The sequence below is a fragment of the Larus michahellis genome, chromosome 1 (assembly GCF_964199755.1).
Source record: "Larus michahellis chromosome 1, bLarMic1.1, whole genome shotgun sequence".
NCBI lineage: Eukaryota > Metazoa > Chordata > Aves > Charadriiformes > Laridae > Larus > Larus michahellis.
In genome coordinates, this window is record NC_133896.1 from 198,251,809 (window position 1) to 198,395,987 (window position 144,179).

Here is a 144,179-nt window from a genome sequence, read left to right on the forward strand (position 1 = left end):
CGCAAAGGCAGGGACACGCGTGACGGGCACGCTTGCTCGCCTTCAGTGCAGCTGAGCAATACAAACTGGCGCTTTGCAAATAAATAATGCCCACGGCCACTTAAAACCCAACATGAGTAACAAGCTGCACTTTCAGTTGCCTGGCTCACTTTCTCAAGCACCTCTCCCAGCTCAAGAGGTTTATTTGAAATTGTTGCTATATCAGACCCACGTTTCTGAAGCCAGCTCGTTCCATAAGCTGGAGTTATGCCCCTCCGCATCAAGCTGATTTTCATTCCTTCCTCAGATTTCTCTTTCCATAGCCTGCGTCTGACCGCCTGGATGCCTTTGCCATCACACCCCAAAGATACCCCACTAAAAGCTTAAGCATTTAGTTAGGGACCATGGCTAGAATGTTTTCAAAGTGCCCCCCCGCCCTTACTGTCCACCTTTTATTTTTCTCTTTCAATTCATATGACTTAATCAGGGCTTTCTATTCATTGCAATGTAAAGAAAACCTAAGGTAATTGCAGGGTATAATTTAGCTTGCCTTTTGGCGGTTTTCACTTTATCCCAACGCTGCCTGACCTCTGAGGCCGAAGACCATTTGAGTTAATTTATGGTACTTTGCTGTGAAGCAGCCTGGAGTGCTCACACAATCAGTTTTGATGTTTTCAGCGCTGGAGGAAATGGCCTCCAGGTGACAATAACCATTTGAACCACTTTTGGTAGAGCTGTATGAGCACGATTGTTAACACCGGCTAGCATCTCGCAGCGTTTAATGACTTGGTAAATCAAAGAGAAGTACCATCAGACTGGCACCCTGCAAAAATAGATGGGAAGCAGTACTTTATCTGAATAAAGTGACCACTATTAAAGGGTCTAAAAATCCAAGCAAATTAAAACTCAAACTGCCCTGCAACATTGGTAAATATCTGCATTTCTGAAGTGTAATGAAAAGTGTAAAAAGCACAAAGCGAACTGATGTCTTCTGATAACGGTCCTATATTTCTACCACAGAATTGTTTTTCTTCATCTAATATCATACAGCGAATGCTGGAGGAAGTTGCAGCAATAAAGGACAGGGAAAGACACATTCTGCTGATTTAATTAAAAATTATCAAAAAACCTGGTTTTATCAGTGTCAATACAAACACAATATCCCCCGGAGGAAAAAACCTTTATTTGTCATTTATGAAGAAAGAGAGACACAGGAAAAAAATATGTATTAAATTGGAGCCAAGAATATTAAAAGCAGGTATCTTCCTCCAAATTAAAAAGTGATGTTAAATAATTTCTGTTTTTATTTGTAACACTCTCTAAGCAGCTGAATTATTTATATGCTGTACTACTGCAGAACATTACTCAGTCATTTTGCACAGATGAAAATAAAACTCATGCTACAGTGTCATATCCAAAACATGAACACTATGACAGCTGTCTAACAGTGATAGTAAATTTTGTGGCATGTTCGTGTAATAAAGAACATCTCTGGCAACTACCACTAGAAAAATATCTGCTCCCATAAGAAAATGTTCTCTCCACCAAAAGACCCCTCATCTGTCTTTCTTTTCAATGCTTCTTCAGCCAAGAAGTTTTATGTTTGCGGTGTTTCAGTTGCATTATTACTCCCCAGGTTGTGATTCACCATAAAACTGCATTACACACCCAGCCCTAGAGGACACGCTGCAGGAGCAGAGCGTGCCTGCCACTGCCTTTTGCCATGGGACAAAAATCAGTACTGGGAAAAACATCTGTAAATTTACAGCTGTGAGCTTTCAGTACATCCTATGGTAGCAAGATGGGATACAGTTCTCTGCTGAGGTATAACAAGGCATGCCAGCCTCCGCTCCAAAGAATAATGCAGAAGCTGTAAATAAACCTCCATTCTCAGTATCCCTGGAAGGAATAAAGCAGACACATGTGGACCTGGCTGCTGTCCCCTGGCATCCCAGCAGGACGCACTGGCGTTCAAACCTGGGCCTGGCTCCTGGTCTTCTCCCTCCCCTCTCCAAGAGTATTCTTAATATCGTGGTGGAAACAGAAGTCACTTACCCCTACCTGTAGCTCTGCAAAGTATCTGTTGATATATATTTTGAGAGAGATGGATATATTCCCCATGAAATTAAATAGGAACTGGGGCAGAGAGCACATCTGTGGCATGTCTGTGAGCATGTCTTGGGGAAACAACCTACCAGGATCTCCTGGGCGCTGGCTGCAGCTGCCCCAGGGGCTGGACCTGGCTCTGCTGGAACGCTTGGCACTCACAGCTTCTTCCACTAACTGAGCAGAAAGCCTTTCCTCAGCATGACAGTTATGAGCCCCCAAACTTCCATTCCACTCCACGCTTCAGTCAGTGATCTAAGCAGCACGTCCTTCGTGGTCTTGTTGAAGGAGTCTGTGCTTGAGTCTTTCTTCTGAACCAAGAAAGGGCCCTTTCAGGAGGGTATTACAGGCACGTTCAGAGAAAGGGCACTGGGCACGTACAGACTTTGTCCAAGCCTGTGTTGAGGACACCCATTTCTCACCATGGCCTAACGAATGAAGTGTGTGTCGTGTGACACAGAGACAGAGTCACACCATTTCTGATGGAAATGGCAAGAACAGGGATAGAAATAACTCTGAATCATGTAGGAACATGCTGCTTGTGCAAGAGTCCCTGAGGAAGGAACCCGAGTAAGCACAACTTCAGCATCACATTTATTATCATGCTTCACGTGGGCCATGAGCCTAGCTACAGTGCCTGCAAACTCGCACTCAGTACAACACTCAGGTATCTGACTCTGAGCATACAGAGATTTCTAAAAAGCAAAATCACAGCAGTTGCTCTTAAATCAGACATTTTCTAATGGTCAGGAAGTAACTGAAGAACAGAGGAACAGTGACAAAGAATTCACAAGATTCTTACAGCAAATTAAATAGTTCTCTCTTTCACCAGCCATAGCTAAAATATACAAAGCTTTTTTTTTTTTCCCTCATTAAGATAGATTCTCTACAATAAATAGGCTCGTCTTGCAATAGAGAAAAAAAAGACTTAGTTGAAAAGGGTGATTTTTTCTTCATAGGCACTGGTGCCTCAACACAGCAACATTAAAGCTTTTGTAATATTTGTTAGTACGAAATTGAAGAGGGAATTATCCATTGCTTGTGAGACTATTTTGAAGATGCCAAACTATCTCTGACAGGAACATCTGCAAAGAAAATAAGGCTATTAATGTTGGTATTGTGTAACAGCTAAAGGAAAGTGGAAGTGAGCATTCGTTGTATAGATAACCACCACCTATGGCACGGTAACACAAAGTGTTATGGATGGTTCATCACTTCTTTTGGAATGTTCTGCCGACAATGCCAACCTCTTCTTCTCATCTGCCTAAAGAGTTTCAGACTCGTAAGGTATCTCATTTTGCCAACTTTGAAGATGTGAAGTGGGACACTTCCTTGTTTGATGGTTCTGTCTCCATTCAGAAATTTGCAGAGTCCTAGAGTGTTTGCCAGTTTCCACTAGATATTTTCCTATATTAGAGATAAGACTGTGTAGGAATGTGTCTGAGAGAAAATGATCACGTGAGCCAGCCTCCCTACTATGAGAGATTAGATTAAGGGCAAAACAGGTGGTAGAAGATGGAATTAGGACATGGGAAAAACGGGAACTGAAAAGGTAGAAAACATGTTGTGCTAATGACTAAGCAATTTACTATGTGAATTCTTGTAACCAATCTGATCTGTGAATGAACTGCATGGACAGTGCGTGAACAGAGACTGTAAGCCAATCATATAGCTGCCGCTAGCGCGTGCTCTTATTGCCTGTCTATATATACTCTGTGAAAACTTGAATAAAGGGAGAACGATCATACTCATATTGAGACTCCATCGTTACTTCGGGTCCGTCTCCCACTCCAACATCTGGTAGCAGAGGATGGTTCAGCACGACTGAGTTCTCCGAGACTGCGGTAAGCAGCTAGAGGAGGGGAGTGGGAAACTTCGGCTGGGAGACGTGTTGCTTGGGCGCATCAGCAGGAGCAGACAACGGCGTGAGGTCGCTCCTCACCTCCCAGGCGCAGCTATGGAAACAGAAGCTGCGGCCACGCTACTCGCTGGGATCCTCTCTAAGAGAGGGATTGAAACACCAGCGAAACTGTTGCTCAAACTGATTAAGCCGGGGCAGGAGATGGGGCAACAAGTAACAAAAGAAGAAGGGGCTCTATTAAGACTTCTCCTGCATATCCTCTCTAAGAGAGGGGTGAAATACGATGAGCGTATGCTCCGAAGGTTGTTAACCTGGTGCAGAGAGAACGGATTCGCACCAGAGCCCCAGACAGCTTTTAAACCAGAAATATGGGAGGCTGTTGGGAATAAACTGTGGGAAGTGATAAGTAAAGGAGACAAAGAGGCATCACCGTTAGCGACGACATGGTGGTTGGTGTTATCGACCTTACAAGATATGAAGGCGGAGCGAGCCACGGCAGCCGGGGCTTTTGCAGCGTTACAACCCATGGGAGGGGGATCGAACAGGCCAGGTCCGAAGGTCTGGGACGATCCCCTGCTGATCCCCTCTGCTCCACCTGAGGCCGAGGGAGGAGGCAGAATGTCAGCAGAGAAGGACAGAGCCGGAGCTGTTTGCTCCTGACATTGCCCGCCTCGCCCCCTCCCCTCCCCAGTCGCCTCCCTGAGACAGAAGTGCTGGTTTTGTATGTCTGCTGTGTAAGTGTGTGTGGGCGCCAGCTTATACCTGCTGATCAGCATGTGTGCTACTGTTTGCTTTTTGTTGTGTGCAGTGTCGTTAGGTGACTCCACTTGAGCAGGTGTTCTGCCCGGTGTGGTACTGTTCTCGTATGCATCTAGGGCTGACACTCCGTCAAGTGAAGAAGTTTGTATATACACAGTGTTTAGACGTAAGGCGAGCGCGCCCCAAATAGATACACCAGGATGGGCTGTAGAACCGATGGAAGTCCTGAAATATTGGGGGAGTTTTCATGAGCCGACACGTTTACACTCTCGGGAACGGCTCGCCCGTGCAGGGCGTATCGCTGGTTGTTTGTTGTTTGTCTATAAGATCATGGTTGGTTGGGAAAAGGAGTTGAGACAAAATCTATAGGATGCTCTGTATGAAAATGAGAAACTTAAGGAAAAATGAGAAACTGAGCTCTTGTTGCAAAGGCAGACTTTTATGTCAGTTGTAAGTGATGAAAAAAAAAAAGAGAGAAAAAAAAGAAAAAAGAAAAAAGAAAAAGAAAAAAAGAAAAAAAAGAAAAAAAAAGAAAAAAAAAAAAAAAAGAAACCAAACAGGAACAATTAGATGGGAAATGTGCCACGTTAGCACAAAAGTATGCCATAAGCATTACGGGAAAGCATCAGAAAAAGAGAAATAGGACACCTGATTCAAAGCAGTACCATAGAGATATGTTTTTTGGTTTTTTTCCTATATGTGTATATGTTATTGCATGCCTTAGTAGATTGCTCTGTGTTATACCCTGCGAGACTAAAATGAACCCAGCAGAAGCGGTCTCCTGAGCAAGGGGGTGGAATATGGGAAAGCAATGGAAAATCGGCGAGGAGGACTGTAAATACAAACAAGGGACTCGCACCTGGGTGCTGGAAAACACATATATCACACCAATTGTTATTCATTCTCGGGTGCTTGCAAGAAAAACATTTGGATGACATAAGCCTGTAATGGACTCACAGACACCTTATCTAGCTGCTTGAGAATCTTGGCCTGTTGTGGAAGAAGATCAAAGCACAGTACCAGCAAGAACAGGGAGTCCGCATGCTCTCTAGCTAACAAGGACTCTTTTGCTGCCAAGGATTCGTGATAACAAGGACTCTCTTGCTGCCAAGGATAAGTTTAACAATGCTACTAGTACCGCTATTTCTGAGTTATTGCTAGATGTAGATAGTATTCGATATGCGATGTTGCAAAACAGAACTGCTACTGGTTTTTTGCTTTCAGCTCACAGACATGGTTGTCAAGATTTTAAAGGACTGTATTGTATGAATCTAAGTGACCACTCCAAATCCATCCATGCCCAGCTGCAGGAACTGCACCGACCGAACCAGCAACTTGTGGAGACCACTGGGTGAAATCTCTTTGCTCGATGGACTTGGGGATGGGGTTGGTTGAAGCAAATTATACTCATCGCCTGTGTTGAAGGAATTTGTCTGTTATGTTTAGTATGCTGTTTGCCGTGTTTAATAAGCATTATATGATCAGCTGTAAATGCCGCTTTGCATCGTACCCTTGTACGAGTTGTAGAATATGTTGCTCTAAAAACTATGTGTGTATCCATGAGAACCCGACCTTCACAGAAGAAGATAACAAGAAGGGATTACAACAATGTAGTCACGTATCAGACAGCTGCTGTTAGCGAAGCTGGATCATGAGTTTGGTGAGACTCGCTGCATACGCTGGCCACGCGTGCAGTGACTCTAGCCTGTACTTTTCTACTCGATCCAGCGCAGGAGAGTCTGGTGGGACTCGCTGCGTGCACTGGCCATGCATGCAGCGACTCTAGCCTGTACTTCTCCACTCAATCCAGTGCAGGATATAAGGAGGCTGTCTTGGGTCAGAGAGGGGGAGAGAGACATGAGCGCACTTTGAAGACACAGGGGATGCCCGGAAGCACTGTGTCTGCCCCCACCCCTCCCCATAAATTCTATGTTCATTAACCCCAACAGCTCTGAAGGCATTACAGTATGTTGCAAGATAAGATATAGTCTACTACTGCTGCAAGACGCATTGAACACCTTCCTACAAGAATTTCAACTTTATGCCCTGATAGGACAGTGGGATGATGCACTCGCAAAGAGCCTGACTGCGTTAGAGTGGGTATTTTTGCCACATACCTTTTCAAAACCAGTAACTATGATGATCGAAATGCTACCACGATTGTTTTTCCAGGGTCGCTTGTGCTGTCAGCAACCGCAATGTATTTGAAATATTACAAAAGGATTTCTCGTGGGTAGATCCAAAGAAATTAGCTTTCTGGGCTAAATTTAGGAATCTGGGTATTTATTGCCTTAGCAGGGTTCTTTTTGATTCTGTTTTTAATTGTGTTTAGTATATAACCTGCTAAGAGCGTCACAACAAGGATAACATGTCCAAATTAAAAGTGGTCAAAAATGGTTTCGATGATTGGTCAAACTCATGGGGTATAACGGGATGGTTATCAGACTTACTAAAGCAAGGGCTCATGCTACTGTTGGTTATATTATTATTGATTATGGTAGCCTCGTGTGTTCTCCGCAAAGTGACTGACATGATAGAAAATGCCATGCATAAGGTCTGGCTGGCTCAAGAAGAAAAAGGGGGGATTGTAGGAATGTGTCTGAGAGAAAATGATCACGTGAGCCAGCCTCCCTACTATGAGAGATTAGATTAAGGGCAAAACAGGTGGTAGAAGATGGAATTAGGACATGGGAAAAACGGGAACTGAGAAGGTAGAAAACATGTTGTGCTAATGACTAAGTAATTTACTATGTGAATTCTTGTAACCAATCTGATCTGTGAATGAACTGCATGGACAGTGCGTGAACAGAGACTGTAAGCCAATCATATAGCTGCCGCTAGCGCGTGCTCTTATTGCCTGTCTATATATACTCTGTGAAAACTTGAATAAAGGGAGAACGATCATACTCATATTGAGACTCCATCGTTACTCCGGGTCCGTCTCCCACTCCAACAAGACTGTCCTACTGCAATTTAGTTTCTTAAAAAGAACAGAGGTGGGAAAGGTGAAGAGATTCAATATTCATCAATGACCTGGATGAGGGGATAGAGTGCACCCTCAGCATGTTTGCAGATGATACAAAGCTGGGGGGAGTGGCTGACACACTGGATGGCTGTGCTGCCATACAGAGAGACCTGGACAGGCTGGAGAGTTGGGCAAAGAGGAACCTTATGAAATTCAACAACAGCAAGTGTAGGGTGCTGCACCTGGGGAGGAATAACCCCCGGCACCAGTACAGGTTGGGGGCTGACCTGCTGGAGAGCAGCTCAGCTGAAAGAGACCTGGGAGTCCTGGTGGACAACAGGGTGACCATGAGCCAGCAACATGCCCTTGTGGCCAAGAAGGCCAATGGCATCCTGGGGTGCATCAAGAAGAGTGTGGCCAGCAGGTCAAGGGAGGTCATCCTCCCCCTCTACTCTGCCTTGGTGAGGCCACACCTGGAGTACTGTGTCCAGTTCTGGGCTCCCCGGTTCAAGAAGGACAGGGGACTGCTGGAGAGGGTGCAGCAAAGGGATACGAAGACGATTAGGGGACTGGAACACCTCTCCTATGAAGAAAGGCTGAGGGATTTGGGTCTCTTCAGTTGGGAAAAAAGACGACTGCGGGGGGATCTTATCAACACTTATAAATACTTAAAGGGTGGGTGTCAGGAGGATGGGGCCAGGCTCTTTTCAGTGGTGCCCAGTAACAGGACAAGAGGTAACGGGCACAAACTTGAGCATAGGAAGTTCCACATAAACATGAGGAGGAACTTCTTTACCCTGAGGGTGGCAGAGCACTAGCACAGGCTGCTGAGAGGTGGTGGGGTCTCCGTCTCTGGAGACATTCAAAACCCGCCTGGACGCGTTCCTGTGCAACCTGCTCTGTGTGACCCTGCTCTGGCAGGGGGGTTGGACTAGGTGATCTCCAGAGGTCCCTTCCAACCCTATGATTCTATGATTTTTTCACTGTGTGAGTACTATTTCACAAGGTAGTGAATATTACTTTACAATACAATTTTACAACTACAACAGTCTGATCTTGTATGTCTACAGTCTATAATGTACTAATTAAAAGATAACCTAAACCAAAGATTGAACACTGTTTAGTGAGGTGTTTATCTACAAATATATCATAAGAAAGCAAAACAAACCAATATCCCTAAATCATAAGCGGACACCATTCTGAGTAGCTGTTTTTCCATTTCAACCTCAGGGAAAAAAAAAATCTATTGAGGGAATACCAATAATTTCTGACTTTCAAGAAATAATAGGCATTGAGGAAGGACATAACACCAAATAAGAAATATGAAGGTTTTCATTTGCACAGTGGTAGCAGGGGGCTCCCATGTGGTACTCTGATAAATACAGGATACTGCGGAGTTACTGTGTCTTCAGTCATCATATGTACAGTGACATTTTGTGTCTTTAGGTAGCTTTATAAATGCAACACAGCTTCTCCATTCTTTCTGCGCAGGAGGGTTTGAGGTAGGTTTACTCAATTCAATAGTTAGAATTTTGGGGACACTGGGCATCACATCCTGAAATTGCCTTATGGAAAGAAAATTCTTCTGCATAGTTTATTTTTTCACTTTCTGGGATTACTGTGTTCTGAACTACTTTGGAAGAAAGCTGGGTTTGTACTTTAGAAGGTGTTGAAGCCAGTGAAGCTTCACAGGCGTGTCTGCACATTTTCCACAGGTCTGAGTTATTTCAATTTGATATTTTCTCCTTTTAAGCACATATGAACAGAGCCTGAGCAGGCAGCTACATTGGACTATTGTCCCTTGTTTGCCAGTCTGACTGCAACTTCTGTCAGTATTTGCTAGTTTAGAATCACAGAATCACAGAATCTTCAGAGTAGGAAGGGACCTCTAGAGATCATCTAGTCCAACTCCCCTGCTAAAGCAGGATTGCCTAGAGCACATCACTCAGGACTGCATCCAGCCGGGTCTTGAAAGTCTCCAGAGAAGGGGACTCCACAACCTCCCTGGGCAGCCTGTTCCAGTGCTCTGTCACCCTCACTGTAAAGAAGTTTTTCCGTGTATTTGAACGAAACTTCCTATGTTCTAACTTGTGCTCATTGCCCCTGGTCCTGTTACTGGGAACCACTGAGAAGAGTCTGGCTCCATCCTTCTTCAACCCATCCTTTAGATACTTGTATGCCATAATAAGGTCTCCCCTCAGCCTTCTCTTCTCCAGGCTAAAGAGTCCCAGCTCTCTCAGCCTTTCCTCATAAGGGAGGTGCTCCAGTCCCATAATCATCTTGGTTGCCCTACGCTGGACCCGCTCCAGCAGTTCCCTGTCCCTCTTGAACTGGGGAGCCCAGAACTGGACACAGTACTCCAGTTGTGGCCTCACCAGTGCAGAGTAGAGGGGGGAGAATGACCTCCTTCGACCTGCTGGCCACACTCTTCCCTAGGCAGCCCAGGATTCCATTGGCCTTTTTGGCAACAGGGGCACATCGTTGTCTCATGGATAATTTACTGTCTACCAGACCCCCAGGTCCTTCTCCTCAGAACTACTTCCCAGCAGGTCCACCCCTAACCTATACTGGTGCTTAGCATTCTTCCTCCCCAGGTGGAGGACCTTGCACTTGCTTTTGTTGAACCTCATTAGGTTCTTCTCTGCCCAGCTCTCCAGCCTGTCCAGGTCACGCTGGATGGCAGCACGGCCCTCCGGATAGTCAGGCACCCCTCCCAGTTTGGTACCATCAGCGAACTTGCTAAGGATACACTCTGTCCCATCATCCAGGTCATTAATGAATATACTGAACAAAACTGGACTGAGAATAAAGCTAAAGCAGCAAAGTAACCCCCATGGGAGGGAAACAAGGGCCCAGCCCATCACTCCGGTTATTCCTTGCTTAGAGGAGGCATCTTAGCAAGATCATGCCTGTTAGTGGTGTACTGGGGGGCAACAGCATTCATGTACGTGCCTCTCAGCTGTCTGGACACATCGTCTCCTGCTTTGCAGTTCTTCACCCCACTCTGCAGACAGGTCTGGGAACTGGCTGTGCACATGAGAAAGGTACCTATAAAGAAAGTTGTTGGCTAACACATAAATTCACCTGAAAGAAATAGTGTGAAAAAAATCTTTTCCACTCTCGGCAGTCAAAGTTAAGGCCGCCCAATCTTCTAATTTCCTTTGGTTTATCATAGCTGTTATCCTGAAAATAGGTGATATATGAAAGTTGCAATGAGGAAAAAAGGCAGTTGATCTTATCTGGACAACGGCAAATTTATTTGAGCCAACATAGAAGCATTCTTTGAAAGGAGAGCTTAAGTTTGATGACATCAGTCTTGTTACCTGCTAGATGATGTTTAATTAGATGAAAATTGCCATTTTTTTGCTAGTTCATTCAAAATAAAAGACGACTTACATAGGTGACTGTCAGTAAATGTTACAATATCTGCAGAGGTAAATCCTAAAGAGGCTTGAAGTCACTGGATGTAAAAGACAAAACCCATCTACTTGGCAGTTGTACAGGCAGACTTGGCACGGTTAAAGTGATATGCTTAGAAATTATTTTTAGCAGCAGCATTCCTTGTGGCTATGAAAATGGCAAAATGGATTTGTCAAGGTCTGAGCAAGAGCAGTGCAAGGCAGCATTGAAGACACACGCTCGGTTTCAACCCAAGCAAAGGTCACTCTTACCTGGAGTGGCTGAGAGAGGAGGTCAGAGAAGAGAGGCTGAGCTGAGCACTAAACCTCTGTGAGTAGCGCCAGAAAGAAGGACCACAGTTTTATTTTGAACAGGCATCTGGAAACATCATTTCACTATCCAAGTAATCACACAAACAGTCACCGAAGCTGTGTTACTAATGCGGTTCCTTAGAATGGGTGTGCCAACAGGAGAAGGAGCCACCAGCCTTCAAAGAAGATTGCACCTCCAAACGACATCCTGGGAGGTGACCAGCGGGCCACGAGGATGGCAGGAGAGTAACATCATTGCAGACAGTGGAGAAACCACCATTTCAAGATGAGCGCAGGACTAGTTTTATGATATGGTTGAGAGGAACCATTTCAGAGATGGACAGTGAGATCACTTTGGGTGAAGTTGTCCAGATTTTGAGGACAACATCAACTATAGATCTCAAAATTCATTGAGTTTCCAGCTGTCCTGGAAGCCCCAGTTAATTTATCATATCTGTTCTGTTACCCAGGGAAACTACTATGTTAACAAGTTTTGATGATCTACTTGGTCAGCCCAGGAATGTCTCTGACACTCTCTCACTTCCAGCTATTTTTCATATTCTACGCTAGGTGAAATAGCCTAATCCATGGAGACCAAGCAGCAAAGAGGCAAAGAGACAAAGAAGAACCCCTCTGCCTCAGTTCTTCCCTACCCTCCTCCTTTGCTACTCGCTTATTCAGAGGCAGACTGAATACTGCACTCTTTCATGTCTGTAATCCAGTAACTTGACATGCTGTAAACACCTCTTGTTCTTCAAGACCAGACCAGAAGAGAAATTCCTTGAAATGAAAGGAAAATATTCTGAGAAATGAAAGGACCTGCTTAGTTCAGCCAAATGTGCAGATGGGCTCAAGGTCTTGAATGTGGAAGAACTTGATATTCTTTAAGTCAAAAATACAAATAACATTTGGAACATGCATCTTAAGCAAGGGTTAAAAGTTTGTAAGAACAGAGCTGCAGTTGTTGACTGCAGGTGAATATTACAGAAGCAGGTGAATATTCATCTCCAAAAGAACAGAATATGAAGTGAGCCCGTGAAGAACAAGACATACAACTTGGAATTTAGAAAGTACCAACATAGAGTAAAAATTGGTAAAAATTTACTTAAATCAGGCCTTGCATTGGAATTTAAATAAAAAGTGAGAGTTTTTTGATCATGTAAATGAAAGAAGAAAATCATGGGCTGCTCTGTAGTGAGGTAGGGTTTATGGAAAATCTTGGACTGTCCCAAAGCCAAGGGGTTGCCTTGTCCCACCGGGACTCTCAGGAAGCCAAAGCAGCCACTCTATGAAACAGACTTTTCCAGCTTCATAGCTCTTACAGATGTCCGTTTCACAACTTAAGTGTATTTCATTTCAGAAACTGTGTCTCTGTTCCAGCGAAAAAGTAAATGTCAGTGGTTCTTTGTTTCAACCGTATTGGGATCCATACCCCCTCCAAGCTGCCGTGAAGCAGGTACAAGGGACGACAAACTGAACCGTATTCCTGGGCGGGGGGGCTGGCTGGGGAGGCATCTGCTCCCATCTGGGGGAGCCGTGTCTCTCTTGCTCCAAGACAGATGGTTTCAGAGCCCAAAGGGTGGAGTGAGCAGCAGTTTGCAGCATGAAGCTGAGGATCCCTGCCTTGTGCAGAGGGGCCAGAAGATTGCACTGGGGATCAGATACAGGCAGGCTTCCCAGGGAAAGAGGACTTCCCTAAGGACCAGAGGGGACCAGGCAGAGCATGCTGCCTTTCAGACACTGAGTTACGTGGAAACAAGGACTTGCCCTTGAGCGTACCTTTGAGGATGGGCAGGGCGAAGTTACATATTATGTACATACACACACATATATAGAAAAAGATAGAAATAATTTTATTTCTATCTACCTGGCCTAGCCACTGATTTTTATTTTAAAATATGCAAATTTTAATTTGAATGTTACTTGCGTTTTTTGAGTTTAAAGGCTTTCAGTCTTTTGAGGGGACCTTACTGCATGAGGCAGTCTAGACAAAGGCACCACGGAGTGCGGATGTAGGGTGAGTCATAAATGAACCAGTAATGGCCAGCACTGTTGGAGACCTCACTATCTAGGAGTATAAGGGAGCCAAATTTTTGGAGGAAGTGATAACTACCTTTCAGGAGACCAGCTGGTAGAATTGGAAGACTGAGAAGATTTTGAGCACAGAAAACCCTGGTTGAGGTTCTGAAGTGACTGTTCTTCCTGTCCATTCATGGTTTAGGGAACTAGTGTACCTGAAAACTTGTTCGATTTTTGCAGTTTTACCTGCTGGGCTAATACAAATGCACCTTTACCTGACTCAAATAAGAAAGGCTTTGCTCTGTGACTCAGAATTATGTCTTATACAAGATACAAATAGGGGCTTGCACTTGAATGAAGTCATGTGGCTTTTTTTACGCAATAGCCTCGCTCACACGAACAAGACGCTGCCTTTTAATCCTGTCTAACACAACGATGTGGCATCTATCGTGGGGGAGAGCTGCCCTGGCCAGCAGCCACACTAAGCTCTTTTTCCAGCTCAAGTTTTCATCAGCTCACTGAGTCCACAAAGCTGTTGAAAGACCCTGTTGAAATGACAGGGATTTGATTAAAGCTGTGACATATACCTACTGAAAGGGTTTTTTTTTCTCCGAGTGCTCGGTTGCCCTGCTTTGAGATAAAAGGTTTGCACTTCCTGAGGACAGATGCAGAACAGCTCTTAACAGACGCGAAATCCTGTATGAGCTGAACCTTTGCCTCAAGCCTGCTAATGGGAAGGAAAGGAAGGAAGGAAGAAAGAAAGGAAAGGAACGTGCTGAGCCTGTTTGTGTCTGACAAACCCAGCCGGGAGCAGGAAAGCGTGAAAGGCGAAGATTCGGCTGGCAGTACAGAGGCTGAGAGTGCGGGGAGGAGCACAGTGGCACTGTGCGTCACCATCAAGCTCCTCCACAGCTCCCCGGTGGCGGTGGCCCCCACGTTTGGCAACGGTCGCAATGGCAGCACCAAGGCAGACGAGAGTGCGGAGAGAGAGGCAGCCTGTGACCAGCGTGGGGAAAGATGTTTCCCGGAGAATAAAAAAAGCTAATGGGAAAAAGCACTGACATCATTCCTTGAAAGTGTATTATATTTATTACATTGCTTAATGAGCACAGTCCCATTAATAGAACGAATTTAATTGACTGTTTTACTAAAAAAGAGTAATGGACATTAATTGCAAATGTTAAGTGGCAGGGAGTTTATCTGGGGGCTTCGAGTAATTCCTAAGAGCCGGGTGCAGGTTTATGTTTGTCTTGATTTATGTATAGAAACAGGGATCAACTTCGACACTGGCGTAAGTCACTGTGCGTCTGAAACGGCATTATCGTACTCAAGGATTACACAGGTCACAAAACAGAGAATAATTTAGACTCCAGTTAACTCAAACAAAGGGCTTTACACACTTCGACAGGATCAGAAAATTTAATTGGACTAACAGATCGTAAACAATCCCTTAGCAATGCTGTACTTCAAATTTCCTGACTGTTTACATAATACAGGAGGTGCATCAATTAACAGGGTGAGTCAGCTTCTCCTCTCTGCTAATGGAGTATGTCGGGGCATAGAAGGGTTGGGGGGGTAATTAATTTTGTTTCTGTGATGCATTTTAAGATGTCTACCAGAAAACATTGCTAAGTAGAATTAGCGATTTTAAAAGGAAAGAGAAAACGCGAAAATGGAAGGAGGAAAAGAAGCCAAATGCCTTAATTGCAGTATGAAAAGTTTAAGAAATCCAGCTCAGAGCCTGCTTTCCTTGCGGTGGCTGGGACTGCGCTGGTGGGGGACCCGTGCTGGGTGACATCCTGAGGCTTCGGGAGCTGGATGTTCACAGCTCTGTGGGACGCTTACGGAGAAACCTGCATGAGCCCCATTAGCGAGATTGTTAGCAAATCTCTATACTAAATTTATTTTCATGTAATTTTCGTCATTATTAGCTTTATGTGAAATTGGGCAACTGGGCTGCTGAGAAACAGTTTGCAGGTGTCCTAGGCTTGAGCCGAGCTGTGATTCAGCCAAGATTCAAAATGAATGGAAGGGACGACCATGCCCTGCCTGTTTTCACTGTCAGTAATAAAGGCAGGGAAAGGTGACAGGTCAACAGCCCAAATATACCACTGGTTATGCTCACCTGCAGGAATTTTGTGTAGTCCTGTGGCAGAATTATCAAAGACTTTTCTGATGGGTTATTGTTGAATTTAGTTGTTCTCAACTGTTAGAATAACTCGCAGACAGTTTACACCAGACATTCTGAAAGGTTAGGTGTAATTGCTTATTTATGCAAAGCCATTAATAGTTGGAGAATATAACCAAAACATTTTAATATTTTGCCTATATACTCCTACAAAATAATTCTTTGCAGCAATTTTAGCAGAATAGAGTCAAATGCAAGTGATGCAAAATTGTCCAGAAGAGGATGCAATTTGTGATTTTTGAAATTGGATCTGTAGGATACACTTTATAACTCTTGGGACTGTTTTACCTGATACTGTGCCTTTATAGTGTAGCTGCTGGAAGTGTTAACTGAGACCACTTCAGAGGACATGTTCTTTATAACATGTTCAGTGACCTTTTTTTTTGCTAATTAGCAGTGAGTGTTAATTCTTTTGGTAGTGCACAGTCATGGCACTCTGGGAAAGTGAGCTGATTTCAGTCCTACTTCATATCAAACATTATTCTTTATTTGAACTTGAGTTGAAGAACCCCAGACCAAGTTCTCATTGATGTGAGTTTAAATAAGAAAAATCTAAAAAAACCAGTGAAGAACCAATTATGTAGACTTGTGGGAACATTTTTGATATGGTATTGTTAAAGATGTGATCTTCAAAGATAGTAAGCATGTGCAGCTCCCACTGACATCTTGAAAGCTGCAAGTGATCGCTTTGCCATGGGACCATTGGAGCTGGCAAGACTTAACGTGGGCATGGGCCTGCTCTTTCTCGCAGGAAATAGGAAGTCATCTGCTTTCTAGAGCCTTTCTTACTTTGAGACTCTTACTTTCAAGCATTGAGTCATGATTTCGCTTACCTATGGATAAATTTCTTGTGAGACTGTATTCCTGTGGTCAAAGCCCTATAGGACTCACCCTCTGGTACTGCAGAACTCTGCAGTAAGTGATCTCCTACATTTAGGGAAAGGGAAAAAATAATAGAAAACTGATAAGGCTAGAAACCTGGATTAGGCTATTGGGTTTTGGAAGGGAGAGGAAGGTTTTATTCTCATCTCCACAACCAGATCCCCACTCCACCACTTCAGGTTCTGCATCACATCTGAAGATGGGATGGGAGATGTTTTGAATGTGGTGAAAATCCTGCAAAAACTGCAGCCCATTCTGCTGTTGTACTTATGTGGCAGAAACGTGAAAAATCAGATTACTCAAACGACATGTTCTCTCCCTAGATAATATTGTTCAAAATATCTTCAATACCTGCACCTACTTCCTGATGAAAAACCTCCTGAAATTCTGGTGATTCTGTTTAAATAACAGACGCTGGGTGCGACCAAGCTAAACCAGCGCTGGAGGCTTGCACCTCAGCCAGATTGTGGATGAGGATCTCTCGGCCATCTGCAGAGATGGGCAACGCACCTCGGGGACTGATCCCGGACCTGTGCACCTCATTCCCGTTAGCTCAGTGAGCCCTGGATGAGGTCCAGGGATCTCCGCGACCAACAAATCCTGAAGAACGCTAGCACTTTGACAGCTGTGAAAGTTCTTGTGCTTCATCACATTTTCCTTGCTTTCTAAGGTTGCCACGCACTTCGTTACAGCCATTAACGACCGATTTCCGGCAAGGCACATCTTAAGCATTTAATGTAGGAAGTAAAAAGTAAATGTTTCATTAGACTGAAGATTTTTAATCAAAAAATTACATGCTACTGCCTGAGGTCACTGCTGATGTATATAGAGAAGTGCTGAGGTAAATAACCTTCAACTTTTTTATTTATCTGTTTGTGAGGATGACTCAGATTTCTGCTCTGTCTCAAAATTAGGTAACCCCAGAGTAGCCATATCCAAGAATTCAAAAAATAAAATGGGCTTAAAAATCGTGGGGTCTGATAAAAGCATTCCTCAGTGGGTCCTTTCCACTTGTTCTCTGCAGTGTGAGACTTCATAAAGTTCATTTTCTTAGGCATTTCTTCTTCATAAATGTAAAGTTTATGTTCTTAGACCCACTCACAGGATTAAAAAAAATTAAAATGCTGTGAATTTTTAAAAATCTGTCCTGTGTTGGGTTATGTTTGTTTGGTTTAGGTTTTGGTTTGGCTTCTCCCACCTGTACCACACTTTATGTGTGGTAAAAGGGGTTTTGCCAACCCTTATGCATCTTTATCATGATGATGCTCTTGGTCTCCCACAGCTAGGGAGCTGTTAATCCCACCAGGATTAATCAGACACATTGGAGAGAAAGCTGCTGGGGTGGATGAGTGGCTCTGACTTCTCCCAGCACACCAAAATCACAGTGTCTTCACTCCTGGCTCCTTGCCTCTGCCCCTTCTCCATCTCGCTGGTCACTTCCACCCCACAATACGCAGGTTCCCCTTCATTGCTACACCGACCGCATCTGTGTCTTCACCTTTACATTAACCTAGCCCCAACGTAACTTTTCCATTCATTATTTCCTCCTCTTTTCCTTATCCTATCTTGGCTCAGCACATTTCTGTATTTTGTGTTGCTGAGGAAACTCTGCCCTTTTCCTCAGATGAAGGGAAACACCTCCAGGGCTCTTTTCCTGATCTTTACCCCTTGCATCACCCAACCTCTTTTCCCTTTTTCTGGGATGCTGTTTCAGGGTTAGGGAGGAAATGAGATTAGGACGTGAGAGAAAGAAGTGAAGAAGAACACAAGACCTTCTTTGAGCAGCTGAATGTGTCCATCTCCCTTTTCCCTGTCAGGTCCTATGAAAATGGTACCATCAGTCCCTTCGCCATCTGCTGAGGTGAGAGGGCAGCCAGCCCCAATGCCTACGTCAGACGGCAGGAAAAGTGCTAGTTGCTCTGAAATGGCAGCATGGTCAGACTCATCCTTTCAGAGGTCAACCCCCTGCTATATGCTGTTATCTGTATGTGAATAAGGCCACAGGTTGAGGCAAATAAACGTCTTTTCCCTCATACAGTTTATCCAACTTTGATCAAGTCATAGGATCCTAATTTGAGTAACTGAGTACAAGGATAATTAGCAATGACAGTGATAGTACATTTAATCAAACCAAGTCAAATGTGAGTAATGTGTGGAATTCTTCTTTTGGGCAGCATAGATGAGAATCAACTAGCAGACAATTTTAGACTTCTCTAAAAGAGAAAAACAAATTCTAGAGGCTATTCCTGCTTTACGTGTTAAGAAGGCCCTGAGCTTCCATGAATAATATTTTAGCATGATTCAGAAAAACTATTTCCTCCTTTTGCTGCTCAGTTATGGAAGAAAGGGTTTTTGATTTAATTGGTCTCCTACCTTATTTTTCTCTCCACTCATCCTGTACCTTTTGGGTGGGACATCTGCCTTCCACACCAGGGTTAAGAGCCGTAGCACAGCTCGTTGCGGGCAATGGACACTGCTGAGTTTACAGCCATTCAGTTTCCTGGATGTGAAAGTTGCTCGGGTTGATTTTATAGCCCCAAGTGAGAATTTTTTGGGTAATGCTACAGCTGCTGACTAGTGAAATTCCTGCACATGAACTCCCGGAAGACTCTTCCAAGTAATTTTGCTCCATATGTTTTACTGCTCCTCTGGCAAAGGGGTACGTGGAATATGGACACAGAGGTACCGCAGTTGGACACTGAAGCCAAGTGATTTATGAACACCAGGTAGGATCCTTTCTAAATCAGGTTTTGGTTTGCAGCAGGTCCACGTGATGGTGATCTCCCTCTTCTCGAAGGACACCTTTGTACCTGGTTTTTGTGCTGGCCACCTCCGTCTGGGTGTACAGCCCCTGTGCCCTGGGTTTGCTGAGCTGTGCTGACCCATGGTGTCCATGTGGACCAACAGCCTTGTACCGGGGGCTGCATAGTGCGGTTTGGAGGCGTCTTTGAGAGCAGCACCTGATACTTCCCAGGCCTCACACGCAGTGAGAAACCCCGACCCCTAGGTGCATCTCCCAAGGGAGGGTGCATGCAGGGGTTGGTGCCGACCTTGCGCACTTGTCTGCTCTCTCCTGAAGGTCTCCCTTCTGCTTTCTTGATACCCTCTCCTGTGAAACGCATCTGTGAGGGACAGGGCTTCCCGAGGCTCTGGGCAGGCTGTGGCTGCTGTCTGCATGCCCAGGGTGTCCCAGGTGCCAGGATGAACTGCTCTGTGTCACTCGAGGGCAGCGGGGACTAAGGACACACTTTTACCCTCCTATTGGCCCCCTGGATCAGATCTCTCTGCCCGGAAGGCCGCCTCCTGCCCCACGGGGGTCCTTCCTGAGGCACCAGGAAGAAGCTGGGTCTGGGATGGACTGCCCTGAAGCTTCACTCAGCTTTGAGGCAGAAACAGGACTGGCATCTCCTTCACTTAGACTAACCAGTTGTTTCGTGCATGTGCCAAGGCATGCTCCAGGAGTCAAACCAAATAACACATTAGTTAAATTGGAAGATCCTAGAGCAAGCATGTTAGAGTTTAGTGAGTCCTGCCCATTTATTCCTTTATAATACGAAGATATAATATTATAATAATACGAAGTTAACACATTAAAACAATCCTCTTTAAGGCAATGTTTCCAATAAGAGATTTTTCAGAAAGTTCTCCCCACCCAATCCTTGATGAAAACCCATATGTGCCAATGGTGCTGATACCAGTAAAGTGGAGACGTAAGCTGACGATGGTGTTCATTACTGCTGTGATTCAGGTATGAAGGCCAGCACACTTCTGCATCAGGACCTGCCTCTGCCTGGCGTGTCCTTGCTGTGCTCCATTCACCTGGAGGGGGCAAACACTGGCTTTGCAGGTCTCAAAGAGCTTTAGGGCCTTTTCCTTCATTTTTCTTAGAGGGAAACAGAGTCAAACTCTGCATACTGCTTTAAGAGAGATCCACATCTTCAAAAGAAATCCATAAAACATGCAAAGAAACATGCATTATTTAAAAGCAGCTGTTGCCATAATGACTGTGTAAAGAATAAGAGACCCACAAATCCTAAGCACTGCATCCTGCAAAAAAGTCTGTGCGGATGTAACCCTAAGACCTCATTAGCCTAATGGGAGTAAGTACAGCTAAGCATCATGTTGGCATGGGCCAACAGCTTTATCATTTTGCAGTCCAAAACTCAGTTTTTCCCTTAACTTCCATCTGTTTGGTCCTGTCCTGGGAATTTTGCCACTGAGAGACAGACTGGCTCATAGTAGTTGGATCAGCTCAATTTTCTGGGTGCTTGAGAAAACCGTTAACACATGCATCCAGTCAGTAGATTTTGGACATATTTGGCCTAACGATGGGAAAATGCAGTGTCAGTGATGCTTGTACTAATTAAATCTAGCTCCCTAGAATAAGGCCATATGTGATATTGATTCATTCCGTCACGGGTTTTCCCACTGCGGATGTTATGCTAATGCAGACTCGGGGAGCTGAGTGTCTCTCAGCAGTGTATCAGAGCAAAATACACAGCAGACACACACCGCCAAGAGACAGAAAATGGTCAAAAAGCACCAGGCAAAGCTCTAGAAGTACCACCTACATGGTCCTGATGAAAGGTCCAGAAGGGAAATTTTTGGGTGCTGTTTTAAAAAAAGCAAAGACTCAAATCTGTTCGGTTTTACATGCCCGAGGCACTGGAATTTGGGTAACTGCTCACTGAAAACCAATAACTATTTCTGTTGCATTTTCTGGATGAGCACCGAGGCCAAACAGTCACTCAAGGAAAGCAAGAGAAGGGCTGGTGCCTGTAGAGGCCTTGGGAGAGACGATTTCTTGCATGACTATTGTAGAAGACAAAGTACAGAGCCAGCGGCCCCAGGCATGGACGTTTGTCACCCTGCCAGGCACAGGGCATCGTTAGCTCACTTCTCACTATGAAACCACGGAAGTTACAGGCTCTTTGATATCTGGGGCCTGAGAAAAAGCTCAAAGAGGTTTGGATTCGCTCCAGTCTGCACTGCAAAGGGGAGGCAGGGTGTTGCAGCGACGCTGCCCCGTGCGCTGCTCCACCGAGCTGAGCTGAGCTGAGCCCAGAAGATCCAGGCTGCAGCAAATGCTGGCCTTAAACCCTGGCTTTTCATCCCCACGCCAGGGCAAAAGTTGAAAAGTATCATTTCGAAGGATATTGGAATCAATCCCTTCAGCATTTGCAGAACCAGGGTACTTTATTTTGACACAAATAATTGATCTCGTCACCAAGTTCGTTTGGTGTTTTCCACTGCTTCATGGGAATTCCAGCTCAGGCTTGGTGGTTACCTGATTGACCTCTGTGAGCAAGAGTTTGGAACAAATTGGGGGTGGTGGGACCTCCACGGCACACTGCATAACACGTCCAGGAGGAGGCATGTGTTGTTTGGTGGGACATAACCATTTTCTGGAGATTCTGTCCCATGAGAGGAAAGGAAAGGAAAACCAAGCCAGGACTCCTTAAACCCTGCAGACTCAAGACAACTCATGACAGTTCACAGAACACTGTGAATCACTTCAAACCTATGCAAAAAATAATTTTTTCCCAGGAAAATACTGGTTTTTTAAAAAATTATTTTTCCCTTAAAAGCCTTTCTAATCAAAGCATTCTGGTCAACTCTAGTTTTGAATAAAAAAAGGATAATGAGAAGTTTAAGTTTTTGAAGAGATCTTCATAGACTTACCAGCTTGGACTTTTAAACAAGGTAGGATAATACTTCTGACAATAGAATTTTAGCAAAAATCTCTTGCTTTTGTTTTGATTTATTGAAACAAGTAGAAAACCTGAGGAACTGTTTTGAGATCCGCTTCATTCCCATGAAGGATTATCCCAGGCTGCATAACATAAGAGGGACTGCATAACACACTCCAGAGCGTGAAGGGAATTCAGAGAGAAAAAGGACTCTAAAACCAGCAGGTCGTACATAGTCTGCTCTCCATTACTTGATAAAAGGGTCATTTCAAAATAGCTCCGTGGAGTTCAAATAAAGCTGGCTTGCAGAGGTACCCCCAGGCACAGAGGAGGTTTCGAGAGGCTTCCTCAAGGGTTTCTGATCCCGTTGCTCGTTCTCTTTATTCTGCCAAGGGTGGGAGGTGGATGTGTGACATTTACAGAAATTTCCATTTGGGCAAAAGACTAGTTTGAATGTCCTCTAAGAGGTGAACCGAAGAGACGGTACCTCTCTCTCTGATCCCAAATACGAGCCCGGGGGATGGTTTTAAGCTTGTTACGTTCGTGGTGGAACCCTACCCACCGCCTCCCCAACGCAAAGCCAGCCTCTGAGTCTGCTTTTAGTTTGCCATGGGCCACGAGGCAGCTACAGTGCTCGCCGTGGCAAACAGCCTTACATTAATCATGTGAGATAGGCCTGTCGGGCAGCCCTGCCTTCCACCCGCCTGACGCTGCACCTTCCGCCCATTTCCCTTTTTTTCTTTGAAAGCAAACAATTCGCCTCCGCTTTGAATCTTGGCTCTAAATCAAGAGAAAGGTCTGTCTTTTTTTTTTTAGCCTTTAAAAATATTTTAATCTATTCCTTTCCAACAGCCAGCTCTAGCTAGAATTACTACTAATGGGTTTCAATACATTAAGTTTTATGACTCGATGGCTGACACCGTTTATATCACATAGGTTTTCATTTACGTACATTCTTTTTGTCTCGATTCCCAAACCTCAAATTTATTAGCAAAGAAGAGCTGGCAGGGCTGATGTAAGGAGCAGTATTTAAAATATATTTGTCAGCCAAAATGAATCTGTGATATAAAGTGTCTCTCTGTGGGTTTCATAAAAAAAGCTTTATTGAGAAGCTTTTTTTTGCAGGAGTTGGGCTCATATATATGTACACTATATATATATATATGTACACTGCTCATATATATGTACACAAACATATACGTGTACCAAACAAGTACTGAGGTCTCATCTGTCGTGCATAATATGCAATTGGAAATAAAAAACATACAGTTTTCCAAAGCTACAGATTATTCCAGTGGCCAGAAAATCATGGTAAATTAAAATGGAGACCTGCATTTCACTAAAGATTTTTTGGTTTCAGGTGTCTAGTTTCAGATATCTGTGGCTTTACTTTCAAATGTGCTGCAATCCACAAATTTCCATGGACTTACATATATATATATAGTGTGTGTATATCTATCTATACATACCAATACCTATATATCTCTGTACCTATACAGTCATGAAAAGCTGGTAGCAGTTGACACCTGAAGCTATTGCATCTCACCAGGCACAACGTAACTTGCCTGAGGTCATGCAGGGTTTTGTAAAAAACCCCAAAACTTATTTTCCTGTCCTGTCCTGCCCACTTCAACCACTACGTGTCCTGCACCCGTTGTCTTGCTGGTGGACTGCTGCTGCTCCTGCGGCACGGCCGCTCCAGCTTCTTCTTCACGTACCCCACCGATGCTGCTCTCGATGGAGGAATGTCCCAGGAGCTGGCAGAGGGAGGTGACAGTTCTAGCAGTCCCATAGAGGCTCCACGCAGAAATCGTGTACCCCATAGTGACCCTTGGGGGTGTTGATTTCATGTTCTCTCAGCCTCTGTGGAGTTTCATCACCTGTGCCAGGACTGCAGCACAGAGCAGTGCTCTGGAAGGAGGAGATGAAATACCCCTGAGCAGTAGGTGCACGTAGGAAAAAACTGCCAGGGGCCTTGAAAATCAGCTGGGAAGGCTTTTTGTGGGATGACACAAAGTGTACAAGGAGATAGAGACTGTCTGGTAATCTGCAGGTGGGGAGGAGAAAAAACCTTTATGGCTGACCACGGTTTAAAAACCTTGACCAAAGACAAACCATTACTGGGGCCTGGTTTTGAATTAAGTTTTGCTTAGCGTCATAACTAAATCATCACCCAAAAAAAAGTATTTCAGTGGAAACCGACATGATGAAATATAACTGAGATGCCATCCATCTTTGAATACTTGAGTTTATGTAAAAATTACATGTTTTGACTTTCTTTAAAATGAAAAAAGTTGGTCCCTTCTTTGGTCCCAATACAGTTGGTGCTGCATTTTTTCCCTGTTAACCCTTACACAGGTCTTACTATAACAACAGAGCAGCTGGTCTCACACTGTTGCCCGCGTCTCCTTTTCTTTTTTCTGCAAGTCTTAGAGCTCCTCCCGCCCCTACCACAGATAGCTGCTCTGTTCCTCGCTTTCTGTGTCCCTCCAGCCCCTGAAGTCCCTGTGTGCCATTCGCCTCCCGCCATGGGCGCTGCCATGACACCCTCCAGTGAGGTCCCATGGTGTCCACCTCGCTCTTTCCCCAAATTGTGCACCCCGCATCCAGTCGGACAATAGGGCTTTTGTTCTGGAGCATGCTGGACTAGACCCTAGTAAATTCCTTCCAACCTTACAGTGCTGTCTATAGTGAGAAGAGTGTCAGGCCCTGGACTTTCAGGTACCTTTGAGTACCTGTTACTTCTCAGGAGACCTGCTCTAGTAGTGGTGGGAAGGTCCCAAACACACCAGTTTACAACGGGTGCACGTCCCAGAGAAATCTGCAGCATTACCATTATGCATTTATTGTTTAAGTAGATAGAGGCGAATGAAGTTTTGGAAATGAAATTACTCCCGTGTCCAAAACATGACCCTCCCAGCAGGGGAAGTGTAAGTTCCAGTTAAACTTGGAAGTACGAATACATGGAGCTTGACAGCAAATCTGATGCGGGAAAGAGAATGTTTCTGGAAAGGAGTTATGGAACTTTTTACATACAAGCACAAGGATGAAGCATCTTATTTTTCCTCTTAATGTGGGGAAAGAGGCTTTCCATGTCCGGGGGAATGGGCCCTCTGTCTGCCGGGAGCCTGAGGCTGAACTGAAGCTGTGTGGCCCCAACATGACACCCTGCGCTTCAGCTTCAGTGAATCAGGATGGCCCTGACAAGCGGGGTATGAGGCTCTTCAAGTTTTTGTGAGCAACGAATCATTTCATTTCGCCTTTAGGAAGCACGACGTGCGAGTGCAGGACCGGTCCTTGGCTGTTCTTCCTCTCAGCATGAGCGCGAGCTGCTGGGGGGGTTGTTGTGATGTGGTTCCTGAGGATGGAAAGAACCAACAACCAGAAAGCTTTTCTCGCTGTGAACATAGTTTGGAAGCGCTTTGAAGCTGTTTGATTACTGCCTTAATAAAATACTGCCTTTACTAAACACAGTTTGAAATCCCATTGTCTGGTCCTCTAAGAGCTCAGCGACATGTTAAGGGCCACCTCCAGCTCTTTGCTAACCTGTGTGACACCTTCTGAAGGCCATGGGGGTTTAACTGATGCAGCCGAGAGCAGAATGTAAAGCACAATGCTGGATTTAGTTTTAGAAATTACGCGATTATGTAAAAAAAGGTCAATCAACGAAGGTTGCCTGAAATCCCCCAGTTGGAGGTGCCGGAGGAGGCTGGCGGTGGCTGGTCTGCCCATGCAGGGCAGGTTGGGGGATGAAGGAAAAGGTGGACGAGCCCCAGCTTTGTCGCTGCTGTGCCCCAAAGCTGCTGCTGTGGGTACCAGGCGAAGCCAGGCTGACCCAGGCTTGAGCCTCATCAGAATGACCATGGGGTTTGTCCCGTCCTTTCGGCACGCCGGAATTAAGGCAGCCACTCAGAACACTTAGCTGGAGACTCTTAGGCATAGCAGAGAGCAAACCAGCCTGACTTCCTGGGAAATGGATGTTAAAAGGAATCCCAATGGCTATGGAGAATTTTCTCCCAGTTTTGTAGGGAAATGATACCCTTGCAGCATTCACAGGTACTGGCTGCACAGGACTTGATTCAAGACAAAATAGTACCTGCGCATTCGTCGTTACAGGCTGCAAAACTGCCCCCTTTTCATTGAGTTTTTACACTGCTGAGCTCTGCCTTCTCCTACAAAGCTTTGAGTGTGTTCACCCGGTGTTTACAATTCTTCCTCCACAGTAACACTTAGGCCAAATCCTAAATGCATTCGGCATTTACATACAGGGGCCTTAACATCAGGTAAGGGACTGGCTATTAAAAATACGGAAGGCAGATTTGCAAAGGTGCTGCCAAGTGCGCAAGGCGGCTGAGTGCTGTTAAGCAAGAAAAGACCATGTTTTGTTTTTTCAGATTATTGCTTGCAGTGGGGACCGGCTCTGGGGAGACCTTATAGCAGCCTTCCAGTAGCTTCCAAAGCCCCTGAAAGGGGCCTACAGGAAGGATGGGGAGGGACTCTATCAGGGAGAGTAACGATAGGATGAGGGGTAATGGTTTCAAACTGAAAGAGGGGAGATTTAGATTAGATATTAGGAAGAAATTCTTTCCTGTGAGGGCGGTGAGACACTGGCCCAGGTTGCCCAGAGAAGCCGTGGATGCCCCATCCCTGGAGGTGTTCAAGGCCAGGCTGGATGGGGCTTTGAGCAGCCTGGTCTAGTGGGAGGTGTCCCTGCCCATGGCAGGGGGGTTGGAACTAGATGGTCTTTAAGGTCCCTTCCAACCCAACCCATTCCATGATTCTACGACCGGTTGAAGCGTCGACACTCAGTGAGCCTGGGATGCTCCTCTGCATCATCCCTGTCAGCTGGTGGCACAACCGTCTCCTCTGTGGGAGCAAAATGTTGTAAAATATACTGGTATGTGAGTGCATCGAAAAGAGTGGCAAAAATGGCAAGCAGGAGAATAAATCTGGGATGCTCTGGGCGTTTTCTAGTTCACAGGTAGCCTTCGTTTAAATAGGGTGGCCGTGCTGTTGTTGAGGGCACACCAGCTTTGTTGGGGTGGGGGGATGACTGAGGTCCCCTCCGCCTCCCTCATAAATCTCTGTTTGGATGGTAAGTTCATTGGGGGAAAAAAAACCCCAAGCTGTAGGGAGAAGAAAAGCGTTGAGAGAGAAAGGAAGAAATAGGGAAGACTATTTTGCCAGGGAAGTCAAACTTAAACCTGCATGAAATAGAATTCCTAAGTGTCTTACATGCCTTGGGATTTGTTAAGCAATACCGGTTCTGAGAGCCAAGTGGTGTGGAAGTTTAAAGTGTTTTAGGAGGAACCGACAGACCGGCAATTATCCCGGCAGGACTGATGAAATGTCTGGAGCTTTGCAGCACGCCTGTGAAGAAGCCCCAGCAGGTTAATCCTCCTCTGTTGGTTTTACAGAGCATTTCCCCGTGCCTGTCTGACAGGGACGATCTACAACCCTTGACACATAATTAGGGAAATAAAAATTGTTACGTTCTTCAGCCTGTGAGTAAATCTCCTTTTTTTATCTCCCGTATTTGTAAAGAAAATTATTTGAGATACTTTCCCAGCAAAGATTATAATATTTGTTGCTCAATAGCTTATTGTTTAAAATTCCTGCTTCCCGCTGCTAGGAAAAACAAATTGTTGTAATTTTCTATTCAATAACCTTTTCTAGTAAGTGATTTAAACTTAGGCTTTACCCTGCTTTTGTCTGAAATCAGATCACAGTTTTAGCACGGCTGCACGTGGCGCGTAGCAGTTATGCTGAGTTACACATGGATGTTTTACACTGGCTTTGATCCTATCTTGAAAATAATTAGAAGTTCACAAAGGTTTTTTAAAGCTCTTTGTCTCCTCCTTACTGAATTTTTAAGCATATTTGGTAATTTCAGTCAGAAGAGGGCTCTTATGCAAATTTGGATGTGTACTTCTTGAATAATTAATTGTACCCTGAAGGGGATGACTCGGTCAGCTCAAAGATGATTTGTATTTGTCCAACGTGGGCTATTTCTGTTTGTGCAACAGTTATTCCATGCGATATATTACAAAGAGCGCATTTAAAAATAAATTCTAAAAAGACAGAATTAAGGTAGTCTTGCAACATTACTCACAGTGCCTGAGATGTGAAAGCCCAACATCCACTAACGAACACCACATTTATTTCTTTACTTTGGTCTTGCAGTTACTGTGAGAGGGGATGTGAATGACCCTCTGCTGCAGAGAGACGCTCTGTGTCCACAGCGAGGTGTCCAGAACTTTGCTAAACATTTCTCAGTAGGAAAGAAGGGCAACTGCAGCCTTGTTGTCTGTTTGTGGACCTCATACCTCCCTCTATCTCAACAGAGCCAGCAGCTACTCGGCCAGTAGAGGGGGAGATCTGGGATCTGCATACGTCTCCTCTGGGTGTGTAAGTACTTGACACAAAATGGAACACCTTCAACAGCAACTTGTCCACCACTGCTGCTCCCTCTACTTCAGTGGTTCCAGGTATCACAGAGGGTTTCTGCTTAAAGCTTAGAGATGGGCGTTCAGGTTCGCTCTCGGATGACTTTCCATTTTGTAGGTAGGTAATGCTGTCACCACCACCTGCTTGGGTAAGGCAAACCCAATGTGCTCTGGATGGGTTAAACATATCCCGTCACCACTACCTGGTGCAGAAACATCTCTGTAAACCTCAGGGGAGGGGTACAAGTCTTAACACTGACGCACCATCACGACCGAGGCCGTTCTGGCTGTTCTCAGGCGTGGGTACTCGGGTATCTGGAGAGTTTAGACCGAAATAGTTGCAGTTGTAGAGTCTAAAACCTTGAATTTTAATGCTTGGATCCCTTTGGGGGTACTTCAGCTCAGGTGAAGGGGGTACTTCAGAAAGGGATTTGGCCAACAAAGGCATCAGGAATGTTGAGGGATATTAGTTGTTTAGCATAAATAAGTTTTAATTAGAATAAATTACTTGGGATTATAATATGGTGTGATTTGTGCTGTTTGCCTAGCTTTACTTAGCATGAGGAGCTAGATCTGCTGAACCCTTTAGGCCATGGTAGAGTTATTTTCCTTAGTAATTTTCTTAGCAGCTGGTACAGTGCTGTGTTTAGTCTTTTAGTATGGGAAAGATGTTGGTATCATGCTGATGTTTTAGTAGTGTTTTTCCCAAGTCTGGGACTCTTCAGTTCTCCATGTTCTGCCAGCGAGCACAGGTGCACGAGGAGGTATAAACCAGAAGATAAGGAGACTCCAACCCTCGTCTGAAACTGCAAATCGACAAAATAAGAGCCTGCCTGCCAGGACACAGAAAAAGAATCCAATAAGACGATAGAAGACCCCAGACCAAAGATCACCATTGGACTAAAAGACGTGTGGGCACCGTGTGAAGGGCGGGTGTGTGGTTCACAAGGGTGTAATCGCCCAAGGATTTCTTTGTTTGGGGTCCCTCTCTTTGGAGGCACGCAGCCCAGGCTGCCTTTGCTGCTGTACCTTTCAATTAAATTAATTATTTTATGAAATCTGACACCTGTGACTCTGCTGTGGGAAGCCGAGGGTTGAGGCTGAAGAAGGAGGAAGGGCACTCCAGAGTGTGTGGGACGCCATGAATGGTGTGTGAATGCTCGGGCATCGGCTTCTCCTTTAGCAAGGAACACCTGAAAAAATTACACCGGACAGTAAAAACCATTAACTGTCTACTCCCCCACACTGTACCATTATTTCCTAGGCCAGTGATATGAGATGTAAATTCAGGATCTTAACGGCGGTGACTGTAAAATCAATTCCTCAGAGCTATTGAACAGAGCAGTTGGACAGAATCACGGGTCTTTGAAATAAGCCTTATAAATGTACATATGTAAAGTAGAAGTACATAGGCCTATAAATTACCTTTGGGCACATGCTCCACAGAGGTCTGGAGGTTACTGAAATTCGGGGGTTTATCTATTTGCAGATGGGAGAGGTTATCTGGAAACCTGCAATTAGTAACTAATTTTTCACTGTTCAGGAGCACTTAATGGAGAAGAGCGTACTTTTTTGAGGGTCGGGGATACTGCAGAAAAAAATATTCATATCTCACAAGTTTAGACAGCTTAAGATTGTCTTCTCCAAGCTATCACCCATAGGCCAGATCCCTGAGAGCTGACTGAAGAATAGTTATATTGCATATTTCAGTGATTCCAGTGAAAAACTTTGCTCTGCTCAGCCCAGCCTGCAAATGCCTCTCCCTCACACCCAGCAATCAGTAATTCTGGGTTAAAGCAGGCTGACACAGGGCCATGGGAATCCAACCCACCAAGCAACTCCTTGCAAGAGGGCAGCAACCCCGAGCTCGCTCGCTGGTCCTGGTGTGCTCTGCACTTGGTGGTGGGGCTGCCGTGGAGCTGACTGCCTGCTCCTGAAGTGCTTCGAAGACATAAACTGGTTCTTCAGTCCAGAGAAGCTGTGGATGCCCCATCCCTGGAGGTGTTCAAGGCCAGGCTGGATGGGGCTTTGAGCAGCCTGGTCTAGTGGGAGGTGTCCCTGCCCATGGCAGGCGGGTTGGAACTAGATGATCTTTAAGGTCCCTTCCAACCCAAACCAGTCTATGATTCAGTCCTATTGGGGCAATCACTGGAGAAATATTTTTTTTTTCACTATGGAAGCAATTTCTTGTGAATGTTAAGGGAGACACTTGCCTGCACCAATCCCTTAGATGCTTTGAACCCTCTGCTCAGCCTCAGCAGTGAAAACTTTTCTTCTGTTCTTTGCACTGGAGAAGCCTCAGTCTGACCCACAAACATCCAACACAACGAAGCGTGCGCTGTTACGAGCGGATGGCCTGTGTGCTGGCGGGAAGAGGGCACTTCCACACCGGAGCGTCAGGGAAGCCACAGAGCAAGCGGGGAGTTGGAGGAAATCACCGGCCCCTTCCCATCGCCCCGGGTGTGAAACCCCCGCCATCCAAGCAACGCAACCCTGGGAAGGCTGCAATGAACCCCTTCTGCTAGATACTGGTAATGAGCCCTGCAAGGGGGCAAAGTGTTAATTGGAAACAGACTCTCCTTCACAAGTGAAAGATTTAGCACCTGCAGATCACAGCAGTTACCGGGCAATTAATTTCCAGCGGGATGAGGGCAGGCAGGAGGAACGTGCTGTGTAACTCATTGCCAGTGCTGGGGGACTGATGTGTGGATCTGGAGAGCGAGGCACGGTGACAGGGTGGCTGGAGGCAAAACCAAGCAGGAAAGTGAGGTAATGGGAGAGCCGGGCTGGGCAGTGATGCCAGGGATGCGACAGCCTCAGCAGCTTCATGACAGGGCTGTGAGCTGTGGGAAACCGGTCCTGGGGAAAGGTGCCCCGTGCCGGGGCACTGAGGAGCCCCCGTGGCTCTGCAGCTCCCAGTGCTGCCGGCATCGGCCTCGCCGGGAGAGGAACGTGGCTGCGGGTGGGGGACATGGTCTGCACAGCTGTGTAGGTGGGATGAGCCCCAGGGGACGGGGACTCACAGACATTCTGTGCTGCTGCTGCCGCCAGGAACCTTAAAGAGCAGCAGCATTTTGTACAAATGTTACATTTTAATTTCTTTGACATTTTCCCCTCGGTGATAATTATTCCCAGCAGCTTCTCACCATGGAACAAATGCCTGGCACCGCGACGGTTATTAAAAACCTGTAAACAGGCTCTGGAGGAAAGTGCCTGGAGTCACCTTGACAGGTTAGAGACAACCTGTCAAAGAAGTAAAAATAAATTGGATCTGGACCCCTGTTAAGCAGCTTCACAGACTTCGCAGAGGCAGAGGTTCAGGGGGATCTCATCAGAAAGTATTTGATGGGAGGGTGTAGATGAGACAAAGTCTTCTCAGTGGCGCCCAGTGACAGGAGAAGAGGCAACGGGCACAAACTGGAACACAGGGAAGTCATGGGCCTGTGTGCTGCCCAGACCAGGAGCTGGTGCTCCATGGGTTTTCTGCAGTAGGTGCACAGGTCCCCCAACACCGTATTTGCCAGAGCTGTGCTGAGGCTGCTGTTTGCATAAAGGTGTTCAAGAACCAGATGCGTAGTCTCAAGTGTGCCCTGTGTCCATTCCTTTTGACCTGCAAAGCCATAAATCACGGTGTAGCAAAGCCCAGGGAAGACTGCCTAGCAGAGCTATCAAAGTGACTGCTGCAGTATGCCCAAGAGGTTTGGCCCTGTGGATCAAAAAGGACAGAGCTTGCTTGGGATGCAGGGCACCCAGGATCTCAATCTTGACGGTGTGATGTACAGGGAAACAAAACGGGTCATCTGAACACCTCATTTGAAGGAAAAAGTCATACAGGAAAATCCGAAGCAAATACTGGCTAGGTGGAGAATGGATTGAGAGCAGCCCTCAGGAGAAGGACTTAGGGGTGTTGGTGGATGAGAAGCTCAACATGACCCGACAATGCACGCTTGCAGCCCAGAAAGCCAACCGCATCCTGGGCTGCATCAAAAGGAGCATGGCCAGCAGGTCCAGGGAGGTGATTCTGCCCCTCTACTCCGCTCTGGTGAGACCCCACCTGGAGTACTGCATCCAGCTCTGGAGCCCCCAACATTAAGAAAGACATGGACCTACTGGAGATCTCGAGTCCAGAGGAGGAGGGTCATGAAAATGACCAGAGGGCTGGAGCACCTTGTCTATGAAAACTCAGTAAGTACGGAGCTACCAATGTCTCCTGAGCAATAACCGAGCTTGCCCTGACACAGGCTATTATTTCCTGGGTTTAGTGTTTCATCCTATATCACTTCTGTCAGCTAGGGAACAGTTAACTTACTTCAAGCAGGACCAGTGAGAGCTCTCCTAAAGATAGTCAAGAACATTACCAGGTCTTCGGTCACAAAACGTCTCTCTCCCTCCTTCCTGAGGAAAACGCGCTGTGTTTCTTGCCATTCTGTGGGTTTTTGGGGAGCAGGTAGCAGATACTACCATGCAGCTGCCCTGTGAAGGCAGGTTGGGGTGCAGAGCTCACCTGGCCTGTAACTAGAGCTAACACCTGAGTTTCTGCTATGAGGACCTTGATGGGCTTCAATATAAACAGACTGACAGGCCTTCATCCAGAGGCTGTCCCAACTAGACTCCAATGAAGTGTCCAATGCATTGTCCAAAGCTCACATGGTCCATCCCCTTAGTCTTTGACCCTGGTCCACAACTGCTGCCCTTCAAAAGGAATTTTCAAAGGGTAGGGATGGCTGAGAACCTGAGCTGTAACCGTGGCTTTGTCAGGCGTTGGCTTCTTACTTCAGTATCTTTTCTTCCATTATTTAAATGCATTTGAGTACAAAGCCCCCTTCATTATGGCTTTCCTGTGAAGAGAACGCAACTTAACACTTTGTCCCATGGCATCAATGAGCAACAGATGTTCCTACAAACTCACAGCTGTTTGAAATACATACAAGACAAGTGGGCACAAACGAACTGATGACGCACAATAATTTTGACAGCAGAAAATTTTCATCATTGGCTTTCTATTATGACAATTAGCGAACTGCTTACACTCTAGATTTTATACTTTTTTTTGGTAAGTCTGTAAACTATTAACAACCTACTGCTATTTACTTGTTTGGAGCTGTTCTGTGTAACACCTAGGCTCTTAAGCCTTCAGACTTACAAAAACATTGCTTTAAAAATGTATTTCTCACATAAATAGCTTAGCATTTATTTATTTAGCTTACAAAGCCAGCATGCCTACAGATTTTTCCATAAAGAATGTTTCGTGATACTCCATTGATGTAATTTCCTATCACTCTTCTTCATAGCTTGCTTTCCCTAACAGTTCTTGCTTTCTTTGTGCATCCTTTTGGTTTCTGTATACATTTGCATAATGTCTACTTACCTTTTCACCCTTAAACGCATTATTTCTGTTGTATCTTTTCCCCCAGTGTTCAGAGCTAACCGGTCTACAGACACTCCACCAAAGCTGTTTCATTCCTGCCATCCAAATGCAGGTCCTAGTTAATCTCAGGAGACATCTTCCGTGGATTTCAATGGAGGCACTGCTGCTTCCTGACTTAACAGGGGCACAAAAAACCAAGTGTAAGTCAAGGGACGCGGCCAAGGCAGCTAGATGCAAACAGAGAGTTCACCTCTCTCTGCTTCCTCTAATCCCACGGGTCTCTTCCTGTAAACCACAGACTGAGACTTGAAAAATGTGAGGAATTTTAATCTCGGATTGATTTAAATCATCGAGTAGTTAGTTACACGATGGCTACCACTGTAAGGCTGTGCATTAACAAAGCTAATCTTTATACATGCACACAACGTGAAACAAAGTGAAACAGAAAAATTAACTACTTACAAATTGATACTGCATCTACTTTTTTGCTGAATGAAGCGATTACTTAAGGATATCCTCTTCAATGTGACTGGGAAGGGGAATTGATTCTGCACTGCCAAGGGGGGTGTGCGCCCCTGGGTAGCGGGAGGGCGAAGCGACCACGCTGCGGTGACACAGGACCGGGGAGCTACAGCTGCACCAGGCAGCATTAATGACAGAGACCCAAGTGCTCTTCGTTTCCTCAGTAAACGTATAATGAGGTGGCATCAGCAGAGAGGATTTTGCTCATTATTCTGAATTTCTCCTTTAGTTTCATATCAACAATAAGCAGAAACAATTCCACTGAAGCAAACTCAAATTTATTTATTATCAGGGAATCCAATGAACAAAAGCCTCCAGAGTGTTACGGTGGCGTAAAAAGCAAACCTCTTGCTACTTTTCCACGTTTTTTGGTAATGAAGTGGCATTACAGGCTTTAGAGGCACTTCACAGTCGTCTGTTATAGAAACACTTACCCTAAAATTCTAAATTTTTTTCTAAAATAGATTCTAAATAGATTGGCATCGTGGGCCTCTGACTGAGACATATTCTAGTTCCAGCCATGACGACAAAAGTTATAAACAATGAGAAACTAAGGAACTGAAAATAAAGTCATTCTGACCCCTCCCTCCAGCCAGCAGTCGTTATTGCTGGGGTTAGGGCAAAGTTGTGCCGCATGAAAAGGAAGTTTCCCAGCTGGGAAGCTCCCTCAGAGTCCTGCCCATTTCCCTTCTCACAAAGGAAGAGGCAAAGGTCAGTTCCTTTTGGCTCCCTCCATGCCTGGGCCATCTGCAGATGGAGGGAAATAAAAATGGATTCACAGCCGTCATTCTCACCTGTGATCAAAGGTGGGATCCAAATACTTCATCTCTCATCATTTATGTATCCTGCTATACTGAAGGCACAATTTCAAGATTTTTTTTTGGCTCCTGAAAGCAGATAAACCAACCAACCAACCAACCAACCATGTTATCAAGAGAATGCCATGAAATAAATATCTTAATACATGGTAATTTTCTGTATTATAAACATAAAAACCAGCCTGTCAATAATGATTCCCAGAATTTCTTTTTCAAACCATGGTTATGGAATGTCCCAGAAAAGGGAACTTCAAGCAGTCGGTCAATTTTGCAGTCCTGTTTTAATCTGCCTGTTACTAAAGTGAGTTGTGAACTCCCCTTCTCTTGCTTTGCTTTCACATTACACCATTTATAATCCCCTTGATTTTCCTTAGAAACATTAGCACTTTTCAGGCTCATTAAGGCACAATTTTGTCTTTGGGTTTCAGATAGTAACAGCCTTGCTGAGTCTTCTAAAACTAAATTCAATATAGAATGCTTCACATCTTGTTTTCAGAAACTCTCTGGGACCCTCTGCTTGAAAAAAAATCTTAGTTTCTTAGTTCATGGAATAAAAGGTCACTTTTGTCATGCTGCTGCTAGGGTTGTGTATCATTAGTTATGTCTCAAAAGTCAGAGTTTTGGGGGCAGAAAATACTTGAGTAAATTACTGCTTCAGTGCTTTCGAAACTATGAAGATGGGAATCAGAAGTCTGATGCTTATTAATAAAAATCTTTGCAGTAAAACCCAGAGCTAATGGCAAGAGAAAAGAACGTTAAGACAACTACTACATTTCTAAGACCAGAAGTAAAAGTCCCAGTAAGCAAGCAATGAACGAGTCAATGGCTCCCAATCTCTAAACCAGACAGAAGGCTGCAAGCGCAACACAGCGTGGACCTGAAGATAATTGTCTTTGCCTGACTTACTCTGCCTCCACAGGGCCCGAGGAGACGTGGAAGACCAACGCTTTGAAGTTGGAAGTGGTGGGACTACCTTTGGAGAATTTGATGATGACACACATTTTGTGACAGCATCAAGATTCCCGATCGCATGTGAAGTCCACTGCAAAAGCATTTTTCATTTGCACAAAACTTGACACTTGAAAATTAACCTAAGCTGGGGAAGCAGAATATGAAAAAAAAAAAAAACAAAAACGTTTAAGCTGACCACAGAATACCATTCAGATGATAAAACTGTAACACGGGCGCTTAAATAATCCTGTACTCGGTTTGCAAAGAGGAAGAAGGCACAAAAGGTCAAAGGAGAATGCTTTTATTTAGCTTTCAGCTCTCACAGTTCTAAACAGTAAACATAATTAACAATTCACCCATGGTGCCAGAGAACATAGTCCTGGTATCAGTAAAATGTCTACTGTTTAAGGCACTGATAGTGGGAAGAGAAAAGACATAACATGGATTGCCCCTATTTAATCAGAATTCGAATCTATTATGTGCTTGCTATTCAAATGCTTAAAATTCCACAAGCGACAGTCACAAACAAATGTTTATACGGCTTCAGTCATTACTGAAACAGGAATCCGTGGCTCCCCTACTTCGACTTAAGAGCAAGTGTTGCATTACTTTGGAGTGGAATCAATTTTTAACCTACTCAAAGAAAACAAAACACAAATTACTTCAGCAGTATGGCTTTAAGACCCTGTATTTGGTTAAGATATAGCAAGCGAAGTTAAATAACAGCATACAAGTGCCATATACTGTCATCTTAAAAGGAGCAGTTTTACAGTATAAAAATTAGTTTAGAACATACTAAAGCCAGGTTTTGTACAAACATCTTTACAAAAATTAATTACTCGAAAAAAAAAAAACAAGAACATTTTAAATATGAATCACTCTTTACAAGTTGTATGCATAAAATTACTTATCTTGATGATATAAATTAGGAATACTACAAAGTTTTTAAAGCTGGCATCCGTATACTATTGAAATGCACACATCAGAAGTACTGAAGTGTTAGTTCTGCAAAAATCCTTAAGAGCCACATTTATTCTTGCCAAATAGATACACAGTGACTCAGGTTTCTAAAGGAGCCACAGTGACCTCCCGTGGCCACTTAAGAAATCCTTGTCCTAAACCTTTTTTTCGATTTTGAGCACGACATTCCTCACAAATGCTGATAAACTTACAAGGTACAACAGTGGTTCACGCTTGGCCCATCCACCCCAGGAAACCACAATATTTCTATTTGAAATGAGTATGAAGAACACAGCCTTCACACAATCTAGCTCCTGGGCACAGAAACAAAGTCATGTCTCCTCTCTGATTTCTCAAGAACCTGTTCCAGAACAGTTTAGGGAACTGTTTTCTGTAGGTCAATGAGAGATGATGTTCAATAGATGTTCAACACATGTTCAATATTAGGCTCCCAAATGCACCACTTCAGCTTTTGAGAGAACAAAGGAAGGAAAGGTAAATTGATGGTGTCTGACTCAAAGTCCAAACCAGAACACAAAGTTGTATGAGACATTTTAAATGCGTGTCAAATTGATTGGTATACAAAGCCCAAAAACATTTTAGAAAGAAACCAAGTGTAACGAAGAATCTGTAAGTCCGTTAGGTGCCTTCTTCCATTGCTCTGAAGGAATGCAACAAGCAGGAACAAAACATTGTCTTCTCTGTCATGAACACGTGAACAATGTGAGAACACCACAAAAATTACAGTAGTGACTGTCTCATCTGCAGTACATTAATCAACACTTAAATTCTTCTACTGCTTATAAATCCTCTCTGTTATACCCAACTTTCTTTCCATTAAGCAACTCTTCTGTGTTCGGTGCCAGCCATGTGAAATACACCTTCACTGGATCAATATTCCAATGCTTGTGAAATGATACTGGAATTTGGTGAGAAAGGTAGCCTTTTGGGTAGTCCATTGGCCGCGCCTAAGATGGAAGAATAAACCAAAACCACTAGTACTCAGTGACGAAGAATAATTTCAAAACAAGAACGTATCACCATTCAACGACCTCCGTATCTTAACAAAGCAACACGGCATTGACAAAACATACAAGATGGTAACAAAGGGGTTTTTTACATTATTCTGGATTTAGATCTTAAATTTACGCTGCAGTCATCATGCTATGAAGTACACTGATATTAAATATGCCCTGTTTCTCAGCATGAAATGGTCACCATCTATGAAAACACGTGTAATGACAAATTGATTTTAAGTAATATACCCTTGCTCCTCCTCTTAATGAGAGCTGCCAGCATTCCGGGTGTGATTATAGTTTCCTAATAAGGCCATAAGCAACCCAGATATATGAAGTTTTATCATGGGGAAACGTTACCGAATCAAACAGGAAATAATGTGGTGCCAGAAAACTGCACTGTTATTCTTTATAAGGTGATATCAAAAAGAGACAGAATTACAACACAGCCACATGATGCAGCTGACTTCTTAAGGCACAAAGCATGTTTCATTTCCTCTGACAGTTTAGTGGCATGTAAGTGCATCCTTATATAAAAAAGCCCCACCTGTAGCGGTCCCTGGTAAAATAACTAGATTTTGCCATTGTAAATAGAGTTTTTTGTAAAGAGAAATGCATGAAAGGCACACATTTGGTTTTTTCTAGATGTAAAACAGAAGAAGAAAATTGAGCGATTGGGATACCGAATCACCACTGAATCAGTTACTAACCTGGGCTAGTAACTGATTTAATAACTGCACACTTCACCTACTTAGGGCGGTATTTATGAACTCTACCTGCTGCATTCCTCACACAGTTCTGTATACAATCCAGTCATAAAATTAGGCAACAGAATTTGACATTAAGAAATTTAAATATGTGTTGCTGTTCTCGGTTTTTTTATTTTGATATTTAAACCACAGAGTGTTAATTTTTAAAAATTCCACTGGAGAAATCAAAAGGGAGCCTATCTCTCTCAAGACTTCTAAAAAAAACTTTAATGAACATCTGGGTTTCAAAAACCTGAATAATTTAATTTGGATAGAGATAGTTTTTAGATATCTGAGACCAAAGATTTTTGCTGTTTGAAAACCAAACAGCTTTTTATTGAGCTATAGACAAAATTTTTGTGTTTTGGTAATTCTAAAAGAATGAGATCTGCTCTAATAACTACAATTTTTTATTACATTGCTCTCTAAGAATCATACTGCTTTATAGGTGGTTGACCTTAAGATATAAATTCCCTGAATTTCTTCATTCTTAAATTTTGCAGAATCTATTATTGTAAACTTTGCATTTTTATTTTGGTGCTGGAATTTGTACTTGGTATTCCACAAAAGCCAAATATGTTGCTCTTGCCCAGATTTTATATTTTAAGACCACAATCCTGGCTGCTACTCAACATGGGAAGGTTCCTGTTCTCTTTAAGTGTCTCGTCATGTCAAAAGCCTCTGGGACAGGTTACAGAACACTTATCTACCTTAGCATGGGGCAAACAGGAGACCAGTAAGAACCAGCAAACACTGTTTAATCACAGACACTCTGAGGATGAAAATATCTTTGCTTCTGTTTCACAATATATACTCAGTACAACTTTGGATTCATGTACTTCAAGGAACATTGTACATCACAATATTTCAGTGAAGTCGTTAAAAAATGATCTTCCGGTTTTCTCATTTTTAAATATTTGTTGCATAATAGTGGAATCATAGAATAGTAGTTTTCCCCCTGGGGTTAATTTTCGTTCAAGGTATGTTGAATTAGAATTTGTTATAAGCAGCAGTAAAGATGAATTACAGTTCAAGTGTAACTTTCTATGCGGAAAATCAAACTGCTAGGATTTCACTTTCAAAGTGATTCAGTACCAAATGCACACCATTAAGGACTACAACAAAGTGCTTTGTTTTGTTGTATAAGGGCTGTTCCTACAAATCTATAAAATGAGTTCTGTTCTTTCCAACTCTCCTTTAAGTAATGTTTATTTTTTTAAAAAACACCTGTGCAAGCACAAACTATTTAATAACTCTGTTGATTTTATAAGACGCGTTACTTGCTTTCTTTCATACTTATGCTGAAAAGAGTAAGCAATGATAAACAAAACAGGAAAGTAAACAAATAGGATTTTTTTTTAGATGGAGAAGGAACTAAAATATTGAATAGTGCATTCTCAGTCTTCCCATTTCTCTAAATAATAATCAGAAAGAAAATTTTAATATAGGAAAAATGGATAATTTAAATAGCAAACACCTCCGCTCCCCGACAGCTGCTTTTAGTTACACGGCAATTTACTGGTTTACAAGTAGCCTATTATCTTAATCTCAGCTCATATTCAGATACATAGGTCTTCCCAGTTTTCAAACGAGATTAACACCTAAAAAACATCAAACACTACACTGATGTAAAGGCTGATTTTTATTTATTTTTTTTTTAAATGTACTGTTTGGGAAAAATCATAAGTCCTTCTTCTCTTTGATGCCATGGGAGGAAGGTAAAGTGTTTATTTGGTTTACAAGGCAGCAAATCTCTCTGGGACTCAATGCATTGTGTCTTCCACTGTGACGCTGCAGTTAGGCTGTCAAATATTCTGGAAGACAGAAACAAGATTCAAACCTATTCCAACCCACTTCTCCCAAACCGGAGAATATACTCACAAGAAAATTATGTTTTGTGACCTCTTTTTCCCTTGTGCTAGCACAGGGCAATTTACCATACTTATACTATTCTTCAGAATCCACCAAAAAAAGCAACAGTTTTAGGAACACTTTTAAATTTTGTATCTTCGCTAATGAGATATTTCAGAATAGTAAACACTGAATCGATAGAAAAATTGGATAAGTAGAGAAGACAAATTCACTGAAAATTTCACAGTCAGTGCTCCATTACCTGAAGAAAAAACTACTGTTGTGTGGTTTGTTTTTTTTCTTTTCTTAGAGGACATATCACAAGTACTCAAAGCATGTGGCTCCTAATTCTATTTGTTTTTCCAAGTTCCCACCTCTGACTGCATTTTTTATAAAATGTAGTCATAGGGTAACTGAAATATCTTATAAACTACTACAGCATTGCAGTAATACACTTTTGGTTATATTTTTGTTTTCTTGATCGAACTTGCTCTGGAGAGAAATATGGTATAGCAGCAGCATCTTGGTTATAGTTATTACACATTGGTCGAGTTTGCAATATTTATGAGTCCTTTTTTATGTGTACACTTAAAAGAATAAAATATATTTTAAATACTAGTAAAAGTAACTTTCTGACCTGATGAAAAAGCGGACTGTGTGTTATAGGGATTCCTAAACCACTGAAACACATCCCAAGGACCATATCATCAGGCGCGTCCATGCTGTAACACCGGCATTTACTAGCGAGTAGTTTCTGAACAGCTATTCTGCTGAAAACCATCCTGAATAAAAAAAGCAAATGAAACATATAAGACAATAACTACTAAAGAAGCCAAGTGACTGTAATTAATAAATATTGCTAAATGATACAAAATTGCAAGACAAAATGCAGCCCTCTTGTACAATATATCTGAAACTTCAGAATTTGAGAAGTCAGTACTGAGAAGTAGTGTAAGAGGCATTTTCTGAAAGATAATTACTTTATGTAATGAAAATTAATTACACCAATTATGACAATTTTTGTTATTACAACAATCACTTAGCTAGTCACCATTTTTGCTGCAGCTAATTCCTCATAAATTTGCCCAGGACTTCAAAGGGATATTCTCTATCTTACTCGAATGTATTATCCAGTCAGTTATCGGGTAGCAATTAAATGAAAAGAACTCTAAACCTGAACTGTCATTCCTTGAATCCTCTATTATACAGAGTTCTCTCCCTAAGTCAAAAACATTCCTTTAAGCCACTGCAAGACTCTTCTGTTGATCCTAACTGTCCTGCTCATCTAAATACTAAGCACAGCCTGGAGCTGTTAGATTGTTATCACTAAAATAAGCATTCAATAGACCAGAAACACAATGATGTCTTAAATTCAACAGCTGCGGGAATATACTCTTGCCTAGTATTCCACAGCTGCCTTTTCTCAGGTTACATCACCCACCCAGCCTGATCAGAATATAGGGTACTCTAGCTACTACAAGTTCTACTAGAAAGATTCACACTCTAAAATTGCTACATGGCCTCATAAGTTCATTCACTATATGACAATCCTTCACTTGACACTGGGACGTGGCAAAACCTCTACAGATACAGAATGCTAAGGCAAAAAGCCTGACCTGAGAATATTGTCAGAATGAAGTTGTAAAATACCCCATAATTATTACTGAAATTTTTAAGACTGCATGGATCATAAAAAGAAAAAAAAAAAAGAGTTGAGACTTGTGGCCAGCATGTGTTGCTACACAGAAGGTGTGACGTGAATTGCACACATTTGGGGAAGATACTTGCTAGTTGATTACCTGGACTGTGTCCTTTCAGTTATATAGAATTCTTTGCTTACAACGAACCTTCCCAAAATCAGGGTATGGAGCAAAATGGATGATCTGTGTCTCTATCTGCTCAAACCTGAGAATGAAAATAACCCCCAAACTTCCACGTCTACATGACAGAATAGAAACTAAGAGATAAACACTAATAATACATAGAATTATCAGACTGATAACCAACAAACATACCAGCGTCAGTAAAAGGTTTGTTTCTTAACTCAAGCATAAACCCTACTTAAGTAAGATCTTATGCGACTATGCAAAACAATGAGAACGACAGTCAATTGATTTTTACTTATTCATGGATGAATAAGAATCTAGTAAGTTATTATAGGCACTACTTTTCACCGAGTGAGACACTAAGGACATTCAGATGTCCACACTACTTGCTTTAGACACACAAGGTGGGTCACACAAGATCAGTCTTAAGATTGTTCTGATTGCAATATGAGCCAACCTGAAAGTTTATAGACATGATAATTTAAACCAAATTTTGCATACAATCACAGCGACCCCTTTGTCTCATGCATGAGATCAACCCACAGTGATCTCTTTCTATGAGACACTATTTCCCAAGACATCAACATCAAACTCCTTGCTCAGCCACCTCTCCATAAATCATCGCGTGAAGTTCAAAACCAGAAGGAGAATCATGAACATTTTTCTCCGTGCTAGGACAAAGAAAGAGAACAGGAAGGAATATTCTCATTGCTGCAATTTGTATCACTAGGTGTGCTGCTTTGGGTTCTCCTGCAAACTCCACAACAGTTCAGATCACAAGCGTATTTTTTTAAGCAACTATCCCAATTGTCTCTGCTTCCTACACTTTGAATCACATTGTAAGATGGTCTCTGAGTATGCAGAATGAATTCTATCAGTTGGAACAAGGCTGCATGACATGCACCAGGAGAACATGTGGTGCAGATAACTGGTAACAGGCACTCAATTCATAGGACCAGTCAAGCCAAAAAGACCTCTCTGAAATATGCATGGTCTTTGTCACCAACTGCTTTGCTCTACAAATCTGTTCCCAAGAGGCTGCACAACTTCTTACTAGTTAGGACATTTTCAGTCTTTGAGCACCACCGCATCTTAATCGCACTAGGAAACATCACTGTTTCTGTTGAAACTGATTTGTGTTGTAACTCAAAACATTTGCATTCAAAGCAGGGGCTGATGTAGATCTCAGCAGGAGTTTAAATAAATTACCCTCCTCCGCCAGTGATATAACTGTATCCTCCTGTTCCCAAGCCGTAACCGTAACGCTCTCCAAGAAATACTGGTTCACTTGGGTCATAGCAGCTGAGTAATTTTCGGAGTCTGAAAATACTGTAATATGAAAATCCATTAAAAAAATAATCATGTAGACATTTATTTCAAAAACAGACATTGCTAGCCTAAACTGCATTCAGGTAAATAGCAGAAAAATAATAGGAGAAATTCAGAAATTCTACAAAAAGCAGAGATACAAACTTTTAAACAGAAATTTATGATGGGTTATTTACTATGAGATGTGATTAATGAATTTGGTCAAATAATAAATCAATTAGCTTAAAATATTTTTCTGAAGAAGGAAGTACAGTTTCTCAGCAAAACTGTCTCATCTCAGAGAAAACATGAAATTGTTTTTTCCAAACAATGGTAAAATCTTTGCAAGTGTCTTTTCTTACCAGGAAATGAAAACAAAAAGGTAGATTTAGTTATACAAATACTGCTTTATCTACAATTATAGCCTCTTCCAAATTCTTATTCTGATACATGATTTAATGTAAAATGTCGCCTTGAGCACTTACTCTCATATTCATGACCATGTGACCCTGCTGCTTGATCATTGTGCCTTATTTCGCTTATATTTTCACAGCGTCAGTTTTCATGTGAATGGGATCTAATTGTCTAATAAGGGCAAGTCCCCGGACACCGTTCTGAGTGGCTCTGACAACTGACCCTAGCGTATGGAACCCTCCTTCTGGCACACTTATGTGAGGAATACGTCTTAGAACGTGTACCAGCAAACGACTAAACCCAATCATCTCAGATATACTTACAGTGAAGAATCATGATGAGCAATCATATTCCGACTATATGATTACATAATAACACTAATACGCATAGTTTTTATCAAGTTACTAGATTATATTGTTTTTAATGTAAGTCAAGGAATGCTGAAGGAAAGTGACAATTTTTTTCCTTAGAGGAATATAAATCTATACAACTAATAAAGCAGCTGTATCTCTTTAATACAGAGGAAGAGATGAATATTGCTAAAAATCCTATCAATATGAACAATGGTAATTCCTGAAGTATTGCAGTATTTACCTTATCAGTGTGTCATCATCCACTATGACTAACCAAGGAGTTCTGGGAGAGCTATGATTCAAAAACCTTTCCAAAATGGCAAAAGTTTTCCCACAGTGACCTAAAGGAAGAGAAGTAACAGAATATATACATTTAAATAAAACGAGATTTTGGAATAAACAATTACTCAAGAATTAAATAAGTATTCTACTGCACTAGGCAAAACATTTTGGAAATGACTGGCAACATATTTGAGATGCAAGTTTAAATTACATCCTTTAGAAAAAACCCTAAAAAGCCTTTTCAGAAAAAAACCTAAAATTATTAAACTCATGGAAGCCATGAGGCTTTTTTCTATTCAAACACAAAGTACGTTACTTTAAAACCACATTATTTGTCCTTAAAATATCTTCCAATCTTAACATTTAGTTTTTGTGCTTAAATCAAGACATACTAGGCACAAGTATATAATATTTGAATACCATACGGCGGGTAGTTTATGCTCAGTAACCAGTCAGCACTGTCCCATGTCTTTTGACATAAAGCTATGACTTCTGCTACTATTGACAATCTTGAGTCAAGATCATCAATAACTCAAGAGTTATTACTCCTACCCAGAGCAATAACACCAATTTTTGTCTCTTGGAACGTATCGGTGTATCATGCTTTCATACTCACAGTATTTAGTTTTCTACTAAAAAGAATATTGTACCTACATAGGTGAACTGTACTCTCCATCTATTTCCTGTGTGGCAAAAGCATTTTATTTTTAGCTTAGGCTGCACAAATGTGCTATCGAAATACAGAATTTCTAAATTATATGCTATGCATGAAATATACGTATCATCCATAAAACTTAGCATCTTTAGACAGTTATTTGAGCAAAACTGACAACAACAGCCAATAGCTCACCTCTGTCAGTATTAGGTACGCCTAAATCTATAGTAGGAATGGAGATGTCTGCATAATCGCTGTAGTATTCAATAAGGGCAGCTTCTCTTTCCCAAGTCTGCTTTACAACTGGTACTGCAAAACAACCGTTGACATTGAAACATAAGTCAATTGTTTAAAATAAGTACCTGATTGAAACATTTATGCACCTTGTTAACTGGACATATTCCTTCTCTTGGTAATGAAAACGCCGTTTCAAAGACAGCATCATGGCTGTAAATGTTCATTCTTTTTCCTTTGCTACAATATTTAGAGAGAAACAATTTCACATTTTTATGAAAGCCTGTCAGGGCAGTTCTATTTAGATAGTAATAAATTTTCTTTTAAAATATGACTACAGTTTCATTCATATTGCATTGAAAAATGTGATGTTTACATTTATGCTAAGCAAAGTATGGAATTCGTTACTTTTACACTTGCCATGGTGGACTTTATAGCACACATCAGCATCAACACTATCACAGATCTATCATTCTTCCAGTATTGAAACTGCCGCGTTTTAAAAACAGCAAACCCAACTGTACAGCATGTAAAATATTCTGAATCAGAAACAGACCAAACGCACCTGCTGAAATATCCACTTGTGTTATATACGTCATACCTGACACCACGTTAATGCTCAAAAACACCTGTGTCTGGAAACACACTCACAGAGGGACATTTATAAATATCATACAACCAATTTTTAGCCCCCAATGGAGATTCTTTTCAAAGAAGGACTGTTTAATGTTTCTCTACAAGAACAATCCTTTTCTTATTAGTTTGCCATTTGACATTAACATTTAAAATTGATCATACAAAATTCTAATAATGATGCTAAAAATCTTTAAATTGTATCAAGAAGTGAATAAATTATTGGTAACACAAACAAAAGCCGAACACCTGCGGGGTGTTTAGAAGAGAATGATCAGATTAAAATGAATGATTTTTTTCCATTTTAAAAACTAAACGGTCAGGACTTAGATGAACAATGACTCTGAAACACGATGCATTCTCTGCTATCATTGTTTGTCCGCTTTATGTTCTTTGACACCATCCAGTAGGTCTCATTAGTAGTAGCTATCTCTTCAAATGGAGGAAGTATTAACGTAATTCCCATTGTTGCTGTGTAACTCTGATGCTTGTGAACAACTCGTTTTAGCCCCTTGCTGGAATCATCCATCACCTAACTTGGTGTTTGCTGCCTACCTGCTCGGTCACTTCCCTCTACTCTGATCACAGAGACTTGTAGGATTTATTATACTCGACTGACCAACAGTCAGTTTGATAAGACTAAAATGAACTGAATGGTGAATGTTAGGATAGAGTAGTAACAACTCAGTGCACTAATGGAAAGGGTTTATTATTTGGAAAAAATATAATTCCACTTCTGTAGCATTGTGCAATGGACGATACTGCTTTTAAAAGTTTTAGTCACTTAAACCTGCTCTCAAATTTTTGCATTACAAAATCCAAAGAGAATTATGTACAAAAGATATGTTCATACATGACAGTGGAGTTTTGAAATGCAAAGCCAGGAATCTCACAATACATTAACTCCTATGTACTAAAAAGTCACGTTACATCATGAAACAACTGCATAATCATGCATTTATTGACAGAGAATGCCATGTAAACTTATTTTTTTCCAAGTAGAATAAAAGACCCAAATAGGCAGGAAATTGTTTTCTTATTTTGTGGAAATGTTCTATTTCAAAAGTGTTTCTCAGAAGAGCAAAACCAGAAAGCTTTCAGAAAGGCCCTAATACAGAAATGTCACAGATATACAAAACGCTTCCAATGTTCACCTGGCAGAAGAGACACACCTGTAAAGGCTGTTCCACCTTTCTCCAGCCAAGGACCTCAACCTCACTAGGGTGCTTTAATGTACAGAACTATTTGCTATTACAGACTGAGCCTCTCAATTTCTTCAGTGGAGTCTCACTTTTTTGTATAAATGAAAAAAGTTCACTGAAGCAGGGATCAGAGCTTCACCTCAGTTCAGTGGTCTAACAAGGGGGTTACTACCCAAAGTGTCTTTCTCTTTCCTTGCTTGTTTTGATGTTAAGTGCCACCATTCAGGCTAATGCCTCTTGTAAACTGAATCCCGTAACACTTTGTAACTTCTACAAAACTCATATGTTCCAAAGAAAGAACAACTACTTGAAATTTCTGACTAGCTACTGATGCAAATATTTATCCGTATGTATTAATACTTGTGATCACACCAAAAGTTTTAATACTGCACTAAAGAGATGTTTATAGAAGGTCAGCTCTACGTTCTTAATTATATTTCATTTATGCTACTTCTAGAACCTCGATGCATGTTTGCAGTCTTGAAATTTTCTTATATAACCATATACGGTATGTGTAAAGCGGAGATTTGTACCTGAAGTAAATTCTTAAGTAAAATTTATCTGCTTTTGCACATTCAATTCCAATCCTTAATGTCGCACTAATGTAGTTTTTTGGCATACAATAAAAAATGACTTACCAGCTAAAAGGAGCTCTCTGAAGCTGGCATCCATTAATCTTTCAAAATCTTGAGTAAGATTATCCTCTACTGCATAACACTGGAAGCTGTGAGGAAAGTTCAAGAATTTTCCTCAGTCTTCAACAAGTGTTTCTTGTGTTTACACTATCTTTTTGAAGACTTACATTCTTTTCTGACTTTCTAGGTTTGGGTTTTTTTGGTTTTAATTTTGATGTAAGAAAATAAACATGGATCCAGAAAGGAGAACTCTTCAGTGAACTCCAATTACAGGCCAGTCAATTTTTTCTGTCAAAAAGCTACTTTAAAGACCACCTAACAATGAGGTGATTAAAATACTAGAAATGTGCCTTCATTGAGTGCAGTAACATTAAGAAAAAAAAAATCCATAAATCTTATTTTGAAGAAAAAAAATCAGCAACTGACAAACAGTCTAAATTTAGAAGTGACAGAATCTACAGTTTTGGATGCATTACCAAAGGGGGATTTAGTTAAGAAAAGAGCTTTTATCTTCATCCTGCCCTCCGACAATAGGTGTGGCAAACCTCCCCCTCCCCACCCCAGCCCCAGTCTGGTACAACTACTAAGGCATTATTTCATTTTATTTATTTATTTTGCTGACAATAATCACTTAAATTAAGCTTATGAACAAACTAAGTTTAATGGTGACAATATTATGTACCTGGAGTATTCAAGGGTACGCAAGATTCAAGTAAATTCCAGGAAATAAATCCATTCCTGAAATTTCCTTATTAACAATATGTCTAGAAGTAAACTAGAACAAACTGGCAGGTGGCATCAATAGGTAGAGCGTCTTCTGCTAAATCAGTGGATTTGGAATTTTTCCTTCCAAGTTTTGTAGACAATGGATCTACCTCAACTTATCTGAGCCTTATTGTGTATTAGCTGAAGCTGAGTGTCTCTCTGCATCTTTATTTTCCGTGCCTCTGAGAAGGAAATGAATACTCACTGGACGTATCTTGTTGGGCTGTACCAGGGGTTTTTTGGTTGTTTTTACCATAGATATCATCATCATATTTCATGGTGACTATGATTACTTGTATAACACTACAATTTCCAGATGAAACGTGCTATAGTGTTGCACACTTGGGAGACTCTTGATATGGCCCATGTCTTGGACAATTGCATAGGGTTACAATAGATACAAGCAATATGACAGCGTAAGCTGCTCAATCTTTTACTGGAGGGAAGGGCAGGACAAAAGGAAGGAGGAGGGGAGAGACCTTTCAGCTTGTTCAAATTTCTCAATCAGCCACCACACAGCTGTGCAATTGCTACTGCTAGTACAAGGAATAGAACTGAACCAATTATCTGGGGGAAACACACTGAAGGATATTAATAGCTGTTTTATTAATTAATGTTGCAACAGCTCCAATTTGCAATAAGATAAGCTACTTTAATGCATATTTTTAATTTAGGTATTCAAGATTTTTGCCAACCAATCACTAATGATGAAACATCAAACGACCACAACTTTTCATCTTAAAACATTTCGCAGCACTCCTGAAGAACTCTGAATAGCAAATTCTACCTAAAGAATAAGCTGTTTACAGTTTTGAAGCTTTCATGTTTCCCAGTGGATTTTGCAAACGTTTAGTCCCAAAGAGCTACAGAGACAGCGTATATCAGTTTGCTTTTAAAATATTAATTTCATACACTATATCGCATAGAACTACTCCCTTGACTAACCATCAACTTACTTCTTTCTCCATGAAATTTCTGACATGTTTTTACAGCAACAAAGATATCTTCCTTTTTCACTGGCTCTCCCTATATGAAGAGAACAAAAAGGAATTTTGTAATTGCAGGCTCTGCCTGTAACATTTTACAGGATTATTATGTCCGTGCATATAATAAAACAGAAAATACCTTTTCGTTGTATCGCATATTAAGTAGAATAGCCTACCAGTAATAGAGTAGAAAGTACATTTTTGTCTCTTGGAAAAAAGGTCACTAGTGGTTTAGAATTCCTGAAATAATATTATTGAAATACTTTTTTCATTGATGTAGTGTTCTAACATGAAATAAACCACATATCATTAGGAAAAGAGAATGAGTAGTAGAACTTTGTTGAACTAAGAATGATTAATCTGAAAAAAGAACGTTTTCTTAATTTCTTTGAAGTTAATCACTATGACAACATATTGAACTATATCATACTTGGAAAAAGAAGCTTAAATTCTACACAGTAGAAATCTTTGAATTTTCTCAACTGTAATAAAATCATTTAACCTTTTTTATTTCTTTTCCTTTTTGGCACCTAGAATTTTGCTCTCCTGGAAGCACGGAACACTTTTTGGCCTCTAGCAAGAGTTAATCCATAATATCATAAATGTATTCTCCTAGAGGTGGAAGAGATGGGTTGTACTTTAATGCACCAAATACTAGGTTACATTTTATCTTTAGCCTCAACAAGTTTTAGATTTCCCATCCGTGAAAGAAAGATTATCTGTACTTCAGTATCTCACACAAATGTAAGGAGAAATACTTTATAGTACAAACGCTGTGGTAGAAAGACCCATTAAAGCATATGCAGTATTTGTTTGCCAGGAAATATCCTGTGCCACAGAAGGCTGAAAGCATATCCAAAAATAGATAAACACCAGAACAAACTTTTTCTTTTTCTTTTTTTTTTTTTTTAACTTCCTGAAAAATATTTTCTTAGGGTTTAAGATTTTTAAAGTCAAGTATTATGCATTTTTGAAAAAGTTTTACCTTTACTAAGCAAATGGTATTTAAAACACAGTACTTACACAAAGTGGCAGAAAATTACTGAATGTTGTTGCACAGTGATCAACCTTATATGAATTCACATCATCTGTGCAGAACTCAGGCACTGGAGTAAGATGTGGTCCTTCTCCTTTCTGCCAAATATACAGGGCAATCTATGAAAACAGAAAACATTTACATCAGTAATGAAACTGGAAAAAAATTCTCAGGGCATACAACGAAATCATATTACAGGACAAACTTTACAGGAAAACTGAAAAATACAGGATGCTTTAGAAGATTTGTTCCTTAGTTGATTAACTAGCTGCATACCTTATTTCTTGCTCACGTTTCTAGAGGCAGTGTGCAACTTTTTGCTATAAAAGAAATTCTATATACAGACAAGTTTTAAAATTTTTTTCATAGAATCACAATTAGTTTCATGTATTTAAGCATATCAAAACAACTCATCTTTAACTTTTATAGGAAGTGGCAGAGTGAATGTTTACACCTTCTTTGAAAGTAAACAAAAATCGTTATTGTGTTGCTCTTTTAAAATTATTTTGATAATTTGGAATAGCTAGGCCTATTTCATCCTATGTGGCAGTTTTTAGCTTTTCAAAACACACCCATTCTCTGGTGACAATTTAAAGTGCTTGAAATCAGTAATGAAACTCTGAGAAGCTGTAAAATACAATGAAGGATAACGTTACAGATATGCTATCCTGTAGTAGATTCTTGTCCATTTTAAATGCAAAACGAAAACAACAAAAAAGCCAGCCAAAATTTACAGAGAGAAAGACACAAACCAGGGATGTATGAAGAAGAGAAAAACCCCATCCTTTTGTATTTACATTCAATTCATAATAAAAATAATAGTATTTCAATCTGTACTTCATGACACATCAAGAACACTTAGACCTGCCCAAAATTTCTACTGCAATACTCTTACACTGCTTATAACTTTGCCAGACTAAGTATTCAGGCAGGAAAGTTCTACACTGGGTGCCTACATCAGACCACTTAAAAGATGAACTTCATTTCATATAAAACTGTTCAGAGACTTGTAAGAACAAAATGAAGTTCTTAAAAATCTAAAAGGCGGAGAATATCTGAGTAAGTACATGGATCCAAAGATTCCCAGCTGCACTGCCATACGCTCCTGATTCTGAATGCTTGGGCTCTTCCCGAGGATAGGCCAAACATGTGAAAGCATCTTTGGACAAGAGCTGTTTGAGCATAACCTCAAGATGTAGGAGATCTGGGTTCTAGGTTTGCTACTGCCTAACTCAGTCAGAAGCTACAGCTTCTAGTTTTCAAAGTGGTGCCTACACTAACAAACTACAGATATGCTGGCACCGAGACTCTCCATGCCATCTCATGAAACTGAGCGGCCAACAAGATGGTGTAGCGAAGGGGAGCCTGACTCTACTGCACAGCGATAATGACACTCCTCCAAGAGAGGAGAATCAGTCCTGCGTTCTAGTTCCTGTTTCCCATGTTATTTACAAATATTCCCACTGTCTCCTGCATGGAAAACAAGTTAAGGGCTCCACTGGAATACGGGACCAGACCCAGCACACACCAAGGCAATGAAAATGAGTCTCCTTTTCACTGTTTTATGCCTACTTAGGAACTGTTAGCTTAAAATCGCCTCAGGGCCAGAATTCAGTTCCTCTTTTAGCAAATAATGCGATCGTTAAGCTCTTATTACGAGGGCGTAATATTTCCTTCTCCCTACTGCTCAGGAAGAACTCAGCGCAAACCAAGAGCATTAAGTATGGTCTGGACAAGCCCAAGTCACCAAACCAGTTACAGACTTCTAAGTTATAGATGATTATTTTCCTGCCCAACTCATTTAGGTCTCAACATCCTCAGAAAATCCCAACTACCTGCACACAGCCGTTTCTGGAACTTAGAAGGAATAAAATAGAAGTGCCAGTTTGTTACAGGCCCTGTTAGGACTGGGGGCAGGGTTGAATACAATCATATTTTTGAAACTTAAGCTGCCAGATTTGAAAGATTTTCAATAGGGTACAGTCACAAACTAGAATACATGACTTTTTAGCAAGTTGCTGATTGTAAGTGGGCTGTTAGAGATCCACATGTCCTCTTAAACCACCTCAACTGCAAAGTAAAAGTATTTAGTTCAGTTGCATTAAAAAGAGTTTAAATTACTGCATTTTTCCTTATAATTGAGTGGATGCAGACGACTGGGAGCTGTGAGTACAAAAATGTTCACTACTAGTGGTCAGCTGATACAGTGGCTTATCAAGTCACTAACTCAGCTGCAGGTTCTTTCAATACAATGCGTTTTGTAGTTTGCACATTCTAAGTTCTCTCAGCCTCACCATGATTAGGTGGCCTGTTTATTTGCTCTTTTAGCAATGCTTCTGAAAACACAGATGCTCTTAGCATCACAAATGAATTCAACAAAATACTGAAGGGAAAGGCCACTATATAGGGAAGAAAAAGCATATGCATGAGTGGTAGTTAAGACAAACACTGTTGATAGTGCTTGGAGTAAAGGAGAAGTATGGAAATGCCACGTAACACATACAGGCTCATGGTAAGGAGCAGCCAATAAGCACACATACATCTCCAAGGTTATCTCCTTGCCTCGTCACCACATTCATATTCTTGTGGCCACAGTCAATGCCACCATGATCATATTCAAGTGGTTCTTGACCCTGCCTGGTAGCTGGAAGACTACATCACAGCAAGGGACAGGATTTCTAACAAGCTTCCAGTACATTTTAAGATTGTATTAGTTCAGAATTCAGCTATTCAGAATTAATGTCTATCACATGAACCAACAAAGAAGAAATGCTCCTGCAGCACAAAGAATATTTAACAATTGTAGTTTAACATGAATTATTTATGAAAGTTCATAATGTGCTAAGATTTTCTACTGAAAATGAAATCTTCAATAGAAAGCCTTAGAATGGTGTGAAGCTATCATATTTCACAAGTAAGGTAGCAGTGCCATTTTGACTAATAGGACAGGATGACAGACTGTTCCGAAAACAATGGAAATGGATTTACAATAAAAAGACAGAAAATATTCTTAATGTTAGCCCTAGTTCAAATCTGATGTTAGATATACAAAAAATCCATTATTCACTTCTAGTTTTGAATAAGCATCAGGCAATATGCTATATGTTGTGCAGTTAAAAAAAAGTCTAAAAAACAATCTACAAGTGAGAGGCATCAAGACAAGAAGTCTTTACCATATTTTCCAAAACAGGCATTCCAGATGGAAAGTGATAGAAATACTATGGATATAAGAAACAGGGACTTGAAAAGTAGAAAAAAACCTGATACAGAGCACAATAAAATACCGAAGACTAGACGCACATGTTATTAGGACCCTGTCAAACTGAAACATTTCTTAAAACATTTATCATCCTTCATGAATTTAAACATTACATACAATCATTAAAGATCACAGATTATATCCTTTGATTTGTTGTCAATCTTGATTCACATAAGAAGGATGCAGAGATAAAAATGATTTAAGCAGGAGAAGACAGTGATTTATAAAATAAATGAGGGGGAATGGAACTGTCTCTAGGGAGACACAAGACTGTGCAGAAAGAATAACTGCAGGACTGAAGTAGGTTATCAGTGGCAATAAATCTGAAATGAAACATATGCAAAGAGCTGCTAACAGAGTAAGAAGTGCATGGAAGTCACTTTGCCAGGAGAGCGATCAATTGTTTTTCATTAAGCAATCTGTGGCACATAAAATGTCTGCTAATGATTTTTTTTTTTTTTAATGACACTATGTTTGGAGGCTTTGTCAGTGCTGAGGTAGGCTGGAATATTGGGAATATACGAATGACTTTGAAGTAACTTACAAAAAGAAGATTAACAGTGTGAAGTCCAAGGTCTTGCATTTAGAAAAATTACCAAGAGGAAAGAAACAGCTTGTTGGCTTGTTTCACGTAGTAAAATGAAAGCTGAGAGGGGTCCAACTGCTTTTGAGAAACACATCAGTCAAGGAGGGGAAACTATGCCAAAGAACAGTGCTGGCACAAACCCAAATTTATTTAAATATGGTACCAATTTATACTCTATAAACACCCTGTAGATTTATGTTGGAAATAGGGAGGTTCACAATCATTACAGAACAAAGATTTGGAACAGCAGCAGTAGTTTTAAGTAAGGGGTGGGGGGGCGGTTCTGGGCCAGAACCACAATTTATAGCTCACTTTTAGGAGTTTTAAAAAATTAAAACAAATTCAACATCACTCACAATTTCAGGCCAAAGTTAGCAAGCTTATTCCAGATTCATCCTCCCCTCCCACCCTGGTTCAGGAATTCACTTTGGTGACAGTACAAAACCCTGGGCTGCTCAAACATTTTGAAGGCAGAAAAAATAAAAAAGCTTCAGGAATAGTAGCACTGATATTCTTTTGGATCCCCCCATTCCTTTCTTCTCATGTTCCTTTTAGTCAACTCATTCTCTGAAAGACCTAGTGGCTGCCTTTTAAAACTGCTGCAAACCAGAGGCAAAAAAAATTTTCTTGACTTCCACGCTGCAAGTTGCAGAGTTGATTGTTCCCACAACAGTTAGGTTCCTCAGACTATTTAATCCAAATTCCATCATATTTAGCTCTTAGAGTCTGATTCAGAAAGTGAGTGAGGCCGGCTAGCATCTGTTACACTATTCCTGTCAGCTTATGCTTCATGAATTGGAAGCGTCTCTCCTTTATAAAGCAATCCTTAGAAGAAACCTCACTGTATAAAACCAAGTATGTATTCCTACATGAATGTAATTTTATTCATTAATTCTTCTACGCTTGAAATATAAAGTATTTCAATATTCTAAAGGAAGGGAAAGAAATTCAACGTGCTGTTGCAGTCAAACCTTTTAACGTCTAAGAAAAACCTGTTATTTCCATTATCATTTATCACCATTGACATATATAGATTTGACACAATTTTTTTTCAGCACATCACTGCTTACCTCATGCTTTAAATCTATTGTAAAGTCTGACTTGAGTGGTTCACTTTTCAACTTCTTTGCAAGCCTATACAATTAAAGATGAAGAAATTTACTCAAAAAACCCCTGTATTTAAAAGAAAAAATCAATCACTTGTGTATGCAGCTAAGTGTGGCTGGTGTTATTGACCATCTTATAAGTAAAAAAAAAAATAAAAAAAAAAATCACACTTGTATTTATTGCCCCAAGAAGCAACTTATATTTGTTTTTTCATATCAATTTTTTTTCCACCTGAAGCACAGTGTGATGTTAATACCAGTTTTCAGCACACAAATTTTGATCCATTCTTCCTGCCCAAGAAGAAAGTTCTCATCTGGAGTAGATGGAGAGGCTGGCATAACATTTTCAACAGGTTAAAGCAGCAGTGCGTTTGAAGCTCAATATTGATCAGCATCTCAAATAATATTCTCTTTTTGTGTATTCCAAAGCAGAGTATTTAGGCACCTTCAATTTATGACTATGCCAATCCTTGCATCAGCAAGATGCATCCAAGTTCTGAAATCGATTAACTTTTCAAATCTCATTTAAAAACTAAGCACCAAATCTGAAATAAACATCTAGTTGTCTCTACAGCATGAGAAACACTTCTAGAGGGCAATACCGTCACTCTAAGATCCAGGAATAAAACTGCTGTCTGAGGAAGAATACATTTTTAAAATGACAAGAGATGGTATTGAACTAGTTTAACAGCTAGTACTGGACAACTGTTAGCTGACATGATGTTAACTTTTAGATTGGCAGAGTAAAGCAAAATAAACCACATGCACAGCAATGATACCGAAATCTATTTCTGTACCCTTCTCTACTAATGAATTCTCAAGTGTTTATTTACAATAATTACGCTTGGAATTTGTAGAATAAGGAAGAAACGGAATTTTATCAAAGGAGTATTTTCTGGATAAGTTTATAGTGGTAGCACAAGTCTGTATAGGCATGCCCAGCGCTAGCTGTACATCACTGTGCCTGGCTGAATGTCTTGCTATGCACCTTAGCTCCTCAAACCGAAGTAGACTTAACATGTATCGGCATGGATGCTAATAATACAGGTGGCCGCAGCAAAAGCTCAGTGTAGGCTCTGAAGCCAAACCCACAAGAGGCCAGCCTGCACTGGTTGAGGACATCCCAAGCTGTCTGCCTTCGCTAAGCTGCAATCATTAGCTTCAATTCAAAGACAGCTCAAAATTAATATTTGTCTTTGCATATCTACATGGTCTGCAATAAGACCTTGAACTGTACTGCAGGAACACCTTCATCTTTTATGGTAATCCATATGAAATCATAACTCATTAAAATAATATTGATTAGCATCCAGAAAAATTGTATAAACTACAAATTAAACATTCTTAATTACTATCAATAAACAAGAAGTTATTAAAAATTCAATTCTTACTTGTTAACAAGTGGAATGCTAAGTGCCCAACCAGCAGCAAAATCTGGAAATTTAAAGACTGTAGGATTTTCAGCAAAGGCATAATGGTGAATTATTGTAGATTCTTCATCATATAATGCTTTACCTAAAAACCACTCCTGTAAAGGAATATAGGAAACAATTTTGTTCATCTACAGCATCCTTTTAGTGAAGATGATGACTGCATTCATGCTGAATAAAGCAAACCTGAAAACAAAAACACGGGAAGCGTATTGTTCACAATAATCCAGACAAAAATCGTTCTTGGTAAGAAATGAAACTAAAGGCAGTTTTCCAAATTCAAATACACAATGTATTTTCAAACTGCAGCATATGCCCTGGGTGCTACCTGTTCAAAGAGCACCAAATCCCAGAATCATAGAAGGGCTGAGGTTGGAAAGGCCTCTTGAGATCGTCTAGTCCAATCTCCCTGCTCAGTCTCCAGAGCAGGATGCCCAGGACTCTGTCCAGTCGTGTTTTGAATACACTCCACAACCTCTCTGGGAAACCTGTTCCAGTGTTTGTCCACCCAAACTGGCTAATGACTAGACAAGACACTCAAAAGAATTGTACCGAGGAATTTTATATATATCCATTTTGAATTTCCATCTGTCTAGCCTCTTTTACACTAGGGAACTTAAAAAGCAAACACATTTTAAATGCCTTGATTGTTGAAAGAGTTAAATGAAGACGGTCCCATTTGTAAAGTAAAAAATTAAGTATTATTATTATAGCTTTTAATAACCGTGTTTAAGAATTTACTACTGAGTCTGCTGCATCGGAAAAATAATTACTTAAACACTACTGCTTTAACATTACTGTCAGTTGTCTTAATCTTTCTCTTTGGAATGGATATAAAACAAATATACCCCCAAATTTTTGCAGAATAAGAACTACGATGAAGGGAAAAAAGAATATATATGTGTACATATATAATTTTTTTAAAAAAATATAAACTCCTTTTCAGGCCTACAAGTACAAACAATGAATCAGAATTCTGAATCACCTTAATGATTATGTTAGATCTCTAAAGTGTGAAGTTCTTCACATTATAACAGTAACTCAGGCTTTTCTTTTTCCTGACAATTTACAAGTTCATCATTAAAATAGGTTCAAAGGTAGGGCAACTGTTCTTCCAAAAAAGATTCTCCTTCTCCATTCTCTCTGACATAGCTGATTTTTCCCCTCCTTTAAAGGGGCAGCTATCAGCAACAGTGAAAAATTCCTTCAAGGCATTAGCACAGTTCACACGAGATAAATAAATCATTTACACAAATTCAAGACAAAAGGGAAAATATTCAAGCAAAAGTACTGTAGAAACAGCTGACCAAAAAAACCTAAACCAGTCTAACCCCAAGAGTATCTTGCCTCTCAGTAGGCATCTTTCTAACTTGAAGCAGATGTTGCTATATAGACCAAGCTAAATTTTGTATCTCCCCAGAGTTGATGAGGAGGCATGAGTGAGATTTGGCCAGGGTACGGCAGTCAGCAAACAGCAGCAGAGAGGTCTGCACCCATCAGGAGACACCACCAGCCAAAACCACCTGGCTGAGCCTGGCAGGAGTATGCAAGGGTGGCTGCCCCAGAGGACATTCAGCCTGGCAACCCCCCGGCTTCCAGCCAGGACTCAACCTGGCTGCCCAGAAGGCAATAAAAGGGCAGCCCCGTGCAGCTACTGGGGATGCTTGTCTTGCCACATACACCGAGTCAAAGCTATGGGGTGCTGCCTGCTTCAAGAACCCCACCTCTGCAAGGATGGCCAGGACCCATACAAGCAACCATAAGTCAAAGATACGGGATGCCACCCTGCCAGGAACCCTGACTGTCTGAGGGACTGATGCAAGCGTAACATGGTATGGATGTTCATGTATATGTGAGTGAGGCACTGAGTGCATTTCTCATGAATTCTGAACATTTCTCCCCTCTACTTTGATCAGCTACTCTCAGTAAAACCAAATTGAATACATCTTGTACTTGACTAGTGACTTCTTCAGGCAGCGCAAATGCTGAAAACTTGTTTGCTCCCATAATCCCCATGTGGTGAGGCTGAGAGGTGCTCAAGAATCTGTTGAGGAAACAGAGAAGGTAAGGGGGGAGACTTTTTCCCACCATTTTTTAACCACCCTCATAGGAGTTGCTACCTGGTACCTACTTAGCCTTTGATTTATACCTTCAGTCACAACAGACCCTGTTTTCTCCTTCCTTTATTGGAAGGATTCAATACTGTTCACTGGAAGGATTAAAAAAGAAAAAACATATTAGAAGGTAAAAGAAAATGGGCAAACATACTAATTTTTATGCACAAAAACGATTGGCTTGAAAGAATCAAAAGAATTCTGTAGAAGCATTTGTGCACAACATTTTTTAACTCTTTTAGGGCCTCCATGACTTCAAAACGTTTATAACACAAACACACTATTCTGTTTCAGAAATAGTTAATAGTAGTGTTTTAATATGTCAATACCATCTGCAGACAATTTTTTTCTGGATCTCCACTTTTTTTATGCTACAGAGTGAAAAAAAATCTTTACTTATCCTAACTTTGCGTGCTAATTTTTACAGCAAAACAATCTATGGATTAAAAAAACCCCACAATCTTACTTTCCATTCTCTATAAAACATGGAAAATTAAATCCATACATATACCCTCCTCAGCCTTTCACATAATATTATTTCTGGCACTATTAAGCCACAAATCACAGTGAAGGCATTCCAGGTTACAGCCAATACTCTCCAAGCTTATTTAGTCATAACATTGTTTATTTACTACATCGGTATCTAGGACAAGTCAATCTGTGCAGGCTGGCTTTACAAGATATTAAATTAGTTACACGCAAAGGAACTTATACAGTAACTTTAGGAATGATGGTAATTAAATTGCATATGGGCAAAAATGTGAATTAAAAAAAAGAATGTGATTTACTGCATTACGGATAATTACCATCCACAGGATCGGTTAATATATTGTGCTTCAAAAATGGCAAAAATCACCTACCTTTAGTAAGAGCACTCCAACGTCTTTAGAACAGTTTAAATTAATAGTCGAAGGAATGTGACACAACAAAGCTCAATATCAGATCTCAGGGAGGGCAGAGGTGACTTTACCGAACTTGCTAATCAAGTTGATTCTATCCACTCACTCTTGCATCCACTTACTCACAATCACCAAGACAAGTGGCCAAATTCATCTGTTCAAAACTTGTGTCCGGCGCATGAGACAGATTTCAGCTGTCACATTCTCATTGTGTCTTACTACAACATCTTAACGGGTTCTTCACAATTCTCAAAGACAAACTGTTCTTTAGACAGATCTTTTATACCCTTTAGGTATCAACAGCTACCAAGTCATTGCTGCCCATCAGCTTGGTTTATTCATTCTGGGCATCTCTGGGGCTGTCACTCAACATTACATTCATATCAGTCTCAACAGTTCTGTTACTAATCTCTATATATCCAGACTGAAAAGCTGCAGGTTCATCAACTATTCACATGCCCCCTGTAGACCTTTTATTGTGATTAATGTATACCAGCTTTTTATTATGCAGACTGCTGACATTCCAGAATTAATAATGAATGAGCTCATTCTGGTCTAACTCATCTTAAATTTTGTGACTGATGGACCACTGCTCTATATAAGGAATCAACTGTGGACTGTTACACTAACATGATGATTACTATGTGCAAAAGCAAAACACCTATGATTCTATGATTTTATTTTCCTTTTATAATGCAGGTTAGAACATAATTTGTTTTTGTAATAGAATTTACATGTAATGCAAAGGAGAGATTAGAACTGGCATAAGGGCGGCATCTAGAACAAAATTTTTGTTTCTATTATGAGAACATCAATTAGGAGTGTTTCTGAAACAGAAATAAATGGGTATTCCAAAGGTCTGAATATATTCAGTCAGCCATTTTGAAGATGGAGTATTTAAAAATGTTAAGATCTCTGAATTATTATTATTACTACCATTGTAGGAAAGAATTGTGAGAAAACACGACAAGGCCATGTGCCTGCAAAAGAAGTAAATATACTAAAGTGAGACCTGAATAAGAGTTCAATACTCAGTCAAGGTAACAATAAAAAGGCAAAACATACTTCGCACAGGAGATTTTTGGCTTTTTATTCCAAGCAAAGGACAGACATCAAGCTGAAATTTTTTCTGAACATTAAGAATTCTAAACATTAACAGCTTTCGTGTCAGTCACACAGCCAAATTTACTTTGTTCCTTGGTGACTGAATTTTTCTTCCATTCTGCAAGTCTTTCGGTGTTGTTTCTTTTCCAGCAGGTAAAGAAAACTGTCTTATTACCAAGACAGTTCAGAAACAGAATGCAAATAAAATACCCTACGATATTAGATCAGAGGCAGTTAGTCAAACTAACATCACTCATTCTGTCTCATGATAATCCGAACTGATGACAGACAGGAAAATGGGGAGAGGGGACCACACAGCAGACTATACTAATCTTTTTACTGATGCTACATCATTTCCAGGCTATCCACAGAAGGAATCTTTTTACTGCTCCATTTTAATAGTTCTTCAACACTAGACAGGTGTTCATACACTGCTTCTAATATATTAAATACCTTGCTCACTCTCAGCCTCAGCAACAGAAACTATCCCCCTATTTTAAGCTGTTTGGATACATCTTTTACAATGTTTGGAGCTATAAGCCCTCCAGGCAACGTTACAAAATTAAATTCTGGACTACAGAAACTGTTCCATAATTAGGAATCCTAAAATTCTGTATTTATAATTTTTTACTTAAAACGATTCCACATGCTTCACCTACAAACCCATTCAAGCACATTCAAAGGAAAGTTAAATATCTAAATTTTTATTTCACCTTAGACTTGTCAAATCTTCCAAGTGTTTCTAGCAGCTTTACAACTTGTATTCTTGTATCTTCTTCACAGAAGAAAATCCATGAGGAGTTCCTACCATAGGTAACAGAGAAGCTAACAAAAGAAATTAACATTTTACTAATAAACTGGCTTATGAACAGAACAATAGCTACAACCCACATTCCCCAAATACAAGTACTTTGCAATCAATTACTAATTTACACAGAAATAGAGACTTTTACTACCAACTTAGAATTACATATCAAAGGGCTACAGCAAATGGATAAAGACATTGCCTCTGCTGCTATGTATTTATATAGCACCTGTCATTCCAGAAAGAAAGGAAGAATAGATACACAAAGAATGTCCCTCACAGAAATGCACAGGTACTATAGGTATAACCACCTATGAATTCAGAAGTTACAGACAGCAGTTAAAGTTACCTTCCCCCTCTGTACCTTAACTTTCTTCCAAGGAGCCCCACTGCTGGGCATCTAACACCATTGCAACAATCATGAAAGTGCCTAATGACAGGTTCTCTCACACTGTAACTACACAGATTGAAGGGACTCCCCTGCCTTCCTCAAAGCTAACACTAATCTCAATGCAGGATTCCCGATTCCTTCAGAAAATTCTCATTCCTTATTTCTCTACTCCTCCCAGCTTAATTCTTCTACTACCTAACAAAACAAAACCTTATTAATTCATGACTACTTAATGGAAAAAAAAGCCAATCTTTACTTGTCCAGATTCCTCTGCATAGCTTTTACGTGGATTTAATTGGAGAAGTCATCTGAGAAGAGGGATAAGAAAATTAACACCTATAAACATCACAGATTTCTTCCCCTACAGGGTTGTCTGCTGATAAAATCAGCAATGAAAATAAACATCAGCGATGTAAGTCAGCAAAAATAAGTAAAAAAGGGTAACAGGATCATTTATGTTTCAGGGAACTGTATTTGCCTAAAAAAAAAACCCCAAAAAACGAAACCCCCTCCAAAACTGAACCCACTATCAGAGAAATACTTATGCTAGAACATGCGATACCTGCGTTTGCAGGTCTTTAGATTACATGCTAGTAGCGCTAGATGGTTGCCAGGTGCTAAACTAGTTCAGTCTTTTTAAATCTGGGACGAGCTGTCTTCCTATAAAGCTACCTTTCCTCTGCGTCTTGCAGTGGTATTTGATTATTCACTGCTTTCTGCCTATGACACCTAATCTGCTAAACTGTAATAGCCAGAAGAACTCACCATTCATTCATCCTTTTAGTTCATAAAAGTGTATACTTGTTGCCTACGTAACACTGAAATCTGGGCAACTCTTTGCCATTCAGGCAAATGAACAATCGGCTGGGAAAGACACTTCTAGCTGTTCCTTCTAAAACTTGCTGAACAAGTACAGAAAGGGTATCAGATACCCTCATGTTTTTAAATATATACAGTATTCAATGCCCTGTGAAGACTGAAGGCTTTTCTCTTGCACTTTAGTGCTCAGCTATAACTTTAAGGGAGAAATAACTGGATTTACACAAAAGCAGGCGGGCGAGGGGCAAGGAGAAAAACATTACAATGATCCACACAAAAAGAATTACTGCATCTCGCGAATACAGTGCGTACCAGTTCACAAAAAGGATGATCTGTTCTTCTACCTATTGATGGACAAACAGAATGATTTTCAAGGCTAAGTATTTCAGGCTTGCATAGAGTCTTACGTAGACCTCATAGCACAAAAATTTGGAGTTGAGACTGCACGGAGCCATTGGAGATCCTCAGGTAAGATCCAGTTTCAGGGTAATAGTTTGAAAAAGGTATTTCTTCCCTGCTTAATGAACGTGGTTACTGAGAAGAAATGCATTGGGCCTTCCGGAGACAGTAAGGGTACTGTGTCTTGAGACATCCCTGATGTCTTAGGATTACATCTTCTGAAATGAAGTATTTTGTCCAAGTTAACCTGTGCCCAACAACTAAAAATTAAGAATTGTCATAACATAGAGGTCTACTTAAAAATGCTGACAACCACAGAACTGAGGGAAGCCATTCTTCTGAAAGCAGTTTTCAGATAAGAATGTATCTTCTATTAAAATTCCTAGCATCATCAGCTGCTGCAGAATGGGCTGATCCCTTATCTCCCTTCCTCCTCTTCTGTCCATTGGGAAAACTAAAAAGTACAAGCCTCACATCATGTACATATTTCTAAACTACTCCATGTCTTCATTCTGCCAAAAGTGGTAAGTGAAATAGTAGACACAAGGAACTTCACATTCAATTCTCTTCAAGATGGAAATCCTCTACTTAAAATTCCTCTTCTGATTTCTGAAGAATTTTATTCTGCTTTATCACACAAACTACCATTTGTATTTTTGCTTCTGAGTTTTGCTATCTTGTAAGAGCTGTATCTGTAAACCCTGTCACCAAGACATAAATAATTCAGAAGAGGAACCACAAGGTCATTGAAACAGGAGCTAAGAAGGAAAACCAAAGATGACTGATAGTTGGAACATTATCTTCCAGTTTTTCAATTTACTTTAATTCTCCTTTTGTGTCTTTTCACAGTTTACATATATCTCAAAGATAGCTACTATACAAGCATTCTTTTCATGTTTCTACACATATAGAAAGCAAAGGAAAGCAGAAGAGAGAAAAGCATCCTGTCTTGTTACCAGTCTAATGCAAAAATGTCAAGCCAAAAAAACATCCTTTTGAGTAACTCTAACAAATTATATTAACTAAACTAAGCCTCAAGAGGCTGCAGAGCCTCCGGCATCAGTTTCAAATGCACGTTTTAAGCAAAGGATAGCCTTCAGTACTATGGAGCTTTATGACTTTTTGAAACAGGAATCATTGCTTCCTAAGAGTTTGCAATATACTACTGTGTAAATGCTGCGTGTCTTCCTCGGAGCCATCTGCATAAGCTAAGAAGAAAAGACATTTGAGATTATCTGTCTTCTCTGACCATACTAAGATGAAAACTGGCCATACAAGCTTCTAAAAAGATGTCAAAACATTTATTTTTTCACTGTAGAGGCGTATCACCTCTTAAAAACTCTATAAGCAATAAATGACAGAAACCCCAAAAAGCTATTATTATCTGTTTTAAAAAATGATTTATCCACTTAATTCAGCCAAGTAATCTGATAGGTCAAAAGTTCTGAAATACCTCACACCTTACACTCTGAGAAGTGGGGACCAAATAGGAAAATACACATTTTAAAATGGCATTCCTTTTCACTAGTTTACTTCCTTAATAATTTAGAAACCCACAACAATTTGAAGAAGGTAGTTGCTCAGTTACATTAAATTATTGTTGTTCTTTTATTTAAAATAGCTTTCTCTGATTTAATGAAATGTAACAGAAAATTGCTTTGGAAAACTAAAAAAGACAAGTAAGAAAGTGAAAAGATAAGGTTGCAAGTCTCATTCCAAAACTTCTGCTTCTGAAAAGAGAGGTCTGAGTAATTAATATTTATATGCATTGTTGCAACAAATTCTGAAAACAACTGGCATTCATTACACTTACTCTCTCATTAATGGCAATATTGTCCATGCACCTTCATGTCCATCCATCTGATGAATAAGCAGAACTGTAGGTAATTCCTTTAAGAAAAATAAAAATATTCCCATTAAACTTGAATTATATGCATTTTTTTTCCCCAAATGCCAACTAATCTTAAAAAAATCACTCTGGAATGACTACTTAGCTCTTCATTGTTTTTTACTGGCAAGTAGCCCTGCAGAACAGATAACTTAGGACGGTACAAAACAATGTGACCTGCAATTTAAGGAAAGTGCTTTGTCCAACTCACGATTTCTTAATTCCCTATTAGATATAAAGCTAATACACTTCAAGGGAAATGTTTTGTATAGGTCCCATGTAATTAATTAAGCAACATATCATACTCATTTCTTTACCATATCATAAAATCCCATACTGTAAAGACAGACTTAAAAATAACGTAGGGCATTATACAAAGGCTTCCATTGACAATCATGTTACACAGCACTTATGCGAGATTTACAACACATCTTTGAGTTCAGCTTTGACCTGTCACAGTAACATAACAAAAACCCCATCAATTTATGCAAAAATAAAAATGAAGAGTTAGCACTTTTTTCTTACTGAAAAATCAAAGCAGCTTCCTACAAAGCAAAATCTTCCTATAACTTTCTTTGGTCTTTTATCACTTGAAATCTCTTTGGTGTGGCAGATGCAGAAGTTTAGCAGACAAGCAAGCATTCTGGGGAAGTTCCCAAGAAAACACCCTTTAAACATGGTCCTCTGACAAACCAAACCGCTTAATTTATACACTACCTCATACATATAAAAAGTGGGAGAGAGATATATATCCCATAATATATAGGCAGTATCTTACTCCATTGATTAACTACCTACTCATTTACAAGTACACTTCTCTACTGCAGCATCATTAGGGTGTCAACCAGCTCACAAATCTCTACATCATTTGGGTTAGGTAATTGCACTAGTACCGAAGCAAAAATTTTCCTGACACAAAAGGTTAACCTCCCAAACAACTTATCTAAACTTCCCCACCATCTAAGTATATCCCATTACAACAATTAACCTAATAAAGCACTGGTGGTGTTAGTGCAGTTCAACACAAATGACTTATTACTAGCAGGTAAAGGATCCCCCAGCTACTGGAGAACCTCTGGGGTGCAAGGGTCAGTTACTGGTAGGGTATAGGTCTGCACCAGCTACCTACTGGGCCACCAGTGAAAGACGCACTCGCATGCATAAGTCTGTGCGTGAGGTAAGGGGGAAGCCAGGGAGTCTAGGGGTCAACACTGGCTACCCTGAGTGTCTAAAGCTACTGGAAGGATCCACTGAGTGTGCGCGTGTGCGTGTGCAGGAGTAGGGCTGAGCACTAGCAACTGGAACGGAGCTGCGAGCCACAGAGCCAGCCTCGCATGCTGGCAACTGCGGAGGCTGCAAACATGAGGGCCAGTGACTGCATAGACTGAATGTCAAAGACCAGCGACTGGAAGCATCCATATTGTAGGTATGGATATTTATGTACATATATTCCACAAACAGGCTTTCATCCTGATCAGCCAGAGAGGTGAAATGTGCTCAGGCCACTGGTGCAGTTTGTGTTTGTGACAGTGCTGTGGCTTCTGTCTGTGATCTACATGGATGACCACGTATATCATAGAATAGAATCATACAATCACAGGATGGTTTGGGTTGGAAGGGACCTTAAAGATCATCTAGTTCCAACCCCCCTGCCATGGGCATGGACACCTCCCACTAGACCAGGCTGCCCAAAGCCCCATCCAGCCTGGCCTTGAACACTTCCAGGGATGGGGCATCCACAGCTTCTCTGGGCAACCTGTTCCAGTGCCTCACCACCCTCACAGTAAGGTTTTCCTTCCTAGTACCTAATCTAAATCTCCTCTCTTTCTGTTTAAAATCATTGGCCCTTGTCCTATCGTTACACTCCCTGACAAAGAGTCCCTCCCCAGCTTTCCTGTAGACCCCCCTTTAGGTATTGAAAGGCCTCTCTAAGGTCTCTCCGGAGCCTTCTCTTCTCCAGGCTGAACAACCCCAACTCTCTCAGCCTGTCTTCATAGCAGAGGTGCTCCAGCCCTCGGACCATCTTCGTGGCCTATGTCCATGTACTGCGCGCACACACATACATGCGCCTATTGGGAACACATGCTCAGCCTCGCTACTGGCTGGACCTGGGGAGAGGGAGCTGCAGCAGCCTGGCCTCCCTCAGGCTAGCACATCTGGCAGCTCCTAAGATAAACCACCTTGACCTCTCGAGGGCCTAATTCCTTTCCACTTACACCACACCTATGCCAAACATTTTTGTTTGATGAACGCATGTCAAGAATATAAGCCAATTCCATTAACATAAAATTTACTTTTAAAAACAAAAATAATTTATTGTCTAAGAAAAGCTGTAAGATAAAGCTCATACCGCTTGCTGACTCTGTCAAGTTTACTTCAAATCCTTTTTAAGGGCAGGTAAGCATAGCACGTAGAAATACACAAAACCTCCAAATTTCATCCACTAAAGCAAACGTTTCTACCATTCTAAAGAATAACTGTGTCTCTCAGGAGTGCATTAACCCTATCAAAACATAACAATCTGCTCCTTTTAAAAATGTTTACACTATTGTGAAGGACACAAATTAGAAAGAAAGAATGCCAAGGCTCTGATTTGGATATTCACTTGCATCTAAAACATCTGTAGTTCTGATATATGGTTCTAGTTCTAGCCAGTCTATTAAATGTGTTTCTGGTTAGTTTCAATTTATTGCAAAACCAGAGAAGTCGAGAGGTTTTTAGCGGAAGGGCCAAATCTTAGTAACAGTATGATCAACACCTGGTACTTCAATGAAATGTAACCACTTCATGGTAAAACCATAAAAATGTTTGCGTAGGGGATTGCAGATAGGAAGATAAAAGGGCAAACCTCTGTCTTTATGTTGTTTTTATAAGCACACAAACCCTGCAGTTATGCTAGTATTTGTATGGGGCCATGTGTTTCACGTACAAGAGGAGACAGACAGAGATAAAAGTAATTAATAATAATATATTCAGTGTCTATATCACATTAAAGCCTGAAGTTGTATTCATTTTAGATACAAATAACATTTTCCCATGCAAAAGGTATGAAGTAAATTACATAATATAAGTAGCTGTACCATATGCTCAGGTATCTCCGCTTTAACAAAAAAACCCAACAAGTCTTTCCTTTATACAGATCTTTTTTGAGCTAATCTGATACTTTGCAAGGTATCTTTCCTTTTTGACGTTCTCATAAGCCTGCTCTCTTTCTCTACCCAATGTCCTCTTAAACATGAAAATACGTATCTTGTATATACCTTTCCTTCCACTTATCTCTAACAATGCATCAATTTTGATTTAATAAAGGAGATGCTTAAAAAACACTATGCAGGTAAAATAGCTTCTTCCAAAAAATACAGGAGGATCTCATGCTTTTCCTTTCTCATTTTACGTATTTTCACTCTGAACCCAGTGGAACTGGGCTACCCTATTAATTTTATTTATTCTACTTTCAGTAGAAAGACAGAAAAAAGGCAAAAAGTACCTGATGACAGCTTTGGGGAGCGAAACAGCATGTGCACGATTTAGTTTAAAATCATTGCTCCTTGTCCCATCACAACAGACCCTACTAAAATGTCTGTCCCCATCTTTCTTACAAGCCTCCTTTAATTATTGAAAGGCCACAGTAAGGTTTTAAAAAAACCCATGTTGCTAACAAAGCATAATACCCAAAAAATAGGCATTTTGTCTTTTGCTTCTCAGGAAACCTAAAGTAATAATCTACTATTTTCCATTAGAGAGAATCTCTACTTCTGTTCTACTCAGATTATCAGGTTAACATTTTAAAATCTACTCAGGTTATCATTTTAAAAAAGAACCAAGTTTTCATAATATATTATGAAGGCCATAGCAGTACCCTGACTTCATAAATCAAGAGCAAGATGCTGTGTGTCAGTCTGTCGTCAAATGATCTTACATTAAAGAAAAGACGGAAGCATTTACCCAATCATATGGAGGTAATAACTGCAACTTAAGAAAGTGATTTGAAGTGTTCCTGACTATAACTTCAGATAAGAAAAAAAAAAAAAGGGAAGAGTTAACGTAGAGGAAGTAATTTTATTCCTTTTTCCTACTGTACATTATATTGAAATCCTCAGAACACAACTTAGAAAATACAGATGAATGCATAACCGAAGCACCGACACCTGAGTGCTTGCACGCCAGATCCACCAACTCCTTGCCTGGGAAAACAGCTACAATAAGTATTTGTATCTGAAAGGACTTTTTAGGCAGTCAGTTGGAATCTTAATCATTATGCAATTAACTATTTCATCATCAAAAAGAAAGCTTTCCACTACAATCCTTTTCTGTCTCAAAACCCTATAATTATTGATGTAACTTTTTCATGTGGGAAAGATGCCACCGATTTTGTTATTTTACTGGGTTGCTCTTCAACAACAGTCAGAGTAAATTTCACCATGCATATTACAGTGTTGCCAATTGCTAACACTCTGCCTAGAGCTCTCACAATTAGAAAAATCAGTAAAAGGTCCAGTAACGTTTTTGTGATCCAGAAATAATTCATTTGTGGTCAGTAGTAATTGGCGTTAATTTGGTTTATATTGTGTTCAAGTGACACCACAAGATTTTCCTCAACTACCAGTACAAACAATTGTCCTGCAGCAAACTGAAGAACAGTTATACACAGAATTTATAAGAGTGCCTATGTTTTTCATGATCAGGGGCAGAAAATGCGTCAAAATCAATACAGCTGCCTTCTATCTTGTAGATGAAAACCTGAAGAGATCTTAATTCAGATGACCAGGACATAAGACTCGAGAAGCTACTAAATTAAAAAAAGAAAAAAAAAATTCAAAATATACATCTATCAACAAATGAATTATGCCCCCCAATTAGTCAAAGAACTTAAAATACTTCTAATTTCATCTATTTTAATCTAGACTGGGCTGCATGTTTCAAAGACCAAAACGCGGCCTGGAGTGTTCGATTAGCGCTTGCTCATAGAGTTGTCAAGTACTGACTTTTCAAACTGAACAATATAAAAAAACTAATTTCATTCTTGTAATTACTGAGATGTGAACAACATTCAGAGGTATTGATCCATTTCAAAATTATTATCAGAAATCTTAATACTTAGGGAAAAAAAAAAAAGACACACTTACTAAATAAAGTTTAAACCTAACTGCAAGATTGAGACATAGACCAAAAGCAGCTCCTACGGCTTCCTAACACTGCCTCATATATTCAGTCTAAGTTAGTCCATTTTTGTGCATTTTTTCCCCCTCACCGCATTGTCTTGCATCACAGAGCGCACAAATTGTATTCCTTTGGGATGAAGCTAAACTAGAAGATGTGCTGCAACTGCTAATGGACCTCCAGTTTACAGAACCAAGCCAGAACTAGTCCAAAGAAAAACCCTTTGAAAAGTCACCTAACACCAGCGCCAGCTCCTCAGAAACAACTGCACGGCGCTACGTATTTGCTCCTGCTGCAGCAACTAATGTAGAACAGTCCAAACATTAGTCCAGCTGTTCCAAGTGAGTATGGCACATCTGCTACAGTTTCAGTTAACTGGCATTTAATAAAATAATAATAAAATAATTACATGGATTTTAAGTCAGTCTAAATTTAATTTGAGAAGCAATCTCAATTCTAAAAACTGAGACAAGTATTTGAACGTGCTAATTAAAAAGTGTACCTTTGGAGGAAGAAACTTAATCAATGAAAGAGTTCTCACCAATTTATTCTGCATTTTCTTTTTCCTCCCACAGAATCCCCAGTCTTCCCCCTAGATATCCCCTGTCTTCCTTTTAAGAGCTAATGATCACCAGCATCCCCAAGTAAGTCTCATTTTGTAACAAGACAAAAAACACGTGGAAAAATCTGGAAAAGATTTTATATTTATTATAAAAAATGCTACCAGAGATGCATATAATGATAATAAGAAATTGCACTAAAGTGCCATTTATTTTCTTATCACTTATGTGGATAAAAACCAGGCAGGAATACAGTTTGCAAGAATTATAAGTAAAAGCAATTACACGGAAGACAGACATGAGATACACCAGTACACAGCTATTATTCATGGAAGTAAGTATTAATGGTGAACCACAATAATTATGTTGCCAACTGATCTGAGCTGGATTCTTTCTTTAGAATGGCCGTTAAAGATAGATTTTGCTTTTAAGTAAAAACCTCACTTTACACATTAATATTATCAGCCACAATACTAAAATCCATTCTCAATCAGAACTAGCATACAAAAACACTTCAAACAATGAAGTTAAGCTATTTATGCAGTTCTGCTGGTACTTTTATTATTAGCAAATTGTCCCTTCAAAATCTATAAAGTCTATTCTAATGTTGAATGGTTTGCAAATTCCATGTGTTGTACACACAAATGGAGGATGATTTACTGCTGTCTTCTGCTTTTCTCTCCCTTTAGTTTATGGAAAAAGCATATGCTCACCAACTTTCAACTTCTTACTGCAATATCTACAGAAATTCCTAACCTCACTGAAAGTTTTAAGTATTTCCATTTCTTAGAAGATTTTTATATTCACAGACAAATAAGTCTGAAGCATCTTCCATTAACAGCGAGTTTGAAGCAGTCATTTGGCTACAGAAAAGTTGGAGAGGGACTCTTTATCAGGCAGGGTAGCAACAGGACAAGGGGTAATGGTTTAAAACTGAAAGAGGGGAGATTTAGATTAGATATTAGGAAGAAATTCTTTACTGTCAGGGTGGTGAGACACTGGAACAGGTTGCCCAGGGAAGCCGTGGATGCCCCATCCCTGGAAGTGTTCAAGGCCAGGCTGGATGGGGCTTTGAGCAGCCTGGTCTAGTGGGAGGTGTCCCTGCCCATGGCAGGGGGGTTGGAACTGGATGATCTTTAAGGTCCCTTCCAGCTCTAACCATTCTATGATTCTACCTCCCTAGCTAACAATGTGATACATGGGGCAGCAGATCCCTTCCCCCCAGTAGTCTCTTACCGAGTAAACCTAAAATACATTTTCTAACTTAGGAAGAAGAAAGGAAGAAGAGAATGAACAGGAACAGGAGAACAGAAAGAAGCTTCCACAAGGCACGAAATTTGGTAAATGTATTTCAAATACTAGTATAGATGCTCAGGAGAACTTACAAGAATCGAAGAAAACTGTCAACAAATACTGATTTTGTGGGTTAATTTTCATTTAGTAATTCTAGTCTCATATACTTGAGAGCAGCTAATATGGCACTCTATTCAAAGATGACTGAGCAACTTCACCATAGCCGACAGCAGTCACAGTGGAAGAAGAAACTTTAGATCAATCTCTTATTCATTCTTTACTAATAAAGCTATACCTTAGCAAAATGGTTTCATTCACATCCTATGATGTATGCAGAGATTGCTGCAGAAAAGGTGGAGAAGCACCTTTGCCTAAAGCACTTTAAACTTGCCAATTTCACATATATTTTTGTCCTGACATGAGAAGTCATCTCTGTACAGTGATAGGCACAGTTTTGATGCATACAAAAGCCAATGCAGTTATCAAATATTTGACTGGGAAAAGCAGCTATAAACAGTGTATGACGTGTAAGGCAGGGCTGAGAGAAGCCCATTTGTCACTACTAAAACTGTTAAAAGATCTTATTAGTGCAGTATTATCCAGCTTCTACAAATTCTTTCAAATCTACTGAATATCTATTATGGGAAGATGATCATATTCATCTTCTAGCATTACCATGTAGGTACGTTTTACAGTTTCAATCATGAACTAGTTAACGGGCTAGACCTCAGTTTTGCTGATAATAGAGCCTAGTAATTGTCCAAAGGATTCTGGTACCTTTGCAGAATGAGAAGCAAGGGCATATTGGAAAGTCAGAGATCAAACAATTGAAACAAAAAGCCAAGAGAACAGCCAGAGGAAAGCAGAGATAAAACAGAATTCAGTCAGGTTTGTGAAGTCCTGCAAGATGACCTTGAAGAGAAAAGATTCAAGACAACTCTGAAACACATATTCCAAACTAAATAGGAATTTTGTACGCTTTTCCTGAAACACTTTCAAAAGGCTTGATTTTCAGAACTTGGAAGCACCTCACCCTTCAACAGATCAGAGTTTAGAAGCATTTCAGAATTTGAGCACCCAAATATTGAGGCCCCAAGTTGAGCAGCTGCATTTTAAAATGCAAATCCTGAAAGAAATTAAGCATTTCGAAGACAACTATGTACTCAACAGGAAAGAAAATGACCAAAAAACATGCTGACATCAGACAACATATATAAGCAGAATAAGTAATACAGCAGAAAACAAATGCACATGTTAATATAGATAAGGAAGGGGAAAGATGAACTTCATACACTGAACAGTTAATGCACACACTTGTAAGACAAGATTTTTATACTGCAAGCTCTACCCACACAATAGAAGTGAAGTTTTATGGACAGATTTTGAAGATAGGTATAAATATGAAAGTTTTGGTTGTTGTTACAAAAAGAAGTCAGGCAAAACAGAGGGAAGGGAGGAGAGAAAAAAGGTTGGATAAAAATGAAGGTCCAACTAAACTTTATACAGGAACATGAAAATGAGGGCAGGTCCAAAATACCAAATTAATCCAACTAATTTGTCTTCTTTTAAACAAAACAAAAAAATCAATTTATGCAAGGTGCAAGTACGCAAGTTTAGGAGAGAATTCAACTAGTGTGGCAATATTTAGGTGTTCGTTCTCTAAATGGAAAACATTGACTAAAGGTGGGCAGGGGGAAGAAAAGGACAAAAAACTCCTAAACTTGTTTCTATAATTTTCTATTAATAAACCAGAGATGATGCAGGGCTTTTAGTACTTACCGATACTATCATCTGACTCAAGCAATACAGACAGAAAAAAGCATCACAAGAGCAACACATACTGGGTAATACGATACTCAAAACTTCTGGACAAGGATTTGTGTGGTTTCAGGAGGCCACCGATAAAGGCTGGAACTTCTTCCTCCCTCTCTTTCACTGCAGTACCGTGTTCCCTAATTACTCTCATTTTTTGAGTCTGTGAGGACCCCCCTGCAGGGACTTGACTTCTTTGAGAAAGTAAGAGTGCCAGATGTCCCAGGTACCCCACCAGTGTCTCTGCCCTCACCACAGAGAAGCGCAGGACTTGTCATCTCAGCAAGCTACCTTCACGCAGTCTACTGCCAGTCATATGCCAGATTCATCATTTTGCTGTGGAAAGAGAGTCCCACTGATCAGTCAAAGACTAGAAAGACCTGGGCCAAGTAGAGTGGCGTACAAGATTAATATCACAGATGACACGACAGTATCTTCCCCAACAGCTCTGGTATAGACTGGCATCTAAGCTTTGCTCTACACAGAGGGGAAAAAGGTGGAAAGCTAATGGAGAAGGTATGTCAGAGAGCCTTGTTTTTCATAAATAAAGGGAACAAAAACTGTCCACTGCCTGGCAGGATAAACTCTTACATGTTAAGGAATAAGTATTTTAAGAACTAAGGCGACAAGCACACTTCATGAGGCTGCAGGATTTATTTGACATGAATAAATCCTTGCAGAAGAAAAGCAAGCTGTTGCTAGGAAGGAAACAGACTGCACGCTAATGTTTTAAAAAAAAAAAAAAACAAAAAAGAAGCTACTAAATCTAATAACACTGGGAAATACAGTAATTTAAAGTCACGTATAAAACATTCCTGTTCTAATTAAAAAAATGGGGTTGATCTTGTTATTATGGAAAACCTAGCCATAAGACGAACTGTTGTAGACATGGAGATGGAGGGGCAGGACGGAATGTAGCCCAACACTTCACTTAAATATAATCAGTTAAACCTTGTTAAAACTGCAAGATCCAAAAATGAATCATCTGATTAGTCTCAGCTGGAAGCAGCTTCCATGGCGTGGGAAGCCATTATAGGAGAGAGAGGAGGAAACAGGGTTTTCAGACTAGAATCTAGAATTCAAGCAAGAAATCTGGAAGTTGAAGCAACAGATATATTATGGATTGCCTTTATTTATCATATTAATTTTGAAGGAGCTCCAGCAAATTAAGTCTAAATATACAGATCAGTTTAAACAACTCTGTTGCAGTGAATGAGAAATCCTTCTGCTAGATTTTATAACCACAGCATTATTAACACGCCCGTGAGCTTTACAGTAAGGGTAAAATGCAGAACAGTTCAAACCTACTCCAAGACTCAGAACTGTAGGGAAATTTTAGCTATACAGCTTGTTGTAGATCTGGAAGAGGAACGTATGCCTGTTCATTTGTGGAATATTTCTAACAAGGAATAAAATTAGGCAACTACTACTACAGACCAAGAAAAATCCAGAGAGATTTTCAGTGTTGTTTCCATCACAGCCTGACAGTATTTCAAAGTTTCTTTCAGGTGAGATATAGATGTCAGAATTCATTGTGCGAATAGTATCAAACAACAACAGAGGAATATTTAAGGAGGCTTTTGGACAAGAGAACTTCAGCTGGCTTCACTCCAGATTCCAGATTCCGTCTGGAATCAGATGTGGAAGCAGAGCTAGGAAGAGCTTCCAAAAACATCAATTCACCCACAAAAGGAATGCATGTCCCACTGGCATATTGAGAAGGAAAAAAAAAAAAAAAAAAAAAAAGACAGAGTCTACAAATTCCCTGAAAGTAGTCTCTCACAGATGGCCAAAACATGAGCAGGAACAATTTGGAGACAGATCATTTCAGACAGGAATATGGTGATGGCTTACATTAAAATTAAAGCAAACTAATTACACTTTTACCCCCTCTCTGACACTTTTAACAAAGAAATCTTCCATATTATTGAAATAGTGCAATGCTGCCGTCAATACAGCCCATGCAATTAAAAATAACAGATCTTTAAGGCACATATGCCATACTCAACAACTGACACTTTGGCAACAGATATTGTGGCCATGACTCTAATGACATAATAAAGCTGAGACAGGCACCAAGAGTCTTTTCAACCTTATAGATGCAGCAGCTACAATACTGAGTTACACTCAGTGTGTGTTGGAACCAGAAAAATAGACCCTTCTGTAAGCAGGATCCTGTAACACAACAAAGAGACTGACCTTCTGAGGCACACACAGTGGTATAGGACAGCTGGGCTTCTGATCATTTTTGTTCCTGCTGTGCTTCAGGAAACAGGATTTTGCAAAATTGTTTTAAATAAACAAGAATACAACGATAGGGTGCTCCTAACATTTGTCCCCTATTTTCACGTTAGCCAAACTGGAAATCGAGAGATTGGCAAAGAAACAATATTTAGAAAATTTAATGAAGATGTTAACTAAAGCAAGTATTTACTCAAGCAACATAATATAGAGGTTTTCTATGTATGGTTACATACTTTTGACTGCACTTGTTTCTTTTAAACTGATGTTAATAATCACTACAGTAATAGTCCTCAAACTCACAAAGGAGCAATATTCCCCTTCATATATAGGGATAGTTTAAATCTGTGAAATTTCATTTTTATAAGATGGTACAAAATACAGGATTTTGCTGAAAACAAAGTAAGCCTAAGAGGAAAAATACTGCAAGTTATAGTTGCAACACTTCTATAAAACAGAGGTCATACTTCACATAATCTATTATTCATATAGAAGTATGTGATACTCATTTTCATTTTCCGATACTCCATGGTATCAGTCTTAAGATCTTATTCTTCACCGAAAGGGTTACCAAGCATTGGAACAGGCTGTCCAGGGAAGTGGTTGAGCCACCATCCCCAGACGTATTTAAAAGATGTGTAGATGTGATTAGTGACATGCTTTAGTGGTGGATTTGGCAGTGGTTGGACTTGATGATCTTAAGGGCCTTTTCCAACCTAAATGATTCTATGATTGGTTTGTGGTGGTTTGTTTTTTTTTTTTTAAACTCCATAATGAATACTACTAATTTGCTATATTTCTTCTGGCTAACATACATAGGACACCATTTAATCTCTAGGCTTTTCAGGAAAATAACTTTTTTTGAACATAATGAATTGGCTCAGGGTGTTCAATATCAGAACCCTCACAGGGAGAAAAAAAAAAGAGGGGGAGGGGCATTTACTCTACCAGACCAGCTTTCATACACAGACCTTTGTCTTCAAAACAATGTCACCACTCCAGGCAATTAAATAGCATTAACTGCATCTAAACCAGTATTTCAGACAAAATCTACCATTTTTGAAAAAACATATTTTACCTGGTTTCTAGTCTTAAATGTAATAGCCAAAAGAGTAATTCTGGTTTTCAATTTTTTATGAAGCTAGAAAGGGAACAGTCATTCATGTGAATATTATCATTTCACAGTCTGACAGCTTCCTTATTCTTATCTGTTGTTTTCTTAGGAAAGCGTAGTTTACAGAACTTCTTAAACACAGAAACTGCAGAAAATTAAGAAAACTGCTAAAACCTCTTAAGTTATTTTCTTTGTTGATATGTTCTAGACACTGTTTAATATAAAGTAAGAGTTGTTTAATATAAAGTAAGAGTTTTGATTAATATTCAATAAATTGCTATTAAATGTGCTTTTAAGCATGAACTCAATGACGACATCTACTGGTGACTGGAATCACAGATTAGTTTCACATGAAAACAATGTTTTAAGTACACAGTGAAAGAAAATAAATAGATTACTTGTAAAGATTAATGTAAATTAAATATGAATGTGAGTGATTTAATCCATTTTAAAGCAATGCAGATATTCTGACTTTCTCATTTTAAACCAGCAGAAAATAATAACTAATGAATCCTTATGGACTAAACATCTATCGTTTGGTTCTCTGGCAACAGGCAAGTGAACCTGATGATTCAGTCCTTTGTTTCCATACTGCAGCTGTCCTATAAAACACAAGGATTTAACTTCCTTTGCTTGAAAGTAATAATTGCATTATGTATTCTCTTTAATGAAAAATGTAAACTTCAAATGTTGATGTGCAGAATTTAATCACAGAATGGTAGGGGTTGGAAGGGACCTCTAGAGATCATCTAGTCCAACCCCCCTGCCAGAGCAGGGTCACCTAGAGATCTTCTGTCTCTTCTCAATAATTAGTATTATTGTGTCATGCCTCACAGCGGTCTACAGTGTAATTGTGGGTTGACAAAACAATCAAGACGTGTCAAGTACATGCTTGCTATGCTCATTTTTTTCCTGTACATTGATGGCCTTCCGCTTTTTCCAGATTTCAGATATGACTTTTTTGGTGTGATGTATTTCCATCACTGCTTCCCTAATATGCCATGAATGGTGTTTAACAGGGACCTCTTCATATTGGAAAAGCATCACCATTTCAGTGTTCCCACAAAAGGAAACTCCTTAATTAGACAATAAAGTTTTTTAAAATCCAGTTCACTTTGCTCAAGGCAGAAGTCCTCACAGATACAACTCTGATTACTAAAAAGATTTCACCTCTCCTATAAAACATGCCTGTATTCCTGCCTCACTGAAACTATTTATACTTCCATTTATTGATCTTTTCATCATTCATATTCTGCAACATCAATTACAGAACTCAATTAAAATCCTTGGTTTTAACAACTGAAGCCATAATCCTCTCTGCACATATTGTATCTGCACACTTGCCCCAATCCCAAATAAGACTCTGAAAGAGCAGAACTCTGCAGAACAAAGGCTGTTCACATGACTGATTTCATTAAAGGATTAAAAATTGCACTTAGAATGGATTTAACTACAACAGGTTTGATAAGCTTGGATAAATGAAGCCTAAAACATCCAGGAACCTGATTTAGGCACTCCAAGGCGAAGACATGTAAGACAATTTACAACAAAGAACCGGGAATTGAAAAATAGGTCAAATAACCTCAGAGCAAGGCATTTCATATCGGGGGATGTATGCCTCTTACTTTGTTCTTATTTTCCTTAAAGAGAAAGAAAATAAAGCATTGTTTATGTTTACTTAATGTAAACTTTCAATATAAGCCTCTTAAAAACCTCTTCTCTCTAGGCTAAAGCTTTACAAGTAAAATTTCATATTAGAGTGTTAAGTCAAAATCAGACTCGTACAACATGCAGCTCCCGGGCCAGCAGGGCCCACCAGCAGGTGAGCGGCAGAGTGCTCGGGCTACAATGGGGTGGCAGAGGAACAAGGAGCAGTTAGGGAAGGTACCGCACCAGGGAGGGAACGAATATCGATGTGGGCAAGACAAGTGTGGAAGACTATTGCTGTAGTAAGTAGGAAATCCTGTGTTAGGATTTTAATGTCCATATACACTGCTGCTCTACTGCCACAATGCTACCGTTGTGCAATGAAATTCTGACAAAATCTACATCACAGCATTGGCTCTAAGAAAATAAAGTACTCACCTAAAAATTATTGCTTAAATGATTACGTTTTTCACTTCATAAAGAAAGCATCTGATTTTTTCTTAAAGGGGCACTACAGGTCTTTATTGTTATCATTTTTACATCAAATGCCATCCAAACAAAAACAGTTATTATACAAAATGTAGATAGTTCAAATTAAAATTATTTGGTGATGCATCACGGCATGCAGTCAGTAAACACCCACTGAAACAGTTCTCTTGTAAGCACACAGAAGGCAATTAATAAAAAGAATAAAAAGGATCCAAAAAAGCACGATAGAAAATGATATTTTTAGTAAATGCAGCAAAAAACATACATAACAAGGTGCAATCTATATTATCTAAACATACCTTTCCAAGATCTGCAGCCTGTTTTAAAATCTCTCTTTTTAGATCTTCTGCTCTCTTGGCATGAAAAGAATTACTTTGGCTCTGGATGATAAATACAATTTCTTTTAATTCTGTGAACCAGAAAATAAGAAGATTTAAAGACAAAATAAGTTATTTTTAGTTTTTCTCCAAAGCTACTGAGAACCCAGGTGAGGGGGGAATTTATGACATAGCAAGCTGTTTCTTTAGCTATACAAACATTTCATGAAATAATAAAAAGGCATTATTTAACTGACAAAAACATCCAAATGAGTTCCTTTAAGGATTAACACATAAAAAGTATGACGTGACTAGGAGATCCGCAGCAATGAAGAAACTTATGCCCCCAGTTAACAGTAACCACATTCACGAAGCTCCTTTTTCTGCAATACACCAGCGCTCCTTATTACCAAAGTTAAAAGGTATTAGTCTTAGATCAGCATCTCCCCTCACTGGGCAATGGGTGAACACGAAATGGAAAAGATGCTTCCTCAATAAAGAGTTTAAAACCCTACCCAGAAAGAAACATCAGATGGAGAGAGACAGGAGAGAACAATAAGGTACTACTTTTGTTTGACAGGACAGCACCAACAGCTCAACTGTGTGCTCACAGTGTTTAAAGGCACCACATTCAAGAACTTTCAACAGCAGAGGAGAGTGTGAGAAATTTAAAAGAAAACAATGAAGCAGCTTTGCAAACATTTATTGACAGAAATCAGTGATGAAGGCTGATACCATGGAGAATCTGAAGAAGACAGCCAAGTTTTCTTGATGACAGTAGATAATCTCTCAGCACTTTGAAAGCTAAGCAAAACTGGTAGATATGATCCTGTTCAGAAGCAGAACACAACAGAGGATAAGAAAGTGAAAGGAAGAGGACACAAAATTCTTAACAAGTTTAACCTATGCTGTCTAATCCACCCAAAACCATAAGTAAGTAGCAATGTATAAAACGAGGAGACATAATATTGCAATTTCTGTTTGGTTTGCCAGAAAAAGCTGAACTTTATAGATACAATGCAGGAAGTGTGCAGATGAGGAAATTCATTAAGAGGTACAATTAAGTGACTGACCAATTACTGCCTAAGGAATAAAAAAAGTAATGATGTTCAGTGTTCAAGGAGATAAGTAGACAACTTGTGGGGAGGGTGGGCAGGGATTGAGAACTGCATTTAAATTCTGACAGTCACATCAGGCATAAGATTCTAGTTAATTCAAGGAAGAGACAGCACGGAAAAGGCTGCTGAGTTAATGCTTACAGATGACATCACTCCAAGACAGCACCTAAAAGAAAGAAATAAAAGATAAAGACCCATGGGATCTGTACAGAATGTTAAAAAATGTGCAGAAGGAACAAACTGCACACCAAAAATATTATATAAGTAACAAAAAAGATGGAGTCAAATTTCAGAAAAGCAGAATTTCAAGATCACCATCATTAGCAACACTATGAAAGCTGACAGAGAAGTTAAAGATATCAACACTTTAGGAAAGCTTTCCAAGAAAGGTTACTAGTATTCCATCAAAAACAAACTTTGAATGAGATACAGGAGACGTCAAATTGAGGACAGTCCAGGATGAAAGTTCAGTAGAGAAAATCCAGAGTCACGGCTGACTGAAAGCTGCCAGCTTTTACTACAAGAAACATCTGTGTGAAGACAAACATCCCAAGGACAGAGCACCCTAGAGGAAGGATGTGAAACTTCTGGTTAGGCAGCAGAGTATTTCAACACTTTTAATCTGGAGTTTCACTTCAATATAAATGCAAGTTTTACTTCATCCAATATTTATTTTTAAAATGTATATTATTGCATCGTAGGTCAAGACAACCTAAAAGACACCAGTTTCACATTAAGATCTTGACCTCTAGGTTAAAAATGCTAACTTCACAGATAGTGTAGAATGAGTGAAGAACAGTGGAACAAAGATGGAGAATAAATGTCTAAAGATGGAAAGTAGCAGTCTCAAAGAAAAAGAGAAACTGAGCACTTGAAGAAGGATCACAAGAAAAACAGTGGCAACAAAAAAAGCATTAACCCCAAATATTTTTGCTAAGATTATGAGAAGATTGTCATGTCCAAGACCTGATCATCGATTACATTCCTTTGTTCCTCTGAACAGTTACTTGTTAATTTAGACCTATGACAGCTCAGAGCTGCAGTTAAATGTTTTTCTACTTTTCCACAGATACTCTTTTCTCACAATTTGTTAGCTTATTCACCAAGAAAAACTCTATCTAGCAAGAAATTTACTAGATTTCCTGTGCAAAAATTAAAATTAGTGCAAAAATTAAAATTACATTCAACGGTGCTAGTGAGAGTCAAAGGGCTAAATCTACAAGCATAATACTGAAAACACCCCCAAAGATAAAAAGCAAAAAACTATATTGTTTTATATAATTACTGTTTTATTATCAGTACATTTACAGATATGCACACATCTGAGTTACACTCAGTTTCACTTACGGTATGTTTAACAACAGCTGTGATATCCCACAACAGAATACTTTCTAGGAGTAATCTAATAACTACTTTGGTGTTACTGCTTTAACCCAACGGCAATAGTTTTCTCTCCTATAGACACTTTAAAATAGTTCATCAAAAGAAATATTCAGTGTATTTAAATGTCAAGAGAAAGTATATATAATTTTAAACACCTAAATTGTTTCTCAAGTTGAGAAGTAATCAACCAAACAAGACAAAGAATGGAGTCTTTTGGAAGTTTAATATCCAAAAAAGCTACTGATATACTGTATTTCCCTAAGAAATTTCCATATCTGGAAAATATCTTCAACAATCTCAAATGCCCATTGATTGGAAAGATACTGCAAGTTCACAGAAAACAAATAATTAAAAATTGGGAAACAGGTATGTTGAAACTTCCTGAGTCTTACCACAACCACGTTTCATTGCAAAACAGAATGGAGCCTTAATTAACTTTCAATAAGCCATTAACAGCAATGTGTGTTTTAGCAAGTATACGACGACCCTATGTGACATACATCTCCTTTGGAATTATCACTAAATCACTTCAAAATATGGCAATGGGGAAATACTGCTATTTGGAAGATAAGCATTGCAGTATAATGACTAGGACAAATAAACTACCCGTACCATTTCCTTTTTCTCCCCTCCCCGCCCCCCCCCCCCCCCCCCCAGGTTTATTCATCACAAAAGGCTGTTTTAGTCAAGTCAAACCTACTGGAAAAATTACAACAAACATTTTGGGGGAAAAAAAAAAAAAAAAAGAAAGCAGGTCCTAGAAGAGCATAAGATGATGGTGTTGCCTGCTAGCCTTCCTCTGCTAGCCAGAGGATAAAGCATTCACCCAGGATGCAAGAAACCCAAATTCTCATCTGTAAGGTAGTTTGGACCTGAATGTAGATCTTTGGCATTCCAAGTCAATCTCTTAATTTCCAGGCTGCAAGCATATTCTGAGGTGGGTTTTCCCCCTTTTCTATTTTGTTCTAGAAACAGGTAAGAGTGAAAACGGCTCCTGAGCTTCCCAGTTACCTAACAGACAAAAACTAAACCACTGTTTTAACTGACAAACCAGAGACTCTACTGTGTAGGTCAGAAAACTCAGCTTCCAATTTGGCAATTTGGGTTTAAAAAAAAATCAGGCCACTTGCATATTCTGGAGGCCTTCCCCTCCTTTTACGACAGCTCTAAAATCAATCTGAAACTCCAGATCAGGATCTCTTAGTCCTTATATTTTGAACAGATTATTGTAGCTTAGTATAAAGCTTCCACAGTTAAAAGCAGACACAAGTCTTTTCTCACGCTAAGAACAATAATTTCTAAATGCGCTTATTATATAAAGTTATTGGGATCTTTCTGAATTAAAGGCAGTGTATGCATATAGATAGATACATAGGTATAGAGACCCAATCTCATCTGTGTGTGTGCGCTTATTTATTTATCATATATGCAATAAGCATTGTAATGATTGATTTATCTATTTATGGCCTGCAGCAAGAGAACTAAAAGCCATCCTAACTTCAAACACTCTCTCTCAACACAGTTTGAATACTTCTGATATTTTTATTTCCTGAATTTTAGAAAACTACTTCCCTCAGTAACATCCAAAAAACCCTTTAAATTAATTCCAAATGCACCACATTTTTAGTACACTTGTTTACCTCTTGAAATTAGAAATAGTATCCAGTTGTTCCACAAACTGCACACCCTTTCCTAGTTTTGTAATACATAAAGTATGTTGCTTATCACTTCAGAACTTATCATGTGTCCTAACACTTAACCAAACAAAAAGGTTCATCGTCTACTCATTTGCTCTGATACTACAGAAAAAAGTTAGTTAAACCTTGCATGTTGTTGTTCTCACCTTTCCGCCCAAACTTCCCTCCCTAACTCCTAGAGAGCCTAAATAAAATACAGAACCAGGTCAGGCAGGACAGTAAAAGGACATAACTGTGAAAAATACTTTTGATCCTTTCAGAATATTGCAGGTATTTGCAGATCAGAGGAAGTATAACATCACCATATTTGCAAGAATCTAATCCAAGGAAAAAAAAAAAGCCTTAAGACTACTTCATTCTTCTCTCATTTAACACACATTAAAAAAAAAAGGGGGGGAAAAAATAAAAACCCCTAACGTAATACAACCTCATCCCACAGCCAAAAGCTAGTACATAATCTTATGGTGAGAGTAATATCTCCAGAGAGAATGACTCAACCTACTTTGGATCTCTTGTCACCCTCTGGAAACGCCCCTCTCTTTCCACAGACTGTAGGAGGAAGCTACAAAACTCACACTCCGAAGCTCAAGGCTTCCTTGAGTTTCCAAAGAAGGCAAAAGCATTGTACACTGGCCTGAAATAGCCAGTGCTCCCCTTCAAGAAGAGATTTCCTTTTGCTATTCAAATATTCGAAAAGCAGAAAATACTGCTGGTCAGCAATATGGCCTACCATCTGGGGACAAATATACCCACCAATAGAGTAGCTCTACATCCACATGCAGGGCAAGACTTTTTGCCATGGCGTGGCAATGATGAGCCGACATTGGTAAGTCTCATGACTGATCTTTTGACTGGACTATAACATGAAACTCTTTGCACGCTTTGTGTTTTGGACTAATGCATGAAACTCTTTGCACACCAGCCAATCCAGAGGGTCGCATCACATGCTGGGGAGACAAAGCAAACATCAGAATGTGAAGTTTGGTCTTCTCTGTATTACACTGGTCTTCCCAATGACTGGGATATGAAGATTTGATACCTGTCTTCAAAGGCTTGGCTAAGGACACTTAAAAAGATCTCTTGAAACTCTGAAAGGAAAACTACAGATGGTAACTTTCTTCCTTGGTGCAAAGGTTCAGCTTATTTATAAAGGAGAAAAAATTTCCTTGTATAACAGTTTGAAAAAGAAGAATGAAAAAAATCACAGAAACTAAGAACCATTAAGAACTTCATTCTCTGTTTCAAGTCCTTCCCTGATTTTACCCACAGAAATGGGTTAAGAGAGACTTTAAAAAAAATTTCTTTCTTAAGGAGAGGCAGAATCTCATTTAAAAAAAGCTAGAGAACATAAGAAATGATGTATTACATCCGGTCTATCTAGCCCAGTGCATCGTCTTTAACAGTAGTAATAGGGAAACACTATTTAGGGACACCAGATCTTCACTTTCTCCAGTGCTCCTCATACTCTAACAGCATCCACAACTACTGTATTAGGAAATGCCAGAAGATACATTGCTGCCTGCTTATTTTACCATACATTTATGGACTTGTCTCCTCTTGAAACTGCTGGTATGGTCTGCTTCCACAGCCTCCTGTGGCAGCAAGTTTCTAAATTTTGCAACCTGCTGCACAAAATACTTTCCTTTGTCTGCTTTAAAGTGATCTCCTACTGAAACAAACAATAGATAACAGACGGTAGTTACATCACTAATGTATCACTGTAACGTTCCTAAATACACCTCTCCTAAGCAATGACATTACATTAAAACTTACGAAAACTGAGTGCTGTCAAAAGCAAAAAAAAAAAAAAAAAAAAAAAAAAAAAGTCTCTCAATGCCTCCCTGGGTGTTTTATGAAGTGAGAAACAGCAGGTCTGCTGGGAATGATAAAAGCAGCAACTAGCACCTGGCTGCGTTATGAGATTGCACAGAAAGAGACGAAAGAACACAAAGAGAAAACATACTTTCTCACCAGATGAAGATGGGTGAACAGGGAAACAGAGTCATAAAGCTTCTATAGACAGGTCCTGACTTTTCAATGGTAAAATGGGAGATAAATGGGACAAGGAACTTCATTATTTTCCACAGAAGTGGTCATCTGTATTAGGGATAGAGCTTGCAACTAAGTCCAAAAAAAGCCAACAAACAAACAAAAACCAGATCTTCTCAGCACAGTTCAGAGTTCTGTTCAGCAACTCCACTAAAAGCCTGTTAAGATGTCAGAATGAACTCACAACTACTCAGAAACTACTGCAACAGAAGCATGGTCAAGCTGGCTCTTTTTAGAACAAGCAGCCCCAAGCACTCGTGGTTTAGAAGAGTGAGAAGTACTGCAACAGTCCAAGTTGCGTTAAGAACCGAACTACTATAGTACAGGAGAGGCAGCACTAGGTCACAGTGCAAATCCTTATCTCAGATCTGTAAACTTTTTGCTGGAAGGACATCAGACTTGTTTTCAGAAAAGGCAGAAGCTTGCAGAATTTTTATTCTCTATTTATCTCACATGTCCAGTAAAAATTTTATCACTCGGTATCCTATTAATGTTTGACATGTTTCTTAAATACTTGTTTCCAGATATTACAAAGTTATTACAAGTTATTACAAGTAATTTATAATAACCCTAGTTATTACAAGTACCATGAAAGCCTAGCAGAATGGTAAAGTGTAGTTTCATGTTAAATTTTTACAAGACCTGCTACTAAATATCGTGAAATTTGGTTTTCAAATACTGCATAATACAAAAAGCAATGCATCAGTTTCATAGTGCAAGTGCGTATTTTCAGAAAATAACTTAACTACAAGAATTGCAAATACAAAGACCGAGAAGCTTCTCTTTGATGAGACTACATGAGCAAAGAAAAAACATACAAAGTATTTGGGAATCAGCAATTAACTAACAATGCTGTTGAGCCTTTAGGCACTATTTACACAGTCACTTTTCAAAGCATAACCGTATTTTATTCATACTAAAAAGGCAGCCACAAGTGAAAACAAATACAGACTATACAGTGCTTACCTCTGTTTGTTTTACTAATTGTTCCACTTTTTCCAGACTTCTAGAAGAAAGGAGAAAAAGCAAAATAAGGATACACACAAGAACTCAAAATATTTCTATAGAGAGACACGGGGAGTCAAAGCATTCATCAGATTGTAAATGCATACACAGAGGTTTTAATTTAAGAACTAATAAAAAAGAAACAAAAGTAAAAAGATTTTCATCATTGAGAACTGAAATAGATATTCCGCATGTTTGTATACTATTACTTAGACAATACAGTGAAAGAATAAAAAGAAAAAAAAAGAGAGGCAATGCTTTTCCATGACAATTTATACTAGAGCTCTTTAAGTTAATACTAACAATGTCTTGTTTTTTTTAAAAAAGATGTGTCTCCTAAGCACAAAGTTTGGAATATGGAACTCTATAATACAACCACACCCAGTCAGTGTGTAAAAAAAACCCCAACCTAACATACTCTTACTTATTTGATCCACTACCAAGCATCTATTGAAACACAATTCCTAAAGGAAGATTCAAAAGCAATTTATATCAAGACAAACAAATATTAAGAGGTTGTTGTACATAACATGACTTCACTGTGATTTACTCAGGTATCACATACATTTGTGATGGAATTTTAATGGAGTGTTGAGGAACAGATGACAGTGACGTTGCATTTGCATCATTAACCAGGAAGCCAAGACACACACACAAAAATATCTTAGGGGAATATTCAATTGCTTCTAAGTAACAGAGGCTGGGTGGAAAAGTGCTGTTTAAGAACTGCTGACTGGTAGAGAGGCAGGACTGGAGAAATAGCACTGTGCTTCCTACAAAAATTGTAGGAAGGAAAACAGAGCCTTCATTTATTGTACAATTTCTCCCTGGTAACGGCATCTCAGTCCTTTGGTTTCTCCACATGTAAAATCAAGACATCTTTACTAATTGCTTAAGGATGTTGCAGAATTTATCTTGGATCAAATGTTTTAAGACCTTCAGATAGAAATGCCATACAAGGCACTCCTCAGTAATAAGCTCGTACATAGCCTTCCTACCCTTGTGACTTAATTCCTATTTATAAACACGTTTTTTTCCTCCCACCACCCTTTTTTATAAAAAGCATATCCATCTAATCCTGATGCAATCCTACTTGCATCAGATGATCTCTCCCGCTGTCCAGGTCTGACTTCTACACTGAAATGCATAAGCTCAAACTTCCTTGGTAGCCACCCATAAAAGCCTTTCAAGAATGACTGCATGGCATCCATGCCTTTGACCCTTTTTTGCTGACTGGGTCTAAAGCTTAAAAAAAAAAAAAAAAAAATCTTACAAGACTAAGTTATTTTGATGACTATACACAGTATTGCTATCTTACAGTGTAATACCACATTCTAAGTTAACCTGTATCATAAACAATGTGGGAAGATTAATTTGCTATGGAAACAAAAAAAGTAAGTGTTTTGTGGTACGCAGAGTGATGAACAAGTCATATTTTACAATTACCTTTTTTAAAACACAAAACAAAACAACTGTTGCCTGTTACATTCCTGTTAACGTTTTTAAAAAGAGGTGGGGGGCGGGGAAGGATTTTGGCCTGAACAGTTCTAGGAGGCACTTCTGACTTCATCACAGGGAAGGTTTTGAAAATCTAAAATAGTCGGAAATCCTTCATAAATTATATCCTATGTAAGAATGATAACATTAAACAGCTGGATTGAGACAGTAATGGAATTTGACAAACAGCAACTGAGAAGTATCAAAAACAGAATATTACCTAGTCTCCTAGATACACCGCAGCAGGCCAGCAGTTTGCAATAAGGATCTTTTGCATTTATGAAAATTACTGTACATACAGTGACCATCATCAAAACCAAAAATTACTTAGATACATTTATCTCTGACCATACTTCTACTGCATTTGATGGGAGATCACTAGATCTAAATGGCAGCTACAGATTCTAACTCTTCATTCATTCCAGTACTTTTATTCAATTTTCTTCCCTTAAATCTTTTATACATACACAAACACCTGTTACAAATATATATATATATATATCTGTGTGTGTATATATATATATATAAAAAAATTAGTAGACAGAAGTCTTTTAAAGGACTCACATGCATACACACCTAACACGCACTGTGCTGTTTAGCGGTAGGGCTAGCTGCGACCATTAGCTCTTCTAATCTGTTAATTTGAAATTTCGTATGCAAGCTTTTCTTGAGCTGTGACTTGGGTAGCAATATGTAATAATGCTAATTGAGCAAAGAGGCATCCATTTTCCTCTCAATATATTATACATTTAACAAAACCAAGAAAAAAGGAAAACCCGTCTCTGAATATACTCAAAAACTATTTTCAACAGCAATAACACTACCAGCTTGTAGAGGTTATGCAAAATTGCCAAGTATTTTTTTTTACTACAAATTTTTAATGCATTCTTCAGCTGATCCTGGAAAAAAGAAAAGAAATTATTTTCTAAATCATAATTTTGTTCCACAACAAACCCACAAAAAAACTAATTCTCTTAATACAAATGACGACATAAGTCAGAAAAACCCAGAGTAAGAAAGAAATCAAAAGTGCTAAGTATAAGTTTATTCTAGTAATTCTAAGAATTCATAGGATAAATTAGGATCCTAGTAATATTAGAAGAGTACCACTACATGCAGCTCGTGTCCCATTAACAGTCTCTTATATGCCACGCAGAACAGCAAGACATATGACATTTAGTACCACTGAAGTCAATGATCAAAATAATCAATGTCACAGATGTTAGGCTTTCTGCTCGGGTCTCTTCTGGATGATTTTATGATGTCTGTAAAATGTTCCTGCTCTGGCAATTAAAATTTATTACCTGCAGCACTGGCAGTTCAGTCTCATCTTCTGCACCTTCAGGATTTACACTTACAGCAAACGCTGAAAGAAAAAGCAGACTTTTTTCAAATTATAGGAGCTCATTTTCACACTTGATAAAGTTCTGCAGCAAAAGAAAAAAAACATTTATGTAGATTTTCACATTAAACAATACTATATTGGTAATAATCTTTAGGAACATAAAGAGAGTCCATTCTTACAGAATGTATACATTTGCTGCCTGACAATTCTATTCCTCTACATCACTGAAAAGATCACTCTCTGATGTGAAGCCAATTTATCTCGGCTTCAAGGCAAAGAAATCCCATTTAAAAAAAAAAATCAAATCTGCTCAGTCCAGTAATTCACTCAACAACAGCATAATGTGCTATCAGATGGGAGACCTGCATTCCACTCTATCTTTAGGTTAAAGTTTGGGTTACCAAAGCTTCACTTAGAACCATAGAAATTGACAACAGCTGATGAAAATGTCTATCAAACTTGAAGATGACTGTCATATGCTTTGAATGCCATCTTTGAACAACAGTCAAACTTGTTAGTGTATAAGAAACCCAAATAAACGCTTACAAAATGAACAGAGACCCCAAAGGGCAATTTGCACAGACCTAGCATTATACTAAACCTTTTATACTGACACCACCCTATGCATAAACTTTTTGGTTTGTATTGGAAAAATAATCATAAAAAAGGGTTCTGGGGGAGTGTTTGTTGTTTTTTTTATTTTTGCTTGTTGACGCAGTTGTCTAATCAATTTGTCTCCACTTCCTCATTTGTAAAAGCAGTTCCATTTAGCATAAGAAAGCTTTGCTAAGATTCTTTGTAAGGAGTCTTTTTCTTAAAGGTACTAAAGAGATGCAAATGAAAGTAAATTGCTATAATTTCGAACAAACTCAGGATACTACTCATCGTGGTCAAATAGATGGTTTTCTTAAAAACTGAGGCAGAATAAAAAGCAGATTCAAGTGGAGTGTCTCACTGCAAGTTTAGTTTATTTATTGCTTGAAATTGATTTCAAAGTGAATTGCTAGCAACTGTCAATTCCTTTGACATGCTTGAAACCTGGAATGTAGGAAAGCAAGACGACAAGATTGTCCAAAGCCTGTGGTGCTCCATCTCTGATTACCTATATCCCTATTCAACTAGAGACTAAATTTCATCAAGTGTCTAAGAGCTGAGTTTCACAACGACAATCTCAGGTCCTGACTAACTTGAATCTCAAATCACACCACTAAATGCAGACATCCCAAAAGTATTCTAACACAGTAGATGCATGTTGACCATAGTCACATTTCAACAAGGCATTTAGCCAGGAAGAAGAAAACAGAGTACAAGTAGGAGTGTCCCCCACAATGTCCTCAAATAAATGTTTTGCATTTCTAGTTCAAAAGTGCACAGAGACACAGATCCCTTGCTGACAGCATGTTCTGGTCATTTTCCTCCTTCTCTTCCAACCTAACAGTACTTAGAGCTCCAGATAAGGAATATCTTCCCCTACCGAAACCAGATCCACACCTTCTACTTGACACGATCCTAATTAGTAGATCAACACAAAACACCCTTATTCCAGGAAATGTATTAACTACCTAGTATTAACCTGAAGAAGTATCACCTCATAAATTCGGCTTATTTGCAAAACTGAATGCAAGCAGAATTTTCATGACTTACAGTTTTTGATATGCAGCTGAGGAACGGCACACATGAGACCTGAAACAACTATGATTGACAAGAGATGCTGCCTCTCTCACCATAACATTCAATAACCCATGCCACACTGCTTCTAAGATCTATAAAATATTAATGCACATGATCCTTGAAACAAATCAAACAATGCTCAAATAACGTGGGGGGGGGGGGGCGGGAAAGACCTATTTCATACTATGTCTTTGAAAGCACAGGTAAAGCTCTTCAGGTAATTATTTTAACAAACTACTTCATCTTCATATTACAGTACCACAGAATTGTTGAGGTTGGACGAGACCCCTGAAGATCATCTAGGTCAATCACCCCTCAGCGTAGGATGCTCAGGACCTTGTCTAGTCACGTTTTGAGTATTTCCTAGGACAGAAACTCCCCAAACTCTCTAAGTAACCTCTTCCAGCATTCTATCACTCTTATAGTAACAACAACAACAACAAATTTAAAATTATTTCTTATGTTTAAATGGAATTTCCCATATTTCAATTTCTGCCAACTACCTCATGTCCTGTTAGGCACCACAGAGTCTGTCTCTGTCTTCTGTACTGCCCCTCATCGGGTATTTACACGTGTTGGTAAGATCCTCCCTGAACCTTCTCTTCTCCAAGCTGAACAGTCCCAGCTCCTTCAGCCTCTCCTCATATGTCAGGTGCTCCAGTGTATTAATAATCTTCATGGTCTTTTGCTGGGCTTGCTCCAGTATGTTCATATTTCTCATACTGGGGAGCCCAGACCTGGACACAGCACCCCAGGTGTGTCTCACCAGTACTGAGCAGAGAGGAAGGATCACCTTCCTTGACCTGCTGGAAACACTCTTCCTAATGCAGCCCAGGGGGTTGCTGGCCATCTTTGACACAGTGGCACACTGCTGGTTCATGGTCAGTTTGTGGCCCACGCGGACCCTCAGGTCCTTCTCTGCAAAGCTGCTTTCCAGTGTGTCCCTCATGTGCATTGCTGCATGGGGGGACTCCTTGCTAGGGGAAGGACTTGGAATTTCCCTTCACTGAACTTGATTTTCCAAGTTTCCCATTTGCTACATTATCCAGCCCACTGAGGCCCCTCTGAATGGCAGCATGACCAGCTGGTGCATCAACCCCTCCTGCCCATTTTGTATCCTCTGCAAACTTGCTGAGGGTGCACTTTGTCCCACTGTCCAGGTCATTAATGAAGAGGCTAAACTCCATTATCAAGCCCTGGAGTGCACCATGCCACTGATCAGAGATCATGAGCCCAGCAAGTCAGACAGTTTTCTATCCACCTCACTTGTCCACACATCTAGCCCATACTTCATCAGTTTGTGTATGACATTATAGGAGATAGCATCGAACTCCTTGCTAAAGTTGAGATAAACAACGTCCACTGCTTTCCCCACCTTCACAAAGGCAGTCATCACAGAAGTCTTTGAGTTGGTCAAGCATGATTGCGTGACATGCTGACTTCTCCCAATTACCTTCCTGTCCTTTGTATGTTTGTCTTTTCCTTTCCTGTTTGGCAATGGTATCCAGGATTATTTGCTCCGCCACCTTCCCAGGGACTGAAGTGATATTGGCCAACCTATATCCCCAGATTCTCTTCCTTGCCCTCCTTGAAGACAGAGGTGACTTTTGCTTTCTTCTAGTCTTCAGGAATCTCCCTGACTCACCATGACCTTTCAAAGATTATCAAGAGTGGCCTAGCATTGACATTGTCAAGCTCCATCAGCACTTGCGGGTGCTTCCCATCAGGTCCTGTGGACTTCTGCATGTCCAGTTTGTTTAAATGTTCCCTAAACTTGCCCTTCTCCAAAGAGCGTAACTCCTCCTTGCTCCAGACTTTCCCATGAGTTTCAGGGGCCTGGGATTGATGAAGGTGGGTCTTACCAGCACAGATGAAGGCAAAGAAGGTTTTGAGTTCCTCACCCTCTTCTATGTCCTTCTTTTAACAGGTCCCTCCCCTCATTCAGAAGCAGGCACACATTTTCCCTACTCTCCCTTTTGCTGATGATACACCTGTAGAAGCCTTTTTTCTTGCCTTTCACAAGTTGAATCCCTCGCCAGATTCAACTCCAGGTGAGCTCTTGCTTTCCTAACAGCATACCTGCACTCTCAGTGTCTCGATTACTCTTGGGGTGACCTGAACCTGTTTCCATCTCTTGAGCGCTTCCTTTTTATGTCTGAGTTTTGTCAAGAGCTCCTTGTTCATGAGCGTAGGCCTCCTGCCATCTGTGCTTCCTTCCTGCATGTGGGGATGGATCATTCTTGAGGCTGTAGGAGGTGAACCTTGAAAATCAACTGGCTCTCCTGGACCATCTCCCATATCAGTCTTTCTGTATTGTTGAGGACAGTGGTAGACCAGATATGCCTGGCTAAAAATTACTTTTGTTGCAGCTGCCCTGACATACAGTGCAGTTCCAACACTCACACATATCATTCATTAAACAAACCAGTATCTGTGATGAATGTTAAAGTCTTTCTATATTCTTATCCCCAGTGATTTCAGACATGGAGTTCTTTTCCAACAAATAAACGTATTAAAATGAGTCGGTATCTTTTACATTAAATATTCCAGGAAGACTTTTTCCAGCTAATACATTTTAATTGTAAGACAAGAACTGTTCAGATTATTTTTAAACTACTGAAGAACCATTCACTAAACGGAGTCATATGAGGAGTCATAAACCAAGTCATATGAGGAGAGGCTGAGGGAGCTGGGCATGTTTAGCTTGGAGAAGAGGAGGCTGAGGGGAGACCTCATTGCCCTCTACACCTACCTGAAAGGAGGTTGGAGGGAGGTCGGTGGTCAGCCTCTTCTCACAAGTGAATAATGACAGGACCAGAGGAAATGGTCTGAAGTTGCAGCAGGGGAGGTTTAGGTTAGATATCAGGAAGAATTACTTTACTGGAAGAGTGGTCAGGCACTGGAACAGCCTGCCCAGGGAGGTGGTTGAGTCACCATCCCTAGGGGTATTTTAGAAACGTTTAGATTTGGCACTTCAGGATACGCTCTAGTGACAGAGATTGTAGGGGTTTTTCTGTGTGTGTATGGTTGGACTCGATGATCTCAAAGGTCCTTTCCAACCATGAAGATTCTATGATTCTATGACTAGAAGACCCCTGAAGACACCACAAAAAAGCCTCAAGAGTCTTCACCCAACAGTAACCAAGCTTTTCACTCAGGCTGTATGAATTTATTTTAGCAACAAATATGCCATGGACTCTCTACTGCCTTATTAGCAAATCTGTTATGAACACATAATTTGATTCGAGTAAAGCAGTCTTCAGAAATAAAATGGGATGCACTTGTGGGGTAAAATCAAGTCTTCCTAACATACAGCCAAGGCTGTTCTGGCTAAGCAACCTGATCTCACAGCCTGGAAATAAATATTCTCTTCTAAGGATTTACTGGGAAAAGGGTAGCATGAAAAGAACATGGCAAATGTAGCTGGCATATGACTTACCAACAAAGGGGCCACCGGGTAGGTAGGAAACACAGTGCCTGGATGCAGGCGGACATCTCTAAGATTAATTCATCTACCCACAATTCACTCCTGTCCTCGTTTGAGGTAAAACAGAACCAATTTTCTGTTTTGTAATTTTACTTTTTAGCTGGGCCTCTTCTAACTGACTGAACTCTGAAATTAACAGCATATTGTTCAGAAACTCTCATAGTGATAAGACCTGATTATACCAAGGAGTGGTATGCAGAGGGGCTCTTGCCTATACTTATTGCTATGACAACCAAGGTCACCTAACTTTGCTATTTGCCCTGTTAGAAGGTCAGAAGCAGAGAAGCGTAGAGGGGACCCACCTGCAGGGAGGTGCGGACAGGACAGGTGACCCAAAACTGACCAACAGGGTATTCCATCCCATACGCATCATGCTCAGTATAAAAGCTGAGGGATCAAAGGGGCAAGTGGCTCGCTCTCTTTCTTCAATGGCCGATGTCCGAGGAGGACTGTGTCTGTTTGTCTGCCTTTGATCCCGATCTGAGCATTCCTGACTCTAGTTCCGGAATTCAGATCCTGTTCGTCGCTGGCGCCAGTCTGGGACTTTCCCTGTGTCTCCTGGTGACATGATAGTCATCCTGGGAGCTGGATACGTTTTTGTATGTATTGTATACTTTTTTTTTAATTTTTATTATTCTATTATTATTTACTATTTCCTCATTTATTATTATTTTCATTAAAGTAGCTTAGTTCTTTTTCTAAACTCATAAAACTCCTTATCTCTTCCTCTTCTCTCTGAGGAGGGGAGGGGGGGAGGGCCATCTGTCATTCTGATTGGCCAATCCACCCAAAACCACGACAACTCCCAAGAGGTTTCTGAAAAAGGTGTGCCTAGGAATGGACCACAGACAGAAAAATTCTAACTACCAATGCAGCTCACATCCAAACTTCGTTATTAATTATTAATTCAGACAACTGCAACAGATTTCTTTCTGTATAGAATTCACTAACACACACATCAACCTCTGGAGCTAGAGGCACCTTTGCTAAATCCAGAATTTCCTCTAGTCCTTTTGATTTTTTTGACATAACACAAGCACACCTCAGGTGGACGACTGACTTACCACAGATCACACTGAAAAATTTACTGCAAGAAGAAATTGATTAGCTGGTAAAAGTTGAAACCACGTAGGGACCACAGTAACCAAAAAGGCTAGGGTGATTAACTGTATGATTTCTTGTATCTAAAGCAGAAAAAAACAGCAAAACGCTGTCTTAAACACAACCCATAATTTTGTATTCTTACTTCATTATTTCATGCATTGTGTACTTTGAAGTTTGTTAACACATGTAGCTATTCCCATCACCTGGCACAAGCAGACTGAAGCTGAACGTGTCAATTGCCAGTCCTCCCCTCCTTTTGCTAAATACTCAAAAACTGAGAATAAGTAAGAAAATGAAAGAGATTTTAGAAATCCTTTAAAGCTGTTTATTTTCATCAACCTGATCTTTATTTCTTTTGAGAACAGGACTAAAATCCACTGAAAAAGCTAGAGAGCATTTTCGGATCCATTCAAAACCTGGAAATTTAATCAGAGAATGTAATGTAAGCAGCCTCAGTTCCTACTTATTTTTCTCAAGTGTTCCATTATTTTCATTAAAATTTTGGTGAGTAAATAGACTTGCTTATGACACTGGAAAGTAAAACTCAATCATTTATTTTCATTGTTCGGCAGTTGAACTGCAGGAATATCTGCCAAGAAACAATTAGGAAAATGGATGTAAATACTTCAGTATTCAAATACAGTATACTGTATAAATATATATAATGATATAATACCACATTATAAATTAGAAGTAATCCTTTCTCCAGTGCTACCCTTTTGAGTGTAAACAAATTCCAAATGTTTACAACTATATGTCCTTTAAGTGCAAAAGATGTTAAAAAATGAGGAGTTAATTCTTCTGCTTTCACAGACAAAATCCACTTGAGGCAGAAAGGCAACACTTCTGCTATTTTCCTCTTTTATGGTCTGATTCAAGGCTGACTGACCCCAGAGTCATTCCAATCACCTCACAGGGCTGCGGATCAGTTTAAATGAGCTACAAGGAAGTTATGATTCTATGACTTACATATGGCAAAACCATGACTAATAACCACTTCAAATAACAAAAGCCATTGATTATGTTGTACACAGTAGACAAAATGTTTGAAATATAATTTCTTTATACTTCTAATTTAATGAAAGGCCTATTTTTGTTTTGGTTGGGGGTTGGTTTGGTTTCCTCCCCTCTCCTAAGTTTTCAAAGAACATAAAGTTCCATGGATTGACATGATTCCAGAGAAAATCTGCACTGACGCTGTCAATCAAAGAGACGGGATCTTCCATAATGAGAAGCATTATGGAAGCACCAGCAAGCAAAATAAATTAGTTTCATATATTTATAGGCAAGTTTTTATAATATTTCTTCATTGTTGCTACCCTATCAGCATCAAAGACCCTGGTCTAGCCAGGTAAGAATGAAGAGTTACAGATTTAGCAACCCAAAACGGGGAGAAAACAGGAGGGAGGAGAGAGAGGAGGGGGTGATGCAAGCAAATTTCCAGCATCTGAAGCTTTTCATAAAATAAAAGCAACTCATTTTATTTCTTTACTGAATTTCTTTAAGCTAATGGCACATATAGGAAGAAGGCAGCTGAAATCACCACTGTGAACCACCGAAATGTCTAAATGAGTGCTGTATACACTAGTATCTTTATAAGAGGTGAGAAAAGAACAACAGTAGAGGAAACAGCATCATGACTACCCCTTCTGATTGTCTAGAAGCTAGACCAAACAAAATCATCTGAATATGTCTTCTCGTTCTGCAAGATGGAATTTATGAAATGACTTAACTACCAACAGACAAACTATTTTCTTCTGTGAAATGCAATTCTGTTTTCCAAGAGCTGATTGTTTTGCAAACTTACTACCCTGTCCATCTTAAAAGCACGGGGTATTTACAAAAGAAAGGATTTTAATATAAAAGGATAATGAAAAAACAACAGGAAAGCCATGATACTGCTATAAGCTTCAGGTGAACAAATTCTACACAGGAATTGAGACCTACTGAACAAGAGGTAATTGCACAAGCAAGAACTGAAGTTTTTCCATTTCTGCCTTTTACCCGCACGTACGTACAATAAATATACAAATAATATATAGTTAAAAATATTATAATATTAATATATTATATTACTATATATAGTTAATATAATATTATTGTCAATATATATTAATGTAATATATATTACATTATATAATGTATATAATATAATATATATTATATTATATTAATGTATATATTATATATAATATATATGTTAATATAATATTGATGTACTGTATATATTATATATTAATAATATAATAATAATTAAAAATAATAAATACACAAATGCATGTACGTACAATAAGTATACAAATACACATGGTGAAAACTGAAGCTGCTAATCTCTGACTGTGATTATAATCTGCTCGGGGTTACAAGTGCTGTAGTCCCTTGCTGAAGCACTGGAGCAAAACTACTCATCCCGGAATGAATGAAATACAGAATGAATACTGCTCTTTAGGAAGAGCAGTAAAGTATTAGGATTCCTCCAAAAACCAAGCTGCACAGGTGAAAGGAAAAATGTTTTACAAAAGAAAAATCAAATTATCACAGTTTTGCTTTGCTGAAAACAGCATTTATTTTTACCAGGTTTCCCCTGCAGGATCTTGATCCACAAGCCATGCTAGTGGAAGAGAATCAAATCCAACAGCTCAGAACAAACTGACAAGCCTGTGCTGACAGAGATGGAAGCATTCAGGAACACAAATAATGAGAAACAGAACAGATGCAAACATTTATTTCTGTCTCTTACACTCACGGCAACAGCTCCTAACTCCGAGAGCCTGTAGCGATCCAACTGCTGACATACTACTAACCCTCCTCTTTTAATCTTCTCCCACCTGCCCAGACACATTAAAAACGTCTCTAAAATATAGTAATAAGATATTTTTTTTTTCCTCTATGCTGACATTTTAACCCGGCGGAATTACCCTTCCACCTCCCCTCAGCACAGCCAGTCAGTGAGGGGCTGTTTCAAACACGAGCACCGGCGGTTTCGCGGCGGGTTTTGGCTGGTTGTTTCACGGGGATTTTCTGGCCCGGTGAGGAGCGGTTTCCGCGGCGAGGGCTCTCCCCTGCCCCGCACCGCCCCACACGCCGGCGCCAGGCCCGCGGGGCGGGAAACGGTGGCGGGGCTGGGCGCCAGTGGCGCCTCACAGCCGGGGCGGCTGAGGGGAGCCCGCGCTGCCCCCGCCGCGCTCCCAACAAACTTCGGGGGAAGGGGCACCTCCTGCCTCCCTCGCGGGGCGGGACGGCGGGGTGAGGAAGCGGCTGCGGCACCCCTCTCCCAAGCTCTGTCCCGTGCCCTCCTCCCCCTCATCACCTCGGCGGAGGGGCCGAGCGTCCCGGGTCTCCTCCCTTCACCTCGCCATGGCGTCCCGGCCCGGCCCCCGGCCACTCACCCCGGCTGCGGAGCGGAGGGAGAAGGAAGAAGAGGTGGGCGCACGCAGCGTAAAGGAGCCAGCGGTCGAAGCCGGGCTCCCGAGACATCTTGGCAACGGCCGCCGAGCCGCACGGAGGAGAAGGGGCACGGTGCTTCTGCCCGCTTCTGCCGCAGAAGCGCGGGCGAGCGGCCTCCGGCTGGTGGCGGTGCCGCCGCCGGCCGGCCAGCCCGCCCTCCCCTCCGCTCCTTCCCTCCCCTCCGCTCCTTCCCTTCCCTCCCCCCCGCCAGGCCCGGCAGCACCGGCCGCCGGCGGCGGGAGGCGGAGCGGGGGCGGTGGCGCCCTCTGGCGGGCGGCCGCGGGAGAGGCGACGCCCAGCGGCCCCTGCACCTCCTTGCCGGCTCCGGCCTCCCTCTGGCCGCGCTGCGGGCCCTTCAGCCCCCCCGCGGCACCCCTGCAGCCCCGGTGATGGCTGTAGGCTAAACATCCAACCCGAAATATAATCCTAATGAGCACAGCTCTCCGTAACCATTCTTGATCACCCAGCATCTGTTGCCAAAACCAATTCGTAATGGCTTTGATTCTTCACGATAAATTATTAACTCCACAGAAAGTCCTCCAACAAGGTTTCTAGGTTGTCCAATTTGGACAAAAGAGGGGTTTTTTTTGGTTCTGAGCTTTATCCTTCTCCTCTCACAAACAAATTTAAATGTTGTCAGTCAAATGATACCCACAACTCTTACAAGAACCTGGTCCACGGTCACAAGCGGCCTAGTTCACCTCCAAAACAACCCTCACAAACCATTCCCCCTAAAGAGTGTGTGACACCTCCAGACAACCATTTCGTAACCACCTCTGTGGCCAGGAGTGGAGACACGGGGTGCAGCCCAGAGCTGGGGCATGGACACAAGCCGGGCACAGCCTTGGCACCTGAGACTCCACAGCTACAAACCACTCGCCCACAGTCGGTCAGAGAAATGCAGACCTGGAGCTGCACAAAACGTCTTTTAGGGGTAACAGGGAGTACAAAGTATCTAACATGCATAAAAGACACAGTATAGACAGTAAATTTGGATGTAATGCAGCTCTGCAGACCAACAAAGAAAATTCAGATGTATAAAATCTTGTTAGCAACCAAAACATGACCCCAGGTGGATCCTGGAACAAGGAAGAAGAAACCACCCACACGAACATCAGATTTGTCCCAGTGACAGACTGCACACGCTGACAACTTGCTGCAACGCTCCCCAGGCACCCCAGAATGAAACCGCCAACCTTCAGACCCGGGGGAGCCACAGAAGGTTGGAGCCTGTAACCAGGAAAAGGAGTAGAAACGCAGCAGCGTGTATAAAATTTTCACTGCATTGTTACTTTCTTTTTCCGTCACAATTAGATCTGTATTTGTAATTATTAGATTATTCACATTCTAACTATAATAACAAGAAATTCTTGGCTTTGCTTATATATACGGCATGCTTCCTCTTTGCCCTTAAACTTGATTTGGAGGGTATACCTGGTGCCCCTAGGTAACAATTCCTTACACGCTGGGTACGCGTAGACATGAATTCCAGCCAGGTCTATTACGTACACATTTTCCCATCAAATACTGGGGATAAACGGTGCAACACCCAGGCCAGCTATAATCTTCCCATATTTGCAATCCAGTAAGGCCAACAGCATAGGAGCCAACTCCGATCTTTCCTCAAATCTCTGCAGCTTTTAGGTCTACTGTATTCTTTTCCTGACAGACCAAGCGGTTACAACAGGGTACCTTAAGTTTGCCAGAGAAGTGATTTTGAAGATGAATGGAAATATTTTCACAGCGATAAACTCTCACTCTCACTGCAAGTTCAGGCAAACACATCTATATCACTGTAACTTAGTAGGAAGCTTCATACATCTCAGTAGAAATATATTAGCCAGACTTCCTTGGGGTATTAGACTTGCTTTATGTATTTGATAGCCCGCTTACATTGCAGGGTGTTGAAGAGAGAGGGAAAATGGGACAAAAGCGTGAGCAACCACAGCTTGTTATTTGCCTTCCAGAACAACTGCTTGTTGCTGACATTCTGCTTCACTAAACAAGTTACTGGCCTCAAGAATAACAATTCTGGTGCAAATTAAATACAAACTTTCATAATACGTTTCTCTTGCTGATTCTATGTGCATGCTCATTACCAGGAAAAAAAGTGTTAAATTACTCTTCCATTTCTATACCTATAACAATATAAAAGGCGTGAATCCTCCTGCTTAACACATATATTTGCACTTGCTTGTTTTTCCTTGTAAGCTGCAGCAGCGTTTCCTGCCCTTTCTCCCATTTCTCTGTTCTGTGATGGTTTCCGTAAGTATTCACATCACAAAGATCATGCCCACAACAGCTGGGATAAACATAAGACTTGTCACTTTCAAAATGGTTAAGTTACACTCATGTTTGAATGTTTCCCCACGCAGCAAGTCAGTAAGGAAAAAAGAAATAACCCAACCTTTTGCCGAGATGTAATCAATGTTTTGGTTTCTCACAAATATAAGAGAAATTTCATTGTAACAACCTCCCTAGAAATATGGAACTCTACCATGAAAGCTAATGTTCTCCAACTGTTAAGAAAAATAGCACTTAAGTATTTTAATCTTATATTTGGGGCTGGGAGGAGGAAATAAATCTTTTCCTTCAATTCTGCTCTACATACAAACTCAGACTGAGTTTGTTTGTTGTTCTAACTACCCCAGTGAGAATTTCCATCTCAGGAAGGATGAAAATAATGAACTTTCTGGTAAGAGGTTCAGAGCACCACTAAGCTTCCTTTCATTATAGTATTACATATATCTTACATTCATAAATAATACAAATGTAGCACTATTGCTGTCCCACCTCTCACATTAACAAGGGGGGCTGCAAATACAAAGAAAGCCTGTCAGATATAGATATACTTAAAGTTATGCATATCAGATTTATTTTGTCCTGGTAGGATATCTTTTACAGATATTAAATATAAATATATATATTTTAAATTAATTATTCATCACAAGTGAGATTTTTAGAAGGAAAAAAAAAGCAAAACCACAGCATTTTTTCCAGAATGAAAAGTAAACATGGACTTTCTGGAAAAAAGAGTAATTAAAATAATAAAGTAAATTACTATGTCCTTCAAAATATTTATAATAGCATGTATGTAGCAGCAATTTTGCATCCAAGTTACTAGATTTTAGTTACTAACATTTAGTATTGTATCATCAATTGTGGGATTATGAGGCTGTCGTGGTTTTGGCCAAATTGGCCAATGGCCGGCAACAGATGCTCCCTCCCAGCCTCTCGTAAGAAGGAGAGATAAAGAGAGATTTACGAGTTTAGAAGAAACTAAACTACTTTAATAAAATATTAATAATAAAATAAAAAGGAAAATAATGAAATAGATACAGTATATACAAAACCATATTAAGCTCCCAAGATGATGTCACTGGCAGGCACTGGGGAAGTCCCAGGCTGGACTCAGCGACGGGTGGGAACCAGGTTCCACAGATGGAGTCAGGAACACAGGGATCGGGATCAAAGACACATGAACAGACAGGGTCCTCCTCGGACATCAGCCACTGAAGGAAGAGTTGACCCTTTGATCCCTCAGCTTTTATACTGAGCATGGGGCAGGTGGGATGGAATACCCCTGTTATATATACCCCTGAGAATACCCCTGAGAAATTATGAACCAGACACAATGGCAATTACTGAGTTAGAGAACTTGACTGGTACTACTCTGGTGTATTAGTCATTTGAAAAATGTTGAACTAATCCAGGAATGACAGTGTACTCCTACGGTTTCTTGCAATGGATGGGGTGGGAAGGCTTTTTCGGCAGAGCCAGGCCTATTAATCACACGAGCTGAGTTCTGTCCCAGCTCTTCCTCAGGCTGCTGCAGTTTGACCTCTCTCTTCTGCTCAGGAAGTTGCATTTGCAGGGGCGTAACTTTCAGCTATGAATAATCCTGTCAGCAAAACCAAGCCAAGTGAGTTTAGAATTGCACAATTACATTTTGAATCGCGACATGCATCTGGAAACTGAGTTTCTCAGCTTTCAGCTACTCAAGACAGTAATTCAATGATAGTTCCATTAACATCACAATGTCCAGCTAGTACCCTGGGAGTGCATCTACATTTGTCAAATGCCAGGCAGTGAACTTGAGCATGGGAGCTCTGATCGTCTGCATTGCTCAGCTCTTAACTACCCTCCCTTGTCCCGCTTGGACCACCCTAAATAGCTCTTCCCAGGAGAAATCTGCAGTAGTGGGGAAAGCCCTGAGCGCTGGCTGTAGACATGACTCAATCAAGTGATACTTGGCCTGGGACTGGCCCCATCTTAACTGGAAGAATTGATAAATTTGCAGTAAGCCTGACAACCAAACCACCGAGGGAGATCAGTGCTCCAGTCAACCCCTGTGGTAGCCCACAGTGTAGTCCTAGTTGAGTCTCTTTCCTTCCTGGGTTAATATGGGAAGTGTTTGCCCTTCATTAAAATTTGAGGAGTCCATCTTGAGGTAAGTCTCAGGGCATTCAATCAAAGCTTTATAGAGAACTGGTCTGGGGCTGTAGCAGAGAGTCCCGGGGACAGAGTTCAACCAAGCAATTTCTCACAATCAAGACTGCTGTTATTGGATTACACACTCATTAGAAAAGACCAGGAAAAACACTGGGCATGAAGTGATCAGTCACAGATTCTTAAAAGATTATAAAGATGGATCAAAGATGACTCCTTTCCTATGGGGCAAATAATGGCTGCTTAACAGCTCCTCTCTGTCATCTGGCACAGAAACACTGAAAATACCTTAGGTAGCATATTTTCTGGAGCTCACGACAGGATTGTCCAAGAAGCAGAGTATATACACTTGGGGGAGGACATAGATATTCCAACATCTTTGAACCATTACAGACTAAGCCACAGATGAGAAACAGGAGATCTTTCAAACCATGGAACTTGACATAGATCCCTAGAGTGCCTTAAAACAGCTGCTTAGACACCAGTGCTTCAACCTCCCTTATAGACCACACCTGAAATTTCTGATTGGCTCATTCTTGAAGGTATCACTGCCAGATTCCAGGTATGGCTTACCTTCTGAAATGTTTAATCTCAAAGAAACAGCAGGAAGGAAACCTAAAATTGTTATGCTTATTTTTCGTGTAGCATAAAGAATATAATATATAGCTGCAGCTTTGTCAAGTTCATATTTCTTAAACACATAGTAGCAGTAAATCAACAGGTCTGTGGGAGAGATGCAAGCTTGGAATCTGGAATCCTTTGGAAGGTGAACCTAGGAACTAAATGCCCTCCCTCCACCCCCCCCTGCTTGAAACCCCCTTTCACACTTCTTTTCCTCCACTTCAGTCAGTAACTTGGCTATCCCTCCTTCCCACAGGATCGTAGCTTAGTTGCAGAATCCGATTCTTCTTCTTTCTTGCCATACTGGTTCAGACATTAAATTTCACTGACTATATCTTAGAACATCCTCAGATGTTCTCTACAGCTCTTTATTCTCCCTGCAAAGTTACCATGTTGGCTTTAGTCATTCTGCACTCCTAAATGTCTACCTCCTCTTTGGCTTTGTTCTAACTACAGTATATCTAATCTCTCAAAAAACCCTACTACAAGATTATCCAATCTACCTGAAAATCACTATACCAAGCTATCATATCATAAAACAAACTCAGACTGTCAGAATGCTGTGGAAAGGACCTTATTATCCCTAAATTGGTATTAATATTCAGTAACATTCAACTATGGGCTATTATAAAGTTTTCACAGAATAACAGAATTGTAGGGGTTGGAAGGGACCTCTGGAGATCATCTAGTCCAACCCCCTGCCAGAGCAGGGTCACCCAGAGCAGGCTGCACAGGAACGCATCCAGGCGGGTTTTGAATGTCTCCAGAGACGGAGACTCCACCACCTCTCTGGGCAGCCTGTTCCAGTGTTCTGCCACCCCCAAAGTAAAGAAGTTTTTCCTCATGTTCAGACGGAATTTCCTGTGTTCCAGTCTGTGGCTGTTGCCCCTTGTCCTGTCGTCGGGCACCACGAACGGACAGACAGGTGCCCGTTCTGGTGCAGCTGAAGAGTCTGTCCCCATTCTCTTGACACCCGCCCTTTAGATATTTATAAGCATTGACGAGATCCCCTCTCAGTCTTCTCTTCTCCAGGCTAAGCAGACCCAGGTCTCTCAGCCTTTCCTCATAAGGGAGATGCTCCAGTCCCTTGATCATCTTTGTTGCCCTCCGCTGGACTCTCTCCAGCAGTTCCCTGTCCTTGTTGAACCGGGGAGCCCAGAACTGGACACAGTACTCCAGATGTGGCCTCACCAAGGCAGAGTAGAGGGGGAGAATGACCTCCCTCGACCTGCTGGCCACGCTTTTTTTAATATACCCCCAAAAGACCATTGACCTTTTTTCCTTTTCCTATTTTACCTTTGGAAGCTAAGTGTTGATTCCAGTTTTACTTTATGAGATTACTTTTAAAATAAAATAATTTGATTATAAATTTATCTAGGTTCAGAACTGACTGAAATTATTTAAATCTGATTATTTAAATTATTTAAACCTGATACTGACAGGAAGATTCAGTTATGAATTATTTTTAGTACAACATGCCTGAAAATCTATAGTATAAACTCTTTTCAGAATCAGTATCTGCAGACAAATAGCTGACAGGTTAAAACTAGGGGGGAAATGCATTATTTTGATTTCTTGCGACTGTCGCATGATGAGAGGAAGATGATTTATGCTCCTGTCTTTGTACTGCACACAGTCAAGGAGAAACAAGGGTAATACTTCTACAGGCAGACGTAGAGGACTGAAGCTTTTCGGTCTCGATTATAAGCCAAGGGCATATTGCCCACTCCTTTGGTCAAATGAACAGCTTGCCTAAAAGAACTGTCAGACTTGATACTCTTTCCTGTTTCATCTCCTGCTGCTTCCATCTGACACAGAATTGCCTCTACCAAGCGTATCTGAGCTCTTTATATTTCCCCTGCTGAAGTGTAGCTATTTGAAAATACAACACATTAGACCTAAACTACCTGATCGTGTCTTTTTATCAATATATGAAAATATTACCTTGTCAACTGTGAGTCAAAGTATAGATGAACAGCATGGGATTTATTTGAGCAAAACCATGTAGGAACAGAATGCCTCCATATATCTTGAAGAGCTTAGGCCATATTGACTCCTTTCCCCTGCTTCTACTCCTACAAGAAGAGAAATAGTGGTATAAAGAATCACCTACCCTTCTCCACTCTGTACTCATAGTGGCAGGGAGAAAAACAAGGTGAACTGCTCAAGGAATGCTGGAGTGGATAGTCAAATAATGTCCTCTGAACTTGTTTCTAACTTTTCTGTGGTTTGGATGGGCTGTAAATAATGTGATCCCTCTAGCACTGACTAATCTGCATCAGCTGTTGGGATTACTGCCTCAAGATATCCCACGTCTCACAAAGGGCTTCCACATACTTTGCTTTACCTTATTACAGCTGCACTGTAAACTATGAACCAACTCAAAAGTTGTTATGACATCCCAATTTGGCAGCAACCCCCCCCCAAACAATAATAATTAAAAAAATAATCCTTGGGAGTAGAAGAGACAAGTAGTCACAGTAACATCCAGAGAAGTTCAAACAGCGTGCAACATATGAACTAGATTTTAGACCCCGGTAAAATCCATCCTGTAAAATGGTGACACCAAAGACTTTGGGGTACGTCTGGCTTACAGCTTTTAATGCCAATAATCCCAAGATGCACAGGGGGTTTATACTTAGTTAAGATCACTCTAAGCAATGGCAGGAATATAAGAGCTAGTTTCTTTAGCTGAAGTACCTCTCTTGTGAACCAACTCGGGCATGCACAATAATCATGCTCCTGAACAAGCAGGGTTGGAAAATCCCCACTAGCTGGTAGGTCTCTGCATTTTATTTTAATATAACTACATTCAGTGTAGTTTTCTCATTTTGTCATCTGTGTCTCCATAAACCTTTGTAGCTATGTTATGTATCACAAATATTTTGTTCTTATCTTAATGACTCTTGAGAGAAATCTCATCTCTAGTTGAGATATTTGAAATGCCAATGCCATTGCCATAGGAGTAGCTTTCAAACATGGATACTCTCACGGCATCCCAGCACATACGGTGTGTGAAAAAGCTCGTAAATTGCATGGACTGATTAACAGAGGGCCAGTATGTTTGATGAATCATCTTCTCATCGTCATCATCAGCCAGGAACATTTTCTGGTATAGAGTAGGAAAACAGGAGGGAGTCCAAATCTTATAGATCCCAAAGAAGTTTCTGACAATGATGTCACAGTGTTACACTCTGCCCTGATATCTGAAGCTACCCGATACAGAGTGATAAAATACAATGGTTGCCTTCACACCAAGAATTCTGGACTATACAGGCAGCTGCTGGCCTTTTTTATCACTTTCCTGAACAATTCCTGGGGGACACACCTTCAGCATGTTTGCAAATGTCACCAAGCTGTGGGGGAACAGTCAAAACCCTGGAGAGCAGGACTGCTCTGCAAAAGGCCTTTGATAAGCATTAAAAATGGGCTGAGAGAAACCTTATGTTGTTTAACAAAAACAAATGTAAAATTGCGCACCTGGGTCAGAATAACCTCGTATAGTATCAACAGGCTGGGGACTGACTGGCTAGGAAGCAGCTTTGCTGGCAGAAGCCTGGGAGTACCGGTGGTCAAGTTGAGCGTGAGAAAGCAGTGCCCTTCTGAGATAATGAAAGCCAACTATACAACAGGCTGCATTAGCAATAGCACATTCAGCAGGACAAAAGAAGTGATCAATACCCTCTACTTGTTATTTGGAGGCAGCACCTGGAGTACTCTGTACAATTTTGGGCCCACCAGCACAAGAAAGACTTTCAAACTGGAGCAAATACACTGGACAGCCACTAAGCTGCTTAAGGGCTTGGAATATGTGGCGTACCAGGGAGGTCCGAGGTAACAGATTATTCAAGATAGATGGAAAAAAGACTAAAGGGGAATCTAATTGCTGCCAGCAATTACCTAGAGAGGGAAACCTAGAGATTCTTCTCAGTAAGTGCACAGCAAGAGAATAAGCTTTCACAGGTTGCAATAAGGTAAATTCTAAATGAATACAACAAAAAAGTCATAGAGATTAGACACTGGGACAAGTTTGCCCAGAGAGGCTGAAGAACCTCCATCCTTAGAGACATTCAGAACTTTCTGGACAGGAGCCTGAGCTACTTCTGAGGTAGCCCAGCTCTGACCTGGGCATTGGACTGGGTGACCTCAAGAAGTCTTTCCCAGCCTAAATTATTCTCTTCTTCTGAGACAGTAGTGAGAAGAATAGAAAATGACATGACACCTACCTGGCACATACCTACAGACAAAATCAATCTATTTTGGGTCTGTAAACTGTCTCCAAGCATAGAAGTTGGTATTTGCTGCCTGTTGAGGCCCCCCACTGTGGCAAAACAGTGGTTTAAAATAATTATTTGGCAGAAAGATCAATCACTATTAAAGGTAAAATGATTCAATTCTGAGCTTGCCAACCATCCTTGCTCATTAATAAAGTCACCTAACAACCATCCCTTGACATGAACAAAACCACAAATCCATCCTCTGTGCAATAAAACCAGTTTTGATCATGTCTGAAAAGGACTTCTGAATCCTGCTGCTCTTTGCTCAAAAGTGGGCATCTCCCTCGTCCTGCTGACTGGGATAAAGGGAAGCAAGGGCTGGGACAGTTAACCAGATGAGGAGCTTATTGAGCAAAACTGACAGAAGAAACCAGAGCACTCCTCACTCCAGAAATTTTCAGTTATGAAATGGCCCTTAGGAGCCATTACAGCCTGATGTCGCTTCAGAGCAACTGTACTCATTGCAGCCTGTATTAGCCTCAAAGCAGTTTCAGATTACGTCCACCAGCAATTGCTCCCTTAGGACTATTTCGTTCTGCTTTTGATACAGAAAGTCAGACAGAACTGGATCACAAAAACCACAGAATGTCACATGCGGTACAGAACCATTCAAATACGGCAACATCTAGTGAACAAGACACAGAGGAAATAAAAAAGTCAAAAGATGTTCAGGAGATTAATGTCAAAATCATTAAGAAAAACATTGCCAAAGTCCCCAAAATATACAGTTCTAAACCAAAACCACTCAGTTAAGACTTTGGAAAAAATGCTTTGTGGACATGCCCAGTATGCTATGCTGCTTAAGAGCAATAATAATAAAGTTGAGTGTTTATGGGTAAGGTTGAAGGGGAGGGCAAATAAGGGAGATGTTGTGCTGGGAGTATGCTACAGGCCGCCTGGCCAGGATGAGGAGACGGATGAGGTATTCTATAAGCGGCTGGCTGAAGTCTCGCAATCGCCAGCCCTTGTTCTGGTTGGGGACTTCAACCTGACGGGTATCTGCTGGAAATATAACACAGCAGAGAGCAGGCAGGCTAGGAGGTTCCTCAAGTGCATGGAAGATAACTTCCTGACACAACTGGTAAGTGAGCCTACCAGGGGAGGTGCCTTGCTAGACCTACTGCTCACAAACAGAGAAGGACTAGTGGGAGATGTGGTGGTCGGAGGTCGTCTTGGGTTTAGTGATCATGAAATGGTCAAGTTTTCAATTCGTAGCAATGTAAGGAGGGGGGTTAGCAAAACCTCCACCTTGGACTTCCAGAGGGCGGACTTTGACTTATTCGGGACACTGGTTGAGAGAGTCCCTTGGGAGACAGTCCTGAAGAGCAAAGGGGTCCAGGAAGGCTGGACGCTCTTCAAGAAGGAAATCTTAAAGGCTCAAGAGCAGGCTGTCCCCAAGTGTTGCAAGTCTAAAGGGCAGGGAAAGCCCTCATCTACAAGAAGGGTCAGAAGGAGGATCCGGGGAACTACAGGCCTGTCAGCCTGACCTCGGTACCAGGAAAGATCATGGAGAGGATCACCTTGAGTGAGCTCTCACGGCAAGTGCAGGGCAGCCAAGGGGTCAGGGCCAGCCAGCATGGGTTTAGGAAAGGGAGGTCCTGCTTAACCAACCTGATCTCTTTCTATGACCATGTGACCCGCCTTCTGGATGCGGGGAAGGCTGTGGACATTGTCTATCTGGACTTTGGTAAGGCCTTTGACAGCGTCCCCCACAGCATTCTCCTGGAGAAGCTGACGAATCATGGCATAGACAACTGTACTCTTCGCTGGGTTAAAAACTGGCTGGATAGCCGTGCCCAGAGAGTTGTGATTAATGGGGTGAAATTCCCTTGGCGGCCGGTCACCAGTGGTGTCCTCAGGGCTCAGTTTTGGGGCCGGTTTTGTTTAATATCTTTATTGATGATCTGGATGAGGGGATTGAGTGCACCCTCAGTAAGTTTGAAGACGACACGAAACTAGGTGGGAGTGTTGATCTGCTTGAGGGTAGGAAGGCTCTACAGAGGGACCTGGACAGGCTGGATCGATGGGCCAAGGCCAACTGTATGAGGTTTAATAAGGCCAAGTGCCGGGTCCTGCATTTCAGTCACAACAACCCCAAGCAGCGCTACAGGCTTGGGGAAGAGTGGCTGGAAAGCTGCCCGGCAGAAAAGGACCTGGGGGTGCTGGTGGACGGCCAGCTTAACATGAGCCAGCAGTGTGCCCAGGTGGCCAAGAGGGCCAACAGCATTCTGGCTTGTATCAGGAATAGCGTGGCCAGCAGGACGAGGGAAGCGATCATGCCTCTGTACTCGGCACTGGTGAGGCCTCACCTCGAGTCCTGTGTTCAGTTCTGGGCCCCTCTGTACAAGAGGGACATTGAAGTGCTGGAGCGTGTCCAGAGGAGAGCTACCAGGCTGGTGAGGGGTCTGGAGACCAGGTCATACGAGGAGAGGCTGAGGGAGCTGGGCGTGTTTAGTCTGGAGAAGAGGAGGCTGAGGGGAGACCTCATTGCCCTCTACAACTACCTGAAAGGAGGTTGTAGAGAGGTGGGTGTTTGCCTCTTCTCCCAAGTAAATAATGACAGGACCAGAGGAAATGGTCTGAAGTTGCAGCAGGGGAGGTTTAGATTAGATATTGGGAAGAATTACTTTACTGAAGGTGTGGTCAGGCACTGGAACAGCCTGCCCAGGGAGGTGGTTGAGTCACCATCCCTAGAGGTGTTTAAGAAACATCTAGATGTGGCGCTTCAGGATATGCTCTAGTGGCAGAGATTCTAGGTTGTTTGGTTGGACTCGATCTTAAGGGTCCTTTCCAACCATGAAGATTCTGTGATTCTGTGAATAACAAACCTTTACATATCTCTACGGAAACTACCACCAATTCTGAGAAAACGCCTATGAGATACATGATACGATGAGTAAACCTCAGTAACTGAAGCTTTGTGTAGATGGTCGAATTTTACCTAAACAGCTATAAAGAATTGGTGTGCTGAGTCTGGCCAGGATGGAGTTAACTTTCTTCGTAGCAGCCCAGATGGTGGTATCCTTCATATTCCATACCATATAAAGTTATGCTCAGCAATAAAAGCTGGGTTAGAAGAAGGTGGGGAGTTTTACTTCCAAAGTGGCCGTTGCTCGGAGACTGGCTGGACATTGCTCTACTTTGAGAGGTGGTGAGCATCACTTGAGTCTTGCCCCCTCTATTTCCTTCACTTACTAAATTGTCTTTATCTCAACCCACAAATTTTCTTGCTTTTGCTCTTCCCTTATGCACTGTTGTCCTGGGGGAGGGGAGGGAGTGAGCAAGCAGCTGTGCGGGTGCTCAGCTGTTGGCCAGGGTCAACCCACAACAGTTGGTAACCATCTTCTCTAAATCAGTAACAATTTTGTCTTTTCATCACCATTATTTGGCAGTAAATTCACTGTAACAGTTCAGAGATCTTGGTCTGAATAACAAGTTTGAAAGACAAGTTATTGTTTCCAGCAGATTAATCTACTACAGAATGTACAATATTAAAATCATGGTGTGGGATCAGACAGGATTTAGAAGAAACCTCAAGAGGTCATTTCATTCATATCTGCTCACGGTGGGACCCATGCTGCCTCTTAAAGCATGGAGACACCAGAAATCAAAAGCATCTTTCCGTTGTGCAAGGCATCAACTCCCAGTTCCTGGCTGACGCTGAGCTCCAAACCCTGTGGTAGCCAAAAGGTACAGTATCAGGTGAGTTGCCCCTACAAAAAGAAAAGAAAAATACAATATAGCACATCACTTTTTCAACCACAGTCCATAGTCCTCCTCTGTCTCCTCCCTCCCAGTTCCAGACAGAAGGCACAGTTAACTGGGTCTAAACCATTTTGACGATTGTTTGAAAGCTCCATCATTAGAAGCTGCTATGCAAAAGTGTACCTCAGTATTTACTTCTCATGATTAGAAGCTGTTATGCAAAAGTCTACCTCAGTATTTACTTCTCATGATTAGAATGCCTCTTTCTGATGTCCGATTTAAACCCTCCTTGTTTTAATTTTATAACATTACTTCTGATCATGTCCTTTCTGGGCTTAGAAAAAGTCCTTACCTAGTTTTTCAGTATTTGAGAAATAGTATGTTTCTTTTCAATTTCTTTTCCCACTAAAAAGAATAAAAAGGTAGGATTCTTCTAATGTTATATCACTGATCCTCATCAGTTCTTGTAGTGTATATTTAAAGCTTCTGTCCCATTTTTCAACTCTGAAACTGTATTTTCTGTTACTCCAAGTTTACTTGTCAGGCTCTAAATGTTTGAAGAATGAAACATCCTGAACTTGCAGAACTGCCCTGTCACCAGTTCCAGAGCAGTATGAACAGACAGAGCTGGTCAGATTATGCATTACAAATGGATAAACCAAGAAATTTATTTTAATAATCTGTTCTTGAATGTTGTAGTTGGTTCAGATTTTAGCAAACGTGTTCCTTATAAGGCTTAGCAGTGCAAACTTCTGCAGGCTGCAGGTTCATACACAGTTTATAGCAGATACTACTGATACGTGATTTGTTATTGTTTCTGATAACTGGCTGGCAACATTATCAAAGAATAAGAAATACTTTAATGAAGATTTCTATTTATGCTAAAATTGTAGTATCTTTAGGTTGAACAGCCAACATACATGCAAATGCTTGGGGTTTTTTTAATCCAAAGAATTCTTTCAGCTTTCATCAGAATGTTTTCCCTCATGTAAGTCAGTGCTAACGCTGATCTGCATGACTCCAACGTTGCTCTGCTATGAGACTTTCTGAAACTACTGCAAAACTAAATTCTGCACTTTTGCCTCAAATACAGACATAAACTAAAAATTAACACAAATACTGTATTCCTTTTTACTCTTATTGAGTTCCACAGTAGTAAACACTATATAACTGGTCAGTCAATTTTCAAAGTGCAGTCTCTGACAGTTTCATTAATCTAATTGAAAAACGCTATTAGTTGCTTACTATTGTCTACTATTTGAGTATTTTGCTCTGTACAATAAATTCAATGAACCTCAGAAAAAAAGAAATTATACCAGTAGCTTGTCATATCTTTTTATACCAGTAATATATTAAATTTGAAAGTGGCATACATACAAATTTCTCCTGATCTGGAACAAAGTTTGTACCTGCCAGCAAGGAGATTAACATCCAATTAAAAAGACAAATACATCTTAAAAGTAAACTGTCATGTTTAACCCCAGCCAGCAGCTAGGACCATGCAGCCGTTTGCTCACACCTCCCCTTCCCCTCCCAAGAAGGGTAGGGAACAGAGGGAGAAAAGGAAAGAAAAAAATCCAAAACTCGTGGGTTGAGATAAAGACAGTTTAATAAAACAATATCAGAAAAGGAAAACAATAACAACACAAGTCACTCTCATCGCTCCATGAATTGGCACCGTCCTGAGCAGTGAGATCCTGTATTCCGCCCACCCCAGCCAACCCCCATTTATATACTGAGTATGATGTCTATGGTACAGAATATTCCATTGGCCATTTCATTGTTCTCTCTGTGCTCCTTTTCAGCTTCCCATAGAAGTTGAGAAGGAGCACAGAGTCCTTGAAAAGCATAAACATCGCCTAGCAACAACTAAAACAATATGTATTGTTGACATTCCTTTCATACCAAATCTGAAACACAGCAACCACTAGAAAAAAAATTAATTCTGCCCCAGCTGAAACGAGCACATAAACTTAGAGGAGATTTTGCACTTGCAGAAACATATAACAGTATCCAATATGTCAGCCACATCACCAATGCATTTTAAACTGAAGTTTTATTAAAGACAATAAAAGACTTTATACATCAGTGCACAGGTTCCCTGCGGGCTGGGGCACAGAAAAACAGATTGGCTGTAAAGAGTATCTTTCTATTTCAGTCAAAAGCTTCACAGAAGATCTGTAGATCAGTACTTGAAATCCATCAACAGTTCCTTAAACTAAGCAACATCAGTTCTTGGTCAAAAATGCATTACCATTTAAAGATGATTACTTAAAATCAAGCTAAAAAAAGAAAAGAGAGAAGGCTAGTAGTTCTGCTTTTTGGCTTACCTAATATAGTTATGTTACAGGAAAAAAAGGAGCTGAGCCAACACTGTAAAACTTAAGCTAGAAGGCATCTACATGGTGGTTTACATGAGGCAATGGTGCCACCCAATGTCCAGAAATTATATATAAGCTTGTTTTTCTTTATTGCTCCAAGAGCAAGCAAAAAAACCCAAACCCAACAAACTGTATGTAATGCTTACCTGTAATCATACCTGTATGCAAAGGCTTGGCTCAGACACAAGATTAACAGATGTGGTGAATTTCAAAACAGGCAAATATTTCATATTTCTTTTGTTTCAGCTTGAATTCTCTGTAAAATGGACATTAGCACAGCTCAGGTAAATTCAGAGAAGCTGTCAAAACACATTTACCAGCATTTTCCTAAGGTTGTCATTATTTTAGTTTCTCACTTTTGGGGCTCCTCATAGGGATCAGTCTTCAGCATGTTCCAAGCAGTGCGTGGACTTTACTATGACAGTACTAAAATCAAATCTCTTGTGTGGCAATCACAGAGCCTTGAATTTAGCCTGTGTTCAAAGGACAGTAACTTTTTAGAAAGGCAGTCATCCATAACTATAAAGAATTCAAACAAGTTTATCATATTGGAAAAGTTTAACAGATCATTAATGACAGTCACTGTTAAAAGCGTACATCTCACTTTTACTTTGAATTTTGCTCTCATCCTTCTACTAGAGGAACATTACATTACTATGTCCAAAATAAAAAATTACTCTGATAAGCATATACCTCTTTCTTGTATAAGAAATTCTAAGTCTGTAAGTAAATCTAAACAATTGATTATTTATACCACTTTGCAGAACATGCTTTCTACACTATAAAACATGCTGCCTGCTCTTTGAGCTATCTTCAATTCTTCCAAATCATCTATAAATGTAAATACAAGAAATTACACACAGCAAGTCACACTTACGTTTACACAAGCATCCACATGACAAAAAGCAGTCTTGCGTTAAGATCTATATCCCTGTAGTAGAATGTTCTGATAGTTTTTCATCTTGCCTGCTAGTCCTATATACAACTATGGGTTTGTGCTGCCTTATTTTCACCATATTCATAACTGAATCTTACGGTCATCTAACTAATAAACAGCTCCCTTCATAGGCCCTTAATTTCCACAATACACATAGTATTTATTAGTTGAGCATATTCAATTTTTTTTTTCTTCAAAAGAATTGTTTCCATAGCTTTGCATGTACCACCTTTGAGACATTTCTGGAGGACAAGGGAGCAATCTGACCTTTTAGAGTAATTAGTCAGCCTGTTGAGTAAATTTCAATATTTGATATTCTATCCAACAGATTTTTGTAGCTTTCATATGAAGACGGTTTGAAGTTTTAAATTCTCTAAATATATTTTATTAACAGATTTCTGCGACAGCATGATTAAGATAGTCATATAATAGCTAATTTATTTTAAGTATAGCTATGGACATGCTATGAACACTCCAAGGAAACTTTTATAGTACTCCATTTGTGGCAATTGTTTGCTTTGTGACAAAGCAAGCAGAGAAATAACACACCTATGTTTCTTTTTAGAAAAAAATATACATGTATTGGATTTGTGTATGCATAGGCACAGTACCATGCACACTCACTTCGAAAAGATGTTTTATTACGTTCTCTTTCAAAGCATGTTTTCTGTAAGCTGTAGTGTCTATATGTATCTCTATCTAGTTATCTTTTCATACTGTTCAGGCCTAACTGCTTAGCCAGTATATTTTCAGTAAGTTAGTGAAAAAGAGAAAGAAATTAATTTCTTGGTGTCTGTACAGAAGATACTGATATTATATCTTTTTTTTTCTTTTTTTTTCCCATAAGTCAAAATTTGAACAGTCTTTGAAGTGCTTGGGATATTTTCTAGTGAATAAATGGCTTGGATTACTGTCAGAAATTCATAACAAGTACGTGTCATACTAACACTGCAAGTGTTATTTTTAAAACATTCTACCAGTGTTGAAAGCACAAGGAGTCTGCATAATCCGTGCACATCTAATTAGGACTGAGTCATATAAATGATACATAATGATTTGGCAGCATATTGCCAGATGGTTTGCTATCAGATCAAGTAGTAATAACTTAGCTTCTTTTCTCCATTCTCCCCATCCCCAATTTTCATTTATATCCATTTCATTTCTCTACTTAAAAATAACATTCAGTTCTTTTGATTTTATATACACAAACCAGTCAAACCCGACTGATTTATTTTTTTTAAATCCAGGCTGCCTCCTTGCTTTGCAATCTTTTTGCTTTTACAAGTGCATTTATTTCATTAATTGCACTTAGGCACCAGAGAGTTTATGCAATCTAACTAAAAACTGTTCAACTCTTCACTCCTTCCAATTAGTGATGTGCAGCTGGTCACCTACATTAAATTTGTTTTGTGCCATAACCCTATTGTCTGATTTTCTTATTTTAAACAGTTCTTGTGTCTAAGCTGGGGGGGGGGGGGGTGTGGAGATTATGAGGGAATTATAAACACATAATCACTCAAGTCAAAGTATTTGAGATTCATGAACACTTAAGGTTTAGTATTATTTGAATATTCCTGAACTCCATAATTTTGTATCTTAAAGCATTTATGGTACACTTACCTTGCTGTGCTAAGTTTATTAAATATAAAGTAAATAAAGTTTAAGTGTTCTTTTTCCTAAAATCTCCACATTTTCCAGTAGGACAATCCAGTTATTTAAGTGAAAGGATGAAAACATCTGTACATCTAAGTGAATAGAACTAAGCTTAAAATAACCCTGGTACCATAACTTTTAACTTACCTTCTCCACCTTTACGTTATTTAGTTTCAGTCTTAGTTTTGTGTTTTTCTAAATCCAAACAACACTTAATCAACATCAGACAGTAATGGTAGTTTCCCAGCAATCAAAGCAAATATTCACAATTACAAGTTTTGAGGAATTCACATTAACATCAAAAGCAAAGCGTGCTACATTTTAATTCATGTTTTATAAGCACAGAGATCTATTAATAGGTGTGAAGAAAAAAATCACAGAAAAAGGACATCCTTGTATACAGATTAAAAAGTTACTTTTGGATTAAGAGTCTTATTCAGAGTGTCAGGAAGATAAAGCATCACCCCCTTGGTTACTCTGGGATTTGGATCCATGCTACACTGTGTGTTAAACTATGCTGATACATGGGCAGAGCTGTGAAGAATCACATTAGAATTTCCCAAGAGCTGAGGCTTTTATCAGAAAGCATGCAAATTTATCAAATGAAGTTTATTTGCCTTACCCGAGAGGCTGTGCGTTTTGTTTAAAGTGGATATTCCCCACAGTAGGGATGCTCTGAACAATACAATTTAGATGCCAAATCTTCAGAAAGCAGTGCCCATTGGTTGCTATGCTTCATACTGCTCACACCACTGCGTTGGTGACATTCTGTCTTTCTCCAGGATAAGTATGCAGATCAAGGTATTAAAAAAGACAATACAGTAGAACATTATCATTAACACTTCCTATACAGAAGAGACCAAAAAAGGCCAAATGAAAACGCTTAGCTCTTTTAGAAGCATAATGTGTTACGTATTGATTCATATAGTTAAATAAACATTTGGCATTTCGTATTATTTTCCTTATTACTATAATATTTTTCACTTGATTTACAAAATGTTTATATACAGGAAAATAAATATCATACAGTGGTAACATAGTGGCATAAAAATCAGTGTAAAAAAAGAGCTGCAGTACAGCATTGTACAGCAAGGGTAAGACTACTGGAGCTATCCAGTGAATTAATTCCTATTTCCAGAGAACCATGACTGGATGGGAACATCAGTCTTTCTTTGGAATAAGCAATGATCTCAAATGGTCTTTGCCCTTTAAAACTTAGCCTGGAACCCAAGAATAAATGAACACTAATCTCATTAGTTTGCATTAAAGGCTTTCTCAAATGATGAGAGGCAGAAATGGTACAGAAACTTAGACTGACCAGCATGTCCATCATGCACTATCACAAGAGCCAACTGCTCACGGCTACAGCTGCAGTAAACTGGAATAGGCAACCTCCAAATAGACTAGAACAATAGCATGGGCTGGAATGCAGTTTAGCCCACAAATGGAAAGTGACAATATATATAAAGTCCCCAGAGAAATGATACAGAAACCTATCTACTTGTAATCCAGTGTTTAGATGTTGCCTTTCTATGCTGGGATGGGCTTTCCTGTTTTAAATAAAATATGAAGGTTATGTACAAAGAATGCTGCCTCTACTGTCCCAGCAGAACTCCTGTACACCTCTGTTTGGGCCCCTGGCAACATACCAAAAATCCTAAGTACTCAATAGATTCCTATGTTAAGTTCTATGATGCCTGGCCTTCCACAGGGACGTTAGCCAGTCCTCTTTAGTTCACTTAGGTCATGTTTTATAATGGTAATACTCCCTGTATAGACACTAATGTCATTCTGTCTCCACACCCCATGACACTTTACCAACATTAGGATTAGTTTAACAGATGAGATAACTCCTGTTCCCATGTCAAATTCAGTTTCTTAACACCCTTATTAGTGCTCTGGTAAAAGCCACAACATAGAACACCCAGTACGAAATATTAAAATAATTCTTTAAAGGCCTGACCTGCTACCATTTTAAAGCATTGCTTGCACCAATGAAGGCCAGATTGCTTTTTTCTCCAAGTCAGAATGTGGACATGTTTAAAGAAGCCCTTAACTGTCACAGGCAACAAGAGCACCTACATAGCTGAACTCGTTGCGCATACTGAGGAATAAAGGAAAATCCACAACAGATACATTTTTGTCACCAAACCATTTTCTCAATTACCATAAGTTAAAAACCTAAGTAGATAGTATATTTGGGTAGACTAAGCAACACTCATCCTAACTGTGCAAGGCTACCTTAAAAAGTTGGAAAATATGAGTCAATCATTATTTTCTAGTAGCAAGCTGCAGTAGTTGGTGCATTGCAAAAACACAAAGGTTGAAATAGAACATCCGTGTGTAAGAATCCAATATCCCATTGAACAATGAGAAAGCAGGAACAGCAGAACCTTCCTCTTCCCTTCCCAGCAGCATTAAAATCCCAGACTACGTGACAGGTAACAAGGAGAACATTAACAGAAATTTCGCATCAGGACAGCGTATCTATCCACACGGCCATCCAGTAAAGGCTGATGCAACAATTAAGGGGAAGGGCAGTATACCAGGTATTCTCAGTTCCTAAACAAATAAACCCCAGCAGAAGTTACTTACAGTGTTTCCCCACCCCACATACACGATAATTAATTGCCCCTATGTAACCCATGTTTCTAGTTCAGAAAGGAGTGACACTCAGAGTCTCCACATCATTGGAAGAAAGAAACAAGAGTTTTAACTATTTAAAGAAAGTTTATCAGATCACCTATGGCCCTTGGATAATCACAGTTTTAATTATTCCAATCCTGCTGGCTCTATCCAGACCATCAGTCTCTCCTGACAGATGCGAATCTCCTCACTGTCAGGCCTCACCAGCGCATTAGCCACTTAGTCAATCAATGTCATATCATTCCTTGATGGCTCTTTGATCTTGTATTTGTTGTCTTTCATCAGTGATGAAAAAAGGGGTTGTTATTCATAGAATCATAGAATTGTTGAGGTTGGAAGGGACCTTTAAGATCATCGAGTCCAACCTTTAGCCTACCCTGACAAGAGCCACTTCTAAACCATGTCCCTCAGTGCCCCATCTACCCTTTTTTTAAACACCTCCAGAGATGGTGAGTCCACCACCTCCCTGGGCAGCCTATTCCAATGTTTAATAACCCTTTCAGTGAAAAAATGTCTCCTAATATCTAATCTAAACCTCCCCTGACGTAACTTGAACCCGTTTCCCCTCGTCCTATCACTTGTCACCAGGGAGAAGAGGTCAGCCCCCATCTCTCTACAACCTCCTTTCAGGTAGTTGTAGAGGGTGATAAGGTCTCCCCTCAGCCTCCTCTTCTCCAGGCTAAACAACCCCAGCTCCCTCAGTCGTTCTTCATAAGGTTTGTCCTCCAGGCCCCTCACCAGCTTTGTAGCCCTTCTCTGGACACGCTCCAACACCTCAATGTCCCTCTTGTAGCGAGGGGCCCAAAACTGAACGCAGCACTCGAGGTGGGGCCTCACCAGTGCCGAGTACAGGGGGATGATCACTTCCCTAGTCCGGCTCACCACACTATTCCTGATACAGGCCAGGATGCTGTTGGCCTTCTTGGCCACCTGGGCACACTGCTGGCTCATATTCAGCCGGCTGTCAACCAACACTCCCAAGTCCTTTTCTGTCGAGCTGCTTTCAAGCCATTCTGCCCCAATCCTGTAGCACTGCATGGGGTTGTTGTGACCCAAGTGCAGGACCCGGCACTTGGCCTTGTTGAACCTCATACCATTGGTCACAGCCCATCGGTCCAGCCTGTCCAGATCCCTCTGCAGAGCCAACCTACCCTCAAGCAGATCAACACGCCCGCCCAGTTTAGTGTCATCTGCGAACTTACTGAGGGTGCATTCAATCCCTTCATCCAGATCATTGATAAAGATATTAAAGAGAACCGGCCCCAGCACCGAACCCTGGGGGACACCACTTGTGACTGGACACCAACTGGATTTAACTCCATTTACCACCACTCTCTGGGCACGGCCATCCAGCCAGTTTTTTACCCAGCGAAGAGTACACCTGTCCAGGCCATGAGCAGACAATTTCTCCAAGAGAATGCTGTGGGAAACAGTGTCAAAAGCTTTGCAAAAATCCAAGTAGATAACATCCACAGCTTTTCCCTCATCCACTAAGTGGGTCACCTTATCATAGAAGGATATTAGGTTTGATGTCGTAACAGTCAGACTTGCTCCTTCACAGAGCACTGAAGTGGTTATACATGGGCTGCGTCCACAGCCACAGGGTTTCCAGCCTATAGAATTCTGGCAACACACAGCACCAGCTACCCTTGCAAAACAGCTCTCACTACTGTTTTGGCTGCCGCAGGCCCAGCCTTAGGGACCATCTCGAGCAAGCATCTTACCACTATTACCACCCTCAGCAGTTCTTATTTCCCCTCTACTCCTGCCTGACCCTCAACACCGCTTACAGTTCCAGACTGGGCGTTCACCTCACAGATGAGGTAAGTCACTATCAAAATGTGCTTCTGCTCTAGGCCAAGTAAGAAAAACTTTATTCCTATACTGGAATCCCAGTTCACTGAAGCCGTAGCTCAACCGCTGCACTGCACAACACTCTACTGTCATCAGACAGACGGTGCCAGCAGAATAACTTCCAAATTCACTGCTGAGCTTAACATTTTTCTCCCTTTAGAGACCAGCTGCAAATCTGGGCAAACAGTCAAGTTTTTCTTATTTCTATTCAAGGATAAACAATTTACACCAAAGGAGAAAAAGCAAAAGGAATGTTTGGTATCTACTTTTATCGTCTATGGTGACACTTAAACTAGCGGGTATGCTGTATGTTTATGACTTGACACAACAGTATTTTCTAAACAATCACTGAAAATAGAATCATAGAATTGCCTAGGTTGTAAGGCACCCTTCAGATCGAGTCCAACCATCAACCTAACATTGACAAAGAACATCACTAAACCATGTTAATAAGCACCACATCTACTCATCTTTAGCACCCAGTTTCTTGTCAGATAAGGCAAAGGCTGACATGCAGATGAACTGGTAATAAAGGGACTGGATTTTCACCTTCAAGCTCTAGAGAAGTATTATCCAAGATGCAAGGACTTCAAACACTCACAAAGACAGGAGAAGTATTTTGAGCATTTCTGTATCACCCAAAAAAAGCAGGATATTTAAGCACCTAAATACTTTGAAGAAGTCTACCTCCTCATTTAAAATTGGAAGTGCATTACCTGGAATATTTACCATGTCAAGTGGGGAGGGGAAACCTCATCAACATACACATACGCATTAGCATTTGGCCCATCTGTCGGCTTATTCTGAAGTCATGAGTTACATCCTCGGCTACAGTCACACAAAGGTCCCAATGGATTTTTCAGCTTTGTGGCTCCTCTGAAACAGGCAAGCACGATTTCAGGGGACCAGTTCCTCCGCATGTATACTCAGAGGGGTCAAGATCCAACACAGAGCTGCATGTTACTCAACTCTGAAGCGAAGCTTTAGCAAAGATAGATTGCTACAGCACAGTATCTAAAAAGGGAGTAGGGGCAGAATACTGACATTTTGCCTCTTCCACAGAGGGACACTCAGGACTCTGAATGCAACCATCTCCCCCTGTCCTTCGTTAACACCCATGACCAGAAGGGCAGCATATAACTTATGTACCACTGACAACCAAAACCAGGATCTGTGTACCTGCCAGGTCTCCATATAGAATGCAGGAGGTTAAGGACTGCCTGTGGCAGGGGATGGGGTCCTGAACTAACAGCTAGAGCTACACAGCTAGGAGACAACAGGACATTTACATTAGAGTGGATTGTGGCACTGGATACAGAGACAGAAAAGCCCTCGTAAGGAGGGTAAGTGATCTGTAGCATAAATAATGTTATGTTGCTTTTTGCTAGGCCTAAGAGAATCTCAACACCAAGGTGCGGAGATACCTGTAACAATGTGATAGTCAACTCTAAGAGGTTTCCCAGCGTATTAGAGGACTGAGGATATTGTCACAGATAGCTGCTTATTTTCCATTCTCCCACACATATAGGCTCAACAAAATACGAATTTCTCAGAGTAGAGGAGAGTAACCTACTCACACTGCTGCATTTCACCTGTGTCCCAACAGCTTCCTCACACAGCCCCTGCCACCGTGCTCCCGCCGTGGCTGCCAGGCCCTACGGCTTGCGGGCCGCCATGGCCGGAGCCCTTCCCCCCTCCACCCCCGCCTAGACTCTGCCTCGCTCCTCCCGGCCACCGGCAAAGCAGGCACCACCGACGCCTACCGCCATTTGCGGCACTTCAACGAGGCCTCAGCAGTCACAGCCATCCCCCTCAGCGCTTTGGTTTATTTCAGTCAGAGAGCAGCAGCCGAACTCTCCGCCCGGCCCCCGCTCCCGGGCAACCTCCGCGCCAGGGAAAACCCCGCCGCCCCTCAGGAACGTCGAACCGAAAGGCAAAGGGGAAGCGGCGAGGAGGAGGAGGGCTGGAGGAAGGCTGAAGAAGGACAGCGAAGGGGACCACGCCGACAAGGCGGCACCATAACTCTCTGCACCCCACGCCGAGGAACCGTTTAACGGCCGCCGCGACGCGGGCGCGAGACAGCGGCGGCCCGCGCTTCCCCGCCTGGCCCCGCCCCTTCCCGCCTGGTCCCGCCCCTTCCCCGCCGGCCGGCCCATCCCCGGCCCCGCCCACTCCCCGCCCCGCGTCGGCGGCGTCTGCGGTCGCCACGGGAACGGTTTGCGTCACCGGGCCCCGGCGCCGCTGATTGGCAGGAATTGTTCGAGAACGCCGCCGAAGGCGGAAGCGGAAGCCGCACGTGGAGCCGGTGAGCGGTTGCCGCAGTTTCTGGAAACTTCGTCCCATTGTCGTATTTAAAGCGGCGGCGCCGGCTCCGTTCCCCTCCCCTCCCGCCTGCGCACGGAGCCGCCGCGGCGCGGGATACCGGGGCCGGCGGCCGCAGCGCCGGGAGCGAGCCAGGGCAGGGCGGGGGCCTTCTCCCTGCCGGTGGGACCATGGCTGTGGTGGGCTTTGACCTGGGCTTCCAGAGCTGCTACATCGCGGTGGCGCGGGCCGGCGGCATCGAGACGGTCGCCAACGAGTTCAGCGATCGGTGCACGCCGTGAGTGAGGGGGGCGGCGGCGGGGTCCCTCACGGGCTAAGGGGGAGCCGGGCTACGGCCGGCAGAGGGTCCGCGCTGGAAGGTGCTGGAAGCTTCCAGGCGGGCGGGGGTTGTGTGTGGGGGAAGTTGTGTGGGGCCGTCGCGGCCCCCGGCCGTCGCCGCCTCCTCAGGGACCCCGGGAGACCGCTGGGGAGTGCGGGGGGGCAGGTGGGCGGGGGGCGCCGGCCTGGTGAGGCTCCGCTGACTGTCCCGGCGTGTGTGTGTCGTCCCCCCACCCAGGACGGGACTGGAGCGTGTTGCGCAGGCACCTGCTGGAGGCGGGGGGGGGGGGGGGCGCTTCTCGGGTAGTGGTGCGGCGGGCGGGAAAGCCGGCGGTTGCGAGGGGAATCCTCGACGGGGCAGCTGGGATTAAATGGTGGGGGGGGGGGGCGGGGGCGCGGGGTGGGGGGGGCGGGGGACGTGGGGACAACGCACACACACTTTCTGTGGGCGGGCGGACTCGTGCAGCTGCCCCAGAGCAGCTCTCCTGTAGTCTGGAGTCAGGTATAGAGAGCCACAGGCTCAAAGCAGGAGCTCGCTGTGAAGTTCTGAGCAGGTGAACACAGGTAGGTAGAACGTAATCTGGGTTTGAGCTCTTAATTGCGATCATCGTGTTTAACTGTTGTGAAGAGTCCCGAACTCGAGACAAGACTTTAAGATAGATAAGAGTCTTGTTGGAGGGTTTTACTGTAAGCTGGAAGAATGGCGCTTCAACAGACAGACTTTGGTGTTCTAGTTGCAGTTGTGGTAAGTGTATCTATGAGAGTTGTCAGTTGCGTTTATTATCAGTATCTAGTTAACTAGCCTGTTTTTCTTTTCAGATCGGTGGTTTCGTTTGGATCCAAAAACAGAGCTATTGGTGTCTCGGCTAAAAACCAGGTAAGTTGTTTCCTGGCATTTGTGTGTTAACAGTTAATCGGCCAGTGCAAGCTGTTGAAGTACCAGTGGCTGTAAAGAGAGTTGGCTTGCTGTAGTTAAGCCCAAACAACTTCATTTTCCTTTTCAAGCCTTTTATTTTAGAAATGCTGCACTATGCTGCCATGCTTCCTTCAGGGAAACGCAGGATGTTTTTTGTTTTTAAACATTAACTGCTCTCTCTTTGAGTGTAATATTTTCCAGTTGAACAGATTCCTTTTCTGACAACTTAAGGTCATCGGGTTTCTTTTCCTGATGCTTGTATGTAAAATTTTCCTTGTACTTGAAGGAAAACATTTTAAATGCTGTGTATTATAGTTTCTTAAAATTAGATGTAAAGGGAGAGTCTTGTTGCAGACTTTTAAAGTTATTTGGGTACCTTACTACCTTTGGTTTCACAGAAAGTTAAATGCCTGTGGTTTTGAAGACGTAAGTCTTTAGGGTTTTTTTTGATTGAGGTGCTCTGAAAGATTGAATTTAGGAGAGCTTAATTCTGCCAAATCTTAGGATGCCTGAGTGTAATGGTTCAGTGATTCCTCAGGTATGGTAGGGTAGGCTATTACATAAGGGGAGCACGAGCAGCCTGTGCTAGCTGGTGCGAATCGGATCAGATAGCTCCTGTAGTGAAAGAACCGCAGTGGGTTTCCGTGGAGAGTCCACTAAGGGAGACTTTTCCCCCCACTATAATGGCTCTCCTCTTAATTTTGAACAACCAAGGAAATATGAGTAGTTTACGTATTCACAAGCACACATAGATTTTCAGGTACAGGTTAGCATTTGAAGTAATACAGTAAATACATATGTTTGTGTGTTTTCCTTAAATTTAATTTTAGCATAGCTTTTGTTTATTTGTCTGTGTCCACTGTTTCAGGTCAGAAACAGTGTGCATTCATCATTGTGCAGAAATGAGTTCTTACTCAAAACAGCAAGTGATCTGAACCCTGTGTAGTCCAGAGTATGTTTCAGTATTGTTAGATTATTCCAGTAAATGCTGTTGAAAATGTGAAATAAGCTGAAAGTGAAGTAGATTTTGTATCTTGAATTACATGTAAAAGCATGTATTTGCAGTCATGAACACACGTGACTTCAGTTGCTTTCAGACTAACCTTTATAAGATGTTACTATATTAAGTCTTTCATGCTTGGTTATCCTATCAGTCGAAATTAAATGTTTTTGCCAGAAGAAAAGGTTGATACTTAATATGATAAAAGATTTCAGAGCACTTATTTCTTTTGTGGTAAGTGGTCCAGTTTGGCTGACCACCTGAGGGGTAAATCATGTTTCTTTCGCAAATGTAGAAGTTTTTTGACGTGGATAACTGAGAGTTATATTTTCAGTGTCCTAGGGTGTCATAGCTACTTAAATCAAGGAGTGAAATAATCCCTTTTATTTGAACAAGTTTTTTAGTTTAAAAAACAAAACAAAACACAAAAATATCCAGCCAAAAAACAACCAAGGAGCCCCCCGCAAAGCCCCCCCAAAACAAAAGAAAAAAAACACACAGTGTTTGACTGGTGACTTCAACAATGTGATTATGTGTGAGAGAGCTCATAATAGTCAGAGGTGCTCTCTAACACTTAAGGAGCTGCTGTTGGAGGAAATTTTCAGAGAATTTGTTTTCTTTAGGTTAGTTTGATAGCATTGGAGATAAGAGTAGTATGTTAGTTAATAGACCATCATTTTCAGCTTTCTTAATTGTGACTAAGCAGAGATTAAAACATACTACAGACCTAATGGCATACAATTACTCTAAAAATATCTTAAGATTGTTCTCTTAGAAAAGTCTCTGAGGTTAATTCTAAATTAGGCTAAAAAAGCTACCAGTGTTTGTTTCTCTGCTCACTGCATGGTAATAATTTTTGCTTCTACGTTCTTCTGCAATACAGCTGTGAATTACGTAGCATTCAAGTACTGTGAAGTTATGGCTATACAAATAAATGAAACCATGCTGGGAAACGATCTTGGACACAGGAACCTAAATACTCTGTTGCATTAAAGTACTGGAATAGTTCCTGGCAAGATTTTTGTCCTGTAGTAACTTGTGCTCTTACTAATAATTGCTCAGCGCTGTTTGGCAATTAGAATAAATCAAGGATGATTCCCAGTAGAGAATTTGGGTGTAACGCCTTTCTTTCCATGCATACACAGAGCTTTCTGAAACTATTTAATAGTATGGGTATGGCCTGCTTCTTTGTCAGAGAGCTTTTCTGTTGGAGGACAGACACAGTTGCATAGTTTTCTAGTATAAGATGTATCTCAAATTCTTCAATTCCCTGATGGAAGATTTTGCATGCAATAAGAAACTGATGCTTTCCTTTGAGGGCAGTGCATGCTAGAGATCTTCCTTGGTGGGCTTGTCATTTGAGTTATTATCATGCAATCTATTGGTGTGTGCCTAAATCTATTCTGGAGAGAACAATGCGCTTTTATAGTCTTTTCTCCAACAGAATAGGATTCATTCTACTCTGAGATACTTGCGGTATCTCTTTTAGGCTGGTCTAGTTGTCCAATTTCTGTTCTGCTTTGCATTCCTGATAAAGAATGCTTCTCTAGGTCAGTTGGTTCTGTGGGTAGCTTGCACTGTATACTTTAAGCTGATGTTGTTACCAAAAAAGTCTCATGTTTCTCCCTGTTGTCTATGCACTGTATCTTTCTTTGGCCTGCTGCAAGAATTTGAGTGGTTGCTAGGTGAAGATGAACAGGGAAATGACTTGGTTTAAAAGTAGCTCATGGAGGGGGGAAAAAAGTAAGTATTGAAATGTTATGTGGAGACTTACCAGCTTGGAATTTAGTAACTGTGAAAACAGTTTTTTGCACTTACTGTAGTGGGGTTTAAAGTGAACAGCTGGAGGTGAGGTGACTGGGATTGGAGTGCCAGTTTACAAGCATTGCAGCTACTTGTGAAGCCGGATCCTGTCTTTAATTGTTTGACTTCTGCCTAAATTAGGTGACTAAAGTAGTAGGCACTATAAATCCAGTTATTGCTCACCTGATTGCTTCAAGGTTCTAGAGATACTTGTATAATCATTATAATACTTAACATATAATGGTCTGTAAGTATCTGTATCTCTGACTCATAGAATCTTATGTAGTAATGAGTTGATATAAAGTACCAGATAGTAATTACAGGTGTTACAGAAACAGATGTGACAAGTGAGGGAGCAGTTGTCTTAAAACTTGACTGATGCCTGGAGGCATGCAGAACAGCACTGAACGTTGCAGGTTAGTTAAGTGTGGATTTCTAAATATCCCGTATTTCTTTACAGCAAATTACTCATGCCCACAACACCGTATCTAACTTCAAGAGATTCCATGGCCGTGCATTTAATGATCCTTTTGTTCAGAAGGAAAAAGAAAAGTTGAGCTATGATTTGGTTCCTATGAAGAATGGCGGAGTTGGAGTAAAGGTAAATTTGCAGCATATCTTTTTGGATTTTATATCTAAATTTAAAAGTTTACTTTTCAGCACCTAGTCATGAAAATATGGGTTTCATTTAGTTACTCTGAAGGTTTTCTTTAACGTTTCTGTTAAAGAGCTCTTGTATGAATAGACAGCTTTATCTTTTAACTTAAATTAACTTAAATTAAGGTTCATTTGTGAGTAATTGCTGAAATGTGAGCTCCCCTGTTGGCAAATTGCATATCCAGCTCAAGCATCCTGGCAGAAAAACTACTAAGATAATTACAAGGTCGTATGGTTTTACCTCAAAGTATTAACCTTTCTGTCTTTATGTGGAATGTGTTGCAACGGTCTAATTATGTGGTTACGAATTCCTTATAAGGTAGTAGGAACTTATCCTTAGAATAATTGCTATGAATGAGTGACATGTTTGTCTTTAGTGGACTGCCTGGTGTAAGTTACTTGCAACAGATGTTCAAAAGCAGTTTGTACCACATTACAGGTTTGACTCCTATGTTTCAAGGAGTTTGCTGAGACAATGTCAGCTTTTCCTAGAATAGGTGTAGTTAATAACATTGTATTAATTTACAGAAGTATATAAAAATATTGATAATGAAGCCTTGTTGGCATAACAGACTGCTGCTTCAGTAATGAAGACCTTATCTTAGGGCTGTGCATTTAGTTTGCTGCTTTTCTGCACTTGAACTGGTGCCTCAAAACTTTGGTATAGATCAGGCCTAGTAATGAATAGATTATAGAAGAGATTATACACTAGAAAGAATTCTGACTGTAAGAGTAGTCAAGCTTTACAAAAGAGGAGATGCTTTTTCTTATGCTGTTTGTGACTTGTGAAGTTACCTGATAAATTCAGACAGAAATTAATGTTTTCCTTTAAATACAGTGTGTGTAGGGGTCTTACTGTATGAGAATGTCTGTTACTGGGAGAACAGTGCTACTTGGTTTTTCTTTGTTCTCCTGAGAAAAAATTAGTGTTTTGTTTCTATTTAACTGTGGTTAAAAAGTTCTAAGAATTGATTCAGTAAGTAACATTCAGTAAGACTGGGATGTTTAGGGAATGATTTTTCTATTAAAACTGAAATTTGGCTGATGTGAATAAAAGGCAGGTGCTGTTTTCAAGAATCAGCTGTTCCTTCACTTCACCATTGCCGTTTATTCTACTACACAGAAAAATGGTGATTCAAGAATAATTTCTTGGTAAGGGAGCAACAAATAAACTTCATGCTGAGCTTCGTCTTAAGCTTTTAGCTGTGCATAGGTGTATTGTTGTTCCACAGGTCTTCTTTCAGACACTCCTCACATATTTGAGCAAAAGCACGTTAGAAGAAAATAGTCAGCAAGTTAATTCTGGACTTTTTTGCAGTTGGCAGCAGTTTGAAAACTGATGGCTATTTTTAATTTTTTGGCATAATGCTTTGTGACCACGTTTAGCTTTAGTTACATTTTAGACTTGTGTCACTTTTAAAATCACTTCCCTAGACATTTCCTTCATCTATAGAGTTGATATGGTTCTTGATGTTTTAAGTCTGAAAATGGAATTATTGCTTTTGTAGGCACTCAACTGAGAAATTAAATTGTAAAGTGAAGTTCTATAATAAAATAATTAAGCATGTCATGATTGATAGCGTATTAGTCAGCAGTGTATCAAAAAAACCCCATTAAATGTAAGTAATTTCTTCTCCAGTTGAACTAATGATATCTTACCTATTTCTTCTATCCAGGTCATGTACATGGATGAGGAGCATATCTTCAGTGTGGAACAGATTTCAGCTATGTTATTGACTAAATTAAAGGAGACTGCAGAGAGTAACCTGAAAAAACCAGTAACAGACTGTGTTATTTCTGTAAGTAATTGTAGCGCGCAGGAACATTATGTCTTTTAACTTCAGCTACTGAGAGCGTTTTGTTTCTATTCATGTGGAGTGAAAAAGAACACTGCACAAGCATTTACAAAGGGATTAATCGTAACTAGCTTTAGAGCTTTTGACGTAAAGAAATCCCAGGGCTGCTTTCATATTCCAGACCCCGACCCACTTTATGAACTTAATCTTTTGGAGATGTCTGAACTTTCAGACCCAGAACACTTCTGGGATCCAGGTATATACCCTTCTGCTGCAGCTTGTTTCCATGACTAAGAACACTAATTATTCATTAAAGACACCTTTGTTTATCAAAGTTTGTCCTCTCGCAGCTGAAAACCTGAGTTTCTGTTCTGTTTGTGTTCGTCCCCTCAGGAAGTTAATTTTTTTTATTTACGACTGCACAGAAAATGACCTCAGATAAAGAACAGTCGTTCCATTGTAAAGCCTGAGTATAAAATAACATCTGCTTCTGTGTTCTCAATGACTCTTTGAACAAGTCTGTCTCATGTTGCATCTAGGAATGTTTAGTTCTGTTATTAGAAGAGTTTGTTCTCCAGTGCATACCTGGGAAGTCGTGTCTTCTAATGTTGTAGTTTCTGTCCTGGGGACATCAGAGGTCACCTTCTAATGCTAATGCTAGAGATCTGTAGCAGATTTTCAACAACATGTTCCTTCAGAATCTCTTGCTGCTTCTTGCACAAAGTAATTTTGGCCACAACAGATTCTCTTTGTTTGTTATCCCTTATTTCTTTGCATTTCTCACATCTTTAACATTGCTGTACTTCCCCTCCCTGGCCCCCCACCTTTACTTGGCCAGGAATACATTACTAATTCTGATTAAGGTTATTCTATGTCTGTGTCTCCATAATACCCAGTTTCATATTTTGCATCAGTAATTAAGGTTCCTAGCATTTGTATGCAAATAACTCATTTGTTTCTTGCTAGTGTGTGCTCATGTAAACTAGCTGATGCTCATTTAATTCCATGTCAGCTTGATTGAATAGAATATTTGAAGTCTATTCAGTACAGTAGTTGCATGTTAAAAGACTTGCAGTGAGCAAGTGTATTCCTCAAGGGGAACAAATAGATGCAATTTTTAAATGAGTGCTTTCAGGTAAACAGTGTGATGTCTCCTTCTCTGGAAATAACTTCCCATTCTCACCTGCTTTCTTCAGGTTCCGTCATTTTTCACAGATGCTGAAAGGAGGTCCCTTCTGGATGCAGCTCAGATTGTTGGATTAAATTGTCTTAGATTAATGAATGACATGACAGCAGGTATGTAGGGTAAAGTATCTGTTTCTGCAAATTAAAGGTGTGATAGAGGGAGCATTTAGTTACTCTGACAAGGTTGACTTGAAAAATCAGACATGAGGTATAAATGTTCTAAAAACTTGTTGCTCTTCTCTGGATTTACAGCCTTTCATTTTAATGGCGTCTGTGTGAAGGGATATAAGAGATGAAGCTTTAGTGATGGTTATCTCCCTGAGTACTTAGGAGTCACCACATGTGCCTGGACTACTTGTCCATTCAGTTTACTGTCCAGATTTCATAAAAGAAACCTTATGGTGTACAGTTGAGGGTTTTAGGCACTCTTAAAGGAAGTTCCTTGATTAAGTGTCAACACACTAATAATTTCCAAGGCTTTTATCAGCATAATTGTGGTATTAAAACACAAAAAGGCGATTAATCCCCTTTGCTAACCTGTTTGGAACTCTGAAAACACATTGTCAGAACCAATGTTTTATTTGGTCTTTCTTAAAATAAACGTTCTTACCCTGTCTTCCTACATTTTTCTGTTTGCGTTTGGTGAGAAAGCATTTGTTCCATATTTTTAAATGGCATAATAACTAGCACGTATTTCCTGGGGGAAGGGTTGTGAAGTAGAGGTCTGTACCAGAAGACAATTACTTTTCTGCTCTGACTGCCCACTTAAGTTAGATAAGTAGGGAAAAGTTTACTTTGGGAAAATGTTCAATGCAAGCATTTTTGGTGCACAGCAGATGGATTCATGCTTTTTGAATTTAATATTTTATTTTTTAAGGCATAAAGCAATCTTAAATATGCACTGATGGAGTGGTATCTTATGTTTTTATAGAATCAATTTCAGATGAGTATCTACATGGTAATATATAGGATTTCTAGTAAATGTAGTTATTTCATCAATATTATGATCTTTGCATTGAACACTGGATTTGCCCCTAAGGAAGAGAAAATGTGACTATTGTAAAAGCTATAGGTGCATGTTTCTGTCATCTAGCTTTAGCTTAATTCTTTCTTTATATAGTAAAGTGTGCCACAGAATGTGTGGTAGAGTGAATTCTTGGGTTGGGTGTGGACCCCACGGTAGGTACACTTTGTCCCATGTGCCTGTATTCTTCTGAGTTATGGGGTGTGTACATTTCTAGGGTGATTGTGGAGACAGGAGGATATCCAACCCTCTATTTTTATTTAACCTTCAAATTCCATTTTCAAAATGTTTATGAATAAACTTTGTAGCCATAAAGGGAAAAAAAAGTTTAGCACTCCAAAAAAACCAAGTTTTCCAATTTTAGCAGTCAAAAAAGAATATTATTCCAATCGCTTTCTGTCTTGAAGCAGAAGTGATGCTTGACGCCCAATTCAGAGGTGACCTCTCATGATATAAGCCAACTAAAGGCCTTGCCAAAAAGGCAGTGTCACTTCCTTTTGTTTGTTTGGCAGAACACATCAGCCCTGTCTTTGGCCATGCAAGAACTTTGAGAGCTTTTCAGAACTTCTTAGCAAGGATCAGATAGCTTTCATCCCCTTAGCAGCACCAGCTGTGTGCATAGCACACAGCATTTCTAACTTCCTTCTCTTTACCTTGCAAGGCTAATGAGTACTGTCCAAGTTTTTCTAATATTCTAAATGTAAGAATCTTTGATTATATCTTTGGGGAAGGGGTCTGAGGTATAATAGGGCAGAAAAAATAGTTTTTTGTTTTGTTGTAACAAAAGGCAAATTCTGCACTGATTTATCAAGTTTTGTTCATGACTATTTTTTGCTTAGAAACAAGGGCAATGTGTTCAGTCTGCTCAGAAATACAAATGTTACGTGTCTGAACAGACCAATTTCAGTCAAATGTAGATCAATATAACAGATACATTTTGTGAGATAGAGTTTTTGTTTTTAATTAACTACTTCTTAGTGACTGCTTGTTGGAGTACTGGTATTGGGAACTGCAGATGCCAAAGAATCCACACAGATGAGGATGAGTGCACCAACTGCAGGGAAACTTTATTAGGCACCAGAATCCATAAATCTCAAGTCTGAGCAGTGGGAAACTTGTCTGTCCTTGTTGCAGATGGTCTGGGAACTACAGCTTTTGATGCGAGAGGAAGTTGACATCCCTTTCTCCTCAAGTGAGAGGATGTCAGTGTGAATATAAAACATTGCTTTTCAGACCATGTGTTCCAGGCCTTCTGTACCACCTTCTCCAATGGCCTAATTCTCTTGCCTGATAATCTGTCTAGTATCCTGGCTGTTATCTTCATGTTGGGATTTTTTCATCATATGCAAATGTACATTCTTGCACACTTGATCTCATGCCAAAATCTCAGCCTTTCCTATGTAACCATGTAGCCAAGACTTTTTAGGGTTTTATTTATCTTCACTTACAGTATCAGCCTCCTGCCTAGCTTTGACACTGAGATCCATCCAGAATGAACGTTGCTGCAAAACTGTGTTCTGTCCTTTGACTTCGTTATGTTGTGTCTACATGCCCCACTGGCTTATTTTTTGCACTTTTGATGCACTTTGCAGACTGTCCATGCCTAATATTCTGTATAGATTGAGATTCTTCCACTTTGCAGTCTCTGCTGACCATTTATACCATTCTCAGACAAAGCCTTCATGCCTGGGAGTTACTTCTTGTAAATACAAAATTGGGTTTGGATTTTGTTGTAAAGATGCTCTGTGTTTTTGATTACTATGCAAAGAAAAAAGTCGTTTAAATAAACAGACCAAGGTAGGAAACCCCTGAACGGGGTTGTTTCTTGTTAGGTTTGCATGCTTAAACACTTAGAGAACATATACATGACTGAGGAAGGATGTTTTTCTTCTCAGATTCTACAACATATGTTAGTGGAATAAAGCTTCCGTGTAGTTAAGACCTTGCATTAGGTGTATGTCTGGAGTTGTAGTTGTCTTGCTGCTCTTGATGCTAAGCTTAATATTCACAGGGATGTGGTGGCATGCAGTTGGGACTCACTAGAAGTTGCATTGATAATACCTGATGCTTGTTTTGCAGTGGCTCTGAGTTATGGAATTTATAAACAAGACCTTCCAGCTCCTGAAGAGAAGCCACGGATAGTTGTGTTTGTCGATATGGGACATTCTGCATTTCAAGTATCAGCCTGTGCATTCAACAAGAGTAAACTAAAGGTAGTAAGATTAAATGAAAATAAAAGGTTTTATAAGACGTTAGAATGAAGTAGCCTGTAAACCTGCCTTGTTTTTAAAATACTGAAATAATGCATGGGAAGTGGCAACGAGTCAAAAGGTGAAGATTTTTGTCGGTGTCCTTCATTTCATTAGGATGGTTTCAAATAGAGGCTGTAAATTCCTTGGAATACACCAATGTAAGATATACTATAGAACTGCTGTCTTTTAGTTTGTTTTATCTAAACGGATGTGTGTATGGATTAAAATTGTGAATGCTTAGGATTGTCACCTTGTTACTTAGTCTTACTTCCGCTGTAAAAACAAAGAGTAATTTATGGCTGATGTGTACTTAAGTCTGTGCAGTGGAAGATGGGCTGACTTGTCCACAGCTTTTTTGAAGCAAAGGCTTGCTGATACTGGAGGTCTGCTGGTCCATTTGATTTTTACCGAGTGTAAGACTGAGTAATTGTTTTCTTTCAAACCAGGTACTTGGCACAGCATTTGACCCTTTCCTAGGTGGAAGAGACTTTGATGGAAAGCTAGTAGATTACTTTTGTGCAGAAATAAAAGCGAAGTACAAACTGGATCCAAAATCAAAAGTCCGAGCTCTTCTTCGTCTGTATCAGGAATGTGAGAAGCTAAAGAAACTGATGAGTTCAAATAGCACAGACATTCCCCTAAACATTGAGTGTTTCATGAATGATACTGATGTATCTGGAAAAATGAACAGGTGAGTTCTATATAAAGACAGGCAGTTCCTTTGGTGGCTGTGTTTCTTAAACAAGTGTTTCTTTCAGTGTTTGAAAGAAACTCACTGTGCCAAAAGTAAGCGCAACTGCTGAAAAGCTGTGGAATTTTAATAATGCTAGAATAACTAAGGCTGTGAAATGTGATGTTCAGCTACCTGAGCAATCTTTCAGTGTAACAATGCCTGCATAAGAAGCTTGGGTTCTTTTAGTAGAATGACACATTCTTAAAACCATGGATTGATGTATGCAAACCAGACCCAGGGGGGTTGACTGCATATTTAGGCCTCCTGCATATTTTAGGTAACCTAAATCCCATACTGCTCTTAAGATAGCAACAATTGAAGCTTTGTTCCTTTTGTTCTGTTCTTACTGTACTGTGGATATTGGCAGAGAAATGGAGGACAGACGCAGTGCGTATGGGAGGTGATGTGATTATGGCCTGAGCGTAGATGAAGTCTGTGTGTCTCTCTCTGTCTCTTGCTCACACTCATAGGTGCAACTTAATTTGCAGTCACTGTTAGTCCTGTAACTACTGCCAAGAGCGCTTAGGCAACAGCTTTTCATTGTAAAGAACTGTAACTGTTTTCTCATTGTAAAGAAGTATCACTGTTTTCTGTATTATCTGTAACCTCTCCTGAGAGGCAAATATATAGCACCTGCCCAAACAATACCTTTGTCTTATAACTACACTGACAGCAGCATAGGAAAATCTGTAAGCAGCTGTTCATGTACTGCCTTCTCTATGGTTGTCACTTCAGCCTACACACGGGGCTTTAGCTTTAAGTCTCTTTGCAGTCTAGCTAACAGACATAGGCAGCATCAGTTTGGAAACAAGAATACCAGGAAGTCTTGGTGGTGGAACAGGCATTCTTTAGTTAATTCTGTTTCTTTCCTTAGGTCACAATTTGAAGAATTGTGTGCTGACTTGCTGCAAAGGATAGAGATGCCTCTGCTTTCATTAATGGAGCAAACACAACTGAAAGTGGAAGATGTAACTGCTGTAGAGATTGTGGGAGGAGCAACCCGCATTCCCGCTGTCAAAGAGAGGATTGCTAAATTCTTTGGCAAAGATGTCAGTACAACATTGAATGCAGATGAAGCAATAGCTAGAGGTTGTGCTCTGCAGGTATAGTAACTGGCAACACTTGATAAGCTTAAAACACTTCTTCAGAACACTTTTTTGAAGAATTAGCCAAGCAGTTATGAGAAATGGCAGAAGGAGTCAGTTTTAAAGTACGCAAGGGAACATATGTGTTCACTGGGTCTTTTTATGGGACCAGAGTACTCTGTGGTGCAGTACTTTACTGAAAATGTGGATGCTGGGTGTATTCTGTAAGCAGTCTGCTCTTCTTCAAAAGAACAGGATCTAGGTATCTTTAATGAGAAAAATTTAAGTTGCTGTCAAGCTGAGGGAAGAGATTTTTAATCAACAAAGTGTATGAGAAGTATATATGGAGAGCCCAAACCACTGCAAGTTTGTATTTTCTGGTATCCAGCTTCCATCAGTGTGAAACAGACTTTTGTTTTGTTTCCCCTTCTTCCCCCATTTTTACAGTTTCCAACTGGTGAACTATATTTTACAAGCAAGCTACTCATTCTGCCTTCTTTTCTCCTTTATTACTCTCTTACTTCACCCTGTCTTCTTTGACTTGTTTCTTTACCCCATCTCACTAATTGCTTTCCATCACTACCAATCAGTTGTCTCCAAGGAAAGAAGCAGGACCTGCAAAATAAACACCCTGTCTTGTAGGACTAAGTAATGCAGTACTTCTATTCTTCACAGTCCTGATACTCATTTAGACTGTTAACCTTTTTTTACAAACTGTGGTAGGAATAAGGCCAAAAGTCCTGCTTACCCAAAGAGTATAAACACTTCTGTGTGAGAGTTATTTTTTTACACTCCATTGAAATCAATAAATTTGCATATCTCCATTTTAGTAAAGACAACACAGTTCTCTTGTTTAAAGATGTTTAGTGGTCTTGGGCTGGTGGAGCAGAGCAGTTAACCAACTTTAATGCATGTCTATTTTTTAGTGTGCAATTCTTTCTCCAGCTTTTAAAGTGAGAGAATTCTCTGTGACAGATGCTACCCCATTCCCAATATCTCTGTTGTGGAACACAGAAGCAGAGGATACTGAAGGGTAGGTAGCTCCAGTTACAGTTCTGTGAAGCTTTTGTGCTTTGTAATTCAAGGAAAATGTTATTGGTTGCATTTAAATTAGGGTTTGGTCAAGCTGATGCAGAAAACTACACCTGTAGACTGTGTACCAGAGATGGTTGACAGTGGAGTGTGTAAAAGCATGTGTTGAAATGTTAAGCATAACTCCTTACGTGTTTAAAAAAAAGTTGCAATTGAATGAGCTACCAACCAGCGTCTTGTATCGTATTGCCCTTACCAGGTTGTCAGGTCTTGGAATACAAAATGGACTAGAACAACTGCTGGATCCACTTTTCTTTTCTGACTGTTTTTTACTCAGGGTGTTCCTAACACCTACGTGGATTCTTGTTTTAGTAGGATCACTATGCACTACGTAAATATTCTAAACTTATGTAGATGCTATTTGTCTGGCTAAAAACAGAAGGAAGAGTTTAACCTCTAAGAGTTTTGTAAGAGAAATCTCTTGAAATTGCATTGTCTTAAGACTGATCTCTCTGCTATTAACTGCCATGCCTGTGGGAAATGCAGTTGCTGTCTGGGATGTAAAGACGTCTGCGTTTAACTTTTGGGTAGTTAAAAGTTCTACAGGGACCTGTTCATACCTTTCTCATATTCTTTGTAATTCAGCATTTTTGGTTTTGTCTGTCTTCTGTGGAGGTGCAGAACCTAATTGTTCTGTCACAGGCTTCTAACAGCAACCTGTGGGTTCATGTTCTAGGTGAAGCTCTTATTTTCTCACTTTCAGGTTCTTAGATGAGATTCTTCCATACTTAGGAGACAAGACTTAGTTGGAAATTAGAATCAGACTGGCATAATAGCGGACAGACGCTAGAGGAAGAACATAAAATAAAGCCGGTTGTCTTTCTGTCATATCAGGGAATGAATAATAATCTGGTGTCAGGGTTCTCAGCTGAGCCACAGAAAGTAAATGAGTAATGAATTAACAGGGGTATAATTAGCCTTTTGAGACTGACTGAGGAAGGGTGCAAATCATGATTTAAATTATGCTCTTTCAAGCTCAGAATGTCTTTGCAGGAAACAAATTCTGGAGGTCTGCTGATAGTGTGTCACTGAATTGCCACCTACATCTAAACTTACTTGCTTCTGAGGCTCAAAATTAGTGGAATAGGAAAATTTCCCACTACAGTACACAACAGTCTTTTTTTTCTTTTTTTTTCCTTACAGTAGTGAAGTATCTTCCTTGGAATTGTTCAAAATAGTGAATATGTCAAAGCATGGTGACATTTTTGTGAACAGTTCTGACGCTAGATCAAAGCCTTTCAGCTCAAAATACTCTGCTAAAAGTGATATTTTTTTCCTAATCATAGGGTTCATGAGGTCTTCAGCAGAAATCATGCAGCACCTTTCTCCAAGGTTCTTACGTTCTACAGGAAAGGTCCATTTGAGTTGGAAGCTTTTTATTCTGATCCTAAGGGAGTTCCATATCCTGAGTCAAAAATTGGTAAGTAATTAATTGTCCTGGAAATAGTATTGTCTTGCATTGTTTGGTCTTAAATCAGTTCTTTAACTGCATTGTGTTACAGTATGCTTATAATGGAATCACGGAATTTTTCAGAGTTGGAAGGGACCTTTAGAGATCATCTAGTCCAACTCCCCTGCTAGAGCAGGATTGCCTAGAGCACAGTACTCAGGGCTGCATCCAGCTGGGTCTTGAAAGTCTCCAGAGAAGGGGACTCCACAACCTCCCTGGGCAGCCTGTTCCAGGGCTCTGTCACCCTCACTGTAAAGAAGTTTTTTCTCATATTTGATAGGAACTTCCTATGTTCCAGCTTGTGCCCGTTACCCCTCGTCCTGTTACTGGCAACCACTGAAAAGAGTCTGGCTCCATCCTCCTTAAACCCACCCTTTAGATACTTGTATGCCATAATAAGGTCTCCCCTCAGCCTTCTCTTCTCCAGGCTAAAGAGTCCCAGCTCTCTCAGCCGTTCCTCATAAGGGAGATGCTCCAGTCCCTCAATATGACATATATTTAGGTTTTTGTATCTGGAGGACTGAATTTTCAGTTCTTCCATTCCATAGGGAACTGAATTTTTATTTTTTTTCTAGCTTCTGAAGTTGCTTTGGTCCAAGGAAGAAATGAGGGGAAATTACAGCCAAATGACCAGGACTAGAATGGGGCTATTACTGCAAAACATAACTTTTAAACTTCTTTAACGTTCTCGTGTGCTTATCACTAAAGCAAGCTATGAATAATTGAAAAAATACCTCCTGCATATAAAAAACTTAAAACATCTTGAGTAGCTAGTTGTTGTGTTTGTCCTACACTTCCTGTGTTTGACATAATGCTGACTAAGTTTTAATCAAGGCAGCCTGAAATAGTGGCAGCTACAAGACTACAGCATTGATTTGAATTGTCTAGGTAACACTTATAAGCAGTGCTCTCATCCTTTTTGACAAATTACAACATTGACAGTGTTGACACTTAGTCTACAATGTGATTGGTTAGAAAAAGATTGTGATGGTAAAGACAGGACAATTAAATAATTGCTCTTGAGTTCTAAGCATGCAATTAAATGTTGTATGTTTGCATGTAAAATTAAGATAAAGCTATTACTAGTTGCTAAGTAATTGCTTGGTTTTGTTAGAAAGCTCAGCTTTTTTTTTTCCCCAGAGTGGCAGAAGAAATGACAGTTGTATTGTCAAATACTTAACCAAGATTTGTCCTGTTGGTTAACCATACACTTAAAATACAGTGTCACTAGAATTGTAGTGTTAAAGATAAGCTTTATAAATATTCTTAAAATGGGCAGAATATATAAGGCAAAAACATCTCCACCTGATTTGCCAATATTTCAGCTAACACTTAATGCACTACAAAGTTACCAAAAAACTATTATCCTAACAGAAAACATCAGTTATTTTCGCTACTTCAAAGCAAATTATGTGGTTGTTTCACTGAGAGTCACAAAGTTCAAATACCATATGTCTTAGATACCAGCACAGTATTTTGCAGTTACAGAAGCAGCAGTCTTCCTTTTATTTTAACTCTTACCATAAAGACCGATGGTGGGATTTGTGGCTGTTCAATTTATATGGTGTTAACAAACGAGAAGGTGTTTAACTGCTCTCCTGCAAACTGTGAAGAATAGAACTGAAAATCAAACTGGTTTCAGCTCACTCATGGATTAACTTTTTGCTCAGAACAGAATTGTTAGTAGTCCTAACGGATGAGTCAGTAATTCTGATGAGACTACCAAAAGGGAGAACAGGTCAGAACTCCAGTGTTACTGGATTTACAAGAGAGGGGGGATTACCTTCTTTAGCCTATGAAGTAAGCAGGTAAAAGCTTGTGTGCATATGGTTTAGATCTATTAATGAAGGGATAGTGTGCGTGAGCATGTATATATTCAGCCTGTGATGAAATTGGTGAACTTGGACTTTGCAGCTCTACAGGCATCGTAATCTCCAGGTTGCTGCTTTGGTGGTACACATATAACCATGTAGTAAGCAGGAAAAATATGTCTGCTCTTAATGGCAAGAAGATCTGACTTTTCATGTACTGTTAAACTAGCTGCCGCTTGTTTCTTAGCTTAGCAATGCTTGTTTCAAGTGTTACAGGAGTTAGAAAACAACTGCATTCTACCCTAGAGTGAAAGGTAATGGCGGACTTACATGCAAGTTAGAAGCTAAAAAGAACACTTCTAGAAAGGCTGTTTCTAAGTCTTTGCGTAGTTTTCTTTCATCCCACTATAGCATCACAGATACCACAGGTAAGGGGGAGTGAGCTTTTAATTTTGTATTTACTCTGTATTACTAGCAGCAGGGGGAACCTACTCTAGCTGATGACAATAAATGGTTCTCCCTCTTGATTTGTAAGGTAAAGAATGCTGAAAAACAGCATACTCTTCTTTTGTGTAGTATTTGTTTCGTTTGGGGGAACCATGAGATCACCACACAGGTTTCATCAAATATTTACAAAATGGGCCCTCTTTCCTAGAGGGAGGTGTTTTCCTAGCTCTGTAATATTACCTGTTTAATTCCACTGTGTTGAGTATTGATTCTTTTGTTTTTTAGGTAGGTATGTTATCCAGAATGTGTCAGCCCAGAAAGATGGAGAAAAATCTAAAGTCAAAGTGAAAGTCCGTGTCAACACTCATGGCATTTTTAGTGTGTCCACTGCATCCATGGTAGAACCAGTTAAAAGTGAAGACAGTGAAGATGTTGGTGTTGAGACCGAAGTGGAATCTCAGGACCAGAGACCTATTGAAAACTCAAGCGATGTAAGTTGGCCTTTCTTGTGTGTGGATGTTCTTACTGATGAAAGTGTGTTCTGTTGTGATGTACTCTGGAAGAAAAATACCTTCTTCTAAGGAACCAAAATGAGGTTAATTTTGAGATGTGCATAGCTGTCAGTAAAATATGTCTTTATTAAGAACAGGAGTAAACTTGTATAATCTTGAAAGTGTGTGGATTTTAAAATCAATTATTGGGCAAAGGGCCAATTAGCAGCAGGTGGGTTGCTTGAGGGTGGGGTTGTGGGCTGCCATAGTTATGAGACTATTCCAAATAGAAAAACTTGGTTTGGATTATTAGTCATCCATGCTCTCTGTGTTAAAAAGGATTTGTGCATAATCCTTTGTATTGGTAAAGGTGGCTTGCTTTTTTTTTGAAACTTTTTGTGGAAGGGAAGGCTGGATTGTTTTCTACACCATTTAAGGGGAGGGGAACACTGGGGAATAATGCAGCATTGGTATGGTGTACTCGATGTTTTAATAGATTTCTGAGGGGGAAAAAGATCTTCAAAGCTATGACTCAATAAATTAAAAGCCAATTTTTGTAAGAGAAAATGGTAGCATACGCACATGAGTATTATGCTGGAAGCCTGGCACTGGTAGCATTTTCACTAAGTCCTTCTGAACTCGCACCTAGTCTGTATCTCCGTTAGTTAAAGCGTGTGTGTTTCTGCGTGTGCACAGGATGCTTTGTAGGGCACTTTGTACAGTATGTGCGTCAGAAGTGAAGCGCCCTATAACTTTTATTAAATACAAGTGCACATGCCTTCTACATCCTTTGTGCCTGGGCTTTCATTTCAGAAAAATATCCAGCAAGAGAACAGTGAGGCTGGAACACAGTCCCAGGTACAAACAGA

The 144,179-nt window shown here is 40.6% G+C and overlaps 2 protein-coding genes and 1 long non-coding RNA gene across 10 annotated transcripts in view; 1 reads left to right on the forward strand and 2 right to left on the reverse strand.

The window, feature by feature from the left end:
- Positions 1-36,549: 36,549 nt before the first annotated feature.
- B3GLCT (beta 3-glucosyltransferase) lies at positions 36,550-100,591 on the reverse strand. 4 transcript variants are annotated; one of them, XM_074568106.1, is made up of 17 exons: positions 100,348-100,591; positions 90,656-90,717; positions 87,816-87,855; positions 81,862-81,886; positions 81,338-81,431; positions 80,585-80,694; positions 65,895-65,971; positions 62,381-62,492; positions 57,512-57,648; positions 56,085-56,148; positions 51,157-51,288; positions 50,104-50,173; positions 45,874-45,987; positions 44,983-45,082; positions 43,876-43,995; positions 41,478-41,622; positions 36,550-38,192 (listed from the first exon to the last, which is right to left on the reverse strand). In XM_074568106.1, the coding sequence occupies exons 4-17, from the start codon at positions 81,868-81,870 to the stop codon at positions 38,025-38,027; spliced, it is 1,452 nt and encodes a 483-aa protein (XP_074424207.1). In that variant the 5' UTR covers positions 81,871-81,886; positions 87,816-87,855; positions 90,656-90,717; positions 100,348-100,591; the 3' UTR covers positions 36,550-38,024. The 4 variants fall into 4 exon arrangements, with proteins under 4 accessions (XP_074424207.1, XP_074424198.1, XP_074424189.1 ...); XM_074568097.1 differs by lacking the exon at positions 81,862-81,886 and having other exon boundaries at positions 100,348-100,587; XM_074568088.1 differs by lacking the exons at positions 81,338-81,431; positions 81,862-81,886 and having other exon boundaries at positions 100,348-100,584.
- A 12,790-nt stretch (positions 100,592-113,381) lies between these two features.
- LOC141735418 (uncharacterized) lies at positions 113,382-119,191 on the reverse strand. Of its 2 annotated transcripts, XR_012584712.1 has the most exons (4): positions 119,051-119,187; positions 116,195-116,311; positions 115,985-116,094; positions 113,382-113,465 (listed from the first exon to the last, which is right to left on the reverse strand). It is a non-coding gene; the product is annotated as an uncharacterized LOC141735418 (long non-coding RNA). The 2 variants fall into 2 exon arrangements; XR_012584713.1 differs by lacking the exon at positions 116,195-116,311 and having other exon boundaries at positions 119,051-119,191.
- A 5,987-nt stretch (positions 119,192-125,178) lies between these two features.
- The window catches only part of HSPH1 (heat shock protein family H (Hsp110) member 1), a 24,066-nt gene continuing 5,065 nt past the window's right edge, over positions 125,179-144,179 (forward strand). Inside the window, exons 1-13 of one of the 4 annotated variants that reach the window (XM_074568066.1) lie at positions 125,204-125,296; positions 125,369-125,527; positions 126,388-126,445; positions 129,748-129,888; positions 131,621-131,743; positions 132,937-133,036; positions 136,029-136,162; positions 136,648-136,892; positions 137,809-138,037; positions 138,946-139,052; positions 140,398-140,531; positions 143,105-143,310; positions 144,124-144,179. The exon at positions 144,124-144,179 is cut by the window's right edge and continues 76 nt beyond it. In XM_074568066.1, the coding sequence (XP_074424167.1) occupies positions 125,421-125,527; positions 126,388-126,445; positions 129,748-129,888; positions 131,621-131,743; positions 132,937-133,036; positions 136,029-136,162; positions 136,648-136,892; positions 137,809-138,037; positions 138,946-139,052; positions 140,398-140,531; positions 143,105-143,310; positions 144,124-144,179 (1,640 nt within the window). In that variant the 5' untranslated portion in view covers positions 125,204-125,296; positions 125,369-125,420. Of the gene's footprint in view, positions 125,528-126,017; positions 126,133-126,387; positions 126,446-129,747; positions 129,889-131,620; positions 131,744-132,936; positions 133,037-136,028; positions 136,163-136,647; positions 136,893-137,808; positions 138,038-138,945; positions 139,053-140,397; positions 140,532-143,104; positions 143,311-144,123 lie in introns of those variants that run through there. The other 3 variants (XM_074568060.1, XM_074568080.1, XM_074568075.1) reach the window with 3 other exon arrangements.

What these genes read in the sequence shown, in the direction of transcription:
- B3GLCT (XM_074568088.1), bottom strand. Translation starts at nt 100,435, where the DNA reads ATGTCTCGGGAGCCCGGCTTCGACCGCTGGCTCCTTTACGCTGCGTGC. An exon ending in CTGAACTGCCAGTGCTGCAG is followed by an intron (nt 87,856 to 90,655) that starts GTAATAAATTTT and finishes CCTTTCTTCTAG; the next exon opens with AAGTCTGGAAAAAGTGGAAC. An exon ending in CAATAGATTTAAAGCATGAG is followed by an intron (nt 51,289 to 56,084) that starts GTAAGCAGTGAT and finishes CTGTTTTCATAG; the next exon opens with ATTGCCCTGTATATTTGGCA.